The sequence below is a fragment of the Myxocyprinus asiaticus genome, chromosome 32 (genome assembly GCF_019703515.2).
Source record: "Myxocyprinus asiaticus isolate MX2 ecotype Aquarium Trade chromosome 32, UBuf_Myxa_2, whole genome shotgun sequence".
Taxonomy (NCBI): Eukaryota; Metazoa; Chordata; class Actinopteri; order Cypriniformes; family Catostomidae; genus Myxocyprinus; species Myxocyprinus asiaticus.
This window is the reverse complement of record NC_059375.1, coordinates 13,484,055-13,628,233: the sequence shown is the minus strand read 5'-3', so window position 1 is coordinate 13,628,233 and position 144,179 is coordinate 13,484,055. Positions and strand designations below refer to the sequence as shown.

Here is a 144,179-nt window from a genome sequence, read left to right as displayed (position 1 = left end):
CGGACCTTGTCTCGGCTCCTCAGCATAAAATCTGAATAAGTGGTTGCATACCAGCTCCTTTTATAACCGTATGTCTGGGGGAGTGGCATGCAAATACCACTTGCCAATTTTCATTGGCCTTTTATCAAAGACCAGAGGTGTCTCGGGCTCCCAAGAGTGACCCCTAGTGTCACTACATCGACACAATGTCTCGTTCCCTCCATCAGGGAACGGAGGTTACGCAAGTAACCAGGACGTTAGTTCCTGTCATTGTATGGACTACTTCAATGGTATTGTTTTTCCTTTTTGGGGCTTGACATGAGTGGTCACTAAGAACTGTTGTTGCATGGAAAAGAGCTTCATTAAGATTCTTCAAAACCCATAATAGTATATGCATTTGGAACAATATGAGGATGTGTAAATAATGACAAAATTATTTTAAGAATATTCAGACCAAAAACAATGTCACTTTATTTAATCTGGGATTTAAGTGTTTTGAAATAAATATATTACTGAGAACCAAATTTCACTACAGGACTTATAATCCAAAGAAGTGAGACAACTAGTTCAGGCTGCGAATAATGCAATGCACTTTAAGAGTCTGCCCTAGATGCCTCCACTGTGAGAAATGAAGAACTAAATGAGGGGAAGAAAGTGAGCTGTCATGGAGCTGTAGCTTATGAGGAAAGCTATCAGGGTTTCTTTCATATGTGCCTTTGATTATGAGCCCCCTGAGCAAATTAGCCCCCCAAAAATGGTTCCACAGCCACCTTCCTGCTAAACTCCAGTGCTGATGCCCACGGCAGCAGCCGAGTCTATGCCTGTGATGTGTCAAAGAATGCGTGAGAAGCAGTTACACTGTCTGTGTGAGAGAGACTGCATCAGCCAGCTCTACAATGTACTAATGATCACTGTGGTATTCCACCTGTGTAGCGAGGCTCATTTGGCCTACAGATGCTGTCAGCTCTTATTTCATGTTCCCCAGCCAGTGCAGAAGCGAAGCAGGTCAGCGCTTTTTGCCAAAAAAGCACAGTCAAACTCTCCACACCAGCTCTGGAGCTCTCAACACATTGTCTTAAGTCATTCTGTCAAAACTGTTTGTGTGTATGCAGAAGGACAAGTATTGGTAGAGCTTAAAGAGCATGGCATTAAAATCCCCTCTTCAGTTATTTCAGTCAGAACATGTCGGATTTGAATTCATGCAGCTTGTAGATGTCTGCATCTGGTGATAGCCAGATTTACATATCAATCAGGGTGATTAACATGGCCATTATTTGGCTATGTGTTCACTTTTCCATTAACAAAAGTGGTCATTCCACCTATAAAGCACAACACTTTTTCAGCTGTCTTGATTCCAGAAGTATTTTGCCATTCATTTTTTTTTTCAGGCATTTAAAATCCTTTATAAAAGACTTCTAAGCCATGAACCAAACCAAACAGCTTTGACTTTAATTTGAAGCAGAAAATAATTTGAAAAGCGTACAAAATGACAAAGCTACAAGACTGATCTAAAGTTGTTCATTTTATGTATAGAAACAATATATATAAATGTTATTGCTAAATATTTAGATACATACAAATATACATGTAGTTTGACAGTGTAGGGATTCGATTGCATCAATCACAATACGTGTGCGGTCACATCCGGGCTCTTTTGTCACGAGTCTCTTCAACAACATGGGTAGTATAGATCTTCACCCTAAAATTTTGCTATTACACAAGATTTTTTTAAAAACATTTAAATAACACAGACTGATGGCTTCCACAGAAACATATACCATCAATTAATAACCTCGGAGCTCATGGTAGATCTGTCTTTAAAAGTTTATAAGTTATCTAAAAATAAATAAATAAAAAAAATATTGAAAAAAATGAATGGGATTTTTATTTTTTATTTCTGGAAAGAACTGCCGCATTCTATTGTCAGTTCCAGCCTTCTTTTTTGTTTATTGTACTTTTTTGTAATTTTTTAGGTTTCTTTTTTTCTGTGATTGTGAGTAAATTGTGTAAAATAAGCGTTCATTTAAATTAAGCAATTCTGTGCCCATCTTCTCCGCAATCATTAAATTGCATTATACTGGCAATTGACCACCTTGCTTTGTAGATATTGACATTAGCCTTTAAAGGTGATGAGTGTAATTTTCTTTCAACTATAAGTAAACCATTTGTTGGTTGAACACAACTGCGGAATTTGGGAAACATGTTTGAAAACGGTAATAATATTTGTAACTCCATTTGGTCACACTAGCGGCACAGAAATACATACTTCACCTTTAAATACCCATAATGATCTACTTCTAACCCCTCAATTTTAGCTCACAAGAACATTTTAAAAGCACTGTTTAAAAGGACATGAGAGGCAAAGTCAGTAGCTTTAACAGTAAACCAATGGTTCTAAAATTAAGACCATCTGGGAATACATTACTTAAAGAGATCCTCACCCTCATGCCATCCCAGATGTGTGTGACTTTCTTTCTTCTGCTGAACATAAACAAAGATTTTTAGAAGAATATTTCAACTCTGTAGGTCCATACAATGCAAGTGAATGGTGGCCAGAACTCTGAAGGTCCCAAAAGCAGATAAAGGCAGCATACAATTAATCCATAAGACTCCAGTGGTTAAATCCATATCTTCAGAAGTGATATGATAGGTATGGGTGAGAGAAACAGATCAATATTTAAGTCCTTTTTTTACTATAAATTCTTCTCTCTGCCAGCAGGTGGCGATATGCACAAAGAATGTAAAACGCCAAAAACAAACGTGAAAGTGAAGATTTACAGTAAGAAAAGGACTTGAATATTAATCTGTTTCTCACCCACACCAATCATATCACTTCAGAAGATATGGATTAAACTACTGGAGACTTAGGGATTACTTTTATAATGACTTTAGATGTTTTTTTTGGGCCTTTATAGTTCTGGTCACCATTCACTTGCATTGTATGGACCATAAGATATTCTTCTAAAAATGTTTGTTTGTGTTCAGCAAAAGAAATTAAGTCATGAGGGTTAGTAAATTATGGGAGAATTTTCCGTTTTGGGTGAACTGTAAAAAACATTCAATAAATCATAAACCAAAAATAATAATAATAATAAGCTAATCAAAATTTAAAATGGAGGAGATAACGTTTCCCTTATCTTTTGCTATTGACCTAAAAGGATGTGCATCTAATCAAACTCTACAGTATATTGGTGCAAATTGATATGTCGCTTGGTAGAAGCTAGCCAACCTAGGCATATGCCAACATGTTCCAGTTAAATAACATTAGTTGTTCTGTCACCACTTCCTGTACTTCTCTCACAAACTTCATCCACCCGGCCATCACATTCATATTCTTCGACTCTTCTTTTCCTGCTAGCAATTCCTCACATCCTCTGCCTACCAGCAGGGTAAACAGAGTCTACATGTATAAATACATAAATTAATAATCAATCCTCTCATTAATTGGTCAAAAATCATCTGTTTCCACCCCTGCACAGTTAAATGTTTCTCTGCTTCATCTTTTTTTATTTCACTCCCTCGATCTCTCATTTAATCTTGGCCTCAGGCTTCATTTCTGCACACATCACTCCTCCCACTCCGAAAGAGGGTTAGCTCTTTGAAAGGGCTTCGTTCTCTTTTAAAATTTAGAAAATCCTCACAGAAATCTGGCATTCACTCAATGGCCACTCATTTATTTTGGGCTGCCAGCCTTGGTTTGGCTGCAACTACAATAAGACTGTGACGAGGAGGAGGGCGTGGTCGGGCCATGAGGATACACACCTGGCACTGAGTTGCCTAATCAGCAGGATGGAGATATGGGAAGAGCCGGGGATACCAGAGAGAGAGACACACACGGCCGCTCTGTGTGTTTGTTTATGATGCTGTGTTTTCAGTTTGATGCTCTGTTTGATTAAAGTTTTGTTGTTTGTTACTCCAGTTCCCGCATCCTCCTTTCCCGAACAGTTACACTGGTGCCGAAACCCGGGAAAGGAGGCAGCACACTGTCCAGGAGAACTCGTCGCTGCCGTCCACCGGGAAGCGGAGGAGCCATTGCAGTCCACCAGGGGACGGAGGAGCCGTTGCCATCCACCAGGTGATGGAGGACTTGCGGCTGTCCGTCGGGAGGCGGACGAACCGCTGCCATCTACCAGGGGACGAAGAAGTGGCTGTCGTCCGCCAGGGGGAGGAGGAGTGGCTGAGGACCGGATTGGCCACGTGCCCGTAGGAGCTGAAGAAGAGCGATTCTTTCCTCTCTCTGTCTCTCCTGCTTGCTCTTTCTCAGGAGGCGGGGAGGACCATCAGGTGGCAGAATGGCCGGAAGGGCAGCGTCTCTCCTCCAGAGATGTGGGGGGGGTGGTAAGCCAGTCCGGATGGCACCACGGACTGAATCGGGCGGTGGAGGAGTGTGACGTGTGGGCCATAAGGATACACACCCAGCACTGAGTTGCCTAATCAGCGGGCGGGAGATAAGGGAAAAGCCAGGGACACCAGAGAGAGAGACACATGCGGCTGCTCTATATGTGTGATGAAGGAGCCCCTGCCATCCACCAGAAAGCAGAGGAGCCGCTGCCGGCCACCAGAGGGCGCAGGAGCCGTTGCCGTTTGCCAGGATGCAGAGGAGCCGCTGACGTCTGCCGGGAGGCGAGGTCCAATGCCATCACCCGGCGTCACGGAGAACCGCTGCACAGCTGGCTGAGGACCAGTCGACAGCATGTTCGGGGACCGGAGATCCAGTTTTTTCTCTCTCTTTCCTCTCTCTCTCTCTTTGTCTGTCTCTCCCGCTTGCTCTTTCTCTCTCCCCCTCCCTCCCCTAGTCTCTCTCAGATTCTGAGGAGGCAGGGAGGACCATAAGGTGACGGAACAGCCGGAAGGGCATCATCTCCCCTCCAGAGATTGCCTAATCAACAGGAGGGAGATAAGGGAAGAGCCAGGGATGCCAGAGAGAGAGACACACATGCCCGCTCAGTGTGTGTGTTTATGTTGTTGTGTTGTCAGTTTGATGTTCTGTTTGATTAAAGTTTTGTTGTTTGTTACTCCAGTTCCCGCATCCTCCTTTCCCAAACTGTTACACAGACCTCTTTTAACAAAGATTCACTAATACACAGAAATAATAAAATCAAGTATGAAGAAACAGCATTTAACTGACACAGAAAACATTAATTCTTATGACACTGAAAGATAAATGTTAATTTTGTAATACTGGAATTTGTACATCAGCAATAGACTGCAAATATTAAAGGTTGAAATGTCTCTTGACAGCAACCAAAATGCAGACTGATGGTTTCAATAGAAGCATGTACACTCACTAAGCACTTTATTAGGAACACTATGCTCTGAAGTGGTCTTCTGCTGTTGTAGCCCACCTGCCTCAAGGTTCAACGTGTTGTGCATTCTGAAATGCTATTCTGCTCACTACAATTGTACTTCGAGGTTATCTGAGTTACCGTAGCCTTTTTGTAAGCTTGAGCCAGTCTGGCCATTCTCCGCTGACCTCTTACATCAACAAGGCATGTCCGTCCGCAGAACTGCCTCTCATTGGAATTTTTTTGTTTTTGGCACCATTCTGAGTAATCTATAGAGACTGTTGAGCGTGAAAATCCCAGGAGATCAGCAGTTACAGAAATACTCAAACCAGCCTGTCTGGCACCAACAATCATGCCATGGTCGAAATCAATGAGATAAAAGATTTTTCCCTATTCTGAGCTCTTGACCTGGTGCCACACGATTGGCTGATTAGGCAATCACATGAATAAGTAGGTGTACAGGTGTACAAGTGCTCAATGAGTGTACCATTGATTAACAACCTCGGAGCTCACGGTAGGTCGATCTTTAAAGGTTAAAAGTTATTGACCGTTTTATATCGGCCAGGCCGATTAATCCAACGATATTTGACCATTTTGTGATTATCGGCATTGCCCGATAACCATGTTCCCTTGGCCTATTAACAGAAGTGTTAACTTTCCCTTGTGTCAGTTCCAAAATCTTACAATAGTTTTGTTAATGGATAGTTAATACTTTCTGCTTTCAAGGTTTTTCTTTTCAGGTGCACATCTGATTTGCTGTTGTTAAATTGTATTGTGTTTATTGGCATTTACTATATTGGCCATCAGCAATCCTGCTCTCTAGATATCGGTATCGGCCATTGAAAAACCCATATCGGTCGACCACTACTATGAAGAAAATGAATGAGATTTTCACTTTTGGAACCACTCTATTATATATTGCACTCTATTGGCCATATTGGTTAAGTTGACCATACATTTAATTTGTTTGCAATTTTCACACAGAAACTCTGTGTGAATGGCACTTTACTCCTAAGTTTATTAAGAGACAGTCAGAGAGATTTTACTATGAAGTATCAGAGAGCTTCTTATGAATAGATTTGGTAATTAGATCGAGTCTTCATGTTAATGCTGGTAATAGTTTGTCTGCAAGTAATATCATTCCCCTCAATCTCTCAGTAGGTGCACACACACACACCATTCCAGACACGAGACTGCTAATAATACTAATAACAATGACAGTATTCAGTCGGTCCCTTTGAGTAACTACAGCAATCTCTAGCAGAGTGGGCCGAATGTGTGTGTGTGTGTGTTGGTGTACGTTTGATAATGGGAGTGGTGGTACTGTTCACAAAATTATGATGGTGAGGCAGTGGGGTGGTGAGACAGTATCTGTTGTGTGATATAACACACTGAGTCACTCACCGGCAAATCAACCCAAACAGCCTGCTACCAGCATGGCAGAGAGCCAGACGTGTGATGTGTATAACTGGTGCAACCGGCCCCTGGTCACCAAAAAATCAAACTAAAATGAGGTGAGCAGACCTGCTTGGAATCTTAAAATTTTTTCAAATTATAAGCAATTATTTTGGGGTAAATTCTGCTGAATGGATTTAAACATGGTAAAATGTGTCAAACATACCTGAGAGAACTGCACTCTTCTTGGTCGCTCCAAGCATAATCAGATTAGCCAAAGTTAGGGCTTGGCGATGCATTGAACATTCACAATATATTTGTGATGATATTGCGTTAGAATTCATTCATAATTAGAATAATTCATAAAGAGCATCAGTACACTAAATTCACAATCATTCAGGGCTGTACAATTAATTAAAAAAAAAACATAAAAATGGCGATATGGTCATATCTGATTATTAAACAGCCAAAGGCTGTAATTAAAGACAGATAAACATGGTCTGTGAACGTCTTTGGATAAATGGGTGACGCGCTGTTCTGTGCACGTACAGGACTCATGTTTTTAGCGCTTTTAGAGCAGTTCACATGTATTGTGAAAAGTACTGCAGGTTCAAGCATCCGCACAATTCCAAACATTAGAAAATGATACAAGTTATTATACAAATCTACAAAAGTGACACAATATAAAAGAAAAGGAGGAGATGACAGTGTTTCGCCAGATGAGGAACATTGCAAAATGTCAAATACACACTGCACTTTTAGTGTCAAAATAAATGCTATAGGTGAAGGTGAAGAAAATAGGACAGAAATATATTATATTTTGTATAAAACAAATTGTAGAGTGGAGGAGGGCGGGGCCGGGCGGAATGACGGACGAGGGATAAAGGCGATCGAAGACGGCAGCTCGAGAGAGAGAGAGAATTATGGGCAGCTGCCCTGTATGTGTTTGAGTGTCTTTTTATTTAATTAAATATTATTTATATTGTCAAGCCGGTTCTCACCTCCTCCTTTCCACTGATGTGTTACATTGGTGTCGAAACCCGGAAGGGAGGAGGGATGCCCGTCATAGATTCCTCGACACTGCCGTCCACCCAGGGGAGCGCCGCTGGAGTAGCCCAACCACCCGGATGCGTGGAACGGCCGCCGTCCGCGAGGCGAGGAGGGACGGGACTCCCCGACTGCCTGGAGCGATGGAGTCACTGCCAGGGGTGCAGGAGGGTCCCCACTTGCCGCCAGAAAAGCGGAGGGGCGTTCTGTCCGCTGGGGGTCGGAGGTTTGACTCCGGTCCGCCCGGGGAGGAGTGGCTGTCGTCTGCCTGAGAGGGTGGAGGAGTGATCGGGGACCACGCAACAGCGCATCAGAGAACCAGTGAGTGAGCTTTTTCTCTCTCTCCTCTCTCTCTCGTGCTGTCGCTCCGTGTTGGCCTTGTTACCTTTGCATTTAATTGCGCATCATGCCCAAGTGGCTGTGGTACCCAAGAGTTCAGCAAGAGCAGTTACCTTGTTCCCTGGGTCACATACTTGGTGTGACGCGAAGTTAGTACTCTAGAACTTATTCAAATTAGAAGATCACTTATTTCAAACAGTATATAAAATTATTACATGACTCTCTGGAATACTCAACTCTGATTTGTCAATCGTGCCATCCAGCAGTCAAATATTTCGGAATAATGACCGCACATACAAGGATAAAGTGATATTTCAGCGGTCAACTTGTTTATCTTTCTCATATCACTCTGCAAACTCTACAAGTAAGCTAATAAAATAATCTGAACTCAAATCAATTTCATGTCCATTTATTTGGCAAGTATTTATTGGCAAGCAGTCTGAGTGGATAAGCAGGATATTGAGCAGTCAGGCGGCATCTAGTGTTTTTACATTGTGGCTCATATGAACCTAGTTGCGCCACTGGCTGTTTCATCTCTGTGGAAATCTGCGGGTGCAGATTCAGTGTGGGCCTGCTATTTTATATTATCTAATAAGGAACCGCAACAACATGACTCATCTAGCTATTAAGGTTAGAAAGACACATTGATTCGCTCTATCTGTGGAACCAGACACAGTCTGAGATGTAAGGGTGAATCATACAGTCGGCACCGTTCAGGGAACAGCATAGAGTGCAGCGCTTTTCCTGGGGCTTAACATGAAACACACTGTTCAACATAAATTCAGTGGATTAGGAAGGTGAGCTTTCACCTTCAAAGAACTCTAGTTTGAGACACAAAGACAGTACGTGACTGACTGATATGTGGTGCTAGCACTGATTCTTCATAACTGCTTTGGAGAAGTGAAATGATTTGTAAAATAGTCATAACCATGATCCAAAGTACGCTCGCCAACTGCCATATGCAAATAAAAACTGGCTTTGGCTAGCCATTTGGCCAAAAACTTCATTAGTTAAGGCAATGGATTGCATGGATTAAATTGTAAGAATTTTAACTTGACTCTTTTTTTTATGTGATGTAAATGACATTAGTGTTCGTGACAAGGAGGAGGGCGGGGCCGGGCCGTGACTACGCATGCCTGGCCCCCAATCGGGCTAATCAGCCGAGGAGAGGGATAAAAGCAGCTGGATGCGGCAGTTCGGGAGAGAGAGAGCTATGCACAGCTGCCATGTGTGCATTTGTGTTTTTCTCTTTATGTTTTAATTTTACATTAAACATTACTTTGATGGTTCGTCCGGTTCCCGCCTCCTCTTTTTCCATTTTAACCCTGTTACAGTGTTTTTCTTTTGATACAAAAGAAAACCATCTAAATAATCACGAGGCAAGAATACAGTATATTTTAAAGCAAAACACAGATTTACAGTCAGAAATATTTATGGCTGGTAAATTTTCGCAATTCACTCACCATTGTCAGTTTATGAATGAGTCTGGTTATGTATTGTCTATTTTGTGTCTGACATCATAGTGTATGTTTCAAAGGACTCCTCATAATTCCTCATCTGTATCAAAGTGTTTCATTCTTTCTAGTCATTTTAAACACCCAACTCATTCTCTACACTTTCCCTCCCCCACTGTTTGTGTGAGCAGTCCTACCCAACCCACTGTTCTCTCAATGTTTGGGCTGTCAACTCTGACACCCACTCCAAATGCCAACGCACGGACACAAAAATATGAGCCATGAGGACGGTGACAGAATGCCACAGCCGAATAAAAGGACCCTTCAAACTTGACTCAAACCCTCCACATTAAAAATCCTACTATTAATGTATCCTCAGTCATACAGCACAGACTTTACTGCACTTCATTGTTTTGGGCTTCCAAAGGGACTTTCCCATTTAAAATGCATTTTTTTTTTTTTTTGTCTTTGAGGATGAGGCTAATGTGACACTAGCCAGAGGCTATGAAAGTTCTACTGTCAAGCTCGACAAGTTCATAAAAGTGCTCACTGAGAATGAATACAGATTGGCCCGATTGCTGTGGTATACAGACCAAGATAAATATTAAGTAGATAGTTGTTGTCTGAATTTTAACAAAATGTTGACATAAGCCAGATTGAATTGGGTCATAGTATGAGTAATCAAATTCAAATGAAATCCTTGATCTTTTGATATAAAAACAAATAGAATTTTCCAAAATGTCTTGGTAAGCTGTGGCATTGACTTTTCGGAAAATTCTATGCTTCCAACTTTGTGGAAACAGTTTGGGGAAACCCTTTTCTGTTCCAGCATGACTGTGCCACAGTGCACAAAACAAGGTCAATAAAGGCATGGCTGGATGAGTTTGGTATGGAAGAACTTGACTGGCCCACACAGAGCTCTGACCTCAACCCTTTCAAAAACCTTTGGGATGAACTAGAATGGAGATTGCGAGCCAGGCCCTCTTGTCCAACATCAGTGTCTGACCTCACAAATGCTCTTCTGGAAGAATGGGCAAAAATTCCAACAGACACACTCCAAAATCTTGTAGAAAGCCTTCCCAGAAGAGTGGAAGCTGTTATAGCTGCAAAGGGGGGACCAACTTGATATTAATGCCTATGGATTTAGAATGGGATGTCATAATAGCTCCTGTAGGTGTAATGTGTAGGTGTCCCAATACTTTTGTCCATATAGTGTATGTGTGAACTATAACACAATATAGTTACATTTTTCTGAAAAATCAATAAAATTGTATTATATATTATTTGTTTCCTGATATCAAACATAATTCAAACAACATTTTAGAAAGGGTTTTGATGTGTATTTTAAAAATCCACTTGACATCAAGAGAAACCAGAATGAGTAGCGGGTGTGATCTGTGCTTCTTCTGTCACAGGAGCACAAATGAAGGAACTGGGACGACTTCAAGTCTCGCGCACACTTGCGTGTTTCCGCCTACGTGCACAACACTCGCACAAAACACAGCTGTGCATGTTTGGATGGGAGGCATGTTTGGAGCACGGGATGAATGTCATTGAATTTGCTTTGACGGTGGCTTAAGTGAAATTTCATGCCACAGAAGTGGATTCAGTGTCATTTTTTCTCACGTTCTAGACAAGCTTTTCATCTAATGACACGTGCAGATGTCAGTAAAAAACTGCATTTAATTATTTCTATCAGTCTCACGAGAAGCCCTGACCACTGATATATACATGCACATGGATATATCGACATAAACAATGTACAAACCTTGGAAATCGCAGTTTTCTGCTCGGTATCGTGTTTTCTAAAGCCAAACCAAATTTACACCATGGAGAACATATTTTTTCCTTCATAATCTCCTCTCATCTTCTCATTCAAATGGATTTGAGGAACACGCAGTTGCTCCACCTCCCTCCGTTTATCCGACAGAGTTGTGTAACGCGTACGTGTTATGTTCTGTACACATTTCTCATGTGGAATTTTTGCGTTACCGCGATAGAGATGATAATCCAAAATGTATACTGGTTGGCAAATTTCTACCGGTTTATCATGTCTACCGGTATATCACCCACCCCTACTTGTGCTGTTCTGAATTCCACATGAAAAGTGCTTGCAGAGAAAGTCTTGCTTTTTGCGCAGGCAATGCGCACATAAATGATCCTTCATCCAAATATTTCGGTAAGATGTGTACTCACTTCTGTGAGTAATTTGAATGCTGATTTTCACAGGTCATATCTAGGCTTGTTTTGTTTTACAAAAATACAGTTAAGACGTCCTTTCTCCATCACTTGATCATTGACACGGAATCACTGTTGTATGTGTTTCAGGTGTGTGTGTCTGTGTAATTGACCACAGACACACTGCAAAGGTTCCGCCCAATTTCAACTAGTGATCAGAACTAACACGGAGCTGAATAAAATGATAGAATCTAATGTGAAAACTGGTAAATGTGTTAATCGCATTATTGTAATATTAAAGCATTAAACATTTTAAATTAATCACGTGCCTTAACACGTAAATTTTGACAGCTTGAATTCCTGGCGGTGTGTGTAGCACTTGCCACTCTGCAAGTCCTTCTGAAAAATACCTATATGAAAAAATTAGCAGCTGAAGTGTTAAAAAAAAAAAAAAAAAAAAATGTCCCTGAACATTTCAATACAACCTTAAAAGTTTGTGTGGCACATTTCAGCGCTGATTGTTTTGTGAATCTAATCTAATCAGCCAATCGTGTGGCAACAGTGCAATGCATTAAATCATGCAGATACGGATCAGGAGCTTCAGATAATGTTTACATCAACCATCAGAATGGGAAAAAATGTGATCTCAGTGATTTTGACCGTGGCATGATTTTTGGTGGCAGACGGGCTGGTTTGAGTATTTTTGTAACTGCTGATCTCCTGGGATTTTCACGCACAACAATCTCTAGAGTTTACTTAGAATGGTGCCAAAAACTAAAAATGTTTCATTGAAGAGAGAGGTCAACGCAGAATGGCCAGAGTGTTTCGAGCTGACAGAAAGGCTATGGTTACTCAGATAACCACTCTGTACAATTGTAGTGAGCAGAATAGCATCACAGAATGCACAACACGTCGAACCTTGAGGCGGATGGGCTACAACAGCAGAAGATCACAACGGGCACTTTATTAGGATCATAGTGTTCCCAATAAAGTGCTCAGTGAGTGTCATGCAGACATTGCAAAGAAGCTAATATTGAAGAGTAGGGCAGCACAAACCAAACTTGACACAAACCTCATGTTTCACATTCAAAAAGGGTGTTTACATAGGAGTATTAAAGGCGCAATAAAGAAACTGACCATTTAATCTTATAGGACAGTTTAGTCACATCAAAGTTGCCATGAACAGGCCTTTATACAAAGATACAGAAAAGAAACATTTTAAAAATAATAATAAAATTAATAATATTTAAATGGCTCTCTTTATTAAATATGTCAAATCCTGTAAAGGTAATAGACACCATAGAATATTTTTTTTTTTTAGATTTTTTTGCGTCATGCTACCTATGTACGAACAATTTAGCTGCCCATCTGTGTAGTTAGGCGAGCTTTGGGCAGGCCCTCTTGTGAGCTGATGTGTATTTTTCACTTCTATCACTACACTCTCACAGAGAGAGCTGTGATATCCCTTAGTCAGACAGATATGCTTAAGCTGTGTTATTATCACGAGTGAGTGATACTGCCAGATACACTCTCACTGAAGCAGCACTACAGTCAAGCACATTTATATCCATTCTCTCATTCTCTACCTCTCTCCTCTCTGGAAACAATGCTCAGTGCTTTTGCTGATTCTCAGCAAAAGAATCAGCAACATTTTTTTTTTGTCTTTTATAATGGCTGAGACTGACAATGAGAGAAAAGAGAGGTTTTTGATTCAACGGCTATCTGTCACTTTAGATATAGAAACAGCGGATGTGTCTTTTTGTGCAACATTTAACGCAAAAATATGTGCACAGGTTTACATCTACTGTATTCAAAGTACTTTTTCTATAGCTCACATGGTATCTAAATTTTTTTTTTAAAGTAATAGTTCCTTCAAAAATGAAAATTCTGTCACTATTTACTAATGTTGTTACAACCCTGTATGCTGTTATTTTTTCTGTTTAAAAAAAATAAATGGACAAATTGGACACTTTTTGAGCTTTAAAAGTGAGTCACTATCAACTTCAACTATCAACAAAAAAATGGCCAAATATTCTTGTTTTGGTGAACTAACCCTTTAAGCACCACACTCCAGCACCAGGTGCAGTAAATCCTAGTTAATTTAATCACAACTTTAGTCTGGGTTGAAGCTCAGAGGTTAAAGTTCAAAGGTCAGAGGTTTCTTGTGTCTCCCTAGTAACCCTAAATGTTACAGCTGTAGCCGTGGCCCCTCATAAACCCATATCTATCACTGAGCCAATTAGTCTAGAGCAAGTGTCCATTTTTCCTGGGGTTCTGCTGAATTTTAACAGTCATTCTGGGACAAAGAGGACCTTTATCCATGTGAAGAGAAACAATGGAGCTCTTTCCTCTTCAATTTAAAGAGTCTGGTGGTGATAAGTGTCACAATGTAAAATCCAAGCCAGTTAACCACATTTCTATTATAGTGAGACCTAAAGCATGAGGGAATACTGTGTCACTCTGAATTAGATGCCACAATTTTGAATACAATCTGACTGGAACATGAATTGAATAGAATCCCTGTCTGTAAAATGAACAGTCAACCAGACTAGCAGCTTCATAAAAAATACTTCAATACAACCTCTCTTTCTTTCTCTCTCTCTCTGACTGGTGCAATATCACACGTCCTGTACTGTCAGTTCTTTCACACTCCAGGGAAATAAAGGTGGTTTTTCCGGTAACATCCAAACAACAGTCTCAGTTTCTTCAAATTTCAATCCCCACTAAATATTCAGTACAGTTCTATCTGTCTCAGCCAAATTTCACAGGGTTTCTTTGTGTTTTGTCTCAAGATCCCATCCAACTAATAAAAGGGTGCTGGCAATGGTGGAACATTTCCTGATTAAAAGATGCCAAGATGCATCTCAACATTTATAAACACAAAAAGCGACAAGGTTGAGCAGAAAAACAGAAATATTAATATGTACAGTATATACAAGTAAACATAACCAAATATAGTCATATATAAATATAGTGTTCTGTTACTAAGGCAAACAGTAAAGAGGAAAAGCTGAAACTTAATCGTACACATAGTTAAAGTCAAACTGAAATCAACATTGACCCTATTTACTCTCTCAACACTAAAGTCCACAACGTAATTTTTTGTTTATGGTGCGATGGCCAATATGGACTTACATGAATACTGATACCTAGCGGCATGGAAGCAGCAGTATGCACTAATAGAAGCAGTAGTAGTAGTAATCATTGTACAAATGCACTATTTGCAGTAAGCCACAGTTATTTATGAATAAATAACTTTTATTCGAAACTCTACAGCTGGAAACAACTTTCCTTTTTGGCTGATGTCATGAATCCCGCTTCAAACCCTCCCCTCCAACCACATGGATTCTGTTGAACACTCAGTTTCACATATTTTATTAAATTAATTCTTGACAAACACATAGCTATTGATCAGCACAAAACCACCCAAAAAGAGTGTGGAAGTTATGAAATCTATAGCCAGTGTTTGCAAAGGGATCACTTTAACAAACTTTGCAATTTTAATTGTAATATGATAAATGTTGGATCATCTCATATTGATGCGCTGCTCAGCGTTTTCCACACACAGCCACTAGAGGGCACCGTTAGCTCACACATCGCTGACTGAAACACAGCATTTTGCGGTTTAGTAATCGTGCAAGGCCATTTTGCAATTTCAATCTTAAATCAATCCACAATGTTGCCTTGATGGATATACCAATGTCTTAGAGGTCAAAGTCTGCAGGTTTCAAAGTGTTTTAGATGGTTTCCCTCTACATGTTCTGTGGGTGCCACATTTACAACTGTCTCGACGGTTTTTCCACGCTAATGTGAAAATGACAATGAATAAATTTCCATATTCCATATTACATGTTCTTAGGAATGGTCACCAGCTTATGTTGTGTTTTGTGTGCTGGTTCCCCAGCATGGAATGCTGGTATGCTTGTGTCCCCACGAGGCTTTTAAACTAGCTTAACCAGCTTCATCAGAAAGACCATGCTGGTCAACAAGCTTTACCAGCAAGGTTTAGCTGGTGAAAAGCATGGATATGCAGGTAATCCTGATGACTCGCTAATAGAGAGAATAATGAACTTCTAACTGCTGTGATAATGCATTAAACCAAAATGAGGCTATAAACTGCATGTAACGAACATTAAATAACAAAACACACAATACATGGTGTAATGTTTATGATAGCAGCCCGACTGCAAGTGCAGAGGTGGTTTGTGTGTGATATATATGTGTGCTTATACGTGCTTATCACAGCACTCAGTGACAGTTCCACTGTATAACTTATGAAATGTGAACACAACAATCACAATGGGAAAAGGTAACATGATACAGATCGAATAGTCACAAGTCATTATGTGCTTGAGTCAGTCTGTGATTTTGTTAGGTTGTTTTGGGGCTTGTTTTAATCGCAGTGCTATGTTGCAAGTAACAATGTGCAATTTCCCACATTCTGTTTATGTTTCATTAAGTAATAAGCAAAAATGATTTCCCCCAAGCAACATACATACATGTTTTTGTTGTGTTTTCATTTATTGTCTCATGAAACATAAACAGAATATAGGAAATGGCATGTCGTTACTTACAGCAGATGATCTCATATTAAAACCAGACCCAAAATAATGCAGAGATGTTGAAATAATCCACACAGTTTAGCTTGGCTCTCACCTGCTCTTACTCACACAGACACGTTGTGTATGCGCATGCGTGCTTGGGGCTGCCCAAGACTCTGCCGCAAGTTAAGACAACGCACGCAGTCAGAGATTCTCAGCCGCAAGCAAATAAACTGTAACAAATTATCGGCGAAAATATTGGCGGTAATTCCATTATCAGCGCAATAATATTTTGATTTTCCCGTTATCGGCAAATAATATATCAGCCGCCAATATATTGTGCATCCCTAGTCCCTATGTACTGCAACTGTATTGAATTCAGCCAACAGGACTGGATTAAATTATCATAACATTTTCTTCATTCGTATATGAGAATATATGGATGTATTTTGAGTTTAAATTTAAATCTACTTCCCTAACAAAAAATAGGCTTAATGTAGGCTACAATACTAGTTAAACCATCATCATAAAATCTTGAAATATACTAAACTTTCACTATTTTTTATTAACTTTTATTAACTTCAGCCAAATATTAGCAAACTTGGCAAGTTAGAAACAAATTAAAGTGATGTAAGTTACCTTGGCTTTGGCAAATTGACAATCATGAGTCATCACGTGCTAAAGCCGTTCCATCAGCATGGTTGAGTACAGTTAGCTGACTGTGCCGAGAATTCCGGGCAGAGAACAGTTTATAATCGTGCCGTGCTGAACCGTGCACAAGTGGAAATGCTAATTTAACCGTTCTGTACTGTGCTTAGAACCATTCGGCCCAATGGTGGAAAAGCAGCTCCTAAACTCTTTAAAAGCACTGGAAAGGTATCCTAACCTAGTTACCAGTAGCACAATGACTGTTTTATGTTGAAACCACACACTCTCCAACAAAGAAAGTATGTGTTAGACTTACATGATAGTGGAATTTTGGCAAATGTGATTCGTAGTTGAGCCAACAAGTGAAATCCATCAACAATTTTTTTATTACATCACAAATCTATCACTGGCCAACGACCTGAATGTGTTTTACTGTAGATTTGAAAAGCCCAGTCTCACACCCCACATCTGCTCCGACCTTCACGGCATACAAAAATGTACACCTTCTGCCACCACCCTCCTCCCCTCTCCTGCTACTCAACATGTACTTAAGATCTGTGAAGATGATGTGTGCCGGGTCTTCCGGAAACAGAAAACAAGAAAAGCAAAGGGCCCAGATGGTGTTTTACCCACTTGTCTAAAATCTTGTTCTGACCAGCTGGCCCCCATCTTCACAAAGATCTTCAACAGATCACTGGAGCAGTGTGAAGTTCCCTGCTGCTTCAAACGCTCCACAATCATCCCCGTCTCAAAGAAACCTGAGAACATAGAACCTAATGACTACAGACCTGTCGCTCTGACATCTGCAGTCATGAAGTCATTTGAGAGACTGGTGTTGGCCCACCTAAAGGACATCACTGAACCCTTTCTGGATCCCCTTCAATTTGCTTAAGAGCACACAGGTCTGTGGATGATGCAGTCAATATGGGACTGTATTACATACTTCAGTATCTAGACAGACCAGGAACTTATGCAAGGATACTATTTGTTGACTTCAGTTCAGCTTTTAACACCATCAATCCCGCTCCTATGGACTAAATTAACCCAGCTCTCTGTTAGCGGATCACCAGCTTTCTGACAGACAGGCAGCAGCTAGTGAGAATGAGGAAATTCACCTACAGCACATGTACAATCAGCACTGGTGCCCCCAGGGATGTGTCCTCTCACCACTACTCTTCTTCCTCTACACAAATGACTGCACTGCCAAGAACACCTCTGTTAAGCTCCTGAAGTTCGCAGATGACACTACAGTCATCGGCCTCATCCAAGATGATGATGAGTCGGCATACAGAAGGGAGGTTGAACAGCTGGTCGTCTGGTACAGTTAAAACAACTGACTGAACACACTTAAAACAGTGGAGATGATAGTGGACTTTAGGAGGAACACCCCAACATTGACCCCGCTCACCATTCTAAACAGCAATGTGGCAGCAGTGGAGTCATTCAGGTTCCTGGGCACTACCATCTCACAGGACCTGAAGTGGGAGACCCACATTGAAAAAGGCCTAGCAGAGGTTGTACTTCCTCCGCCAGCTGAGGAAGTTCAACCTGACACAGGCGCTGCTGATACAGTTCTACTCAGCAGTCATTGAGTCTGTCCTCTGCACTTCTATAACTGTCTGGTTTGGTTCAGCTAACAAGTCAGACATCAGAAAAATTCAAAGAATAGTTTGGACTGCTAAAAGGATTATTGGTGCTCCCCTTCTCACCCTACTAGAACTGTACACATCCAGAGTGACAAAAAGGGCTGGTAAAATCACTCTTGACCCCATTCACCCAGCATACTTCCTCTTCAAACTGTTGCCCTCTGGCAGGCGCTACAGAGCACTGAGCACCAGAAAAGCCAGGCAAAGGAACAGTTTTTTCCCCTCAGGCCATCCACCGCATGAACAGTTAAAACTGCCCCCAAATACTTTCCTTTGGTCAATACAATCATGTGCAATGTTCAATCCATCCATTCCTACTTATATCCATATTTCATTTATATGCTTTAACATATCCTACCTCTTCTTCAATACATTACATCACCTGCACATAACTGTATATCTGTATATAAAATATTCAACAACATTATTGCACTATGGTATATTTCTCTTTTTTTTTTTCTGTTATATCGTATTTTTTTATGTCACTATATGTATATATGTTTAAATGTATATGTTTGTATGTATGTATATACGTTGCATTTGCTAGCACTGGAAGCTTCTGACACCATGACAAATTCCTTGTGTGTGTAAGCATACTTGGCAATAAAGCTCATTCTGATTCTGATTTGTTTTATTTAATAAATATATTGAAACTCATTATTGTGGATGTACAGCACCATTAAGCATTTGATGGGCTACATTCAAGTGCTAAGAGGGCTGCAAAAATAAACTGCTAAAATCTAAAGATCACTAAAACTATCAAAATTAATAATGAAAAATTCAACAATTAATTTTATTATGATTAGTTGGATATTTGCACATAGAACCTCCATCAATGACGTCACTGTACAGTAGTGAAAAGGCATTTCTGAGGAAAAAAGACATTAAAAAAATGCTACAGAGCTGCAGCCCGACCCAAGCACTTTAAATAAAACATTTTGCAAACACAACTTCACAACAAGTCCAAACAGAAAGCGAGTCGTTGCTTGAAATTGGTCTATTTTACCGAGCCAGTTCGCAGACATGCGCATTATCCAAACAGAGCACAACGTAAAGAGAAATGGTTAGTATGATGGATAAAAATAGATAATGATGGAAATTTTACAACTGTCCGTCAGAGTGTTGGATAAAGATTTTTTCTAGTGCAACCTGTGTACACTTATACATTAAAAAAATTTTGTAGCCTTCAATTTGCACATTGCTTGGAGGAAATCATTGGGCAAGATGTGGAAAATTTGGCTTTCACATTTGATTAATTAAAGACTTAACAAATGAAGGGTGCATGAAGAGTGTAGGCTCACCTGCAGGCTTACTATTGGCTGATTCAGTGGTTGAGGGTGGCAATTTTGAGTAGACATCAATGTAGTCCTTATTTCACGACACATAAGTGTCACCTCAGACAGCACATTAGAATCAAGTTTAGACTTTGCTGAAAGTTACTTTTAGCTTCTTTAAAAAAGCTTTTACTCTTACACAAGTCATATGTTTTAAGAAATATTTGACACTTAAGTCAAAGCTTAAGTAGCATTTTTGAGAAGTTTTAAACATATGGCCCCTGATTAAAAACAACAACCTGTCAGTCCATCAGAGATGATGGCAGATCTGTAGGTGAAAATGTGTTAATCTGACAATGCACTGCAATAAACAGATGCATTTTACTCTAGGGGCGCTTATATCTCATTATTCACAGGTTTCAGTTACCACGCTCTAAAAATTTTTTTATCCATTTTACATAGCCACACTCATTTTCTATTTATGCAGCCTTCAACAATGTGTACAAACATAGTCGATACTGTAATTTTACCATCACACATACAAGCACTGTAATTTCACTATCAACACTGGACAGGGCCTGTAAATTGGTGTCATATAACTATATACCAAATGTGAAGGCTGCAAACACACAGTCAGCCAGTGATGATAATGACTATATTCACACATAAAATATGTATAAATCAGTCCCACTACCTAGGGGAGTTCTGGATCTGTTCCATGTGGGGGAGGCAGCAACCACACCGTTTGATATACCCCTGCGTATTCATTAGCTCCATAAATGACTCTAAAGGAGATGTTAGAGAGAGTAATTGCAGTGATGACATATGAGGTGAGTATAGCAGTCACCACAGAAGCAACACAAATGAGAGCAATCAAGGACATTGTCGGAAATCAGGCATTTATTTTCATTTGTTATGACAATAAGTACCTGTTTAATTTTTGATATCTATAGATTTAATTGTGAGTTACCATATTCCAATGAAAGGTAACTGAGATTTGAGATATGTGAATTATTACATGACTCTCTAAAACACTTAATTCTGATTGGTCAGTTGCGGCATTCTGCGGTCAAATATATTTTTGTACAACGACAGCTAAACTCTGTAACTGACCGTTGTTCCAGCCAGGCAAACTATTTCCTAGTGTGCTAGTTTCGTTTCTCTAATTTCATTCTGTGGTCTAATATGATTCTATCTTCCCACATAATAAAATCATTTTAACTCAAATTAAAATTTTGCGATTAAAAATAAATAAAGAACGGCCGTGCTCAGAATGGCATAGGCTTTTACAGTAGGTGACACTTAAGACTTGATGTGCATTTGTTGTAATTAAATTCCACTTAACAAGGACTGCAGAGTACTTTATTTTTGTCAGAAGTCCTATCTAGGTTTGTTTTAGTTGAAAAAAAAAAAAAAAAAAATTGCTTTAAGAGGTCCTGGTCCTTTCTCCATCATCACTTGGTCATTGACATGATATCGCTGTTGTGTGTGTTTGTGGTGTACATCAGTGTAATTGACTCCGAATACATCTCAAAGATTCTGCCCAATTCCAACCAGTGTGTAGAACTAAATAGAAAACTGTTAGTTTCAACAGCTTTTATATACACCAGTGGTCCGCTAAGATCTTTTGGTGTCCGGGAATTATTAAGTTTTCTGGACAAATTTGAAAAAATGCGGTCATCTCATCTCAGTGTTTATTTTGTGTTGTAACGCAATGGTCTATGCATAATATGGAATATAATAATGACACAGTCAGGTCAAATAAACAATTAACATTTGTTCATTACAGATGCTTTTCCATTAAAAAAAAACAGCAGTCATGGAATTAGTGTCTAATTAAAAAAAACATTCAAAACAGAGGGCAAAGAAAAAAGCAAAACTGTAATTTGCCATAAATCTTTTCATTTACAAAGATAAACTAAAATAACAAAAATCGGTTTTGTCATAGAATTTCTCACCTTGACTAATTATCTTTATTTTAATGACTATTTTCCTCATAGCAAAGAGGCATTGCTAATGTGACATAAGCTTGATGTCCTTCTCCTCCAGAAGATGGCAAAGCAAGGCAATGTGATTCTGAAGTGAGAAGCTTCCCACCGGACATTGTGTACAACAATTTTTGTATTTGTCGACATTGGGACTCTTTAACAGTCAAAAACGGTATTTATGGCTAACCGAAACCCTGATATAAACAAGTATATACAGCTGTGCTCAAAAGTTTGCATACCTTGGCAGAAATTGTGAAATTTTGGCATTGATTTTGAAAATATGACTGATCATATGACAGGTCTTTTATTTAAGGATAGTGATCATATGAAGCCATTTATCTTCACATAGTTGTTTGGCTCCTTTTTAAATCATAATGATAACAGAAATCATCCAAATCACCCTGATCAAAAGTTTACATATCCTTGAATGTTTGGCCTTGTTACAGACACACAAGGTGACACACAGAGGTTTAAATGGCAATTAAAGGTTAATTTCCCACACCTGTGGCTTTTAAAATTGCAATTAGTATCTGTGTATAAATAGTCAATGAGTTTGTTAGCTCTCACGTGGATGCACTGAGCAGGCTAGATACTGAGTCATGGGGAGCAGAAAAGAACTGTCAAAAGACCTGCGTAACAAGGTAATGGAACTTTATAAAGATGGAAAAGGATATAAAAAGATATCCAAAGCCTTGAAAATGCCAGTCAGTACTGTTCAATCACTTATTGTGAAGTGGAAAATTCGGGGATCTCTTGATACCAAGCCAAGGTCAGGTAGACCAAGAAAGATTTCAGCCACAACTGCCAGAAGAATTGTTCGGGATACAAAGAAAAACCCACAGGTAACCTCAGGAGAAATACAGGCTGCTCTGGAAAAAGACGGTGTGGTTGTTTCAAGGAGCACAATACGATGATACTTGAACAAAAATGAGCTGCATGGTCGAGTTGCCAGAAAGAAGCCTTTACTGCGTCAATGCCACAAAAAAGCCCGGTTACAAAAAAGCCCAACAACACCTTGACACGCCTCACAGCTTCTGGCACATTGTAATTTGGAACGATGAGACCAAAATAGAGCTTTATTGTCACAACCATAAGCGCTATGTTTGGAGAGGGGTCAACAAGGCCTATAGTGAAAAGAATACCATCCCCACTGTGAAGCATGGTGGTAGCTCACTGATGTTTTGTGGGTGTGTGAGCTCTAAAGGCACGGGGAATCTTGTGAAAATTGATGGCATGATGAATGCAGCATGTTATCAGAAAATACTGGCAGACAGTTTGCATTCTTCTGCACAAAAGCTGCGCATGGGACGCTCTTGGACTTTCCAGCATGACAATGACCCTAAGCACAAGGCCAAGTTGATCCTCCAGTGGTTACAGCAGAAAAAGGTGAAGGTTCTGGAGTGGCCATCACAGTCTCCTGACCTTAATATCATCGAGCCACTCTGGGGAGATCTCAAACGTGCGGTTCATGCAAGACGACCAAAGACTTTGCATGACTTCGAGGCCTTTTGCCAAGACAAATGGGCAGCTATACCACCTACAAGAATTTGGGGCCTCATAGACAACTACTACAAAAGACTGCACACTGTCATTGATGCTAAAGGGGGCAATACACAATATTAAGAACTAAGGGTATGCAGACTTTTGAACAGGGGTCATTTCATTTTTTTCTTTGTTGCCTTGTTTTGTTTTATGATTGTGCCATTCTGTTATAACCTACAGTTGAATATGAATCCCATAAGAAATAAAAGAAATGTGTTTTGCCTGCTCACTCATGTTTTCTTTAAAAATGGTATATTACCAATTCTCCAAGGGTATGCAAACTTTTGAGCACAACTGTACATATACATATACACTACCAGTCAAAAGTTTTGAAACACTTACTCATTCTTTATTATAATTTATTTTCACATTTTAGAATAATAGTAAAGTCATCAAAACTATGGAATAACGTAAATGGAACTATGGGAATTATGTTGTGACTAAACAAAATCCAAAATAAATCAAAACTGTGTTATATTTTAGCATCTTCAAAGTGGTCACCCTTTGCCTAGAATTTGCAGACATGTACTCTTGACATTTTCTCAACCAACTTCTTGAGGTATCACCCTGGGAGGCTTTTTAAACAGTATTGAAGGAGTTCCTATCTATGTTGGGCACTTATTGGCTGCTTTTCTTTATTATTTGGTCCAAGTCATCAATTTCAAAAACTTCTTTATTTTATATTAAATGTTAGTTTTATAATGAAACAAATTAATATGGTGGCACAATTATATTTTTGTCTACAAAACTAATTTCAAACATTTAAACATATGCCTTCAGATCAAAAGATTTTTAAGATCATGTGAAACATTTCAGTCAAGTGTTTCAAAACTTTTGAGCGGTAGTTTATGTTAGGGGTGTCAAAAAATATTCAATATCATATAACCAAGCAATGCAACATTGAGAGCTGCGAAACAGTCTCCTCCCCAGAGAGGCGGCGCTGAGCGCTCACAGGAAAAGAGCAACTAGTTTACATAGGCAAGTTGAGAGCAACAGGATCGATGGCAAACGCCAAGTAGATTGTAGCATTACAGCTTGTCGAATTTTCCAAACAACGGTGTCATGTCCCGGTGCTACAGTACATGTCGTTTTATTTACGCCGACATTACCACGCAAATCAGTGGATTTATGAGGCAGAAACAGTAGCAGCAAGTTGCAATTAACAGCCAGCCTCTCCCAGCCAACACTGCGCGTGATCACATGCACAGCAAGACACTCTTAACTATCAAAATCCAGCTTATTAAAAAAAACGACAACATAAGAAACCCGCAATTATATAAGACTTATAATTGTTTGTCTCTGCTTTTGACATCAAAATGTAAATGGCTATGAGCACAACACTTGTGTGCACTGGATAAGCCGGAAAGACTGCTAAAGTTTACATGCATAGTGAAACCGGGGGAAGAGGGCAAAAGATTTACATGTGCCGATCGTTTTTGCTCAAACCGCTAAATAATATTGTATTATGTATATATAATGTAAAGCCAGAGGTCAGGTTCCTCTCAGGGTTTCTCCACTAACTATTGAAAGTAGTTTTTTTTTTATTTGCCACAGTCACCTTTAGCTTACTCACTGGGGGATTTAAGACTGTAGGCACGATTTTCTACAAAACTGCTTTGAAACTATGTGCATTATGAAAAGTGCTAGTAAAATTAAAATTACTTGAAGTTAGACAAACGAATTTTTCTCAGGAAAAACATGAAAATTGTGAGTTTTTCTCATAACAATCTGCTAATAAATGCAGTGTTGTTGTTTAAGTAACTTTATTATAGAGCTCTACTTTATGTTGCCAATTTCAGTTGTGTAACTTAAGATTTAAAATACATTTATGTTGAATCCTTAAGTAAATGTTAAAGCCCTTTTTTTTTTTTTTTATAATCGTTTTGTATCGTATCATATCGTGAGGCTTCCGCATCGTATATTATCGTAAAATGTATGTATCGTTACATGCCTAATACACAGTATATATAAACATTTGTACTTTTATTTAGTAAGAAGTCATGTAATATGCAGGATAATATGCAGTCACCCAGAGATTATAGCAAAACAAGCTAAAGCTTCCCATTGACAATTTGTGATAATTGTGCATTATCCCTTGCATAACTGTACAGTATATGGCAGGACTTTATTCTCCTCAAAGGTATGTAATAGTGCATTGATTCTATTAAGATGCTGTAGGTCTAAATATATACTCTTCAGTATGGATTACCATATGGAACGTAGGCAGCATATGGAACCCTGACAAAGGCTGGCAGTAGCTGAATAAAATAATTTATTCCTTTCTCTCTCCTTCCCAGGCACTCAAAAGGGAATTCAGCAAGAGATCAATTAGGAGCTCTTTAGGTGTTATGAGGCAACATTCTTGAAGCTTTTCTATTGGTTGGATCCTGCAGAGAGAAGAAGTGACCCTGACCCTAGGAGAGAAGAGGAATGTCAGCTCCTTTTGTCTCCTAACACCTTCACTCAGACAAATCAATCCAAAGTCCCTTCCCTGGTGAACATGTTAGTTCAACAAAAGGTTTAATCTACACACATCCTCTTTCTTGGGAATAACCCTAATCCTCAATCACACACCCTAAACCCTCTTTCTAAGGGTTCAGGGATATTGTAAAAATAATAGAAAATAACTGATCGATGTCTGAAAAAATTAAAAGAAAGTAGGGATGGGTCACAATCACCAACTCGATAAGTGAGGTCAACTAGTTTATTCATATTTTAAAATATAAGTATCCATATACAGTACTGTGCAAAAGCACATAAGATGTTTCACAAAAGCATTTGTCTTAAGATGGTTATTTATATCTTCAGCTTTAGTGTGTCAATAGGAAATATGAATGTTAGACTCCCAAACATTTCTTTTGCAAATAGAAAAGATTAGAATAGAAGAACAGGGCACTCTGCAAGATATGTCATGGCCCCCACAGTGCCCCCCACTGAACATCGTGTCTGTCTGAGGTTACATGAATAGACAGAAGCAACTGAGACAGCCTAAATAGATAGAAGAACTGTGCTGAATTCTCCAAGAAGCTTGAAACATCCTATCTGCCAACAACCAAGAAAAACTGTGTCCAGGTGTACCTAGGAGAATTGGTGCTGTTTTGAAGGCAAAGGTGGCCACACCAAATATTGATTTAGCTTTTTTAGGTTTACTGGACTTTGTATGACATTAAGTGATAAATTAAAATGATTTATGTAATTATTTTTGAAGACATCCTCACTATGCAACATTTTTCACAAGTGCCTAAAACTTTTGCACAGTACTATATATTTATATAATATATAAAAATGGTGGTGACGACAGCACACTTTGACATTTTGCACTGTGAGGGGCCGTTCAAACAGAACGCATTCTACATTTAAAAAGCTAGATGGAACTAAGACTGGGTGATATGGCAAAAAAATAAAATCTCGATTTTTATCAAATGTATGGACGATTCAAGATTTGATTTTTTTCAACTTTTAAATGTACTCCAACATGATTCAAACTGTATGTTCTTTATTAGAATGCAAGGCAACCTGGTTAGAGAAATCCAAGTTCTTTTCATTATAGGAAACAATGGTGAGCAAGAAAAATGGACAAATGCACCTAATAGAACACTCAGCAATAAAGCTCAGTCTGATTCTGATTCTGAAATGCACCACATGGGGAAGCTGTCAACAGAGTGTAAATGTAAAATAAATTAAAATCTTATAAACCCAGATGTTCAGAATTAACAGAATAAGAAAACTGGCGGCCGAAGCTACAGAGGTTATTTCACTCTCCGTCTCTGTAGTGCATGTAACCAGATCCAACAGGTGAATATCCGTAAATCAGAGCGTGCGCGAACCAACTGGCTGGTGTTTTTACAGACATTTTCAACCTTTCCCTCTCCTTGTCTGTGGTCCACCCATGCTTTAAAACGTCCACCATTGTGCCTGTACCAAAGCAATCCAAAATCACTTGCTTAAATGACTGGCGTCCTGTTGCTCTGACCCCCATCATCAGCAAATGCTTTGAGAGACTAATCAGAGATTACATCTGCTCTGTGCTGCCTCCATCACTGGACCCATTGCAGTTTGCTTACCGCAACAACCGCTCCACTGATGATGCCATTGCATCTACACTACACACTGCTCTCTCCCATCTGGAAAAAAGGAACACTTATGTGAGAATGCTGTTTGTAGACTACAGCTCAGCATTCAACACCATAGTGCCCTCCAAGCTTTGTGAGAAACTCCGGGCTCTGGGCTTAAACAGCTCGCTGTGCAGCTGGATCCTGGACTTCCTGTCAAGCAGACGCCAGGTGGTTAGAATGGGCAGCAACATCTCCTCATCACTGACCCTCATCACTGGAGCCCCGCAGGGCTGTTCTTAGCCATCTTAAAACACATCACACAACAAAGCAATAATTAGCGATCTATCTGAATCATCATGGCAAAAGGAGCGGTGGATGTTTGATTCTCCCTTATATAGCCTCTCCATGATTTGAAATGAAGCATCCATAACTGTCACGTAACTAACACTTTTTTTATGAGTAAAAAGAAAAGAAGACTGTTCATCAACATGCACACTTCGAGGCCAGTTATGGTCTTAAGCCGGTGTATAACTGCATGATGGACAAAGCTAAGCTACAGTCACACTGTGTACAATCGTACTGGGAATATTACCACCGTTATTTATATACTGTAAGTCTCCATGTTGTTCACCTGTCACGTTCACTTGGAGCGCACCACACACGTGCAGCTGATCAGATTGGGAATGGCATTAAGATAAACGCTATTAATTTTTTTCTCTTCCTTATTCAGACTTTGGTGGATTTACAACATATCTAACTATAGCGTTTGCAATATTGTTTTGCAAAATCTCGATTAAATAAAAAATAATAAAACAAATCGTGTCAAAACGCAAATTCGAATTAATCTGAAAAATCTGAAAAAAAGCCCAGCCCTAGATGAAACTCAACGGAATGGAACAAAACGGTTTCGACAGTCGAAGATGTCTATATATAGTGCATGTTTACACAGAAAAACAATAAAAAACAGAACACATCCTGTATGAACTGCCCTGCCCTGTGTCTTTTAAATTCACTACCTTTAAAGCACCAACGCTAGAGTCAAACACATTCAGATGCACACTTTGGTCGGTGTGATGTGTCAGGCTTTCTTTTGGAGCATCCTGCCATGACAGTTCCATTTTTTTTTAAATAGTTAAAAATAGTTCAACTTTTAAAAAACATGCCTCGAGACCACTGCATTCTGTTCCATTCTCTTCCACTCCTTCTAGGTACTTTAATAAGGCGAAGTCCATTCTTGAAGGAGTTTGAAAGAAATGTGATTGGCTTGTAAAGCCACAGGAGGTTTTGGCTTAAAATATTACTCTGGTTTGAAAACAAACTGACAAATGTATGTATTTTTAGACCTTCATAGGTCCTTTCCATGCTCACAAACAGCAGATATGGGCTGGATCAGTGGAGAGCAAAACCGCAATAGAGACATGACTACTTATATTTCTTTACAATAACCACAAACATTGTTTACATCTGTGGACACATTTATAAATCATATTTAGTTTACATTCAATTCAAAGCCATCCTGTTTGTTCAATTAGGAAGACACTTAAAACTTAGAAGGGCTGAGTTACTTTTTACTTTCAGACGTGTCTTTGTGTGTGTGTTTGATTCTTCAATTAATTGAAATGCACCCTACACAAGGTCGCAGTAAATGTTGTTAGCTCCAGTGCAGCAAAAAGGTCAGAGAATATGGAGTGTTGCTGGCAATCTGGGAGAAGGCAATGTTCTTTACAATGACCCACATTACACCCTACCCATGTCCAACCACTCACACCTCAAACCACTTTTGAAGCCTTGAAGCATTAAAGTCTTTTTTGAAGCTAAATATTTAGGTAACTGTAGGTGTTTACAACTGCTTTCGACTCATTTAGTATAAAAGTGGTTTATTAGTGTAATTTAGTATAAATTAGTTTGTTCAGTTTAGTATGAATTTATTTGTTCAGTTTAATGTTGCCACCCTTCTTGTTTAACGTCACCCTTAATTAGATCAACATTGTTTTTGTGCCAGATAAATTCTGTAGAATTGATGGCAGACTTATAGTAAAATTAAATAATAGGACTATTATTTGATAGTTATATTATTTAAAACATGTTCTGCCTTTAATAGCTTTGCTTGTACAACCTACTACTCCAAAAGTGTAGCTTGACTGTAGCTTAAGTTATGAATACCGGAAGCCTGTAACTTGTGATGCATTTTCCTCCATGTTGATATTTTATTTAATAGTAAACACTGGTATCCAGTGAATTATTATTATTTTAAATTTTTTGGTGGGGCCTAGGGCACCTTGCGAGTCAGGACTGCCTCTGGCCTCACAAACCGTAAAGCCCAAAGTATGCTTCGTTTTTTTTTACGCGAATGCTTAGCGTCCATGTACAGTCGAACATGAGCCTTTCAAAGTATACTTCATTTGACTGTGCGTGCATACACAGGAGGTTGCCGCATATGTGCTACGACTGACATGAGATATTGGACTATTTCTCCTAAAGGAGTTTAGACTCGATTTTAGACTTGAGTTATACAAATTCAGGTATCTCCTGACCTCCTCACACACACGCTCTTGATGTGCACATTCACTGTTGTTGCTTCCACATTCTTCTCCTGTTTTTTAACAGTAATTATATCTTCTCCTAGCACTTCTTAGTGACAGCAGCACCTCAAATGTGAGTGTTGCCACCTTGTGAACCCAATAATTAGTGCAAATAATTTCAGACACATGCGACGCTCTGTTAGAAAAATCGGGCAGTGCGAGTTCAGGGCTCGAGCACTCTGTTGATGATGAAATTTGCTTGTGCATGCATGCTCAGTGTTCACGTCTGACCAAAGTATACTTTGGGCTTTAAGATTAGACAGAAATGATCAGGGATATTGTTCAAAATACATTTTAGCTGCTGCACGTTTCTGACCCTGGAATCCTTCAGAGTGATATGTATAGGTTTTAATAGTACACTGAATATTTCTATCTCAAAAGATCTAGGAAAAATCTATTTCTTGTTATATGTACCCTCTCAAAAATTTGGATTGAGCCCAAAGTATACTTCAGTCAGACGCAAACGCTAGGCGTCCGCTTACAGGATGCATGACGCAAATTTCATCATCGGTAGAGTGCTCGAGCACTGAAGGCACGCGGCAAGATTTTTCTAACCATGTGTACTCTGAATGCGCAGTATGCCATGCCCCTGGAATTATTTTCACTAATAAGTTGGTTCCACAAGGTGGCAACACTCACATTTGAGCCGTTGCTGTCACGGAGAAGCGCTAGAAGAAGATGTAATCGCTGCTAAACAACAGGAAATAACAACAGTGTATAAGCGCGTTTGTGAGAAGGTCAGCCACGTTTGTAAACCAAAAGTCTGAAGGAATATAAAGACATATTTATGGGTCTAAACTCTTGAAGATAAATAGCCCAGTCTCTCATAGCAATCGTAGCATGCATGTGCCAACAACCTTGTGTATGCGTGCACAGTCGAATTAATCATACTTTGAAAGGCCAGCATTCAACTACACGCAGACACTAAGCGTTCGCGTCAAAACCTAAGTATACTTTGGGCTTTATGATCATGGCACACTTGATCTTCAACTGAGAGTGTTCTACAAGGCTTAATGTCACTTTATAGCATCCCCTGACCATGAACTCTAGAAAGCATACACAAACACACTCATACACATACAGTATTTTGCACTTAATTATCTGCTGGGACAACAAAAACAGCTGGCTAATTGGTTAAGAAGCAGCCATGGTAGAGGTTAAGCACTACAGGGATTAGCTGACAACTCACTGACGATATCCTCCCAGAAACATACAAAACAGAACAATACAACTGATTTACTGAACATGGTGTGCACATGCACATGTTTGGGAATATCAACAACAAAATTCCTTTTTACAAAACTCTTCTAACTGAAAAAAAGATGTGTCAGCCACTATGACATTAGTTCAATAAACCAGTGTTTTCCTTTATTATGTGAAACACTGATATGGGGAGAGTGGCCACTAGCATCACCAAACAGAAATGCAAAAAATATTTGTTTTCAAACATCTCGTTTGCCATTTGTCCATCAAACAGATAGTTCCGTCCCAAACCAGAGACTATTTAGTAGTGATGTGACGTTCAACACCGAAGCTTCGTAGCTTGTGTCGAAAAAGCAACACATTTCCTATTGAAGCACTGTATCGGATCTTGATTCGTTTTGGAAAAACTATGTGATCAGTGACATCTGAAGCTTCATTCGGCTGAAAACCACGTGACTGCTTTGGTATCTGATTCAAAAGAAGTGCAAATCCCAGTACAGGTTTGAACCAAATATGGTTACATAAGCACATTTCACTCCCCTGTTAATAAAATGTTACTGCCCTGCCAACAAGCATATTTATTTTCCAATCTACACATTAATAATCGGTTATTAATTTACTCTCATTCGTTGTTCTCTTTGTAACATTCGTTCGGTATCTCACTATGGGAATTCACTTAAGGCGTATCCGACACTGGAAGCAATGACACCACGTCTGTCAGCTGACAGACCAATGATCAGGGAGCCCCACCTCCCTAAATAAGACACCACCACAGGTCTGTTCTTCTTTCTCGTTCTCTTCCCCGTGAAGATTATTGGAAGCTATCCTCAGCAGGACTCGCAAGGAGTGGTTGCTAAACAGTTTGTTAGACGGTGTGGATGCTCTAGCACATCTGTGGCCATATGCGCTACTTTACGCGTTTCCCCCACTGAGTTTAATCATTTCAACTCTTAGAAGAGTAAGACAATATGGTCACTCAGTCATACTGATTGCCCCGTACTGGGTGATTGAAATTATTCAGAGCACGAGGGCTGCCTCAACACGCTCCGCGTACGATCGGAAATGGGCTGTGTTTGAGCAGTGGTGTGCACACGTTGTTCCATTTTTATGTTCGATGGCAGACATTTTGTGTTTTCTTCAGGAACTTTTGGATAAAGGCAGGGCCTTTTCTTCCGTCAAGGATCTCGCTGCCATATCGGCCTGTCATGTGGGAATTGACTCAAGGACAATAGGTCAACACCCGTTTGTTTGTAAGTTTATCATTCTTGTATGCGCTTTGCGGTGGATTTGTCGAGAGTGTCTGAGGTGAATGACTCGGTGCTCAGAGGTAAGCCGGTGGACTTGCTGGCTTTTCACCCGCCGCCGTTTTCCTCATCAGAGAACGAGTGGCATAATTCTCTGTGTCCAGTTCATACTCTACTTTTGTAAGGGGAGAAAACTAAGGTATTGAGGAAGAGTAATCAGCTTTTTGTTTCTTGGGCTGATTCTCGTAAAGGCAGACCCATATCACGACAGGGCCTGTCTCATTGGGTATTAGTGAAAGCTATTATATTAAGTTATAATAGTCTGGGGTTGTGACCTCCGGAGGGCTTGAGAGCTCATTCTACCAGAGGCATGGCTACCTCATAGGTGCTGTTTAATGGCATTTCAGTCCAGGAAATTTTTGCTGCTGCATATTGGGCGTCGCATCACACTTTTGTCAGACTGGATGTTCCAGAGCCATCATTGGCTCATTCAGTCCTTGGTGTGGGTAGTCAATCTGCCAATGTGTTAAAAAAAAATAATAAAAAAATAATATATATATATATATATATATATATACACATACACACATACAGTTGAAGTCAGAAGTTTACATACAACTTAGCCAAATATTTTTAAACTCAGTTTTTCACAATTCCTAACATTTAATCAGTTAGTATCACTTCTTTATTTTAAAAATGTGAAATGTCTGAATAATAGAGATATAATGATTTATTTTATTTCTTTCATCACATTCCCAGTGGGTCAGAAGTTTACATACACTTTGTTAGTATTTGGTAGCATTGCCTTTAAATTGTTTAACTTGGGTCAAACGTTTTGGAAAGCCTTCCACAAGCTTCTCACAATAAGTTGCTTGAATTTTGGTCCATTCGTCCAGACAGAACTAGTGTCACTGAGTCAGGTTTGTAGGCCCCTTTGCTCACACACACTTTTTCAGTTCTGCCCACAAATTTTCTATCCAATTGAGCCTTTGTGATGGCCATTCCAGTACTTTGACTTTGTTGTCCTTAAGCCATTTTGGCACAACTTTGGAGGTATGCTTGTGGTCATTGTCCACTTGGAAGACCCATTTGTGACCAAGCTTTAACTTCCTGGCTGATGTCTTGAGATTTTGCTTCAATATATCCACATAATTGTCCTTCCTCGTGATGCCATCTATTTTGTGAAGTGCACCAGTCCCTCCTGCAGCAAAGAATCCCCACAACATGATGCTTCCACCCCCATGCTTCACGGTTGGGATGGTGTTCTTCAGTTTGCAAGCCTCACCCTTTTTCCTCCAAACATAACGATGTTCATTATAGCCAAACAGTTCAATTTTTGTTTCATCAGACCAGAGGACATTTCTCCAAACAGTAAGATATTTGTCCCCATATGCACTTACAAACTGTAGTCTGGCTTTTTTATGGTGGTTCTGGAGCAGTGGCTTCTTCCTTGCTGAGCAGCCTTTCAGCTAATTTCGATATAGGACACGTTTTACTGTGGATATAGATACTTGTCTACCTGTTTCCTCCAACATCTTCACAAGGTCCTTTGCTGTTGTTCTGGGATTGATTTTGCACCAAACTACGTTCATCTCTGTTAGACAGAATGTGTCTCCTTCCTGAGCAGTATGATGGCTGCGTGGTCCCATGGTGTTTATACTTGCGTACTATTGTTTGTACAGATGAACATGGTACCTTCAGGCGTTTGGAAATTGCTCCCAAGGATGAACCAGACTTGTGGAGGTCCACAATTTTTTTCTGAGGTCTTGGCTGATTTCTTTTGATTTTCCAATGATGTCAAGCAAAGAGACACTGGGTTTGAAGGTAGGCCTTAAAATACATCCACAGGTGCACCTCCAATTCAGTACACCTCCTATCAGAAGCTAATTGGCTAATTGTCTAAAGGCTTGACATAATTTTTTGGAATTTTCAAAGCTGCTTAAAGGCACAGTTAACTTAGTGTATGTAAACTTCTGACCCACTGGAATTGTGATATAGGCAATTAAAAGTGAGACAATCTGTCTGTAAACAATTGTTGGAAAAATTACTCGTGTCATGCACAAAGTAGATGTCCTAAACGACTTGCCAAAACTATTGTTTGCCAATATGAAATTTGTGGAGTGGTTAAAAAACGAATTTTAATGACTTCAACCTAAGTGTATGTACACTTCTGACATATATACACACACACAAATCAACAATAACACAGTGAAGCACAAGTGCTTCAGTGTTATTTTGATTCCCCTCCTATCCATTCTTTGCAAACTGATTAGGTGGGTGTACATTGGACACTACAAGTCAGTTGATGGTCTGCTTCAGACAGCATATCTGCAATATGGAAGTTGGCTTTATGCCATAGTGAGATACTGAATGAATGTTAGAAAGAGAACTTTAGGTTACTCATGTAACCCTGGTTCTCTGATAACAGGAATGAGGCATCTCACCACACTTCCCTCCTTGCAGTTGCACGAAGAAGAGATATGCGGAGAATGAAGAAGAGACCTGTGGTGGTGTCTTATATAGGGAGGTGGGGCTCCCTTATCACTGCTGTGATTGGTCTGTCAGCTAAAAGACGTGGTGTCATTGCTTCCAGAGTCAAATACGCCTGAGGCATATTCCCATAGTGAGATCCCTCACTTCTGTTATCAGAGAACCGGGGTTATGCGAGTAACCTTAAAGTTTAATTTTTTTTAACAAAACAGAGTTACTTTATTCATATATGAAGCCCTTTAGACTTGAGCATTCAATTTGGTATTAGTTTTTTCTTTATAATCACGTATTTAAGTAAATAAAACAAAACAACATAATAGCGTTGATAATATATTTTATTTCCTCAAAACGTTGTCAGCCACAGCGGCTTAATAGGTGCGCTGCATTTTTTGGATTACCAGATGGCAGTAAATTGAACCATGTCCGAAGCTTCGAGTTATGAACCTATTTTCAATACATTTGTATTGAATGCCTCTTTGCTTCAGAAAGCTTCATTTTCCCATCACTACTATTTAGCAGAGATGGGCCACTTCTATTAAAATGAATGGGAGAAATTGGAATGCCCAACCAAGGAGCTCTAAGAGTTCACGGTAGGTCTGTCTTTAAAGCTTTATAAGTTACTGTTGACAATGAAATTCGTCTAAGGAAAAAATGAATGGGATTTTAACTTCTAGAACCAGACTGTTGTGCTTTATAGAGTTATACATTAGCATGTTGCTAAGCTACCAACAGTGATGGGCCACTTCTATTAAAATGAATGGGAGAAACTGGAATGCCCAACGGTCAGCGGTTGTACAAAGGAAGTACCACCTTACAGTTAAAAGAGCCAATCAGCTTTTGGATACAGACACCACCTGTCAATCATCTCGAGAACGTGCACGCACATTAGCTATATAAACCAGAAAAATTACGCTTTTTATTGTGATCTGAGGTAAAGAAGCACAATTTATGATACCATTGTTGTCAGATTTTACTGCTGATTTAAAATATGTTCTTTGATCGTAATCTTGACCAACCGTTTTGGAGAATTCGGATTTTCCCCATTCAAGTAGATAAGAGATGCATTGTCATGACTGGAAATAGCCAGAGATTATTTAGCAGAGATGGGTCACTTCTATTAAAATGAAAGGGAGAAATTGGAACACTCAACCAAGGAGCTCTGAGCATCCAACGGTCAACGGATGTAGAAAGGAAGTCCCGCTTTACAATTAAAAGAGCTAAATCACCTTTTAGATATAGACATCACCTGTCAATCAACTCTAACGCGCATGCACATTAGCTATAACATTTCGTTTTTTACATGAGGTAAAGAATCACAATTTATTATAGTATTGTCTTATACCAGTATTGTCAGATTTTATTGTCGATTTGAAAAATGTTCTTAGATCGTCATCTTGACCAACCGTTTTTGAGATGTTGGTCTTTCTCCATTCAAGTAGATCGGAGCTGCAATGGCATGACTGGAAGTAGTTTCCAGGGAGCGTTCTAAAGATGGCCGCCAGTGGGCTGACTTGCTAGAAAGATTTTGCCCAAACTCAGGCCATCGGTTAAGCTAAGTTTTCTGTGTCGGGCAAGTCTGTTTAGTGACAATACGTGTGTAAGAATAAGGCAGATCCCTTTATAGATCAAAGGATCAAAGCAGAATAAGAAAGAATATATGGGGAAATTAACAAAGGACAATTATAATTACTAATGGTCGACCGATATATCGCCTAGGCCGATACATTTTCCCGTTTGGCTGATTTGTTGCTTGAGGGTGCCTAGAATCGCCTGCTTGCATGTGAAACAACCGAGACATGTAAACGACCAGTCACGGTTCGCTTTCTTGTTACGTGCCATCGTGTTACTACAATAATAGGCCGGTGTGCAACATAGTCTCATTTAAACGGTCCGCATATCAGAGCTGTGACAGACGCGTTTGAGCTCATAAAGTTAAAGTGCTCACTTGTTTTATTTTCCCTCTCTCTCCTCAACAGTTCCCTGTGTCTTGTCTAATGAGAAAAGGCCAATATCAATTAAACTTGTATTATATACCGTTTGCAAATATGCAGATATCTCGTTTAAACAGATGTAATTCACGAACCTCACGAAAATCCAGTATTTTCTTCCCACCGAGCGCTCATCTAATATCTTCCTCTGAAGCGCGTATTCTATCAGCCAGAATCAAAACTTCAGGATCAGGATTAAAAGTTCCTCTGGTTCACAAATCATGATGGTCAGTCCATGACAATCCAAGCAGGCGATCCAGGCCGTTTAAACTGTCAGGAGTTTGAGGCTCACGCTGGACCCGCACGAGCGCATGAGCGCAACTTCAAGGCTGCGTCCAAAACCAGGAAAATGCTGCCTCCGGAGGCTGTATATGGCAGTAGGATGAAAATAAGGTGCTTTTCAAACTGTTCGGAGACCAGTTTCTTTAAGAGTTCCAGTCATTCAAAACAGCTGTCAGTTAAGCCATTAACTGATTAGGCAGTAAGGTAGCAAGTCAGCTGCCATCGTTTTCGGATGCAGTCCAAAGTAAAAGCGCTTCACGTGTGCTATATGTAAATGTCTTATTCACTATGTACTGTATGTACAATTGATTTGATTCAGTATTTTTTGAGAAAATGCGATTGCTAACGTGGACATGCCATCTCTGGTTGCTGGACTACTGTGTGTACTGTTATTTCCTTCTTCCTAATATATTAACAATTTCTCCATGTGCAAATAAATTACTAAAATTTGATGACTAAATAGAAATCAGAATAAACTGCTATCTACCATTTAAAATACAATTTTATTTTTAATATTTGTGTGGAACTGAGTAAATAAGAGGAGTCTTTTTTTTTTAGCAATTTTATGTTTGTTATTTACTCTATTAAATTGTGTGATATATTGGCATTGTATCGGTCTATCGGCCACCCTGTTCTCTGGATATCGGCATCAGCATCGGCCATTCAAAAACCCATGTCGGTTGACCACTAATTATTACTTAAAATTAGAGCAATTTACTTAGAGACTCTGAAGCTAAAGCGACTCATTACGGCCTAAAGCTACAGTAGATCAGGTAAAACTAACCAAACAAACATTATGCAACGTGTTGAAACATTTTGAGATTGAGTCAACAAACGTAAACCAGTAAACCAAGATCTGGTTCTCAACTGGTGGGTCGTCACCCACAAATGGGCTGAAGATATGTTCTCACAGGGTTGCAGATAACAAGGAAAAACAATGCTTAATGTAACTAATCAAATGCAACTAACCAAATGCAACTACATAGTTTGGAGAGCAAAATAAATATGTTTATAAATTGTTATCAAAGGCCATGGATCCAATCAAACTCTACAGTATTTTGGTACAAATGTATCTGTCGCTTGGTAGAAGACTGCCGAATAAGGCAGATGCCAACATGGACAGGTTGTGTGACATCCTCAAAAACCATCAGGAGTGTAAATTAATGAATTGAAAATACTCTCGTTACTGTAATTATGTATTTTTTTCAGGAAATGTACTTTATTAAGTAGCTTAAAATGTTATAATTTTAAGTGCTGTAACTGTACTTCAAGTCCGCTATTTCCCCCCCGTCTGTGTTCACTACATTGATTTTTTTTTTTTTTTTAAATCCATCAAAATGATTTGCTAAGAAGAGAATAATAAGTCTCCCGACTCCCGTTAAATGGCAGCAATAGACCTGGCGCCAACTGCTATTAATAATCATGAATTATTGGGGGGGTAATGTGACCTTAAGCAGTACAACACCTGGATGGTCAGCTTTGCTTGTCTATGTAGGTCGAGATATCGGCATTCAAGAATTCTACCTCTAATTTAAAGAAACATATCGATAAAGACTTCAGATTACTGCTGTGTGAGATATGCCATGTTAGCGATCTATATTATGGAACTGCAATGTAATAAGCGTTAGCTCGTAATCTCTGGCTATATCAGCACATTAGGAGAGGTTAACCGCTTCATAAGCAGCATCACATAATTATTTGTGACAGTTAATTAAAGGAATATTCTGGGTTCAATACAAGTTAAGCTCAATCGACAGCATTTGTGGCATACTATTGATTACTACAAAAAAATGTGTTTGGCTCGTCCCTCCTTTAAAAAAAAAAAAAAAAAAAAAACACAAAAATAAATTTAGACTCTTCCCTCCTTTTCTTCAAAAACAGCAAAAATCGAGATTACAGTAAGGCACTTACAATGGAAGTGAATGGGGCCAATTTTTGAAGAATTTAAAGGCAGAAATGTGAAGCTTATAATTTAATAAAAGCACTTACATTGATTCTTCTGTTAAAACTCATGTATTATTTGAACTGTAAAGTTGTTCAAAGCGTTGTACAGTCAATTTAGGGTTTGTTGACACGACATCGTCATGGCAATGAAGTTGTAAAATTGGCTAGAACTACACAGAAAAGGTTAGCTAGCAATTTTCTCATATTAAAATCATGTTAACACACATATTGTTTATGTCTCGTGGCTATACTTTTAAAACAGTGTCCGTTTTAACATTTATGGACTGGCCCCATTGACTTCCATTGTAAGTGCCTCACTGGAACCCAGATTTTTGTTTTGTTTTTTAGAAAAAGTCCAAATTAAATTTTGTGGTAATCACTATTATGCCACAAATGCTGTCGATTGAGCTTAACTTGTACTGAACCCAGAATATTCCTTTAATCCCATGGCTGGGACTAATATGCAAACATTAAGGGGGCATTTTGATCTTTAATATGGGTTGTCTCTTCATCGGACCAGGAGGTGGGGTCCAGAATTATTACAAATATTTAGCAATGGAATAACAAAATAAAACAGCCAATTAAGCAATATTTAGATTCCCTTTGTCTCTTCCTCTTTTCACCTCACCAAAATCAAACCAAGTCACATGCATTTCAACCATCACCAAACCCTGCTGGACAGATTCTCAAAAACTTACTGGTTAGTTTGTGGTTGAAATGTTTCTATAGGCAGCTTCTGGAGGAAATCTGTTCAGTGGAGGCATGTTTTCTAATCTGCTGGGCTGGCAAATTTTCAAGATTTCCAGCTGGGTTTAGCATGCTTCACTATTCACACTAATGCAACCATATGTGATTACAAAACATTCGGTGAATGACAGATTTTATCCTGCATATATATTGTCCTGCTGGTTAATGAAACACACTTGCACACATACAAACACATCAAAGGCGACGACGTACCTCGCTTCTCTTACTTTCCGCCCCACCTTCCTTCAGACGCGTCGGCACCGGTTTCCACGTAACCCGAGTGAAATTGTTGCGTGCTTTTTCTCATGACAGCAGATACTTGCGCTGAATGTTGTCCGGTTCCTCTGCTCTTCATATCAGTCAACGCCAGTAAGAGTGCACAGAGGACAGGTCGAGAATCAAATCACAGCGATACAACTCCCCGCGCCGCTGCTGTAGTGTGAATACCATTCAATCGGTTCATTAGCAAACTGAATCTTGAACGCTGCGCAAACAGCAGCGCACACAACCTCTGCCTTGACCAACTGTAATGTCATGTATTATTCATAACCATGGGAGGGACTGTCGTTATCATGCAAGAGGGGGGCGCAAGGTCGATGTCAATCATAGGACCATTTCTGACCTGAACCCTCTGGAGGCAGATGTACTGATTGCATTACAAACTTACATATGGTGCTTGTTCGGTTTACTTAATTAAAATGAACTGAAGCAACACGATTCTAGAATATTGTGTCACAACTTGATTGTATTGCCTTCTATCCATTTAAAGTTGTACAACTGAAGTTTACTTAATCCATTTGAGTTTGGACTCCATGAATTATTTTTGTAGCATTAATAAAACTGGGCAGGGGATTTCCATTTGCCAGCATGCTTTGCATGGATAGGGAGAACAAGTGTTTGTGTTATTTTTTATGCATTTGAACAAGATGAGAATAGGAGGAGATGTGTTCATGTTTAATGTTCTGTTACATTGGCGTTTAAAAAGAGAGTCTGCTATGCTGGAGTTTTGGGGGTTACCATTGTGGTGAAGAATGGCTCTTGTAAAAACTTTCTGAAATTCAAAGTAATGATTTTTCTCAAAAGCAAGGGTAATGATTTTTTTTTTTTTTTTTTTTTTTTTTTTTGAGTGGATGGAAAGAAACCAAAACCTTGAGATGAACCAAGACTCAGCTGAGGCACATATTTAAATAAATTAACATATGCAAAACATCATCTACACTGAAAGAAGAAGAAGAAGAAAAAGGAAAACGCAGGTTGTCCAATTTACTAAATCATATTATTTGTGATCCTCACAACAAAATAGTTTTTCTCTTCTAAACTTGTTTTCTTTGCTTTTGATAAATGTAATTTTCTCTACTAGAGTGAATGTGAACCAAGCATGTCCAACAACATGTGTAAGGGTATTTGTAGTTGACAGCACTCTTTACATGGGACTTGATGAGATGAGATAAAAATGTTGAACTTAAAGGGATAGTTCACCCAAATATGAAATTTCTCTCATCATCATTTACTCACCCTCATGCCATCCCAGATGTGTATGACTATCTTTCTTCTGCAGAACACAAACAATGATTTTTAAAAGAATATTTCAGCTCTGTAGGTCCATACAATGCAAGTGAATGGTGACCAGAACTTTGAAGCTCACAAATTGTATAAAGGCGGCATAAAAGTAATCCATAAGACTCCAGTGGTTTAATCCATGTCTTCTGAAGAAATATGATAGGTGTTGTTGAGAAACACATAAATATTTAAGTCCTTTTTTACTATAAATCTCCACTTTCTCTTTCACATTCTTCTTTTGTTTTTGGTGATTTGCATTCATTGTGCATATCGCCACCTACTGGGCAGGGAGGAGAATGTACAGTAAACACGGACTTAAATATTGATCCGTTTCTCACCCACATTTATCATATCGCTTCTGAAGACATGGATTTAACCACTGGAGTCTTATGGATTACTTTGATGATGCCTTTACATGATTTTTGGAGCTTCAAAATGTTGGCACCCATTCACTTGCATTGTATGGACCTACAGAGCTGAGATATTTTTCTAAACATAATTGTTTGTGTTCAGCAGAAGAAAGAAAGTCATACACATTTAGGATGGCATGAGGGTGAGTAAATGATGAGAGAATTTTCATTTTTAGTTGAACTATTGCTTTAAGTGTTATTTTATGCATTTTTGAGCAAGAGGAGTTAAAGGATGGATTAAAAGTGTTTAATGTTGTTAATCTGGGATTTAGAATGGATTCTGTTACGCTGGGTTACCATTGTGGTGAAGAGTGAAGGTTTCGTCTAGGTTGAGAATGGGTATAAAAACAACATGCTTATGTTGCTTTACACAAGGAGTAATTACAACCTAGCATTAAGCATGCTAATGTGTGCTATTGCTAACTAAAAGTTAGCTAACTAGCATAACCTTATGACATAAATCAGAAGTAACAAAAAATATTATGTAAAACTGAAGAAATTATTCATGTGAGGGACATGATTTTGGCATTTAGGTGAACAAATTATGCTTTCTGACAAATAATTAATGAGCTAAACCAAGAGGGGGAAATGTTGATGTAACTTAATTGATTCATGTGGAACCGATACACAATCAAAACATGTAAATTCAAAGCATTTATTTCGGTGTAATTTAGTGAAATAATAAATAGTAGTTATATGTTTATTTAATAAAATGTTTATATTAGTGTGTTATTAAGATAATGATTACAATAGAGAGATAATGATTTCATTGTAATGTCTAGGGTCCGTTTTAAAGGAATAGTTCATCCAAAAATAAAAATTCTGTCAACATAACTCACCATCGTGGATTTCAAAACCTGCATGCTTTTTTTTCAGCCATGGACCACGAAGGGTTTAATTTATATCAGAATTTCCAAGCCGCTCTTTTTTCATTCAATGAAAGTGAATGGTGACCACGGCAAGATTTTCAGTGAATAACGACTTATTTTCCAGTCTGGAATATAGCACACAGGTTCATGATACCTTTTTGGAGTGGACAGCCCCTTGTCCCTATTCACTTTTATTGTATGGACGAAAACAGCTTAGACATTCTGGTAAACTTCTCTCTTTGTGTTACATGGTACAAATAAAGTCATAAGAGTTTGTTATCTCTATCAACCAATGGAGTCTATGCTAGGACAACTGGACCAATGCAGGTAATTAAATTATAGTCTTTGTAGTCTATCCTAAAGACAACAGTCTTCTACATGCACAATTTAGGTCATTCATTCATAAATTTCTATAAATTCTATCATTCAGAAAATAAATTTTTCTGTGTGCTGTTTTCCATTCTTTCAGAGTCCTGGAGGACTAGAAGTTTAAATGACATCAGCTTTCACAGGAAACCCATATGTAGATTGTAAAAATACATTATTCATTCAATCCATCTGTTCTTTCAGGTCCCCTTGTGGCCCAAATCATTACACCTCTCTCATTTAATACTAGTTTAATTTTCACCCTTGTTGTCTAGGGATTAAAAATTAAATTCTCACATTGTTATTGGAGCAAATGAGGTAATCAGCTAATTGTCAATGACTACGCATCTGTGCACATTTAGAATAGTAGTATGAGCCAGGCCAAAGAACATGAAGCCTAACCTGATTCTCTAACCTAAATAACAAATTAATTATTTCACTGTTCCAAGATCAGCCTTAACTGTTTTATACAGCTTTACCTCATGAAAATTACGTGACTGTGGCAACATTTTGGCAAAATTATTTGTGGTTCCTCGCAGCAGTTCCGTTGTAAAATGTTAACTGAGTGTTGCTGAAAGCAAGTTAAATTTAGTCCCAAACAAATTTTTAAGGTTAATGCTTTCTATCAAATTGTTAATGAACCAGTCTCCCTAAACCTAACCAATAGTGTCAGAAAAGGCAAATGTGAGATTAAAAACAGATGAGGTTTTTGAGGTTAATGCTCTATCAAGTTGTGAATGAACTTTTTGTTTGAATTTTTGGTTACACTTTTAGCTCGCGTGTCGACTCACGTGCTCTTCAGGATTAGTACCCAGTCTTTTGCATCGCAAGTGCAACAATCTATCAGTTGAGCTTCAGCGCAATTCAATCACACACAAATAATCTTGTAAATGTAGTTCTTCATGCAAAGCAAATGTTAAAGTCATGCACTGGTAAAAGTGTTTAGATATCATTAAAAAACAGCGTTGTGTGAGGAACAGGGGAAAAGTGTTTATGAACTGATGATCTGCCACTTTAACACGTGATTTCTGTGAAAGAGATTAAAAGTCATTGTTGTTCTAGTGCCTCTAGTGTTCAATTCACCAGGAAACAAGTACAAATTATTTTGCAAAAATGTAGGTTTATTAATATGATTCTAGGTCTTTTATATGTATTATTAGACTTTCAGGAGAAGAAATGAACTTACCATCCATAATACTGAGACGGTAATGTTGTTGGGCCTCGTATTCAGATAGAAGACAACGGCAGGCCTAACACAGTCGTAAAACCTGACTGAGGCCCACAGAGTCATAAATCTTACAGATAAAAAAACGCGCCAAAATCAAACAAAGGGAGTCCAAAACAGACTACAAATCCCATGAAGCCTTGCTCACTAAGGGATCGAACTCTCAACTCCTATTGGATGAGGCACACAACAGAACGGCCCCTCAACCATGACGTTATCAGGAGTAGAAATACCTCTGAGATCCTTCCGGGCATTTGCTTCCAGCAACTTTGCTCGCCGTGTGTAGACGCAGCACATCGCTGCTCTCAGGTGCAGCCTCATGGCACAAGGAAGTAACGTCCGACTTGAAACTGTGGCCATACAATCTCCATCTCGCTGGACGAGTTGAGATTACTCTGTGTTCCAGCAAACACTCTAACGGATCCGAAGGAGACCGCCGAGCAATCCGCATCTTCATCCGTTTGCCTGCAGAAGTGAAGAGAAAAAGATTTCTCTTCCCTCTTCAATCAAGTCGACGTCGCTGATTTCTCCGCCCGCCCGCCGACAGAGCAAGGAAACGGCCTCCCGTCATCCCCCGAGCCTCGAAGAACCGAGTTGGAGTTAAAGGACGGATGAACACACATTCTACCTGCTTCCTCATGTGATTCAAGTAAGAGGTTTACGTCTGGGCAGAGATAGAATATTATAGTGTGTTATTCTTGTGTATCAAGGTTATTGCTTGTATAGTTTATGGACCGCTGAGTCCGCTCATTGCTGCTAATAATACTCAAGGTATTACTGTAATATACTGTTATCACGAATGAGATCTGCTGTGTTGTAATCCAACCACATTGGACTGTTGTGTATTTCCGCCATCGCGGGTGAGAACGGCACACTGAGTTTATCCATTAAAGAACCAGAGACCACGAGACGGTTTACAAGCCGTCCACCGCGTCCCTGAGTGATAAACTAACAGATGCTTTCTCTCCCACGATCACGAAACCGGCTTTGGTGCCGCCACTTTATTCTCTCTCTCTCTCTCTCTCTCGTACTTACCACACACACACACACGCGACCCCTCACAAACATTCTCGCACACACTTTTGGCTGGTAGATAACTTCGTGATAAAGCTCAGCTTTGTCCCTAAGTTATCATACAAGCGGAGACACACAGTAAACGGGCAGACGCCATTAACCGGCTTCTCGCCGCCCACATTCGCGGCCATATTCTCTGCCCGGAAATCTCACGTGACGTACTCTCCACGAGAGTCACGTCCGCCATTTTGTTCGCGTCACTCCTTACACACGCACACACAACCATTCTCTCTCTCACACACACACATCTTCCTCTCATGTGTTATAGGATTATTTTGGTTACCATATCTAATCATGTCACTGTTTAGTTTGTAGTTGTAAGTCGGAAGTTTATTGACTGCATTGTATTGATTATTAATTGATATTACTGCATAAATAAACTTTGTTATATTTCAAAGAGAAGTGTTTTGGCTTGTTTTGCATACACCTGTGTCAAATACTGACAGGGGATGTCAGTGCTCGGATTCATGCCTTCATTGTTTCCTTTTGAATGTCGATTTTATTAAGAGAACAATCTAATATTGAGACTGTTATATTGTCTGGTTATTAGTCCCTGATTCCAGGGTGGTGCCCCGGCGATATTAATCCTTATTAATATTCTATTGATTTTGATAATTAATGATTATCTTTGATAATAATTAATATTATATTGAATTTGATGGTTATCTTTGATTGTTGATGTGAAAAAGCTAACATTGATTCAAATCAATGTTCTATTGATTTTAATAATTGATAATTGTCTTTGATAATTATTAATTATTGCTAATAACCAAACCTGCACCTGAACGTAGCACACTACATTTACTGGTGCCCCGTATGAGGCTTTAATGAGTTAGATTCTATTATTTAATTTAAATATTAATTAATAACTAAAGAAATAATTATTAATTATTTCTGATAGTAACACTGATCTAAACAACCAGTAAAACCTACAATGTCATCTGGTATTCAAAAAAAGCTAGCACATTTAACAAAACTATATATACAGTATTTCCATCCACAGACAAATATAATAGACTAACAAAAAATAAATCTTTTCAGTATGGTGATCAGGTCTCACTATATTAGGTGTCTTTAACTAATATGTACTATACACTAAAATACATACAATACAATGTACTTACTGTGTAACATGTTGGTCTGAAAAATTCTCACAAGATTCACTTTTGCTGCTACTGAGGTCAAGGTATGGGGAGGTTAAGGAGTAGGGTTAGAGTTTAGATTAGGGTTAAGGAAATAAGGTTTCATAGATTTCATATGGCCCTAAGTCTTACTTGAATTGATTCTATTTTAGTGCATTTCTATCTGTATACTGTGGAATACTTTGTTAGAAAAATGTTAATAAAACATTGTTACAAATTGTTTTCTTTTCTTTTCTAAGAAGAATCTAAATACATTTTGACAGGGAAAAAAATATATATAGAGGTTATTAAAGGTTAACAGTGTAACTGCTGGTACTTTAAATGTAAGTATAATATAACAACACTTACGTATGTACATGATAATTACACTGTATAAAATGCTTAAGTACATAGTAGTTAAAGACACCTAATATAAAGTGGGTCTGCAGATCAGAAATAGAATAATACAATATAATAATACTAAAGATATTATTAACCTCCTGAAACTTCAGTGTGATTGCTGTGTGCATTTTGCATTTCCCTTTTTGATTTGTAACTAGTAGCACCTAATAAACATGAAAAAAAAAATTCTAGAATAAATAGTTTTGCTAAAAATTGATGTCCACATGTTATGTTACATAATACAAAGCTATAGAATTTTTTTTTTTTTTTTTTAAATCAAATTGTTTATTATGTTTCCAGGAGTGTTGATTATTCCTGTTTTTGAGACGTTACAGACATTATATCAGAAATTAGCATAATTAATTCTGATATAAAGTAAAGGCCAGCATCATCCAATCACTGCCAACCATGTTAAAATAAAGTTAAACATTATAAATTCTGAATCTATGAACTGATTACCATCGTCCTATGTCTACTATGTTGAGTGGTTCAAACATCATCTGCAGCCTGAAACTGAACTTTTTGTCGGATGTTAGGACTGAATGCACTTAGCTGCATAGGAAAGCTACAGCATGCTCCCTTGCTCCCTATTTAGTGAATGACTTAACCTCCAGTGTGCTGTCTGTCTGCACTGGTCTCAGAATAGTTTGAAATCCACCTTATTTTCATCCTAACTCCATATAAAGCCTCTGAAATCAACATGTTTCAGCTTTTGGATGAACCTGTTGATTCTCAATGTGATAATGCATAGTGAATATTGGAGTTCTAAAGGAAAAAATGTGCTGTTGTACACATTAGTGTACACTGTGTTTAGCAGCGTGGTGTTTCGTGAGAAATCGCTCAAATAAAAAACAAAAATGGCATAACGGAAAATGGCATAGGTTTCTTACCAGATGAAGTTTTATTGCCGTTTCTCCCAAAGACAAACTCCGCTGTGATCGGTACCATGTTGTTTTGTCACATGACTCTATGCATCGAAAGTTTAACCCTTTAATGACAACAGAGTCTCCTGAACTGAGATCAGTCAGTTTAAATGAAATGAAATTATGTAGTGCGTATAGCGAAGACAAAATACAATGTCCATGCATGTGTGCGTGGGGTCGCACAAGGTTAATGCAGTTTTGCGATCTGGTCACCCAAGTACAGTAAATAAACAATATGCCAAGAATTATAAACAAACACTTTTAATCTCTCGTCTCTCTCCCGGTGTCCCGACCAATTTAAAAACATTCATATATAATTGTTAATATGTAATTCTAAATCATTATTAATAATGTTTTGAATCACCCAATGTTAAAATAAGGAAAATGTCTAAAAAAAAAAATTGGGGTCACACAACCTCTGATGACAGCCTGAGGAGGAATCTTTGTTCCTCCCAAGGTTTTTTCCTCATCTATATAACATCTTAGGAAGTTTTCCCTTACCACTGTTGTCTTTGGCTTGCTCACTGGGGTGTTTATAAGGCACTATTTTTATATTTTTAAATTTCCAGTGCAATATGTATTGTTAAAAAAAAAAAGCACTATTGAAATAAAACTTTGAATTGATCAAAGATGCAAATATATTTTTTGGGAGTTGCTTATAAAATACACTTGGCTCAAAAATCTGAGGAGGCATGTTACCCCTGTCATAGTGAGCTCTGCCAAGAAAATACTACAGAGAGCAACCTGCCCACAAACTGTGCGGAGTCAAGTAAGGTCCCAATGGAGTATACTGCCTCTTAAACCATGTCTTTGCTTTTTCTTTTAAACATCCCACTGTCTTGAATTTTCAAAAGAGCATTTTAGAACATTTCCATTTATAAGATCATTCAAAACCAATCCAGTCGTCATCAAACTGCTACATAAAGAAACAACCATCACTGTTGTTCCGCCATGTTGCACAAGTCTCATTATATAACTGTCATTATTTGACTTATTTTCTTGTTCCAAGGATGCTGAGAGTCAGTGAGACTCATGGAAATTACTTTGACACCAACCCATAGATCTGAATAGCAGAATCAGTCGCTTTCACAGAGGAAATAACCCTATCATGCAACACTGTTCACTGTCAGTGGGTGGAAGCCTACACAATTCCACTTTTATTTCTGTTGCTATAAAAAACAGAAAGAACTCTCAAGGGCAACAAGCTCAATATAAGTGATTGTCAATGCATGTGTTATGTGATCAACTGTGGCGAGATTCCCCCTGCAGATATTGCAATGATCAAACAATTTTTAGTTTCTTTGGGGGTGGGGTGGCATCATAGAGGGGCTCAGTACCCATTAATCCCTCTACACAAGCATGGCAACAGTAGCTGCATAGCAACTGGTTGGTAAAGAGAAGCAAAAGGCAAGCGGCTGAAGGGCTGACTTGCTTACTTGGCAAGTGAGCCGTGCAAAATGGGAATTCCCCATTGACTGGTAAAAGGCTCCGGTTGCTATGGTGACCACATGGAAGTGATGGAGTCCTGGCATGTGCTTCCACAGCATGATACAGGATGGCAATAGACACATTTGCACTGATATGATAAAACTGCCATTTACCACTTTTCAAGTGTTTTTTTTTTTCCTAAACTGTGACAAATCATCCAATAAAAACAGCTTTAGAAGAGTTTACCAGTTGTATCTACAATGTATTCAATGTCAAAATCCAGAAAACCTTCCACTTTGTAATATATACTGTAATACATTTCAAAATGATTTTAATTACTCAAAACAAAATTTTAGTCCACATAATGAGAGCTATGGGGCATCAGATTTTTAGCTTGAGACTTGTTAACTTCCCTTGTTTGCTTGATATATTACACATGAAGTCAAGAGGTGTCTCTCTATAGTAAAGAAATTAAATAAAAGGACAGTTTATTAGGAATATGGTAACTTTAAAACCTGTTCTATTATGATAATTGCCACTGTTGTCTTGGTGGATCTTTTTAAAGGTGAAGTGTGTCATTTCTGCACCAAACAGACCTGCAAAATAATTATTATTTTCAAAAATAGTCAGTTTTAAATACAGCTTGCCCCAAACTCACACTATTGGTTGAGCAAATTGTATAAAGTCTGGCCCAGACAGGCCACTCAACAAACAGATTGCAATTTCCTTTGTTGCCACTGGTGGTGCAGAAATTACACACTTCACCTTTAAAGGGATAGTTTACCCAAAAATGCAAAATGATCTCAAAAATTGACAACCAAAGCAATGCTATGTGGCTTGAGTTAAATGATTTGTTCATTAAAAAATGAAAATTCTCTGATCATTTACTCACCCTCATGCCATCCCAGATGTGTATGACTTTCTTTCTTCTGCAGAACACAAATGAGGATTTTTAGAAGAATATTTCAGCTCTGTAGGTCCTCACAATGCATGTGAATGGTAACCAAAACTTTGAAGCTCCAAAAAGCACATAAAGGCATCACAAAAATAATCCATATGACTCCAGTGGTTAAATCCATGTCTTCAGAAGCAATATGATAATTGTGGGTGAGAAACAGACCAAAATATAACTCAATTTTTACTATAAATCTTGACATCAGCAGTCTTCTTGGCGATCGTGATTTCAAGCTCGATTACACTTCCTAGCACCATCGAGCGCTCTATGTATGCGTCAAGCACTGTAGGAAGTGTAATTGAGCTTGAAATCATGATCGTGCCAAGAGACTGCAATGGCAAGATGTACAGTGAAAAAGGAGTTATAACTTGGTCTGTTCGAACTCAATATCGATTAGATTGCTTCTGAAGACATGTTGAGGTGTGGGGCATGGCGTGGCGAGAAAGGGCGAGGGGCATGGGACCAGGGCAAAGTTTGTGGGGGGTGGAGCCATGAGAGGCTCGAGGGGCGGAGCCATGGAAGGCGGAGCCGTGAGAGGCTCAAGGGGCAGAGCCATGGAACTTGGTGCCCGGAGAGTAGCCGAAGACTCGAAGGGCCAGGGTGGAGCCGATGGCAGGGAGGACCAAGGCAGTGCTGGAGGCTCGGAGGAGCAAGGCAGAGCTGGGGAATCAGAAGACTGAGGTGGAGCCAGTGGGACTGAGGACCAAGGTGGAGCTGTAGGGAAGGAGGTCCCCGGTGGAGCTGACAGATCGGAGGGACGAGGCGCAGCCAGAGGATCGGAGAGCCAAGGCGGAGCCAGGTGACCGACAGACCAAGGCGGAGCCGGAGGGACGAGGGACCCCAGCCAAGACTCAAACATTCTGGTTAGGATTAGTTATAAACCCCGAACCCTATATATATTAAAGATCGTAAATTAATTTAACTCACTGAAAAACATTTTTACTTTAAAATTTACTTCAAATATATATGTAGCATTTTTGCATCATGCTTTTTTAAGTAAATTCAACTTATGGTCATTTTATGTCAGCATAACTACAAAACCTTTGTTATATATACACAAATGTATCAGTTCATTCAACTTTATTTATTGAAACGGTATGTCATACGAATAAGATTTAACAATTAATAGCACATTGTTTCAAACTTTTATTTACATTATTGTTACTACTTAATTTAATTGGCTCATAAGAAAATATTGACTGAGGTCAGTCATTAAACAATTGATTCCTCAGAGAAGTGCAGATAAAGCTGCACTTCAGCTATGCACATTCACATGCGCAAGAAAAATTACATGGATTGAACGAGAAGGGTCTGTCTGTGTCCTGCAAGACTACTACAAGGCACGCCCCCTTCAAATAACCAGCGAAATGCTGAGGTCTTACAACTGTTGGATGTCAAATTCTGTGTTTGTTGTGTTCATTTGGAATCTTGCAGCAACCCTACACCTACACCTAACCTTAACCACAAAGTGTAAAAATTAAAAGTGACTTTTGTCTTTGTGTCATCTTGGACTTACACTGACACCTAGTGGCTTGGATGTAGCATAATTTAAAATTAATAGTTTTTATTTTCAGATGCCATTGTAGAAATGTAGTATTCACAGTCAGCCATGATTACTTTAATCAATGAGTGAAAGTGTCGAATAACAGGACGGCTACTGAGATTACGCGAGTAGTATTCAGCTGGTCATGTGATTGTAAAATGGCAGCCCTTATGTGTGGACCCTCTCCATGTAGAATAAAAAAGCTTTTAAAAAGTTACTGATATGACTGGAGTCTTCATTTTAATGTGAGTACTCATGATTTCCTACATATATTGCAAAATAACAATTAATATCTTTAGAAGTTCTATTGTTCTAAAGTTCTATAGAATACAATCATGCCCCCATACCACTAGGTAGTGACATTGAGGAGAAACATGATGAAAATAAAGAGTAGAAGAAGAAGCTAAGCTAGTACGCTAACCAGTTAGCTTGTAAGCTAACTGGGGAAAAATTTTCAATTTATATCTTCGCTTTAACAATATGATATGTGTCATAATTTAAAAGTTCGTTTTTATATATTTACATAAATAAGACAACATGTATCATATAGTGACTGCTTATAATATTAAAAGTTCTTTCAGCCAATGAAATCGCTTTGTGATCCAAGGGGGGCTTTATTTGGAGTAGGTGTGTCTATAGTTGGTGTTCCTTGACATCTTGTGGGAAACAGTCAAATATACTTGGAATGAACAGGATCCAACATCACCAAAGGACACACTAATCAACCTAATGGTAAAACAACTAATTACAGTAATACAACATCAATAATAATAAAAAAGAGCTCAAATCTCTATGAACTATTAACTATTATTATTATATAGTTATTAACATCTAATTAAATGCCCCAATAAGTTCCTTTTGACCAAACAACTGTGCTTAAATTATTCCACTGGCAAGGGCTTATGGGTATTCCCCACAACCTCAGTTCTGAACTTGATCGTTTGAGTTAGTCGTACTTAAAATCTTAACTTTATGGATTTTTAAGCCAAAGAAGTTCAAAGAACTCACAATTATTCTTTTACATTATGTATCACTCTAAGATCACCTTCTAAATAATATTTTGTGTTGTATGCATTAATGCAAATTAAGTCAAGCTAAAAATGTTATAAATATGTACGTTTCTGAGTAGATGCTATTTATTTTCATCTGTTATGTTTGTTGTGCCAACAAATCGTTTATTTCTTTATTTTTTTTCTTAGTGGAAGCGCTTAACCTTATCAGCCGACGACTTTATTTAAGCTGTTATGTAGATCATTTCAGCCTTTAGTGTGCTGAATGTTGTGGGGTTTGAAAACATACTTTATAAAATTAAATGTTCAAAATCTCTCTATGACTTACAATAAATCAAATGTAAATGATAATGTCAGAATAATATTTGCATAATGAATTGCAATAGGTCTTGTCTTCCTTGCATAATTATTTAACACAGCAATTGTCACTGTATTGTTTAACATAACAAATGTTGATTCTATTGTGCATCTGTCAGAAAACAAGACGCATGCTGAGTGTCATAAAAACGCCAAAATGGCTCTGATGTGGCATTTTATGTATGCAAATCAAAAGCCTTAAATCTGAGCTTAGCTAAAACTTTACACTATTTATTTTCTGCCTTGTAAGCACTGGTATTTCCTCCAGGAAATGATAATCTTGTTCATATTTAAACACACTTCACAGCTGAATGACTGAATTATCATAATCTATATTCAGTAGCAGTTCTGTACCTTTTCCCATGTGGAAATATGATGAATGAAGGCCGCAGCAATGACTCCAACTCCCAAAAGCATGAAGTCTTCTGTCACTGACACAAACTTGGCTCTGTTACAAACACAAGATCAAGCCGTGGCAGCACCAAACACTGCAATGTTTAACTCAGGTGAAGTGTGTAACTTCAAGCTGCACCAAACGGAATTGAAAGTGTAATGCCTGTTTCCAAACAACCACCTAGTCTCCAATCTTTCATTGTTCAGAACAACAGAAAGTCCCACTATAAAATGGCATTGCTTGAGCCAGATATCCACATGTTGGACCATTCAAAAAAACAGAGCAATGTTTTGAAAGTTCCACAGAACCAGTGTTTACACATTGTTTTTTGGAAATCAGCCTACTAACAGCTTATTTAAAGTATCAAAAAAGTAGTCCATGGAACTTGTGCATTATATTTTAAGTCTTCGGAAGGCATACGATGACTGTATGATGAACAGACCAAAACTGAAGTTTTTATGCACTCTAAAATTAAATCGTTGATCAACTCCTGTAAACAGAGCACGAATCAAATAGAACAGATGAGATTTGATGTTATTGATTTGCTGCCATATTACATTTGGGCACTTTATATAGGAGCTGACATCAAATGGGTTTGGAATGACATGAGAATGAGTAAATAATGACAGAATTTTCATTTTGGGTTTAACTTTTCCTTTAAGCCATTAGAAGAGAGTATTTTTACAATGAATAGATTACATGCTTCAACTTTAAGGACTTCACTAGTGAGAGTGGATTACAAAGAAAGAAAAAAAAAACCACACACACACACACACACACACACACACACAAACAAGTAGGGATATTAAAACAAACCTTTGCTCATGGGTCGTGATGTGGCATCCAGTGGCAGATATGAGCAATAAGTGGTAAATTGGCTCCCTCTGCAGGTAAATAAACAGCAGTACATAGATGCACAAGCGGTGCAGATGTGCCACAGGGGTTGTTGGATAATTATGGCCTATGTGAGGGTACAATACGCAGTGTTAAAGACTGTTTGGTTTAACTGCAATCTAAAGTTATCTGAGAAATACAGCCAGAATTGAGGTTGAGTAAACTTACCCAGCACTTCCAAAAGTGTCTCCACATACAGTAAAGCATTTGGAACATTCAAATCAAAGTTGAGAGTTTTAAAAATGAAAATCTCTGTGTCCAAAGTTTCTCTTTGGAACAAGAGTAGCTGACCGCCCACAGATATCTCAGTGCAGTGTCGTTGTTCACAAGCTAGGTAACGAAAATGAACAAATACAACACCTCACAGCATAATAGAATATTTGTTTTGATCACATTGATGATATCTACATACATTAGAATGCAGGTCTAGTTTACTGGCTATCTGAACACTTGAGAAGATGAAGAGGAAGAACTTCTCCTTGAGTGTTTGAAAGATGAGATCCTCATAGTTGCCTTTGCCCCCACATGATGTGTCTTGTGTTGCCTGACTCTTCTGGCTGAGGATTCGATCTTCAAGATGTTTTGTCATACACCTACAGTATGACAAAGTGAAGGTGTTTTAAAGAGGTTTACATTGAATAATGTTTATCCTTATAGGAATAGTACACAGAGAAATGAAAATGATTTCATGATTTACTCACCCTCATGCCATCCCAGATGTGCATGACTTTCTTTCTTCTGATTTTTAGAAGAATATCTCTGTAGGTCCATACAATGCAAGTGGATGGTGACCAAAACTTTGAAGCTCCAAAAAGTACATAAAGGCAGCATAGAAGTAATCCATAAAACTCCAGTGGTTCAGTCCATGTCTTCTGAAGCGGTCCAATCGGGTTTGGGTAAGAACAGACCAAAATGTAACTCTTTTTCACTATAAATCTAGACATCAGCAGTCTTCTTAGCAATCATGATTTCAAGCTAGATTACACTTCCCAGTGCCATCTAGCGCTCTGCGCATGCGTCAATCACTAGTAAGTGCAATAGAGCTTGAAATCATGATCGTGTCTTGAGATGGCAATGGAAAAAAGTACAGTAAAAAGTTACATTCTTGTCAGTTCTCACCCAAACCCGATTGGATCGCTTCAGAAGATATAGATTTAACCACTGGAGTCATATGGATTGCTTCTATGCTACCTTTATAGGCTTTTTGGAGCTTCAAAGTTTTGGTCACCATTCACTAGCATTGTATGGACCTACAGAGCTCAGATATTCTTATAAAAATCTTCGTTTGTGTTCAGCAGAAGAAAGTAAGTCATACACATCTCGGATGGTATGAGGGTGATAAATTATAAGATTTTTGGGTGAACTATTTCTTTAATTTTATAAATGACCTCTCCAGTAACTCAATGGCATTGTATCCAACCACTGGGTCAAATCCAAGCTCCTCACACAGAAGAAATACACTTTCTGTGGAGCACAACGAATCAGAATAATAAGTATTTGTGATAATAACAAAAAGTAACATGATACTACCACATTTTTGGACATGTACCATGGTGGTCTCATGGTATTCTTTTAAGTTCTTTGGAGTGTCATGTAAATGAAATGGTATTGAAATATATAGTTCAGTAACATAATCAAACAGTATCATACATCAAAGTACCATGTTATTACATCTGATACCATCACACATTCATAGTGCCATCAGCACAGTCATTTTTGTAAGGGTCTGGAAGGTTTGACTTGTCTGTTAGGTGCGTGTGAGGCGACCACGCACTTACCCACTATTTTCTGATCTCTAAAAAATTTCCACAGATATCTGATACATTTTCCATGTTGGATTTGTTTCTTTTGTTGAGGTCACTCAGAGTATCAGTTAAAATGTCTGATGGCACCTCTCCAAACTTGCTATTTTCACTGGAAGGTCGTGAGAACATCGGTCTTTTCGCCATTGTATGCTCGTAAAGAGTTGTCGTTGCACAACAGAAGTAAGCTATAGATTGGTTGTATTCGGTTAACTCGGTGATCGTTTTCGAAACGAAAGAAAATCTGTTGCTATTAACTACACAGTGGATGACGAAATTTTGTCATTAAATAGCTGAGGGGGGATCGACGCTACAGCTCCTGCAGGGGGCGATCGCCGACTGAGAAAAGCCGAATCCTCCGCTCAGCCACAGTCAAATCACAATGCTTTGTTTTTTTTTTGTTTTTTTTTTTTTGTTTTTTTTAAGGAGAGATCTAGATGCCAAGATGTATATTAATTTAAATATATTAATCACAATGATTATTATATGATATAAACTAAATGTAAATATGACCTTGCAATTTCTAAAAAATATGTTTCATAAATACTTATCCATTAATCACAAAGGACTCTGATTGGTCCATCCTAACCGGCGCTGAGAAAAGTAACAGTTAACACATGGTAACACCGTAAATATTTTGCTTCAGAAGCTTTCTGAATGATATTTACACCTGAATTATGACAGCGAGGAGCCTTAATAACAATGTGATTGAAAAAATAAAAGTGAAAATGTTAATTATATATTTTCTTTTTCGAGTTTACTTTTTTTAATGCATTATTCGTGCAGCTAAGTCCAGCCCATTTTTAATTACATGCGAAGTAGGGTTAAATTTGAAATATGTGTATTGTTTGTAAACCGACAAAAAAATATATTTTTATTTTATTTTATTTTTTATTTTATTTTATTAACAATTGTGGAACGGTTCAAAATGCTGCGCAAATGCGGTGCAGCCATGATGAGAAAAAAAACCATCTTTCATTACGTCACACCAACCGCTCTTGAAACATGGCTGACAGGAGTAGTCAAGGGGACTCGAAGTCAGAAGCCCAATTTGCTAAGAGATTAGACCCTACAAAGGAGGGTTTGAGCAAAGAACAGTTGCAGTTCATCCGACAAGTGGAGCTGGCGCAATGGAAGAAGAAAACCGTCAAGCTCCGGGGTCGCAACGTTGCGACAGGGCTCGCCATCGGAGCTGTAGTACTCGGCATTTGTATCCTTTCTGTTACACAAGGTTATGACATGACTTTATAAGAGTAAAGCTACCTTACTGCCTGAGATGATGTTTTTATCGGCGAATTACCTCGTGAATATTCCGCACAAGTGGGATGAATGGTAGTAATATATAGTCCATAGAGCTACAGTAATCGGTGCTACACGTGATTGCGTTATTTAATTATCAAACAATTTGACAAGAGTGCGGATATCATGAGTAAATATTATTATTGTATTCCTATTAATACCCTTATTAATAGTATTTTGGCAGGTTCAGAGATGTATGGATTTTGGCGTATAATCATAATACTGAATGATTACCATAGTGATGTACCATGCTATTTACATGGTTCATGTCCAGAAAAAAAACACACAATTTATTATATTACCACCATATGTTTTTGTATCTCATTACATGATCAAAATTGCAGATATCATGATGAGTAGACACTAACACTGTTTACATGTTCTGCCATGTGACATGCCAAAAACAAAAACATATACTCTAAAATTAGTTTAAACATCACTTACAATTATTTATTGTAGTTTCCTAATATTATTTTTAGCATTCCTATTAATCCACTCTGAGGTGTCACTAACAAAAAACACACCATGGATTTTTGGTACTACTGTGGTACTAACATGTTTTTGGTAATTGTACTACTGGTGTAGTAGCATGATGTTCTTTGGAGTACCTTGGAATACCATATCTTTTTACAACGAGAGCCTATGTGAGTAATATGTGTGTGCGAGCAGTTTTAAGCAGGATTTTATCGAAATGCCATGTTAGATTCACATGACCAGCTGAATACTATTCGTTTAATCTCAGTAACTGTCCTGTTATTTGACACTTTCACTCATTGATTAAAGTAATCATGGCTGACTGTGAATACTACGTCTCTACAATGGCATCTGAAAATAAAAACTATTGATTTTAAATGATGCTGCATCTAAGCCTCTAGGTGTCAGTGTAAGTCCAAGATGACACAAAGACAAAAGTTACCGAGTGCACCTTTAAAGGTGCTGTAAGCGATTTTTTTTTTATTATTTTTTTATGGAATGGTGTGCAGTAAATGTTTGTTCCCTGAAAGATTTCGATGAGATATCTCACCGGTCTCCGAGACAGCACTAGACTGCGTAAACTGCAAAAATGGGACAGCGGGCCCGTGCACACATTGATCAGCCATCCAGAAGACTTGGGTGTGCTTTCTGCCTGTCCATCATTTGGCACATTCTCATTGTGTAGTAGCTGAAGCAGAACATTCCAAGTTTAATTTCATATTCAGATTCATAACAGTTGTCAGCTGAGGTTGCTATTTCCGTTGTGTTTCACAACCGTGAGAAGGCAGCTGTCTCAATGCGATCTTTTAGTGTGTTGTTTTGGAAAGAGTGGGCTTCTCCAATTCAACGGCTCAGTCTTGTTAACCTTTAACCTATTGTTGTAACGTCATATTAGGTTTTACTCTGTTGGACTGTATATCTGTGTGTACCATTTGCCTTCACCACTTATTCACAGATGGCTACACTTTCTACTCTGTATCCCAAGAAAAAATCATGGATGAAATAGATGAAGAAGCCAGAACTGCAAAAATACATGCTCCAAAGACCGGAGCTAACTAAACTGTCCTGGTTTTGAGCTGCAGGGAACTGTTTGCACTGACTGTAATGACATGAACATGACAAGGGACAAAAGTGGCAACACAAGTTAAAACCCATTCAGCAGAGGGCGCTAGATACCGACGAGACTCTTCAATCAATGATTATATTAGTTTGGCTGGAATGTGAGGAGGAATTCAGCATTTGCCAAGGCACTTACTCATCTTTACCGTAAAACGTGTTTCTGTGTGTTTCCATCTTCATGGAACAATATTATTGTGCAGTTTTCCACAACGTTAGTGTGGAGACATGGAAAGTGAATGTTATACTCGCTCTGTTATGCCAAGAATAGCGTTACACCAGACTTATTGGGGATCCTGCTATGGACAAAGATCGATAATTCTAATACAAACCATTTAAAAGATGGCTTCTCTAATTTGTTGTAAAGATTGTTTGTTTTCATTTGCCTTTGTTCATTTTTTTTGTTTTTTTAAGAACACAATAAACGTGTCCTAATTATTATGTCTCTAAAATGAATATGCAAACCAACAACAGTCATCTTTATTAAAATTTATTGGTTTTAATGTACAAATATGATTTAGAACATGATATTTATTATAAGACAGAAAAGGCACAGCATGGAAGTGTTGCATTGCACATTGAAGCAATCAGTATCAAATAGAGCATGAAGTCACATTTACCTCAATCTGAAACACATTTACAAACTGTGCATATATAAAGGCATTCATACATTGTCACAGTTTTTAATGAACTAATAATGGGTGTTATCAGATTAAAAGACCTGGTCATGATGCAATTGGCATGTTTGTGTGAAATGAAACCCAACATACATTCTGTATGCAAAGGTGCAATGCATCTAAATAGGAAACACTATATAATACTACAAAGCCATGTTGGTATACGTAGTCAACTTTTACTATCAGTTACCCATCTGATTGGATCGTTCACATTCAGAATACCTCTTGAATGATTTAAGTAGGCATGTCTCATAAGTTTATCAGAAAATCAACAGTAATTTTACCATGTATTGTACATTGTAAAGCCACTCTTATGGAACTTTGAGCCATGAGCCAAAGTGCAGTGTGCGTATAATTTTACATTTGTGTTTAATTTTATCTATGGCTGAAACTTTTGACTTTTGGTGCATTGCTTAATACATTGATATTTCCATAACAGGTAAATTATAGTCAAACTGATAAACTTAAACATTAAAAAAATATATAAATATACATAAGCATAAGCATTGCTTAACACTGAAAACAGTTGCCACTTCAAAGTTAAGAAGTACTGCATCTCAGTGGATAGAAATTTTAAAGCTGGCATAACACAATTCAAAAATAATATATTTTTAACCCATCCACCCTCAATCTATATATATATATATATATATATATAATACACCATTGTTTTTAGTTCACATTATAACTACGGTCATAAAAGAGACCCTAACAAGCTCTGATTTGAAAAAAGTCAAATATACTTTATGCAGAAGTCAAACAGAAATATTAAACATGTTATGGTGATTGACACTTTTCTGTTGAAGTTTCTACAGTGCAAACACAGGCAGTAGAAGACAGCAGGAAAACTGATGTCTAGAAGTGGACCGTTGTTTCAGATGCGCCTGTTCAGCAGTTTGTTTCAGTTCGTTTTTAGAAAGTGCAAAAGAGACAATTAAGAATCATAGTCAGTGCTGAACCATTAGAGAGATCAAATGGAGACATAACACAATGTCACCTTATATCACTAAGTTTGCCATGGCAACAGCATCATAAAATAGCCAAATGACTGGCTATTCACCAAATTAAGCAAACGAAGGGGCTGTTCACACAGAATACATCCTTGCAGAATACATTTAGCCCCGTCTAGCTGTTTTTAAACACTATATGTGAACAGCTCTTAAGGCATTGACACTAGCATCAGTACGAAGAAAGCATTCCTTATGTCACCAAAGGTGGAAATCACACAGTAATATATATTTAGGGAATACTTCTTAAAATAAGAAACTGTACATCAGATTTTACAATCTGTAAAATCTTTTCTCTTTGTTTTTCCTATTCAGCCTTTGAGTAGATCTAAATCTACATCATTATATGATTGCCCCATATGCTAAATCTGCACTGGGCACTGACTGTTCTGTGTTTAATGAGGCTCTCAATTAACACAGTAGAGTAGTTCAGTCCAATGGGTGATGGATGCACGGGCAGTGACTGTGGCTTGATCCTTTGAGCAGAGGACCGGGCGGCAATTGCAAGCCTATGATTAGCAAAGTGAGTCTAAAAACTATTTTTTCTGTGGCTGATTGTCCAAAGGTTTTCTGCTTTAGTCTATTAGGTGGGGTAAGAAAAGTCACAAGTGAATGAGGTAGTCTGATGTAGTCCTGCCAATATATCTGGCGTAGGGTTCTTACTGATGAGAGAAGAGAAAAAGAGAGAGAGCATTCACATTTGGATGCATGAAAATGTCAGTGAGAAAAACACAAGTCATGCTTACAGGGGTAATTTGTTATATATACAGTGGCAAGGAAAAGTATGCGAACCCTTTGGAATTAGCTGGTATTTTGCATTAATCTCATCTTCATCAAAGTCACAAGTATAGACAAACACAATGTGCTTAAGCTAACAACACACAAAGAATTGTAATATTTCATGTCTTTATTAAACAAATCCCATTAAACATTCACCGCGCTTTGGATAAAGTAAGTGAACCCTTGGATTTAATAACTGGTCGATCCTCCTTTGGGAGCAATAACTTCAACCATGTGTTTCTGGTATCTGCGGATTAGACCTGCAGAACGTTAAGAAGGAATTTTGGACAATTCTTCCTCACAGAACTGCTTCAGATCAGCCATATTCTTAGGATGCCCGGTGCCCTTTTTACGCCATATGTAGTGCTGCATGTTTTTCCCAAACAATTCAACCTTAGTTTCATCAGTCCAAAAAACATTTTCCCCGTAGCGTTGTGGAGTGTCAAGGTGGTCTTTGGTAAACTTCACCCACACAGCAATGTTTCTGTTGAAAAGCAGCGGCTTCCTTCGTGGTGTCCTGCCATGTTTTCTGTATAGTAGACTCATGAACAGAGATGTTAACCAGTTCCAATGATTCTTTCAAGTCTTTAGCTGTCACTCTAGGGTTCTTTTTTAACCTCATTGAGCATTCTGAATATCTAAGCTATTTGAGATAACTTTTTAACGCTTTCCAGCTTTATGCAAAGCAACAATTCTTGATCATTGGTCTTCTGAGATCTTTTTTGCATGGTCCACGTCAGCAGATGCTTCTTGCGAATAGAAAATTCTAAATGTTTGAGTGCTTTTTATAAGTTAAAGTAGCTCTAACCCACACCTCCAGTCTCTGGATTGGATGCCAGGTTTACCAACTCCTGACTGTAATTAGCTTTTGTTGACATCATTAGCCTAGGAGTTCACATACTTTTTCCAACCTACACTGTGAATGTTTGAATGATGTTTTCAATATGTATAAGAACAATACAATAATTTGTGTGTTATTAGTTAAAACAGATTGTGTTTGTTCATTAGTGTAACTTAGATGAAGATCAAACCCAGTGGCAAATTCTCAGGGCCAGCAAATCCTTCTCTTCTGGCCTAACATGCCAAATAAATAAATATTTTTCATCCTTTCGTTCTCAGTCTCCTTTTTGCCTATGTATTTTTAATCGCTTTCCACTCTTAATTAATCTACAAACACAGTCCAGTCAGAATTTATTCCTTGATGCTTACAAGCGAAGCATGACAACTGTTTCACAAATCGCATGTCCGAAGCGGCACGTGAGTCTGAGCTCCACCACCTCAGGCTTTCAGAATTTCCACAGAATCCCTCAACAGTGCAAATGAATGTGCATCTAATGTCAGATTCATCAGCCAATCAGATTGATTTATTTGTTCTTGGTGGGTGTGATCTTTAGGATATGTCCCTTCTAGCTGGCCTTGAGTGACACAATCACGCTTTAAGTGATTTACGTAATTTGAAAGCGAAGAGCGCGAGATCTTGCTGACGAGTTGACTGTCATCAGTGCCACATCAACACTGAGAAAGAGATCCTTATGGATTTAAAAACACGAGATGTTCTGCATGACCGTGTGATTGCTTAATTTATTAAACAGGAAAGGAGGACTGATTTTCACTGCAAGGAAATTGGTAAGTGATTTTTGCATTGTTATAGCAACATCAGGAGTTTTCTAAGTGTAAATTAGGCTGCTTGAGCATTCAGTGTCGGATAAACTTTTGAAAAGTAGTGCTGCGTTCCATTCAACCCGGAAAGTCGGATTTTACAATTTCCTACTAGGAAAAGTGCAATGGAATGCATCTTGAAGTCAGAATAACAACTTGTAGGCTCGTGCAGAAATTCACAACTCTGATTTCACCGAGGTGCAGGGGCATGATGTCACACATACAAGTCGACACTCAGGGAGATATACAAAGCATATAAAGTGATAAACATTCACTTTATTAAGTAATATCGATAAATGAGTTCGTTTCCACATTACATGATATTAAAGCTTGTTTAACAAACGTCTGCAGAAACAGGTATATAAAACATTATAATCTATTTTGGTAATCGTACACCTGAAGCACAAATGCTAGTGCTGCAGCATTGTTTATCAGTTGGGTTGCTAGGAGACATCTCTAATGAGAGTCAAACCCCTGCTAAGCTAACGGGAGCGTTACAGTTCTGAATATCGGGGAATGGAATGCATTTATGGTCGGAGATATCAAGTAGGAATATCCCTCATCCAACTTGAATGGAACGCAGCATAACTGTGTACCCTGACGAAATGAAGTTTATTGCAAGCAACATTTAAATCGCAAATATTATTAGATAGATTTTTCCAGGTATTATAGACCTCCTTGGTAGATTCATATGAAAAATTATGATTTTTGAATGTCTGTTCGGGAGACGTTCATTTCACAAAACAGTCATGCTGCAGTTAAAATTAGGCTTGCTTGAGCATTAAGTGTCGTTTCAAGTTCTGGCTTTCGTGCGTGGACGTGTTTTTAAAATGTCAATCGGTATTATTAGTTAGCTGCGACATAATATATGATGCCCAAAGGCATAGGGTGTCTTATTCATTGTGAAACTGTGTTTCCTTAATGGCATGAATCACACTGATGGCCTAGACTTAAAATGCACGGCCCGCCACTGATCAAACCAGATTTTATACCAAAATGCAAGTAATTCCAAACGGGTTCACATCCTTTTCCTGACATTATATATATATATATATATATATATATATATATATATATATATATATATATATATATATATATATATATATATAATATTTTAAATATTTAATAATAAATATATTATTACAATATTATAAATAAGCATAATGCTGGTTAACATTTTGTAGACCAGCAATGCAGAATAGTTTTAATAATTAAAGCAGATGGTAATTAAGGGCTTAAATAATGCTTTTAACAAACAGACTTCAGGAACAAATTATACTCATTAAATGGGGGAAACTCTGTACTGAATGTAATGCCTGTAATCAGTAGAATAATCTTACAATTATAGTAAAATCAGGGGCAAAAGTCACTCCTTTAGTAGGCCTTGAACCTTCCAGGGAACTGCTGCTGCTGCCGCTCAAGGAATTTTTCCTCATGATCCCTGTGGACCAGTCACAGCACAGAAAAATGTTAAACATTTCATTTTGCTGATTACTTGCTTCTTTCAATTAAGAACATAATAGCATTTTTAGCCTGAACAAAAACCAGTTCTATGGCTCTGTTCCAAAACCTAATAAGCTGCCTACATAGGCAGCATTTTAATGTTGTTAACGATGCAAAGGCTGTTTCAAAAGGTAGTCAGAATTCTAAGGCAGAATCACATGTACGCTTCATGAAGAAGATAATTTCAAGATTATTCAAATAATTCATTCAAATACTAAAAAAAATAATGATAAAAATAGTTAAATGTAATTAAAATGGACCAGTTTTCAAAATATTTGTGTGTGCTATCTATTTAATGCTTATTAGTGTATTGTGGTGTTAGCTTAGCAACAAGCTAATGCCAAACCTTATTAAAAAATCAATTGTGAGTCGAGTCTCAGTGCGAAATATTTTTGTCAGGAAAACGCTACCTTGGTCGAAGAAACTATAATCTAACCATACCTTAACCTAACCCTTACAAATCAGGTAGCGCTTTACTCAAAAATACGACTATTCCCCTGCCATCCTATGTTTCAGTGGAGTTTGGTATTTGCAAGTTTCCAAGCTAATACAGCAATAACATTTTTTTTTTTGCCTATGTAAGGTGTTTCTAAATCAGTTACTTATGAGGTTCCATTTCAGTTCCATTTACAGTCTTTGTTGGCGGTAGGATGGAGCCTATAGTTTCGCCCTAATGATTACGGTTGAAATCGAGATACATAAAACTGGTTATGGATAAGTGTATCACCTGTTAATGGGAGAATGTCCACTCTCTGCAGGCTGTTTCGGCGAGATGATGGGAAGTTTCCTCCTTTAGACAGTCGGCGCTGGCGGCTAGACAGCATAGCTGCTGGAGACACAATGCAAGGAGGAGGAACCTTCCCCATTTTGGCATATAGTTCCTCTATCTCTCGCTTCTGTATCATCTGCAGAGTTTGCACCTCACACAGATGCCTGACAGACAGAGGTGAAAAAAGATTTTGAGAGAAGAACATGAAGGAAATGCCTTCATGCAAAAGACGTTTTAGGCTTCAGTTTCGCGTAAAAGCTGAAACATACTGTACTCAAGTACGTGAACAAGTACGTACGTAAGCTTGATTTTGTGCATTGTTGTGTTCCAAAATGTGTCAGACTGCGATTCTTAAGACAACGCAAGTAAGCATTACATTCTCGACATTCCCAACTACTTTCATGGCGGAGCAACAGTTATTTCTGAGCAAGTAAGTTTAAGTCGATATATTTATCCTCCTGACACCTGAGCATGACAGCAGTGTGGATTTTCCATTTCCCTTTTTGATTTGTAACTACTAGCACCTAATAAACATGCAAAAAATAAAAAATCTGGAGCAAATATTTTTCCTAAAAATGTATGTCCACATAACTATAGAAAGTCAGATTTTTTTTTTATCAGATTGTTTATTATCTTTCCAGGAGTGTTGGTTATTCATGTTTTTGAGACATTAAAGACATTACAGCCGATTTTTTGTAAAGCTGCTTTGGAGCAATGTGTATTGAGAAAAGCACAAATAAAAAAACTATACACATAAAAATTATTTAACTTGATTTGACTTTTATGTTACAATGGTTTCTTCAATTTCTCAATGTTCTCTCTTTGCACTGTCAAACAAACATGTGATAGCCAGTGCTGAAGCATCAGAAATTAGCATAATTATTTCTGATACAAGTAATGGGCAGCATCGTCCAATCACAGCCAAGTTAAAATAAAATTCTGAATCTAAATACTGATTATCATTGTCCCATGTCTGCCAACCATGTTGAGTGGTTCAAACATCATCTGCAGCCTGAAACTGAACTTTTGATAGGAAGTTTGGATTGGATGCAAATGGCTTCATAGGAAAGCTATAGGATGCTCCCTTGCTCCCTTGTTCCCAATTTAGTGAATGACTCCAGTGTGCTGTCTGTCTGCACTGGTCTCAGGACAGTTTAAAATGCACCGTATTTTCATCCTAACTCCATATAAAGCCTCTGAAAGCAACATATTTTTTACTCAATGTGAAAATGCACAGTAAATATAGGATTTCTAATGAAAACCTTGTTCTATTGTGCACATTAGTGTACATTGTGTTTAGCAGTGTGGCGTTTCGCGATAAATCGCTCAAATTAAAAAAATGGCATGACTGAATGAAACTACAGACTCTAATCTTTTGACTCAAACAGGTTTCAATGTAAAAACTTAAGGCTTTATACCAAATGTAGTTTTGTTGCTGTTTCTTCCAAAGACAAACCCTGCTGTGAATGGCGCCATGCTGTTTTGTCACATGACTCCGTCCGTCGACTGTTTAACACTTTTACAGCACAGAGTCTCCTAAACTGAGATCAGTCGGTTTAAATGAAATGAAATTATGCGTTGCGTATAGTGAAGCCAAAATACAACGTCCACGCATGTGTACGTGGGGTCTCACGAGGTTATAGCATCTTACCTAAATAATAACACATCCAGTTTAATGGCACAGATTTCTGAGGGTTACTCTATCGCCTGCCTGAGTACTGAGGTTTGCTACCGCCACTGTAACATAAGAATGCACGTTGCCAGCGCATTGGCCAAGCCTTTACATCTGCGTACGCGTTTAGGGGTTTAGAACAAACTTTAATCAGAATGTTTGAGGAATATAATTTCAATGCTACAAAGCTTTTTAACGTGGAAAACTATTAAATTCCCTTACTTCTCCCTCAGCTCCTGTAGCTCCCCCCACATCTCATCATCTTCGCTCTCTGATTCGTCGCTGCTCATGTAGGACAAGTTCCGTGTGTAGCTCAACCAGAGATTATTGAGAGGAGTGGGATATGGAGGGCTGCCCGTGTTGCCATCCCACAGCCTCCCCTCAGTGTCCAAAGCCACAGAAAACCCGCTGTCCACTGATGTCCCCATGAGACATGGACCACAATCCGCTCTGCCTACCTTCTTCCTTCTGTGCTTCTTATCCAATGGTATCTCATCGTTATCATACTCATTTTGCTCTTGCTCATCCATCTGTCCTTTTTGGTCCATTTTCTGACTTCTCTCTGACTCTGGCTGGTCAGCAGAACTCAAAGAATCATGTGGAGCATCACAGGAAGGAAGAACGGAGAGCTTCTGGCTGTTTTCTGTTACAGGATTTTGCTTATGAGCCAAAAAAGAGGACATAGGCTGATTGGGTAATCTGATGAGATTGTCTGGAGGGGCGACAGGTGTGGTCGATGCTTTTATGAGTGCATTTCCATGTTCTGTGTGAGTGCCTGTGGTTTGAATCTCTTTACTGGGGGACACTTGAAAACGGCCCACAGTCACAGTAGACTTTGGATCTGAAAAAAGAGAGAGTGATATAAAGATATGGGAAAGTTGTGAAAGAATAATGACAAAGTGATGGCTGCCTATAAAACCCAGTAAATCTCCCCAAGCATGACTTATGTAACAGAAGGGCATCAGTTATTGAATTAAAGGAATAATTCACCATATAATTATGTCAGAAGTTATTTACTCTAATGGTTTTTTTCCGCTAAAGTACGCAATTTCTTGCATAAATGCGTGAGCCGTTGTGAACAAGCTTCTTTCAAAGCGCTCATGAGTGCGCAACAGATTTTCTGATGAAAGACTTCAATTTCGGGTTGTCTGTCACCAAAACCTACAATACTGTATGCCTACAGAAGACTTGCAAATATGATGCACGAGTGGCATGGACTGCTTTTATGATACTTTTGGGTCCTTTTTAAGCTTTAAAAGTGAGTCACTATCCACTGCCACTGTTTAACAAAGACGGACCAGGATGTTAATTAAAACATATTTTGTGTTCCGCATAAAAAAGAAAGTCATACGGGTTTGGAACGACATAAGGGTGAGTACATTATGACAGAATTTTCATTTTTGTATGAAATATTCCTTTCAGCGGGGTTGGGTAGAATACTTAGAGTATTCTAGGCTGAATACTAAATTATCTCCCTTAAATGTATTCAGTAATGTATCCCAATACATCACATAAATAAGTAACGTATTCAGAATACAATAATACTTCTAGAATACTATTTGCCAGGAAAATTTCATGAACTTAGCAATACCTTGATTTCGTTAAATTAGATGTGGAGTTGGACTCTGATGTTTTTCTTTATGGAAGGCAGAAGGCAAACTGAAGGCAGTTTGCAGTCAACTCTACTGTCTCGTCCCCTTTCCAACAAGCGTTACATATTCAGAATACAAAAATGAACTTTATTCAGGCCCGTTATGTTTACAGTTCATTTTTGCATTCTGAATAAGTAACACAGTTACATGTATTCCATTACAGCCCAACCCTGCCATTCTGCAAGCAATGTAATGAGCTAATTTGACAACACTGTAGAATAGTACTGTTAGAAACATTTATCATTGCATAATACATTCTGTTTAACACATTATTAGTATTCCATCCATTAGTATAACAGCTACTATTCCATTCCAAACATAGCCAACGTTACTACGCAGTTCTGGCCATGTAGAACATTCCAAACAGAATTTTTGGTTGTGCAAGACCTCCACAGGCATATTTAATAGGTAATAATGTCCACAAAACTCTCTGTGAGAGCGAGAGGTGTTAACCATTTATTTGGACCCACTTCATTATAAAACCACATTACGTAAAGAAGAAAAGCCTAAGTGAACAATGTAGTACGTAATTGTGTTGTATAAGTGTATGCATATGTGCCTCTGTGCGTTTGTGTTTAGGAGTCAAATTTCTTACCAGATGCTGAAGAGATTTCTTGGCACTGAGAACCTCTGGTGCTCTCTGGTGCTGCCAGCTGGGATAATGATTTAGGACTGGATGACGACACCTTGGAGAGAGCGCAAGTCCATTTATTCAGGTAAACTTTTACATCTGAGTTTCATAACTCAGGATAAGGACATTTTGGACTAATATTGCAACACTGGCCATTTACATTCAGTGACATAAAATGTGCATGCAGCATTTGCCAAAACTGTGGAAATGAAAACAATCATATTGTATTTAGCAAAGCTAAACATTTACTCAATGTTAAAAGAAAAGTTTACCCTAAATGAAAATGATGTCATTATTTACTCGCCCTCATGTCCCAGATTACTTACTTTCTTCTGAGGAGCACAAAGGTGAATTTTTGAAGAATATCCTGGCCACATAAAAAACAATGAATGGGGTCTAAAATGTAAAAAAAAAAAAAAAAAAAAAAAAAGAACCATTAAAGTATAATAAAAGTGGTCCATGCTACTCTAAAGCCTTACGACAGTGATTGCACAAGGAACAAAATGTATTTTAAGTTGTTATTGGCTGTAAACTGCTGTGACTGGTTCATTGAGTCAGTAAGTTGAACTTTAGAACCAGATTGGTCTGATTTGTGAATGAATCATTCAGATTAGTTTTGTGAAATAGATCAATCGATTCATTAAAAAGATCCGACTTAAGTGCAATTTTTTTTACGAATCAGTAGGCTTGGGGTCGATGCCTTTTTCACATCGCCGCCGTTTTCCATTAAATTCGACCCCAGTCATTTTCAAAGGACAAAGATTATTTACTCTAGCCATTACTGGATGAAATATTGAGTATATGTATCTTTCATATAGCCTACACAATGTATTTTCGGTTACAAGTATGTCTTGTTGTGGTTTAACAGACTGAATGAAGCCTCTTCTAGTTTACATACAGACAAATTGCATAATCATTTCTAATCGTTCAGTTTGCGCAGATACACCAGTTTCATACACTAACCTGCAAACACATCAATGTCACTCTGTTCATTCTTGAAGAAGAACAAAAACCTTCGTAAAGTTTGAGTGTATGGTGACTAGATCCACAGTTTGGACTTATTTGCCTTGTCCTTCCCGCGACTGGAATCAGTAAATGTTATAACACTCTTGTGGTCTCCCAATACTATTACACCAGACTACATTAAACAGAAGGCCAAATGACAGTGAATTTGAAAGTACGCAAATTAGGCTTCCAATTGAAATGTCGCTGATGTTAATGTATCAATGCCTCAAAATATATAGATATATTGATATTTTATGACATGCCTACGAATCAGACATCACTACTTCTCTCATGGACTGTCATGTACAGTATGAAAGAGAGCTAGAGCGGATGTCAATGTTTTCGGCGAATAACAACTTCAATTTTAGTCTGTTCCTCACACAAAGTTTTGTATGGCCTGAAAAGTAGAGCCATATACTTTTGAAGGTTGACAGCCACAGTCTTCATATCATTTCATAATATAGTAAAGAGTGGCCAGGATATTCTTCAAAAATCCCCTTTTGTGTTCAACAGAAGAAAGTCAAACGGATTTGGGTGAGTACATTTTCATTTTGGGGTCTCCTATTCATTTCTTTAAGAGGATAATCCAGTATACGAGGCTTACTCTGCATTCAGGGCTTGCTCGAGGGGATGATGACAGCCCAGATGAAGAACCAGAGCTGGGCCACTGGTCTAGCGAGTGCCTGGGGAAAGTGTGTCTGTACCCTTGAGACAGAGAATATTCCTTGGAGGATTCCTGTGGATATAGATGAGGGTTTCCCAGCATTCCCTCCTGAGAAACAGTAGAAGCTGTCTGCTGGGTGGATATGGGAATGCCACTGGGTGAAGCTGATGTAGGAGTAGCTTGGGAAGGTGGAGAAATCACATTGTCTTGGATCCAAAACTGGGAATCCATGGTCCGGTAATACTCCTCCATCCTTGGGTTGTACGCCGTCTCCCATGGTGCATATTTGGGTGTATACATAGTGGGATAACCTGCTTGAGGAAGTGTGTGGTGGGTCAGCTGAGGTTGGTAGCCTGGCATGGGGGGCATGGGCTGTACCATGGAGGGCATGGCTTGTGCAAGGCTCGGGGCAGGCATGAAGGAATGTGCCATGCTCATGGCCATGGACAGCATATTAGCCAGGGAAAATAAAGGTTGGGTGTGGGGTGGCCACAAAGTGGGTGTCTGAGCAGGTGTCTGAGCAGGAGGAGGGGACAACAGGTTGAAGTCGGACATGGGGCTTGAGACATCTGAGCTGTTGGGGCTGGGGGAGCCAGGGGTGGATGCAGGGGAGGAGAGGGAGAAGGAAGTATTGCTGTGTACGCGGGATAGAGGGGCATGGGTGGGTTTGGGGGAGGCTGGGTGAGGTGGGTATGGGAAAGGGAAGTGGGTGGCATTGTTCATATACGAGGGCATATACTGCTGAACGTGAGGTCGTTTTGAATGGGGCATTCTGGGATCAGGAGGGTAGACTGAAGCTGAAGGAGCATGATGGGAATAAGGAGTACCTGAAGAATGACAAAGAAAATGATTTTCAGGCAAGATTTGTGTTCCAATTTTAAGCAGTTTTAATGGAACTAAATTACACTAATTGCAATCGCATCTGAAAACATGTTGGAAATATGCCGAAAATATGACGATCCGCTGAGACAAGCAGACCTATTTTGGATGGAAGCTCAGCTTGGGCGTGACAAAAAAAACAACATAAGCTACTGTTTCAGGTCCAGCTCAATAGTAAGATGTCATATCATACTTAACATTATGAGCAAATCACTCAACGATGATTGCAATATCTATGTCAATACTTATATAATATCTCTGCATTGCAAGTTCTACCTGTTGCTGCATAGACAGTCTTTTGTGCAGGCTTAACTAAACAAGATGGGATAACACCCTTGTTCTATTTCACATACTTTTGTCTTGTCCTGTCTTGTCAAGTCACTTTTGGCAGCTGTCAATACTGGAGTGAAAATTACTCTGTACAGTAACACCTTTAACATAGTGCCATCTCCATAGTGATAAATAAAGGCATTGCATAAGCACATGCACATAAAGATAAGTGCCTTATGTTACAGACAGTAGATGCCAACAGGCCAGCCCTAACAAATGATCATGACTGAATTTTGACATCGATCAAGTGAGTGAGCCAAAGGTTCTCTGACATTTAACAAAAATAAAACCCATCTGTACATTCACAGCTCCCATTGTAAAGCACATGTTTGGGGGATGCCAGTAATCTCTTCGGTTGTGGTTGACATTATAACAGAGGCTCTTTGGTTATCTCTGGATGCTTTGAAACTATGGCTCTTTTTTCAAAAAATAAATATATTGCACTGGGAAAACGTGTCGTAGAGGTATAAAGCCAGAAGGCAACAGTACAAAATGCTCTACAGGCGGGACAGAAAAAAACCAACAATGGTGGAAAGAGATAAAGGCAAGAGTGGGGGCTACACTATACTTCAGCAGTAGGGGGCCTGGCAGGATTTGTGGGTCTTGGTTTTTAATTTATGGCAAAAGCTCCCCATTGCTGAGGAATTGGAGGGGAGAGCGTGCAAACAGATGTTGGGACCATGAAGTTGGAGATGGGCTGAGGGACTCTTGATTACCAGTGTTTTTCCTAGGTCAAAAATGGTAAAAAGTTGTAGCTTATGTACATGGTAATCCACACATGCAAAGTTGGTTGATAACATAATTAATAATTAACATGATTAATTAATTGCATTTTATGTTTACATAAGATACGTTAGTTATTTTTGTTCATCTAAGCATCTGGAGCCCTCATGCCATCCGAGATGTGTATGACTTTCTTCTGCAGAACACAAACGAAGATTTTTAGAATGTCTCAGCTCTGTTATTCCATACAATGCAAATGAATGGTAACTAAAATTTTGAAGCTCCAAAAAGCACATAAAAGCAGTATAAAAGTAATCCATACAACTACAGTGGTTTAATCCATGTCTTCAGAAGAGATCTATAAATCTTGACTTCAGCAGTCTCCTTGGCGATCATGATTTCAAATTCGATTACACTTCCTAGCATTATCTAGTGCAGTGCACAAGCGTCAAGCACTAGTAGGAAGTGTAATTGAGCCTGAAATAATGATCGTACCTAGAGACTGCAATGGCAAGATGTACAGAGAAAAAGGAGATACATTTTGGTCTGTTCTCACCCAAAACCGATTGGATCGCTTCTGAAGACATGGACTAAACCACTGGAGTTATCTGGATTACATCAATGCTGCCAATATGTGCTTTTTGGAGCTTAAAAGTTTTGGTCACCGTTCACTTGCATTGTATGGATCTACATAGCTAAAAAATATTCTCCTAAAAATCTTTGTTTGTGTTCTGCAGTAGAATGAAAGTCATACACATCTGGGATGTCATGAGGGTGAGTAAATGATGAGAGAATTTTCATTTTTGGGTGAACTACTCCTTTAACAAAAACTAAATTAAACGATTTTCGTTAAATGGAAAAAAAAAAACATAATTCATTTTTAAACTAACTTTAATTAGTTAAAAACTAACATAAGTTTTAGAAACTGAAACTGAACTAAAAAATATTTTTTGGACTCCAGAAGTAACTAAAATGACTATAAATTAATTTTAGTTTTCGATACACAGTATATCTTCCCACCTTCATTAAGCATGGAAATGCCAGTAGAAGGCAATAAGAGTGATATCATTTAAATGATATCAGTACTGTATGCATTGACAGCCCTAATATACTACCTAAACTAAAACTAGAAAACACTGAAAAAACTAAAACATTCAGACTGAAAAAACTAAATAAAAAAATTGGACAATTAGAAATAAAAACTAAATACAATTTGATAAAACTATAATAACCCTGTCCTGCGTACTGTCATTCTTCTTTCCTATCTCCCTTTTCATCCCCCCTCTCTCTTCTCACACTGATGGCATTCATGGTCCACAAACAAGCTGCATTCAAGTAAAGTAATTACTCAAGATTCCCTGGAGCCATGCAGACTCAAACTGCAGCTTTGAGGTACAGCATGTGTAGAAGGCGCCGGCTGCAGTCTGATGACATTTAAAGAGTGGCTAAATTGTTTCATTTCCACCCAGAGGACTAAAGTGTGAGCTAGACAAGAATATGGAAGAGTGGCAGGTTTCTTGTGGGGGGAGTTTGTTGGGGAGTAATGGTCACTTACCTGGGGCATTATGGAAAGACTGTGAACGTAAGAGTGGGCGTACGGGTGAGGTAATTTCTCCATTGATTCCCGGAGGGGAGGCCCTTGCTCCAGTGCCCAGACCAAACTCCGCTAAGAAACCAATACACACACATGTAAAACGGTGCCAATGTAAAAGCGTTGACATCAGTTTGACATCATCAATACCCAATTATAGAGTTTATGTAAGCCTACCTGGTAGCGAGGAAGAGGAGTGAGTACGTGCCAGATTGCTGTGGAGGTTTGGCTGGAAGGGAAAAACAGTTTTTTATATATTATGAATTTATTTAAAAATATTTTGTTGCTATTATATTTCACTCATAATTAATCATAGTTACAAAGTTTAAAGTTCTCCAAAAAGTATTAGGACACTTAAGCCACACTTACAAATGTATGAATGTCTTTGCATTATTTTCAAGAACATACTTTTCGGGGGCCTGGGTAGCTCAGCGAGTATTGACTCCAGCTAGGTCAAGCCAAATTGGCCTGGTTGCTAGGGAGGGTAGAGTCATATGGGGTAACCTCCTCGTGATCGCCATAATGTGGTTCGTTCTCGGTGGGGCGCGTGGTGAGCTGAGCGTGGTTGCCGCAGTGGATGGCATGAAGCCTCCACACGCATTATGTCTCCGTGGCAACGCGCTCAACAAGCCACATGATAAGATGCGCGGGTTGACAATCTCAGATGTGGAGGCAACTGGGATTCGTCCTCCGCCACCCAGACTGAGGCGAATCACTATGCGACCACGAGGACTTAAAAGCACATTGGGAATGGGGCATTCCAAATTGGGAGAAAAAGGGGAAAAATCCCCCCCAAAAAAAAAAAAAAAAAGAAGTTTGCAAGGTTTCAAATTTTAAAAGATTTATATATTTAAAGGAGTATTCCGGGTTCAGTACAAGTTAAGCTCAGTCGACAGCATTTGTGGCATAATGTTGATTACCACAAAATTAATTTTGAGTTGTCCTTTTCTTTATCAAAGTTACAGTGAGGCACTTACAATGGAAGTCAATGGGGCCAATTTTTGGAGGGTATAAAGGCAGAAATGTGAAGCTTATAATTTTATAAAAGCACTTACATTAATTCTTCTGTCAAAACTCATGCACTATTTGAACTGTAAAGTTGTTTAAATCGTCATTTTTACAGTCATTTTAGAGTTTGTTGACATTACATCATCTATAGTTAATTGGCCATAACTTTACACAGAAAAGGTTAGTAAGTGATTTTATCACACTAAAATCCTGTTAACATGCATATTGTTTGTCTTGTGGCTATACTTTTGAAACAGTGAGTATTTTTATGTTTACGGATTGGCTCCATTTACTTCTGTTGTAAGTGCCTCACTGTAACCCAGATTTAGCTTTTTTTAAAGAAAAGTAGGTGCAAGTCAAAATAAATGTTTGTGGTAATCAGCATTATGTCACAAATGCTGTCGATTAAGCTTAACTTGTATTGAACCAGAATATTCCTTTAAACAAAAGCAAAAAGTATTTGGACACTTTCCGGCTTTCAAACTTTGTGAAACTGTAATCAGTCCTGGACAGTGGTTCCACGTGTTTAAAATAAGTTTTCTTAAATTAAAATTACTATGTAATCTCAACACAAACACTGTGTAGAAAGAACCTAGATTAATTGAGTAAACCCAACAAAATTAGACGTGTCAGTTTAACTCAAATAAATCTCTTTTATTTCTTTATGTACTAACTAGTGAAAGTGAATGTAAGCATGCTAAATACATGCTGGTTGGAAACACTACAATGTTGTTTTGTAACTATGCTATTGTTAGCACAGCAATTGCTCAACATAGACAACAATTCGTTTCATGTCCAGTGTTCATCGTTCGCTCAAGCTCAACTCTTCACCATAATGGAAAAACCACAAAACTCCAACATAACAGAAACTCTTCTAAATCTCAACATAACAAAACATTAAACACTAACAAGTATCCCCTTTATATTCATCTTGCACAAAAATCTGATTTTGAGTAATGTTTTACTGTTAAGTTGATTAAAAGTAATTAGTTGTGAGATAGATCTTCATTTGTTTGCAGATGGCACTTGGTTTGATATTTTATCAAATGCTGCGACATGTAGACATTTTTTGTTGTAAAAAAAAAAACTGGCTTAAATACTTGGTATTGAGAATTGAAGGTTTTGAAGCTAACAGAGGCTGTTAGGGAGTGACACTGTTGAGTTTAGACTGGTCTAATGTTCTTTAATGAGTCCTTATGCTTAATTACGGTTCAGAGCTAAAGCTCTCTCGGCTTCTTCCCAGCACCACTTCAGCCATACACACAAAGGAACAGTCATTTTATGTGCTGCACACTATTAACACCACAACTGATATTAAAAGAACTCGCTAAGGCACTGCAGCAGGACAAAATACCTCATACACACCCAAACAGCACCTCATCTGCATATGCTCTTTCCTCAACTGCACAGCTGCACTGTTTATTGGAAAGTTACACAGAACAGCAATGTGCTTTGGGTTCGAGGGTTACATTCTGTCATATCCTCAGCCTTTACACTCCTGCCTGGAGTTTGTTGACTGAACTTTGCTGGAGAGAACCCCAGAGACGAGCAGCTAAGGATGGGGAGGATGCCTGACGGCAGAGACCCTGCAGGGAGGAGGGTCTTGGATGCAGCTAATGTTGCGCGCCTGTTCCTAATCAGACCCTGGTCTGGGTCCATTACAGTTCTCTTGGGCAGTCTGCTAGTAGTTATGCAACCCTCAGTGTACCAATGCATGTTTGTCTGTTATAGATCTCTAAATCCAAATAAATCAGGCCATTGTTCTCATTCTCTATACTAATTAAGAGATATCTTAAGATCAGTTGACTGGCAGGCTAAAGGAAGCAGAGACTGTCCTTTGTTCTACAGACTTTATTGGAAAGTAAAGCTAAAAATACCACAATGTTTCATGTTACACTTGTCTATATTTAAAATATATGGACAAAAATCTGTTTCCCATGTGTACAATAGTACAAGTACTGTATAAGTTGTACTATAATGTACTATACTGTGCTACACCCACCATGCATCTTTTGTGCATGTCGTCAAAGCATCATCAGGAGTGGGCCGAGGTAACTTTTCCAGTCAAAATGAGTATTATAAAATATTTCCTCTGAGAATACTGTTGTGTGAATCTCATGAAGCCTGTCAAAAACATGTCCAGTTCACTTTTCTACCCAAAATTGAAAGAAAAAAGAGAGAGAAAATTAAGCCTATTTTTAGGATAATTAAGATGTGTGCATTGTGACATTGTTTTCTCGACAATTAAGCACATTTCCCATCAATTCTCATTAAAAGTTGAAATTCTTAAAAAAAAAAAAAAATTGGCATAAGTAGTTTGAAATTAAATATAATTACTGGTAATATTTGAAAGAACTTTTGTCTACCAAATCATGTAGCCATTCTATTGTCATGTGACAAAAAAAACTAAACACATATAAAACAGAGAGGACCCTTTAGACAGTTTGTGAATAAAACAAAAGAATAAAAAAATCTGATATTTTGACACTTTTATAAAAGGCACATTTTGTTCAGGTTTACGGAGCCACTTAAGTGACATTTGCGTGGGAAAAAGTTGTGATTTAAAAATATTTTTGAAAACTTTTTTTAAATGAATAATTAAGTTGTGTACACCAGTGTTAGGTGTATCCAATTACAAAGTAATTAGTTACTGTAATCAAACTACTTTTTAGTCAAAAAATTAGTGTAATGCAATTCATTGAATTCTACAGTTCCTTTCAATTATAGTAATTACTTTTAAGTACATTACTTGCGCTAAAGTAATATGTATAATACATTTAAAATATTAATTCATATGAACATCAGTTAGCATTTCTGAGACAGCTGAAGTGTGTGCAACAATGAATGAGGAAATATAGACCTTTTGAATTTGAGCACAAAACCAAAACCTTTTCTAGGAAAAGGGATTTATAAAGTTTCTTAAAAATAAAATAATTAGTAATGTCATTACTTTTCAGAGAAGTAATTAGTAAATTGTAGTGGATTACTTATTTTGAGTTACCCAACACTGGTGTACACTCACAGGTATTCAAGGTGCAAGAAAACTCTTTTAATACCTTTTAATTGATGTTCACATCACTTCACATTTTTAAAGTCATGAAATATTTCTTTGTAGAAAATGTTATAAACAATTTTGAAAAATTTATTAAAGTAATTTGGACACAAAAATTACATTTCTACGAACTTGATCCATTTTTATCATCTGAGACAAACATATCTGACAATGACCCATATACACAGAGCCAAAACATTTTGACCACCAGCCTAATATGCTGTTGCCGCCAAAACTGCACCGACCCACCGAGGCATGACTCTACAAGATCCCTGATGGTGTCCTGTGGTACCTGGCACCAAGACATTAGCAGCAGATCCTTCAAGTCCTGTAAGTTGTGAGGTGGAGCTGCCATGGATCGGACTTATTGGTCCAGCACATCCCACAGAAGCTCAATTGGATTGAGATCTGGGGAATTTGGAGGACAAGTCAACACCTTGAACTCTTTGTCATGTTCCTCGAACTATTCCCGAATAATGTGTGCAGTGTGGCAGGGCGCATTATCCTGCTGAAAGAGGCCACTGCCATCAGGGAATAGCATTGCCATGAAGGGGTGTACCTGGTCTGCAACGATGTTTAGGAGTGGTGGTGGCGTAGGGGGCTAAAGCACAGAACAGGTAAGCAGAAGTTTGGCCGGTTCGATCCCCACAGCCACCACCATTGTGTCCTTGAGCAAGGCACTTAACTCCAGGTTGCTCCAGGGGGATTGTCCCTGTAATAAGTGTCCTGTAAGTTGCTTTGGATAAAAGTGTCTGCCAAATGCATAAATGTAAGTGTAGGTGGCATGTGTCAAATTGACGGCCACATGAATGGCCGGACACAGCAGAACATTGCCCAGAGCATCACATTCCCTCACCAGCTTGTCATCTTCCCACAGTGCATCCTGGTGCCATCACTTCCCCAGGTAAATGGTGCATATGTACACGGCCGTCAGTGGATAGGGGTCATCATGGGCACTCTGACCATCTGTGGCTATGCAGGGTGCAATGCACTGTGTTGTGACACATTCTTCTTATAACCATCATTAAAAATTTCAGTGACTCATGCCACAGTAGACCTGTGACAGTTCTCTGGTTTTCTTGTGAAGAAGGAAGCGGGAGCTGGGTAAATTGTCCAACGTAAGACTTTATTTTTTCACTTTTCAGTGTTACATAAACATTTGCTTTTCAGCATAACATAAATGATGGCACACACAATCACTGCTGCGTGCGTCTCTCTCTCCCTCTTTGGCAGTCTGGATAGCCATTTTATCCTTCTCCAGCTCTCACTGCAACACAAAACAGCAGTTAGAGATAATTTCCCACAGGTGTCAATCCTTACCGCTCTTCCTCTCCCGGCCTTGCTCTCCACAGATGTTACTCGGCCACGCCCACATCACCACAAGACCTTCTGTCGGTTCGGACAAGACGGGTTAGCCTTCGTTGCCCCCGTGCATCGATGAGCCTTGGGTGGCCAACACCCTGTTGCCGGTTTGTGGTTTGTCCCTCCTCGGACCACTGTCGGTAGGTACTCACCACTGTTGACTGGGAGCACCCAACAAGCCTTGCCGTTTCAGAGATGCTCTGACACACTCGCCTGGCCATAACAATTTGGCCCTTATCAAAGTCGCTCAGGTCTTTACTCCTGCCCATTTCTCCTGCATTCAACACGTTGACTACGAGAACTGATTGTTCGATTACCATCTAATCTACCAGACCTTGACATGTGGCCTTGTTAGGAGATGATCAACGTTATTCACTTCACCTGTGAGCGGTCATAATGATTTGGCTCATCAGTGTATATACAGGTACACATAATTTACACATCATGGTAGTATTTATTGTACTGCTCTTAATTTATGCTGATTTTAATTAAAACAAATATTTTAATATACTTTGATGTAATATGGCAAAAAGATTATAACTACATATTGCATTAGAGTATTGAGAATCAAAAGAGAATCACCATTGAGGATAATAAGAATTCAACAAATTCAAAAGTGATTTTAATTTTCTTCATGCAAAATAGTAAATCTTTATTTTGTTTTATTTTTGGGGTGACATACGTCCTAGACAGGTTTTCGTGAGATTCGGCTTGTTAAATCGTCCGTTACTGGTGAGTTTGATGAAATAGACACCTGGGGTTACACAGGTACCCTAATAAGGCTCCTTTATATTATAAATGCCAGAGGAAAGCGGACAACATTTCGATGAGTGTGCACAGAGGTCTAATTGCACAGTTACTCTAAACCAGTTGTTCATTGTTTATCTGCTCATTTAAGGCAGTACAGAACATGCCTCAAGATTATGAGGTAAACCTGAAACCACTCTTTCACTCACTCACAACAATCACAAACTCAAGATATTGGTTGTGTAAACTCCTGAATAGAGTACACTCCCTTTCTTTCAGATATAAGGCATGATTCCAAAAACCATGATTTATCGACTACCTTAATTTCTACCATAATCTGACATATTTGAAACCCTGCTCTCAAAGTTAAAACTGCTACTCGTAAATAAAATGTTGGGCTCCTAAAAAAGTGAAAAATGAAACTGTGTGTGTACAGTAAGTAATTGATTTTACGGGATGAGAAGGTATTAAAACTATTAGTATAATTATACAGTATATTGTTATATTTATTTGGGGGCTATATAGTGGCCCCAAAATGTATTTGGACACTGACATTTTAAACTAGATAAAACTTGCATTAGATTGCCCAAGCATACTTGACATATATTTTTTAGGGTTTTAAATGATAAAACAACAGATATAGGGTTCAAAATCAGGACGAAATGTATTTGAACACTTTCTGGTTGTCAAACATTAGTAAAACATGTTCATAGTTAATGTGAGGGACTACACCTGTGGTTACTTAGACAGCTTTGGACTGTTAAAGTAACAGTGGACAGGATTGGACAGTTTCTGCTCACCTGGGATCCAGAGAGGGAGTTGACGGCATTAATATAAGAAGGATGGGCAGTGCCAACATCATGATGACTTGATGAATCTTTCCTCATCAGAGACTCTGCTCGTTTAATGATGTCACCGATGCGGTGAATGAAACCCTCCTTTTCTGAGGGCAAGATGAATTCATTATGCACCTTGAGAAGAAAAAAGAAAAAGAAATAAGAGACAAAATGATTAGACTTAAAGAAATAGTTCACCCAAAAATGAAATTTCAGTCATTATTTACCCTCCCTTATGTCATTCCAAACCCATAAGCTGTTCTTTTTTGTGTGGAACACACAAAAAAAAAAACATTAGAAAAGTATAATTAAAGTAGTCCATATGACTAATGCACTAAATCCCAAGTCTTCTGAAGCAATATGATAGATTTGTGTGTGGAACAGACTGAAATTTAAGTTGTTATTCACTGATTATTCATCTTCACCTCCACTACAGCTCTTAAACCAAATATGACCTATGATACAGGTTGGATATCAATAACATTGAACATCACTGGTTCTCGATTGTCTCGTCACCAAACATCATGACATCAAACCTGTGCCATCAGCACTACATTTGATTTGAGATCTGCAGAGGAAGAGAAGATTATAAGTAAATGACGACTTAAATTTGGATCTGTTCCTAACACAATGCCCATATGACTTCTGAAGACTTGGAATAAAGCATGAGTTTTATGGAGTTTGAGAGCCTGAATATACTTAACAACATAAGCATGAGTAAATAATGACAGAATTTACATTTTTGGGTGAATTATTACTTTAGAAAGCAAGAAGCCCATTCGTTCTAAATTGCTGAGTGAAACTGGCTAAGGCTCATGTAGTGCATGTAGTACAAACATGGATCAAGGGATCTCTCTATGCTGTATGAAGAGAGCTGTGTTGTGCAATACTTCTACATAGTGGATGTCCCATAACTATTTAAAATAAAAGCGTGCTTAAATTGAGCATGTGCACACTTGTGTACACTCTTTTAATTCCAGGCAGGTTTAATTAAGTCCATCCACAAGCTGAGATTTACCACTCCACTAATAGCAGTGGGTGTTCATGAGTCGACCAATAACACACCAGATGCGAATCCACATTGCCAGCACACTGAGACTAAACAAAGAGCCTCTGTATCTGAGAAAAGGCATACAGCCACACACTGGATTGACTGTATTGATTCAAGTCAAAAATATAATTTATTGTCACTGAATAATTAGTTTACATGAGGTTACACCAACAAAACTCATTCTAAGTGCTAGATCAGGTTGATCAAAAGCTTCTTGGGGTAACAATTGCAGGTTACCCCTTTTTATAGTGTAACTTTTACTCAATATTCTTTTTATACTTCAAAACTGTTATACAGTTTTATTGTTGTTCATAGATTATATTTACTCCTCTTCTTGTCCATTCATCCTTCTTTCAACTGAAATTAATTAACCACAATTCCACAATGCCTTCAAAACATGGGCTGCCAAAAGTACAGTTTGATGATCTGTGAAGGTACAATATAGTATTGTTGTTCCTAGACTTTATTCACTTCTCCTCTGGGTCCTCCACTCCTCCTCACATGGCCACTGGGCCAAGTACAAGTCAATATATGACTAAATATCTCTGAAATGTACATAGCAGTAACTGAAAAAAAATTCAGTATATGAGATGGACTAATGTATTATACTTATAAAGATTAAAATAAATACAGAGGCCTCAAAATGTCTTTGGCACTTAAGCCACATGTAGAAAAAAGTGTGAACTTCATTGCATTAGATAATCCAAAAATCTAAATATCAAACCAAATGACTACCAGAAAGTGTCCAAATACTTTTTTTGTCTTCATTTTATATCTATATTCTATATCAGTATTTTATCATTTAAAACCTTAGAAACTTTTGCCACATAATTAGCTTTAAAGGTGTGCTTATGCTATTTTTCTTTCCAACCAATGCTACATGGTTTGATATTTTTTTATCTAATGCAATGACATTTATGCATTTTTATGTGTGGCTTGCATGTCCAATTACTTTTGGGGCCACTGTATAATATAAATATTAAAATAAAAACAAAAAGAAGAAAGCAAACAAAAGAAAAAGAAAATGAAAAATCTTCCATGTCTAATCCAAATCTACCACTTCATGTTCTGGGAAATGACAAGAGATCTGGATACTTGTGTCACTGAAGGTTTTCTCACAACAAGAAGAACTTAACAGCGGAGGAGCATATCGCTCTCTGATGGAAAGGAAGTAGAACTTTGCTTGTGGGATTTTGCTGATAAGGACTATAGTGGGACATTTGTGTAGCTCTGCTACAGCTGATAATATGTGGTAATGTACTACGCATGTCCCATGACCAGAAAAACAGAATCAGTACGTGCAGGATTCTGCAGAAAGCTCAATCGATTTCCGCAGAATTGGAAGACCCCGTCATTCACAAAGTTCTTCACATCCCCCGCCCCCTTGTGTGATTGTTTATTAAATATGTTGGCTAATTTGATACCAATTAGAGTGTAGAAATCTCAGCTCCATTTACAGTAACCATTTTACCATTTTTAAATCCAATGCACAAAATGCAGCAGATTTTCCCCAAAAATCATCACAGAAAATATGAAAAAGTCTATCTGGGCCTGCCCATGATTTAATACCAGTGCTGGGTAGTAACGGATTACATGTATTCTGGATTACTTAATCAGATTATGAAAATCAATTACTTGTAACTGGATTAAATTAAATTTTAAAATACTAGTAATCAGACTACAGTTACTTTTTAAGGATTATATGATTACATGTTAATGAAGCAACAGCAGTACACTGTTCATAATTTATTGATCACCGTAATTTTTCTCTTTTTTAATCTTTTACATTTTTCACTCTAAAACAGCCTATCTACGATATACATTCAGTAACTCTTCGAGTGCTTTCGAAAGAGAGTGGGAGGGTTGTGAAATTGCATAGAAACATGATACTCATCATTCTATGTGTTTGGAAGGGTTTTAAGTCCATCAAAATTCCCAAATACACATAATTTCTTATTCACAATGTAATCCAATTGCATTAGCGGTGTAAAATTAGTTTTGGTTTTGTGAATTGCTTTTGTACTCGGCTTCAAAAATGTAAATTAATGCACTTTTGCTTTACTGATAACTTTGAGGCCGTTTTTCTGACATTGATTGTCAAATATAACTGGTCTGATCTCTAACCACACATGGATGGCGTTTGAAAACTGCTGAAATTGTATGACCACGTTTGTGTAACGCGCCCCAGAAATCTGTCCATATTTCTAGAAACTCCCATAAGAAATGATTGATAAACTTAAATAAAAGTTAGGTTGAAAGTAATCCAAAAGTAATTGGATTTGATGACCCCCAAAAAATTACTGATTGCAATTTTTGTCATTTAATTTATAATCAGTACCCGATTAAAATTCAGAAGTAATCTACCCAGCACTGCTTACTACCGACATAAATAACAGGATACTGAATTTAGTCAACACCCCACCACCCCCACACACAGTTTTCCATCTGACACTGTAAAGTGCAGAGGAGATGGTAAGTACTGTGTCATTGTGTGTATTTAAGATTTTAGGCACCTACCATGACTGCAGCAATGTCTTCAGGGTTGTCACCATCTAGATCAAATTTAAACGTGACCATCTTATCATTATGGGTCTGGAGCTGACACTCAACCACCCGGTCTACTTCATTAGAGAGCTGTGGGGCACAACACATACTTAAGTCAAGATTACCAAATTTACTGTGTGTGTGTGTATGTTGCAAACAGTGTGTGTTCTCAAATATCCTACACAGGTTCAGGGTGGGTGTATGTATGTGTGTTAAGCAACATTAAGTGTATTATTGGTCATCGCCTGTGTATTAAAGGAATATTTCACCCAAAAGTCAACACAAAAAGTAGAAGTTTTGAAGAATATCCTTGTCGCTCTTTTCCATATAATGAAAATAAATGGTGACTGGGTCTGTCAAGCCAAAAAATGACAAAAAAGCACCAGCAAACTATTGTAAAAGTGGTCCATACAAATTGTGCTCTATATAGCTTTGTGTGACGAACGGGCTGAAACTTATTTTGTTATTCACTGGTAATCTTTCCTTCCACTGTAGCTCTCAAAACAAAAATGGCACCACTGATGTCAATAATGATTAGACATGCCTTTTGGCGTCAATGGTGTCAAATGGCATTTGGTGTGCCATTTTGTAGTCAACAGGCCTACGACTTTTATAATCTCTTTCAGAGCTTCAGCGGAGGGGAAGATTATCAGTGAACAAGATACATTTCAGCTTGTTCCTCACACAAAGCTGTCATATGGCTTCAGAAGACTTGGAATATAGAGTTGTGCATGAGTCATATGGGCCACTTTTATGGTGCTTTTTTTTGTTAATTTTGAGCTCGAATGGAGCCCTAAATGGTTTGGAAGGATGAGTAAATGATGACATAATTTTCATTTTGGGGTAAACTATTCCTTTAAGTATGGATTGGTCATGGTCTGAGCTGATTCTTTTTGACTCTGTATTAATTGTTTATGTCTCAGGCTCTTTGAAAGCAACTCAATGTGAGGCCAAAGCATTCCACATCATACAAATCATTGAGGACACACTGTACCCACACAGAGAAAGATTACACATGGACAAATGCAAGACATCTTGAATTCACATGAAATATAATTTCTGCGGCAAGCTATTGCTATTGGCACTCTTTACACAATATATAGATCTCTGTCTTTATCTGATGGCTATAATTGAGAAATATTTATATGGATGACTGTACTGTAGAAATGAATGTATAAGATGTATATGTGGACCAGATGATATGTTGAATTACACTCACCCTTGTAATGTGTAGGCGGGACCGAGCTCTCCTCCTAAACAGTTTCCCTGCTGTTCGTTTGGCAGCTGATTTACTCCCTCTCTCTGATTGGCCCTCGTAGCCATCGCTCAAGCCTGATGTCACATCTGAAGCATAGCTGTGAAGAAGATCGTAATCAGCATAAATATATGACAGATTACAGACAAACATTTATATTTTGCATTATATGCTGTTGCAAAGAAATGTGTGCACATGCATGAAACATGATGCTTGCTAAACATGCTTGCTAAAGATTTGAATTGAACCCTTAGTATTAAACTTTGGTGTATAAGTCATCCTGCACTCTTTGAGTTGGGCTAGTATGCAACCACCCAAAACACCCTAGCAACTACATAACAATGCACCAAAAACCAAGAACAACTTAGTAACCATTGCACTCTAGCATTGTGGTGGCAAGTTTTGCACGGACAAGCACCCAAGCACCAAATATCAATTTTTGGTGGCTAACTGTCAAATTCAGTGTGACAAATTGCAGACTGCACAAGCCAGTTTTTAAAAAATCATGTAAGTAAATAGGTATTTGGAAGACTTACAATAATGCTAAACAAACACTTTAAACCCAATAAAAATTATTCAATTAGCACAAAGTAAAGTGAACCACTGAGGAATTTCCCTCTCTCATCATCTCAATACCATTAATTGTTTAATTCCAGGTTTCTATAAGGGAGCACGGTGCATTTAATGAGTATTCTGTTCCCTCTTATTGAGCTTTGCAAAATTTGAAGTAAACACACTTTTTCTATGTACGTCTTCAAGTTGTTGTCCTTTAACCTCACAGTTTGCAATTATGTTAGTTGTGCGTAGCATTAAGAAGGACTGCCGGACAGTAAAACTTCCATTTCATCCACTTCAACAACAAGCCACTGTTTTCTGGAAACCTAATACCGTATAACGCCAAAAGCAAAAGGAACTAGACAAGCGTAGTATTTGAATTGGCTTTATCTTTGCTTTCCAAGCACTGTTTGAAGCTGTTTGACTTTGGAGCCCGTAGGGACACAGAGTCCATTCTGAGCTTGTTTCTGTAAGCTAATTGTGTCTCCTCAGGTGTTTTACCACACTAGCCTGTATTTTATCCAAACACTGGGCTTCTTACAAGGCTCACAAACATTTATAGCCAGCCTGCTTCTTGGCAGGATCAGGCTCTTTTGAAAGATCTCTGCCTGTTGTGGAATGTGTAGTTCTTATGAGTGGAAAACTGTGTTGTAATGGCAGGCGTCCAAAAATTTTTTATTGGTGTTTATACTGTATTCTATAGGAGGTGGAGCTTATGCTCTGTTATGACAGACGAGTGGAGAGGATGGGCTCCAGATGACAACATGATCCCCCAGGCTCATAGACACACACACACACACACACACACACTCCTACTGAAAGTAAAGCCATTCATCTCATATATCCCTTATGGGGGAAAACATTCGTCAGTACATCTGGCACTAAAGCTAAACACCAACCACAAAGTCCTCTGTGTTTGTGGATAAACAGAGTCTTATGGATGTCTTTGATACGGCACTGTGTGCAGCACTTTTAATGCAGAAGTACAGTAACTAATGCTTTTTGTAAAATGTCACAATGTAACATAATTACCAGTGATTGGTGTAATCTGAGTACAAAGTATATTGCCTAATCTCTAATGACTTTTTAGTCGAAAAGGTGTAACACATTACATTTTAAATTCTTCTTATCAGATTACAGTTACTGGCTTTCAATTAAGGTGATTCATTTTTAAGTACACTACTTGGATTACACATATTTCTAAAATAATAGAAATATAACAAGAATATAACAAAGTCGTTGTAAGGGAAAAACCAAGTGTATGACTTGTGTGCAACAATGAACAAGGAGTAAATATAAACATTATTTTGAATTTGTTGAGCAGAAAAACAAAAACTTTTCTATGAAACAGCGATCCCAACCGGGGGTACGTAAAAAGCCTTTGGATTTTGGACTTTTTTTTTAACCTATAAAACAAAATGCATGACTTAAAGTAAAAATAATAGGAATAAGGGCTGAATAAAAATATGGATTTGCCGTTTAATCACAGTCTTTATTTGTATGATCTCAGTTTCAATTCTTAAAATCCCAAAATGGATCTCCTAGTATGCAAAGTTAAGAACAGGGATCCTTTCACTGTGTATTGAGAGTAAAAGTTTGGTTTGACTCCTTCGATGCATGTCCAATTACAAGACCCCCGCAATCCATCTGTCATTGATAATGTCTCTATTAATAATGTTTCTGTTTCTGTCTTTACAGTCAGTTGTTATTAAAAACAACAAAAAATATACATTTATTTAAATGATCATTAAGAAGCCATGTGACTCCACTAGTTGTTCATATGCACCACTGTTCTACTGTACATATCAATGTAAATACTTCTATGTAGTGCAAACTATACATGTAAACATAAAACATGTAGACCTAACTATATATATATATATATATATATTTGTTGTTGATGATGAATAAAAGTTGTATCTTTCATCTTCATCTTTTCATTTTGTACATCAGGATATTACAATATTAATGATAATGTTAAATCCTATTTACCCTTTGGTACACAACTTTGGTTTTGTGTCGATAAAAGGGTACTTCAGCCGTACTGATGGTGCTGTGATGGTACTTTCGGCACAAAAAGTTGGGAAACAGTTAATTATGTGATTGCTTTTTGATGAAGTAATCTGTAACAGTAAATTATCTCTAATCAGTAATCTGATTATAATTTTAGAGATGTAATTAGTAATTTGTAGTGGATTTATTTTATTTGAGTAATGTGCCCAACACTGGTAATCAGTTACTTTTATTAGAAATTATTCAGTACTATGATTTGACGTGTAAGGAATTCTCTCATTGTGCAAAGTGACAAAGTAGTGTAAGGGGCAAATTCACTAAACAGTTAAGGCACTTTTCACACACCACTTCCAAAGCAGGCGCTAAATGCACTGAAATAATAGCATTGAGTATTTAAATAAAGTTCCTTTTTATATAAATTAAGCTCATAATAGATTGTGTCTTTTTCACAAAACTGTGCGTTATTTGCCTGACAGAAAAATGTTAGTGTACATTTTCTATTGATCAAGGCAGCAGTAATTCATGGAATAAAGATCAAATGATGGAGAAGAGCATTTAAAAAGTAGAAATTGCAAGGTAAAAGATCTGCATCTTATGTTCATCTAATATATAGTAGATCTGTATCTAATCCAATTTGCTTATGTGTGTGTGATTTCTATGACATAAAATATTCTGTTATAGAGAAATACATGCATATCCACACTGCCATGGTATTCCACCTTTTGTCCCATATCTGGGAGGTAGAAAGGTACCGTATCCTAAGAAAAGCTAAAGGATAAAGCAAGCAGGTCTTTACCTGTCCACTGGCGAGGAGAAAGGGCTAGGCGGTCCGGACACCCCTGTCTCAGTTTTAGTAGAGACAGCAATACTCTGAGGGGAGATTAAGAAATAGCTACAGTATATGGAGTACTGAAAAACCAACATCAAAGGTGGCCATGACAATGAAAGATGTTTCAAGTTCATTATGACTTGAGGCTAACACATCCCGCAACAGTAAATTACTTAAATTGGGTTTTTATGGTCCTCCTACTTCTACAGGACCTTGTCATTAAGTGAGGCCATCTTTGTAATTAGAAACTTACTGAGCGAAAACGGAGAGCTGGGACTGGTGAGGTGCAAATGGGCGTGGTCTCTGTGGGTGTGGCCTGTGGGGTGCAGAGGATTGGAGAGTTGCTGACGTTGCCATTTGAAACCTCAGTGGTATCCTGTAAACCTGAAGGGCTAAGACATTCATCAGTCTCACAGTCAGCTGGGGAAATACAGAGAAAGAGAGAAAAAGATAGTCCATTAATACATACAGTATGCATATGCAACCACCACTTTTCACAATCCAATCAATTCCTGATGGATAAAATAAAGTTGCACTCTTTCTTCTCATTAAATCCTGTTTCACTTGGAAATACACAACATTACCAAGGTAAATTAGTTAGTTAGGAATGATGTTTCATGCTGACTTTATGCATTCATAAATAGCATCAATGTCACATAGGCTGATTTAGAACAAAGGCCAAGGGTTCCTCAAATTCACAGATCTAAACAGGATTAAATTGGGTTAAAAGCTTAAAATAGATACTATGCTCTTTGGTTCACAAGCACAGTCCACTGCCAGTTAAAAACTCAAATTCAGCAGAAGGACTCTCTCTTTTTCTTGAAACCAAACACAATGTTAACACATCAACAGACAGAAGAAAAACACATTATGTAAGAATATTAGAGGTAATAATTCAATAAATCTGCTGCTTTATACACACTCTGTGCTCTTCTATAGTCTCTCCTCCAAAAGTATGTCAAGCTACATAACTTGGTACCTGTAACCAACTCACCCCTTCACCCCCGATAAGCATACACACACACTGGCTATTAAAAATAGTTTATTTGTGGACATCAGTGGACTGTGCCATGCTGTTTTGAGTGTCAAGAGAGCTGCTGGACTTAACACTCCATGAAAGACACATTGAGGAAAATTTAGGGCACTGCACAATGTAGTTTATGTGAAACTGGACCGTCTTGAACCTGTGCAGTGGAGTGACCCTGATGGCCATATCCATTACATCACACTTAATAAAGTCAGAGAGTAGGATGTGACTAATGTGCAGTTGAAGATTTCGTTTTGAAGTTGTATATCTGTTGTTGACAGGTCTCTAAATTGGTGGTACACTGAAATGGATTTTTCAATGGCCGATACGGATCCCTGAAATAACTAAGGAACAAGATGCTCAGTATAATGCTAATATGATATAGGCTATACAATTTAATTATGGCATGTACACATACAGTATATGCTGAAATATAATGGCCCAGGGTGGCCAAAAAAAACCAGGGCCACTATGTTTGATTGCTCATATCTTAAAAATGCATAAAGGCGTTTGCACGATTTTTGGCATACTTCTACGACTTTTTGTAAACAACAAAATGACGTCACTGTGAGCAACAACTATCTATAAAAAAGTGACGTCATTTTGTTGTTTATAAAAAGTCATAGAAGTATGCCAAAAAACGTACAAATGCCTTTATGCATTTTTAAGATTTGTGCAATACAATATAGTGGCCCTGTTTTTTTTCAATATAGTGGTCACTGTATGCTCAAAACTCACAAAAAAATATTACAAAACAGAAATTGAGCATTATTCATTGATTAAGCTGTAGGTAGATTTTAGAACTGACACAAGGAACAGCTAACAATGTGTCCTAACCAGACACAATTCAATAAAGCGACAAAGTATAAAATGTATCTCTTATAAATCTGTAGTTTTATGGTTTTAACCAGTTTGCTATTTGCTTGGTTTCCATAGAGTGCAACATAGAGTGCCCACCCACTTTTTCAGCCATCTTGGTTATGCAAGTCATTTCTCATTTGCAAAGACGGAGGTACAAGACTGTGTACTTAATGTCTTTCATGAGGGAATGAACCACAATCCCATGAAGCATTGCGAATGAATTAATCAAATAAAAAACAATTTATTTAAAGTTGTTGATTATAATTACAGAAACAATACATTTTAAGTTTGTGGCAAAATATTCAGGAGACTGACTTGATTATGTCATTTGCAGTGCGTCATGGAAGTAGGTGGTCAATGCAGAGCTCTTTTGGTGTGCTTTGTCTGCCGCATTCTCTGATTGGTGGATCTTCCTCTGGTGGATCATAGGTGGTGTAGTTCTTGACTAGAAATTTCGTTATTAAACATGATTTTTTAAAAATGAAGTTGAAATAATGCGCACTGATGGCTACAACAGAAGCATTTACCATTGATTAGCTCATGGTCAGAAGCGCAAAAAACAAAAAAACAAAAAAACGCGCAGGGGTGCTATATTATAATCCCCCACCCAAGGAAGGCAAAAACATTCAATAGAGACCCCCTGGAAGGTGAAAGGATATCGCATACATCCTAGAAAATCGGTAGTTGTGCCCCTGCTCAGGGTAGGTCTGTCTTTAAAGGTTTATAAGTTAGCATTAAAAGCCAGTTTGCCTATGAAGAAAATGATTGGGATTTTTACTTCCGGATTCCAGGCTGGATGGTTCTGCCCACCATGGAATCTTATTGGTTCAAAAACCCACTCTGCATAACTGTATATTAAACATTAAATATGTTCTGATTGGTTGTTATTTTGCAGCATGGTGCAGCATTTTCACTTTCAGTGCTGACAAATTGCTTTTCACTGGAAACTTATTATGTCATGTCTGGTTAGGACATGATGTTCTGCTTCTGTTAATTGCCCGAGGTGGCACAGATACTGGCTAATATTAATAATCTCAAAAAGACCAAATATTGGCAGATTTTTTGGCCTGGCCAGTGCTCTATATTTCAACAATTGCATTATTGTAAACATGAAGAAATGAAGGTGTGGTGCTTACAGGTTGTTGAGGAGCAGGTTGTATGGCAGATGTGAAAGTGCTGATCGGCCTCTGGTTCCTCTGACTCTGGTGGGAAGCTCCCGTTAATCCCGGAATCCATTGAGCCAATGACAGGAGAGCACATGGGTTTAGGCGTTAGAGGAGTGGGTGGGATCTGCACAGGAGAAGGGGCGGGGTTCTCCAGCATTTGACCAATGGTTTTGGGCGAGGGTGGCTCAGGCTCTTCCTCAATAGTTTCCTCTTTCTTCTTCTGTTGTTCCTCTGCCAGCCGCCGATGCTTTTCACGTTGGCGCTTGATTGCCGTCACGCGATCTCGCATTGCCTTGGCAACAAGTTTGAAGTCAGCCTCACAAACAAATCCGAGAATCACCTGGGATAGACACAAGTTTGATAAACTTTAAAAATTGACAATCTTTTTAAAATCTCAATTGTTTCTCCTAGAAATCAATGAGATTAAATGGTGAGCAAATGGAGACTTCTGTCTCAAATCATAAGTCTCATGATTTCTCTCCCAAAAAAAGGACTGGAACTATTTTTCACTAGATATAGAATGAGAGTAAGGTGAGCACATACAATCAGTGAAATCTAATACATCTTCAAACAAACTGAATACATGCACAAGCATGCACAGGTATCTGTGCTTTCTGTCCTAAAATATTGACACAGACCTGTGGAATCTACGTGTGAGTTGGGCGTACAGATATGCAAGCTACTATAAGTGTCTTGCCATGGATTCCATGAATTCTACCATTCCTTGGCAATCCAAAGCTAAGCATATTGACCTAAATCTTGTCTGCACTTGGCATGGTATGTTTATAAACATGGCTTTGGGATGGAGATCTCAATATCCATTCACTCAATGTTGGAACAGCGTGTTTCCATTGAAACAATGCAGGCCAATGTTGCCTGAAGTCTCTATCACCACATCAGCTAGTCAAATTTCGTGATAACCCCCTGTCGATGTGACTTGACAATAAATTTCTTCTTGATGAAAAGCAGACACGTTGAGAGATAAAAGGGAGATTGTAAAGGTCTGGCCTAATAAAAGAGGACTTCGGTTTGGTCTGAAGGACAAGAGAAGGTGTCCAGTTTCATAACACAGTCCTGAATCCATTCTATCACTGGTCATGTTACCCTCTTCCTCCTTTGGCCCCAAGCTCACATTTCCAACCTGATGATTAAAAAGTTATGCCCTTGACACGGTTATGCCACACAGCCTACTGCCTGTTTCACATCAGGGTTAAAGAGGCTTTGTCTTTAAGTTGAAGTGAATGGCGGTGGGCATGTCCCACTATGTAAAGAAAAGTCCTATTGAACCTGCCAATCAATAAATACTCTGGTGTGCTTAGAACATTGAGTTCTGTTCTAGGCAAGTTAGGAGTTCAACGGTGTCCCTACATTATTAACACAGGAAGAGTAAGTAATCTACACCGAGCGAGGACAGATTGTTTGAAATTACCGACTCTGTCAAGGTCACAAAGGAAAGCTTTGGAAAGTCATGAGAGTAAAAAGACACTCAAGATAAAACAAGTTGGGTGAATCTCACAAAACCTGCCAAGAACATGTCCAGGGCAAAGAAAATTAAGCCTATTTTAGGACCATTAAGATTTTTTCATCGTCACATTATTTTCTTTATGAATGCGGACATTTCACCCAATTCACTTTCCCATAATGCAAAAGCTGATAAAGTGAAAAAAAAAAAATCGAATGCAACAGCTCATAAAGTGAAAAAAACCCCAATATATTATTTAAATTCTAATCATTATCACGTTAGTAAATGTACTGCTGTTAATTTGTGCTAATTTAAATTAAAATTCCCAGTAATAAGAATCACCTTTGAGAAAAATGCTTACAAAATGTCATAACGGTTATGAGAATCTATGGGGGAAATGTACTTATTTGTCAGGAAAATAATGTCACAATGCAAAAAAATCTTAATCTTAATAAGACTTCAAAATGAGACCTTCAACCAGTTAGAGGTATTTTGGCAGCCTTTTAGTCTTGCATTCTGGTCTCGTAACACTTAGGTGGCAGGACAGGGAACTGAAGAGGTATTCAGATCCCCTATAACAATGTTCTTAGGCAAGACACTTACAGTAATTTACAATACTCCAGGGGGACTGTTACTGTTATAAGTGTATTGTAAATAGCTTTGCAATAAAATAAAACAAAAAAAGCACCTGTTAAAGGGGTCATGACATGAGGAAACAAATTTTCCCTGATCTTTTGATGTATAAAATGTCATTGTACTATAAAAACATACCGTAAGTTTCAGAACTCAAAACTTACTCCTCACTGCAAAAAGAGCATTTGTTGAAACCAAGCTGCCAAAACGACTCATTCTCTACTTCCTCCACATTGTGATGTCACACTGTGGTAGACATTTGCATCTGACTGCCTCTGTAACAACACATCAATGCCTACTTTACCTTATCACTTACATAGCCCCACCCAGTAGTGGTGAGCAGTGATATGGCAAGGAAAAGAGCAGGTCAGTCATAGAGCCAATAATAACAGTGGGCTTGTACTGTCAACTCTTAAAGGAGAAGCAGCACCAAAACCGAGTGTTTCTGACAGAGGGTTAGAATGAGGGTCGAGGGACCTCAAGGTACAAATTAAAATAATAAAAAAGGCTCATGACCCCTTTAAATTAAAAGTAACCAAATTAAAAGTAATTGAGTCATTCCAACTATGCATTACTTTTTCATGTCCCCATCATATAGTTCTTAATAAATTGGATAAAATATTAAACTCACTATTTTTAGGTCTATTTCAAAATATCAAAATTAACTTCAAGGTTAGACACTCTTACTGACCAATAGCTAACTTTAGCTTATTTAAAGGTGCACTCAGTAATTTTTCTGAAGTATGTCGGTGTATGGCTTACACTGACACCTAGTGGCCTGGATGCTGCATCATTCAAATACAGTAGTTTTCTGTTACCAATACCATTGTAGAAATTCCCTATGCACAGTAGGCCAGGATCAATTTAATCCATGAATGAAAATGTCCAATAACAGGGCAGTTACTGAGATTAATCGAGTAGTATTCAGCTGGTCATGTAATGCTAACATGGCTGCCCCCTTGAGGCAACCCTTCTCCATGTAAAATAAAAGAGCTTTTATAAGGTTACTGATATGACTGAACTCTTAATCTCACATGAGTGTCCATGATTTTAAACATATGTTTCAAAATTACTATTCAAGTTTTTCTTTATTACTGAGTGCACCTTTAATTATATGTATGTACTTAATTGTAGCTCTTTATCCGAGCATATTTCTGAAAGTTGGGTATACCCTTTTATAGAAATACTTCCTTAAATTACAACAAAAGCATATTCATTTTAACAGGAATACCCAATTCATACTGTTTGTAGTTCCCATGACTATCAAAGGTCCTTTACAGTTCTCTGCCGAATGCTCAATCCACACATTTACGTATATCTCTTTGTAGATAGATAAACTTTGTTGACCCCTGAGGGGATTTCTGTGCTTAGTGTTCAAAGCGACGGTCAACAACTGATTCAGAGTAGTTGAGAAATATAACCGCATCCTTGGAGATAAACTCCCTCAAAGAAACACAAATTAAAAGATCACAGGTTATTGCACTTTGGGTGTGACACCATACAAACAGGATTCTGTGAGCCATGGGATCCCTATATTATGATATTGTGCTAGTAACAGCTCTGGAATTTTGCTTGAGGCACAGCTCTGCAGAACGTCAGTAACTGAAATACACGATTGACTTTGCAGGTGTGTGACCATCACTTAAGCTCACCATCTCTTGTGCCACCTCCTCTGGTACGTCTTTGTAAAGCTCGAACAGGAACTCAATGGCGTTATTGTCCTTATACTTTCCGTGGAGCTTCTTGGTGTCATCCATGCGGAGCCAGAGCTTAAGGCTGGATTTTACCATATCATCTTCCTCAGCCAATTCAACATGAACACCATTGTGCTCTTGGAAGAATGTGTGCTCCAGCAGGTCTTGAATGGTGTACCTAGCCAATTAGATTAATATAAGTCACACAAACTGAATAGACTATATTAAACCCTATTTGTTAAGATATAAATTATCAATTATCTATACATATTATTATAGCTGTATTGTTAAAAATAAAGGGAAAATAAAGGCTTTTGCTCACTGCACCCATTTTAAAGTAAAAATGTAAAATGATTTAAGCATAATAATAATTAGATTATTATATATAATTTTTTACAGGGCTCCCACACTTTCTAAACTACAGTATGAATTTCCATGACCATACTAGTCATTTGTGATTCCTGGGTAAGGAAAAATAAAAATTCAGATTGATTTGCTAATGAACCAGATTGGTTCAGACCAGTTTGTCAGTCAGTTCAACCGAATCATTCAGAAGAACAATTAATAAGAATGACCAACACACATATCAGACTATGGCGTGAGCAAGTTTTACTCTTCCCAAGAGTAAAATTTAGCCAATTAAATATTTCAGAGCAGAACATATCCATAAAATTGTGTATTCACTATTTTTTGTGTATCCATGACTTTATGACTTGTAACCCTTTACAATAAGGTTCCAATTGTTAATATTAGTTAACAACTTAAGTTAACATAAACTAATAATGACCAACACTTTTACAGCATTTATTTATCTTAGTTAATGTTAATTTCAGCACACAGTTATGAATTTTTAAAACTGAAAGTTGTATATGTTAACATTAGTTAATGCACTATGAACTTACATGAACTAACAATGAACAAATGTATTTTTATTAACTAACATTAACAAAGATTAATAAATGCTGTAAAAAATATATATTGTTCATTGTTAGTTCATGATACATAATGCATTAACTCATGTTTATGAATGGAACCTTTTTGTAAAGTGTTACTGATTAATTTTAAGATTTTTTTACATTCCATTACTTTTCCAGGCTTAGAAAACACCATTTTTTAATTCCCTGATATTTCTATTTTCCATGACCACAGGAACCTGGTATTTAAGCATAAAAACAGCAAATAATTAAGCATAATAACAACAGATGAAAATAAAATAAAAATCTTCTGTACCAGATCAGGATCACAGAATGTATTTAAAGTATCACAATCAGTAATAATAGAGAAAATAAGTTAAGCTGGACTAAAAAAGGTACCTTTCATCTTTGTTCATGCGGATGCAGCCTTCAATGATTTCCTTTAACTCGGGAACTTTCACCTTGTAGAAACTGTCTGGCTTTATACCCTGAGAACAGCAAAAATGGAAACAAATGTCAAATGTTGAAGAAAAAATCTATACATCACTCAGTATTCCTCAATAAGTTTCATTAATGCAATTCATGGATGTTATATTCCAATGTAAATTAAATAATTCCCTTCCAGATAATAAAATCATTCCACGTGGAACATTCCACGCCTGTTCTCTGTTATATCTGATATTGTTGCTCTGACTATATTACATGGTTACTGTAAAGCTATAAAAAAATTCAATAATGTGAAGTTAAGCTGTGAATACAAGGATTTCAATGAATAACAGCAAGGGTTGAAGTACAGCAGGACTAGGTCATTCCCCTTGACACTTTTCATGTAGTCTCGTGTAGTGTTTGTGGAGCATGAGTTGCATTAAAAATTGAATTTGGTGAGACAGTGGACTCTTAGATGACTCCCCAACACATTTACACTTGGGTGAGGTGCTTGGCTTTGTTATTAACACTCAGCACCGTTTTCACTGTAGACTCTGATTCGTTCAGTCAAAAACCAGTAATTTAACAAACATTTAAATGAAAACTATTGCCGTCATCCACATATACTGTAGTATGTCTGTGTCAAGTCTAATTATTAGTTTAAAAACATCATAAACCTGTTGGATTTTATATTAATGTATGTGGTATTGCACAACATGCCACAATCCACTGAAAATGGCCTCTTTTTCATTCGTGCATTTATAAGGTCATAGTGAATTTCTATGTCTACAAAACAGCACATACTTATTACACACAATTTGATTGAAACTATTATAGGAGATCATTAATAATCTACATCCCTTCAGCAATAAGGCTCATATAACTAGAAAGCCTCTTCCATTTAAGTTTGTAAAATCCTATCTTCAAAATGTAATTTTGGGTGCAGGACAGGTTTTTATTCAATGTATGAGTTTCAGTTCAAGAAGATCAGTCTGAGACATTATAGGGTCATGCCTAAGGTAAATGTTGATGTAATTTAGAGGTAAAGCTTTCCAGATGCAATAAGGGGTAGCTAAGTGATTATACTGTATTCCTAAACGAGTTGTGTAATTAAAGACAGTTAACATTTCTGTGTACAAATCTGACCTGTGGGGGCCATTCTTAAATTATACAGTGTGGGACATGGTCTTATAAAAACAGGATACAAACAAGTCGAGGGATTTTCCAAACTGTGCCGTAAATTCTATTCAAACCCAAGCCACAAGTCTTAAACCTCTGCTCAAAGACGATTCACAGCAAGCTCTTAAGGAAATGAGAGGAAATGAGGACATGCAGGAAGACATTGAAAGAAATGAATAGAAAGAGGATGTTTACTGCATTTTGCATACTGGGTTAAGGGTCTGAGCTCAGAATTACACTGGGGATTACACTGGGACATCCAGATGGGCATATGACTACTTATGAAAAATATACTCTGCAATGCAATACACAACACATGTGGAAACTTAACTAATATGTTAGGAATTAACCAAAAATATATTGCGCCGCTGATAGCATCGTTTATTTGCACGTACTGTTTGCATTGTTTTAGCACCCGATTTACTAAAGCAATCATGAAAATCAGGTAACGGCATAAGCACAAACAAAAATTTGGTGCTGAACGCAATTTGCACGGCACAATTCCAGATCTGGCGGTCGGTTTTGAGTGCTAGGTTGTGGAGGATGTTGCAGACTTTACTGGGATTGTATAGTATCACTCCACCTGTGCAATCCAGGCTCTTGAATCTGCTCTTTGAAGTGCCAAGAGTGCATTTGACTACATGTCTAGATATATGCCAGGTTATTACACTCTTCTCCATCCTTTGATCATCATTTGATGAATTGCTGCTTCCATGATCAACAGACAAACTCAAAAATCTCTTTTAAACAACATTCTGTTTAACAGTGTGCAGTGATAGTAATTGACGTCAATTGCGCCAGGCAAATAGCACTGAGTTTTGTGAATAAGGCGCAATCCACAATAAATAAAACCTAGTGTACAAAGAAATGATGCGTGTTTGCTCTAAAAAGAATAGCAATGTCTTTTAAATATGGTGCAGTGTTATTTAAACGTACTGTATTTAGTGACTGGTTAAAGTAGAATGCAGGTGTTTAGTGCATAAGACGCAGGTTTGAGCGAGGAGACACAATGTGCAAAAGTGGTTTTTACTGAATGTTTAGTGCACAGAATGATTAAGCCGAAAAAGGAACTATTTCAACTCACACTGGTAACTTTGCGGTAGATCTGGGCTGCGTTTTGGCACTCAGAGTATGGGTACTCGGATGTGGTCATCTCCAAGATGCACATCCCAAATGCATAGACATCCACCGCCTCGTCGTACTTCTCCTCATACATTTCTGGAGCCATAAACTCTGGCGTTCCTGTTAAACACAGAGGGATTTTGCTTTAGATAACACTACAAGACAAGTATTACAGTAACACGGTAATACTATGGTTTTCTTTGAAGTACTAATGAGTACCTTTCCAATAGCATTGTATATGATTATGGTAATCATTCAATACCATGGTATGTACCAAAGTACTATGGTATTACCATCACAGTACCATAGTACCACCACAAAACTTTTTGGAAAGGCCCCATTGGTTAAAGATAACTTTTCAAAAAGCGATTTAAAGTAATACTGACATTTAATATTTAGGTCAAAAATATAATACTTGCGTTGATAATATTTTCTGTGGATTGTACTGGCTTACCTATAACACTCTTTGCAAAACTTGCTCTTTTAAGTGTAGCCAATCCAAGGTCTCCGATCTTCACACTTCCTGTAGGCCCCGTGATGAAGATATTGTCGCACTTCAAGTCCCTATGGATGATAGGAGGGGTTCGTGTGTGCAGGAAGTGAAGTCCTTTCAGGATCTGACGACTCCACCTCTGGAGAAGTTTTGGTTTCATCTCCTTAAAACGCTTTAAATACCTATGATGTGTCAAGAAACATAAATGTTTAAGATAATTTTCCCCTTAGCAAAAAAAGAAAAAGGATGCTTAAATGATGGACAAGCTCACGTTTTGAGTGTGCCAGAGGTCATGAGCTCAGTGACCAGCAGGATACATTTGTGACCTTTCACAGTGGACTTCCAGGAGTCATAAAAGCGCACAATGTTTGGGTGCTGAAGACCCTTTAGCATTTCAACCTCCTCGCTGAAGCGCTGCCGCTCCACTTTGGTCAGTTTGCGAGTCTGAAAGGGAAAAAAACAATTTAACCCTTTAAGCTCTGAAGGTGTTTCAGTGGCATACCCACAATTAAAGGCTTATAATTCTACAAAAAAAAAAAAGTGTTTGGTATCATTTTAAAGTAAACTTTAAAAAACATTATGATATAGATTATGATAAATTATCAGACTCTCAGCCTTTTTTTTCTGATTTGACATTATATATATCAGGGTGTAAATAAGGTAGCTTTGAATTGCAAACTGCTTTGGTTTTGTTCCCAGCTATGTTAACTGTAAATGAGTACAATTACGACAAAGCAATCAAAAGTTATTGCATTACAAAAATATTTTTTCCTAGTGTCCAAAAACGTCTCCAAGTGTCCAAAAGACTCTCCAAACAAATAAAACATGATAATTGTACATAAGAACTAATTACACTTGCAAACACAACAATGACTAAAGGTATGCTCTCTCTCCAAAGCATGCAGGTATGAGTAATGAGATCTCATTCAGTTCCATTCTGTGCCATTTGAGCCATCATTGAATCTGTGTCATGTACTTGGCGCCATCTCCCGGTGGCCATATGTAATTAGAGTGAACGATCCTCTCTGCCCATATTTGGATGACTTCCACCTCTGGTTGCAGCGATCTTAATCCTGCTACCATTGGTTTGGCATTTCATGACGCTGGACAACATACTACATAATTTCCAATAAAGTCATCTGATCAAGGAAAGCTAACGTGTTTTTAGCCAGATAAAAATGATATATTTCTGCTCTTGTGCAGTTCGTGCAAAGATAAATCCTACAATTCAATCTTAAATGAGCTGGATGAATGAGGTTTACACTTTTTGGGGAAATCAACCTACTAGTGGCTTACTTACAGTTTTCTCTGCATTTTATGCTGGGATAGGAAGAAATATCAAAAAAATTACACACTTCAGCTTTAAACTTATAAGTGTTGAAAATTATCATGATGTACATCCTCCTTCAATAAGCATAATTCATTACTTATTCTGCGAGATAATAGGCTGTAACCATTAAAACAGATACAAACTGCAAGACTGCTGTAACCACAAGGACTTCACCATTTATCCAAGACACTGTTACATAATCAAATTCTACTTTCTGGCACATAATTGCAGCATATTTTCAAAAACCTTTAGCAATTGGGCTAAAGACAAGCTATTACTTGGTAACAAGGCCATTTCTGTCCTCCAGTGGGTATGAAAAGCTTGATTTAGCTGGCCAGGGCCTCACAGCCATGTAAGGTGGGTGGAAAACTCCTCAGAGACACCAATGCAAGCACCATGAATCCTACATTCAATGAGTTCTGGGAAAAGTAGTGTGTGTTTATGTCTCAAGTGACCACACTCTAGTGATGAAAACATAAGGGGAAGAGACAGAGGGTCTGAAGGAGAATGGGGTCTACATTTAAATTAATAATGCCAGTGATTCACTAAAGGACCCACAACAAGAATCTGAGATTTGCAGTTTTTCTTTAACATTGATTGCACCCTAATTAGTAAAACTAACTCAATATTACTTAATTGGCCTTTAGATAAGCAAAAACAAAGGGGAATTTTTTTTTTTCAGATGGACATTGTAGCTATGTTTCATTTAAGTATCTACCAGTAGGTGCTCCTGTAGCTCAACTGGCAGAGCATGGCGTTAGCAATAGTGCCTGACCGATATATCGGTATCGCGTATATTTTACCAATATGAAAACTTTTTTTCAGAACATATAATGCATAAAACAATGCTTTAGAATTGGTGCCATAGCGTAGTTTGTCCAGCAGAGCGTGCTCCGACTCTGACTGTGGTTCTGCAGACAGGGCGGAGTTAAATGGTGCGGATTTGAGCGGTCTCTTGTCCTTAAATTGCTAACTAGTTTGTGAAATACATACTGGAAAGTTAATAAAAAATGACCCCATCATTTTATTTAACTAATATAACGTTAACCCTGTCCCTGACAACCATGTCACTCCTGTTTATCACATCTGTTTGCTGTTAGCCAGCAATAGTTTGTCAGTGCAGTCTTTAATGTAATGTAATGTAGTCAGTTCATGGTCCGGTGAAAGACGGGACCTGACTCACCTGAGGCGGCTATCCTGTGCTTGAAAAAGCCCGCTCAGTGGAAAAATAACATCCAAGCATGCACAGATGTAAAGAAGACTCAAATGTGAAAACATCCTTAGAGACTTTCAAACATTTGGAAAGCCGATTCCTGCACCACCGAAGTGATTTCATAACTACTTTGCCGAGTTTTCTTGTCTAGCGAGAGGACATTTTCCTGCGTGCGCCGTGAGAGAGAAGGAAGAAGCACGCGCAGCCTGAGGTGAAATTAAACTCTGTATCTGCTCCAGATATCCTTTTTTAAATAATATTTGTATTATTAATTCTATTTAAAATATGTAACATTAATATGACAGTAATTTAAGTGCAGTCTAAATATAAAGCCAAACGTAAATGTGTAAAAAATTTTATCAGTTTAATGGGGGGAAATATTAACCGACTAGTAATTCCAGTGTCGACTAGCAGCATCAGAACCGTTTAGTTGACTAATCTCGCACATCCCTAGTATTCACCAAACTGTTTTGTTCAGGATTCACAGTTTGGTACCCTCTTCAACCGAACAATTCCAGTCGTTGCATTTACAAAATGTAATATTTAAAAGTAAGGTTTTCCAGACATTAAAATAGGATGCATAATAAAAGTAGATTTAATAAATAGTATATTCGCCCTGTGTAAATAATAATATATAGGAACTGTATCTAAAATAAATGAGGGGTGATAAATACTAATACAACAGGATGGAAAAATAGACATTAATTCATTTTAATCCTATATATTATATTTTGAATGTGCTTAAACTTGACACCGGGCGACACACCCTAAAAACGGCACCGTTAGATCGGTTTCATGCTGAAGTACGTTTTTTTCTCTCTCGTAAATGTAAATGAGTGTAAATGCCAACATCATCATATATGTCGAAAGGACTGAAGCCTGTCAACCAAAACATGAGCTCATTGATGTCATTAAATGACATAAAAATGCCTTTTTTATTCCATCAGTTACTCCTGGTCAGAGGCTGCCGTATATATTTAGTTTATACGTAAGGTTACGTCCTACATAAATGTAATGGTGCAACGCTCAAATATTTATTAGCGCGTAAATTGTGACTTAGTGCCCATTTACGCCACAACTAGGCTAATTTGTAACGTACGTATAGCTGGTGCAACCGGCCCCTGATGTTTATTTAGCTATTTATTTTATTTTAATTTATTCTTTATTTAAATGGTCAGCATTTGACTGATACTATACAGTAATACTGATGTTTATTTAGCTGTTTATTTTATTTTTAATTTATTATTTATTTTAATGGTCAGCCATTGACTGATACTAAACAGTACTGATGTTTATTCAGCTATTTATTTTATTTTTATTTATTCTTTATTTTAACGGTCAGCATTTGACTGATACTAAACAGTAATACTGATGTTTATTTAGCTATTTATTGTATTTTTATTTATTCTTTATTTTCTCAGTGTTCATTTCTAGAATTTGTTAACAATGTATTATAATAATGTCAAATGTTCTTTGATAAAAATATTTGTTTAAGAAAGCAGCCTTCTGAGTACCTTTGCATAGTCATATCAGTGCAAAATCGGTGCACAATCCACATAGAAAAGGTCTGTTTTCATTCCAGCTCAAAAATTAACTATATTGGTCACCGTATCTGTAATTGGTGAATTTTCCCTCTCTAAAATCAGTATCGGTCTAAAAAAACCCATATCGGTCAGGCTCTAGTTAGCAATGCCAAGATCATGGGTTCGATTCCCAGTGAACTGATAAAATGTATACGTTGAATGCACTGTAAGTCGTTTTGGATAAAATTGTCTGTCAAATACATAAATGCAAAGTATCAACTTTGTCTCAGATGTTTCTCTTAAAATACCATAGGGGAAATAAAAATAGAGCAATAAACTATTGTTGACATACAATAAGTGCTATAAAACTAATGAAAATGTTCGGCCCTTAGTATGATCACTCACGCAATGTCTCTGTCTACAGTGAGGTTCTGTCCCCTGACCAAAAACACTGTATACACACATTTTTACACATGATACATATACAGTGTACAGACCACTAATCTATTTAGTGACTCAAAACACCACTTCTGCATTTCCAGTCAACGTGGGATTGCCTTTTCCAACTCCGACATGAAAAGCATGAGTACAATCAACAGGAGCTACTGTCTACGTAACCTGCCTTATTATATAAGTTATGCCACCAAGACATGTTCATATAAACAGGAACGTTTTAACCCCAGTTAAACTCAAATACATTCTACAGTATAACTCTTAAAAATTATATATGTGTATTAAAAATAAACAGATGGAGGCGCAAAAGTAGGGGGTGTGGGTTGGGTCTAATCACCAGCCTGACTATATGTAGTGTATTTGGAAACCCATTTAGGTAACCAGAAACTCTTTCCAAGATGCAAATATCATAAACACATGCATCTGACTTTCCAGTGCCTTCTAAAAGTAGAGATGTTTTCCTAGTTAGTCTGTCTCTACCCTAAGTATGCAACCCTGAAGCAGGAATTTTCCATTCAAATATTGTCTTTAACAAGCTGTAAGCAGAGTTCACCACCAGTACATACAGTGACCACTACATTGCAAGCACTATACAAACAATCCTGACATTACGTTAAATAAATTATGCTAAAACAAGTTATATAACAGACAGTTCAGACTATGAATTTTGATTGGATGAGCCAGCAAGAACAACTTTAAATGACGTTCAAAGGAGGGATGTCATAAAATATCGATATATTGATTATTGATCAGCACGTTATTTTATTGATATATTTTTGAAGCATGGATATATTAAAATTAGCTGACATTAAATTAGAAGCCTAATTTGCGTGCTTTCCAATTCACTCAGTTGGCCCTCTCTTAACAATCTGGTGTAATAGCGTTGGGAGACCACAAGAGGGTGATATAACATTTACTGAAGCTGGTCGCAGGTAGGAAAGTATAGGTATCGCACACACAGGACGAGCTGATGCGGCGCTGCTGATGGCAGTCCAAAGTTATGAAGGTTTTTGTACTTCTTCAAGAATGAACAAAGTGACATTGATGAGGTTAGTGTATGAAACTGGCGTAACTGTGCAAACGGAACGATTAGAAATGGCAATGTTTATTATGCAATTTCTCTGTATGTAGCCTTGAACAGGTCTTTCATTCAAGCTGTCAAACCGCAAAACGACATACTTTTAACTGAAAATACATTGTGCAGGCTATAAGAAAGATATATATAAACAGTGTATCATCCAGTGATGGCTAGAGTAAATAATCTTTATAATTTGATAATGATTTGGGTCGAATTTAATAGAAAACTACTTTTTGATGCCTAGCGTTGTCTGCGTGTACGTACCTTCATAGATAATAATTGTTTCAAATTTAAGATTGCGCCATGTCGTCTGTCAGACGTCAGTGTGCAAACTCCTTTAATTTACCCTGTCGCTCACACTTTACCAAAGTTGTGTTGAGACAATTTTTGAAAAGACAAAGATATTGTGCAACAAGCAGACCTATTTATATCTGAAAAGAATCCCGATATATATCGATAATCATCTGGAAAATCTTCCGATTATCGATGCGTGAAAAAGGCATCGATCCCAAGCCTAGTTCAAAGCCTTTGTAAAATGCAAGTGAACGCACACCTGTCACTTCACACTCTTGACGTGTGAAGTGTCCATGGACTTTTTTAATCAACATCAAGAGTTTAGGTTAACATTTATATGAATATATAATGGGGAAAATATGTCTTGGGTTCACTACTTTTTAAGTTTTTCACCTTTTTGCCTTCACTAGTTAATTTTAAATGGTCCTGTAGTCCTTAAGTACAAATATATTGTCTTTTAATTAAAATGCGGCCATTAAATCTGCATGCATAATCATTATAAAAAAGAATTAGTCAAATGCAGTTTAAAATAGTTTAAGATGGAATATAGCATGTCACACCGCAGGATATGTCAACTTCCCAAAAGCATTTCTTGTCAACAACATATTAATGTGTCATGTTGCTTTGTTGCTTGGCAATCATAAACAGTTAAGGTGATGAACTATATTATTGGCAGAATAATTGTTTATTCTGATTATTATTTTTCAGGTTGTGTATAAGAATATCCCGTATCCATGGTAAAACCAGTGTAACGCCCAGCCTCTCAACTGAACAGCATGTTAATAAAATAAATAAATAGTTATTTATTTCACTACTGAGTGATTAGCTAAGGGGTACAGTTATGAAAGGGTCTAAAAGGGTTAAAATGGGCATCTATTGGATTTGCACTCGCAAATATGGTAAAATTGCTTGATTTAAACATGGTTGGCTTAAACTGGAGCAATCCTGGAGGAGAAATTAAAGTGTGATCATACCGCCCTTAAGAACTGCAGCAGCTTGAGTTGAGGACAGCCTCAGGCAGGTTAAGGTAGTAATTACAAAATGACACATAACAACCTCTACAGGCTTATCTTGATTAATGGAAGAAACCTAAAGGCTTATAAGGCAATCAGCCATATGGTAGTGCTTATGTGTATGTGGGACAAAAGTGAGAGTAAATGGGAATATACACACGTGGGACTACTATTTTGCACATCACAGAAAAGACACAAATGTATTGGATACTAGTGTCAAGACTTTTTGTATGTGTACAGACTGATCTCACAGTGAATTCAGAAATAGTAGGGTTTTTTTAGCTAAACTTGGTCTGTGCTTACCGAATTTAAAGCACTGCCCCCAGTGGCCAAAGAGGGAAGTGTTTTTGAACGTAAGGGCACATGTGAGCTCCAGTTTCCTACCTAAAAAGATTTCTATGCAGAATTTTCAAATTAAAGCACAATGCTCTGATATTGACTTAACAGGGCATGTTTTCTGTGTTCAGACATTCAAAAATGAACGAGTTGAAGAGTATTTTGTCATTCGTTTATTGAATGCATTATTGCCATATGGCAGTAAGTATGCTTGGATGATGGTATCTTATGTCTAGAGTTAATTACAAAGTAATTAGTTACTGTAATCTAATTACTTTTTAGTCATAAAGTAGTGCAAATCATTACATTTTAAATCCTTGTAATCAGATTACAGTTACTGACTTTCAATTAAAGTAATTTAAGTACATTAAAAATATGAATTCATATGTACATCTGTTAGCGTTTCTGAGACAGCTGAAGGGTGTGCGAGAATGAATGAGAAAATATAGACATTCTGAATTTGAGCAAAAACTTTAATAGCAAAAGTGACTTAGAAAGTAACTTAAAAGAAAAATAATTATTAATTTGATTACTTTTAGATGACGTAATCAGTAAAGTAATTTGATGTTAGATTGCACTCATTTTGGGAAGTAGTGTTCAGATCCCTGGGTGAGATATATGGAATCCGCAACCCATTCTTTCTCTTTTCGGAGTTAAACCTGATGGTTCCAGCTGGTCAAAAGATATGTATACTGTGACAGCGCTCACTACACTTTTGGCTTGTCGTATTATCTTGTTAAACTGGAAATTATCCACATTACCTAGCCATACCAGGTGGCTTAAAGAAGTTATGCTTCATTTAAAGCTGGAAAAGATTAAATATTCGCTACGTGGTAACAGAAATAAGTTCCATAAAGTGTAGGCTCCCTTCCTGACTTGTTTTGAAAACTTGTCCAATATGAATTGGGAGGATGGTAGTGACTGAACTGCTTGTTCTTAATCTACTCTTAGATTAATTTTTTATTTATTGATTTATTAATTTATTTTTATAATTTATTTACTTTCTCATGACGAAAACTTTTAGGTATTGGAATTTGTCCTTAATTTTAACCTTCACTTATCAGTCTTATTTTCAATGTACTCTATTTTTGTAACTTTTTCCAAACTTTGTAGACTTGTGGATGCCTGTGGAGGTACAGGGTTGGGGGGAATAAGGGGAAATGTTTGTCTGTTTGCTTGTTAGTGAGTTAAAACTGTTGTTTTTGTGTTCATAACAGAAAACTTCAATAAACAAATCATAAAAAAGATTAATCTTTCTGATTTAAGATTTAAGATTAAAACTACAGTCTTACTGAAGTTAGCCTATTATCAGTAGTCATTATCAATTAACCAATGTTGGCTACATGCTTGAATGTTTAGAAGAAAACATTTACAGAATCACATGTGCGTTCAATCAAAACACACTGCTTGGGGTCGGGAGCAGCACAGGCCAGCCGCTTCACAGCACTCTTTAAATCCACACTGTCCAGAACAACACAGACCAGTTCAAGAATGCCTGTCTCTGTTGAGCTTTCAAACATGCCAAACCATATCCATTAACTCTGAAGACCTCTGAGCCAGTGTGGAATCCAAAGCAACAGTAGAAGAGAAGTTAGAGAGACTATTCTAGGAAAATAGAGTCATTTTGCAAACCTCAAACCCCAAACACTCTTAGCAGAGCATAGTAAATCTTAATGTTATTAGTCATGTTATTAGTCATGACCATGAACTACAGTTTCACATGCTGAATCAGTCTGGATTTGTGTTGGACTGAATTCTGATTCCACATAGTCCACTACAATAGTATAAATTACTACTGTATTTTGGCGATCAAAACAACATCAAGGTGTTTAAGTGTTTCATTTCAACACATAACGTAACACCGTCATTGCGATCAAAATCACAACTTACTATGAAAAAAAAAGAAATAACAGAGTCTGTAAGTTTTGTGATTTGGGTTTAATACACAGGGTTGGGAGATTAGAACAAACCCTCTGAGCAATATCAATATAGTGCTGTCTTGCAAGCACTGAAATTACTGTTGTCAAACAAGTAATAAACACCTCCTTTTTATCATTGTTCAGAAAACAGGTAGCCCTGCCCCAAACTCACGCCATTGATTGAACCAATGTAGTTATGTCCACTCAAATAAACAAATTGCAATTCTGTTTGATTCTATTACTGGTGCAGACATTGCACAGTTTACCTTTTAACTGAATTAACATCAGAGCAGCCAACTCAAACTCAACTTACAGCCAAAAGCTGATATCAGATATATGATGTTGACTACATCAATGCCAACATCAGTGAATGGAATGAAAAGATCAGTGCTTTAACCATAAACACATGCATATTTCATCAGGTTTGTAAACGACACCCAGCACATCATAGACAATGAACACCTCTCTATTCAGTCACCACCACCCAAAGCCCTCAAAGCTTTAAGAAACAAGACACATGTTATGTAAAATTATTTTTTGCCTCAATTAAATTACATAACTAGAGTCATAAGATCATCCATCGAAAATCATATACGGCGCTGTCATTATAAAAGTTTACAGATATGAAAAGCTTTAGGGTACTTGAAACCGCAACTTTGGTTCAACCAGTACAGAAACATAAACAAACTTTCATCATGTATGCAGTCATGGGTGACAGAGAAAACTAGCATCACTGCAGAAGAGTAAACAACATTGGCAAAAGTTGATGCATGTCTGGAGCTTGTTGAAAGAAAATAAACCACTGCCTAACAATACTTACAGTACATTTGCAAAAAGCCATCATACTTAATTTTCCTGGCATTTAAAGCTGGAGCGAATAGTACAAATTTGTTGAGAGGTTTTTCACTCAAGTCAAAAAGAAATGAATAAAATGTTAGGTAAATAGCTAAATAAAGTTAAAATAATGCACTTTGCCCTGTTGGTAAAAAATTGTCACCTATACCCAGACTGGTAGGAATTAACCAAAACCAAACTTGGCACAGACCTTCAGACTCTTCTGAATCAATCAATCAATATATCTATCTATTTCAGACAAGGCTTTGTCAAACAGACATTCAAAGTTTGTCTTGATCAACCTTTCTTTTCTAGTTCACAAGTGCAAGTCAGCAAAATCAATATGTGACATGGAGTCACAATGCATTATGCCATATTAACATCTGATGTCATAATGCTTTTGTTGTAGTGCATTACTCAGAAAGCATTAACCACTGATTATTACACGGCTCTCTGGAATACTCTATTCTGATTGGTCAGTGACGCCATCTAGTGGTCTGATATGTCTGAGTAACAACCGCATGTCTGGAGGTTAAGTTATAATTGGTCTCAGAGTCAGACGGCACGCCCACAGTACACCCACCATCCGTGCACTAACCGTCTGATGCATAAAGCACACAAAATTATTTTAAAAACTCTTTCTCGAACCACTCAGCTCAAATCTTATTGGCTGGTTTGATGGAACTTCTGTGAGTAGAAGCACACAGGACTTTTTATTAGTCCGTCTGGAAAAACAGTCGTGCTCATAAGGTTCCTCATTAATACAATGAGCACTTTTGAGGACAAAATAATCACCAGATTTGCCCCAAGTTTGCCCAGTTAGTGACATCAAATAATTTAAAGATGTTCAGAGTTTCATTTGAGGCATGTAGCAGAAAGTAAAGCAGATCTCCATGAGCAGAGCTGCATATTCTGCTTTGTTTACTTAGTTAAGTCTCTGAAATACTCTGTTATGGGGTTTTCTGTGCTTTACTTAGACTCTGTACACATTTTCCGCTATTCTCCTGTGTGTATTCTGTGCAATCGCTCGCGAAGACTTGTGCACCATTACATACACTGATCAGCCACAACATTAAAACCACTGACAGGTGAAGTAAATAACATTTATTATGTTGTTAGAATGGCACCTGACAAGAGGTGGGATATATTAGGCAGCAAGTGAACAGTCAGTTCTTGAATTTCATGTGTTGGAAGCAGGAAAAATGGGCATGCATAAGGATCTGAGCGACTCTGACAAGGGCCAAATTATGATGGCTAGATGACTGGGTCATAGCATCTCCAAAATGGCAGGTCTTGTGGGGTGTTCCCGGTATGCAGTGGTTAGTACCTACCAAATGTCGTCCAAGGAAGGACAACCGGTGAACCAGCGACAGGGTCATGGGCACCCAAGGCTCATTGATGCGCCTGGGGATCGAAGGCTAGCCTGTCTGTTCTGATCCCACAGAAGAGCTAGTGTAGCACAAATTGCTGAACAACTTAATGCTGGCCATGATAGAAAGGTGTCAGGACACACAGTGCATTGCAGCTTGCTGCGTATGGGGCTGTGTAGAACGGTCAGAGTGCCCACCCCTGTCCACAACCGAAAGTGCCTACAATGGGCACGTGAGCGTCAGAACTGGACCATGGGGCAATGGAAGAAGGTGGCCTGGTCTGATGAATCATATTTTCTTTTAAGATTATGTGGACGGTCGGGTGCATGTGCATTGTTTACCTGGGGAAGAGATGGCAGCAGGATGCACTATGGGAAGAAGACAGGCCGGTGGAGGTAGTGTGATGCTCTGGGCAATGTTCTGCTGGGAAATCCTGGGTCCTGGCATTCATGTGAATGTTACTTTGACACGTACCACCTACCTAAAGATTGTTTCAGACCACGTACACCCCTCCATGGCAATGGTATTCCCTGATAGCAGTGGCTTCTTTCTGCAGAATAATGCGCCCTGCCACACTGCAAAAATTGTTCAGGAATGGTTTGAGGAACATGACAAAGAGTTCAAAGTGTTGACTTGGCCTCCAAATTCCCCAGATCTCAATCCGATTGAGCATCTATGGGATGTGCTGGGCCAACAAGTCCGATCCATGGAGGCCCCACCTCACAACTTAAAGGACTTAAAGGATCTGCTGCTAACGTCTTGCTGCCAGATACCACAGGATTCCTTCACAGGTCTTGTGGAGTCCATGCCTCGACGGGTCAGAAGTGTTTTTGTGACACGAGGGGGACCTACACCATATAAGGCAGGTGGTTTTAAAGTTGTGGCTGATCTGTGTAAATTATATCTATCCCCATGACGGTCTTTTATTATGGAATGACATATCTCTGATAACCCTGCCCCTAAACAGCATGTGATGACTAAACCAACTGTGACTGATCGCTTTACATGTCAGTTAGAGGGCTTTTCCCTTTGCCATTTTAATCAAAGGCTACACAACACTAAGTCATAATAGACCGGTCAACAGGTTATTGCAAGGCTTCTCGTATCACTCTGCGATCTCTACAGGTAAGCTAATTGTGACAGATGTCTTGCACTCTTAGAAGGAGGAAGCAGGAGCCGTGTGAACACTCCAACGTAAGACTTCAATTTAAAGACATCAACGTAAGAAAATGTAAGCAACACTTTTCAGTATTACAAACATAATCATGCTTTTCAGCACACTCACTAAAAACCTACACACAACAGCATTGCTTTTCAGCAGTCACTATTACACAGATACACACACACAGCTTCGTGCATCTCTCTCTCCCCGTCTGCTGCTGTCTCCTCTCCTTAAATACTCCCATCGCTCCTCACTGGAACATGAGACCTGTGTGGAGCACAGGTGGAACTCATTCACCACTCATCTCCCCGGCCTCACTCTTTTTTATTTATTTATTTATTTGGCCAGTAGTCTTGTAATATGCTGGATAATGAGCAGTCAGACACCACTAGAATGCCGATGCAAACCAGAGGTTGAATTCAACTATTCAGCAATTTCTTTCTTCTCACATAATAATATCATTTTAATGCAAATCATCGCTTCGCATCGGGGTCCTGATCACCCTGTAAGGGTTTATTTTGTGACAACAACCGGCTGACTGTACATTATCCATTACATAACTGTTAGGTCCCACATTTCTTAACACCTTTGGGACAAGCTCTTGAACTTATATTGGGGTCCAGTTAAGGGGATCTGCAGGGCTGTATGTTTGTGCGATTTAAGGCAGGCTGGAAATGTTTTGGCCTGGCTCCACATATAGTATATGAGTGTTACATAAGCAGTGTTGATGCTTAAGAACTCCACTTGGGAATAGCATTTGGTTCAGGGTATAAGAGATCCTAAGAAAAACTAAGGTAAAGAAAGTGTATTTTAGTATCAGCTGAAAGACTGCTTTGCACCCATTTACTTAACCCACATGCCAGCACAGATGTGTATGACTTTCTTTTTTCTGCTGAACACAAACAAAGGTTTTTAGAAGAATATCTCAGCTCTGTAGGTTAATACAATGCAAGTGAATGGTACCAATATTTTTAAGCTCCAAAATGCACATAAAGGCAGCATAAAAGTAATCCTTATGTGTCCAGAGGTTAAATCCATATCTTCAGAAGCAATATTATAGATGTGGGTAAGAAACAGATCAATATTTAGGTAGCTTTTTACTATAAAATCTCCTTCCTGCCCAGTAGGTGGCAATATGCCAAAGAATGTGAATCGATAAAAACAAAAGAAGAAAAATGTGAAAGTGAAGATTTATAGTAAAAAAATGGACTTAAATATTGATCTGTTTCTCACCCATTATCATATAGCTTCTGAAGACATGGATTTAACCACTGGAGTCATATGGATCGCTTTTATGTCCTTTTGGAGCTATCAAATGTTGGTACCTATTCACTTGCATTAGATGGACTTAAAGAACTTAAATATTCTTCTAAAAATCTTAATTTGTGTTCTGCAGAAGAAAGAAAGTCATACACATCTGGGATGGCATGAGGGTGAGTAAATGATGAGAGAATTTTTATTTTTGGGTAATCTATTACTTTAATAACAATAACAACCATTATTAGTAGCACTTGCTAATGCAAGCATTATTATTATTGCTCATTCTTAAGGTTGATATGTGGTCTGATTATGGTCTAACTGTCTACCTGCCTCATGGATGTAAACGTGAGCTTCATCTGTTAATAAGTAGCCTATTTTGGGAGGAAGACAGTAGCTGTGTTTGCATTTCACTGTGCAATGGTATCTCTGTTTTTAGAGACAGATCAGCATCAATATCATTGGGCCAACAAGACTTAATAATAATCAATAACCAACAAAAGACTGAGTCAGACTTCTGATTCCCTCTATGATGTAACTCTAAAATCAAGACCACTCACATAACAAACTAGTCTAGTCAATTCATATTGATCTCAGAAATCAGAGTCTGCTGTGTGAACACAGCGTCTGTGTTGTCAGCTCACTCACCCATTAGTCTTGCAGTCATAAGTGATCGAGTACTTAGCTAAGGTTACAGTCTGATGTGGTGACACCTGTAGGCAAGAAACCGCCCAAAAAGAAAAAGCTTATCAATAATATGATAGCTTAAATCCAGAGATGACAGTGTTGTAATTCCAGATGAAAGAGCTGATCAAAAGATGAAAATTATTGTAATGAACATTCAGAGGAGGTAAAAGCATCCTGAAGTTTTTTTAAGTTGTAATTAAGTTGTTTATCCTTCAGCTGTGTTAAGTTTCATGGCATTATTGACTGGAGAATTTCAGCAGTGCTGTACTTCAATAGAAAGGATATAGGCCTTATCTGTGTGTGAACGTGTGTGTGTGTGTGTGTGTGTGTGTGTGTGTGTGCACGTATATGTTTGCAGGAACACAGGAGACCTTAAAATGAAGGTTAGCCTCACTGTTTCATGTTTGAGGTTTGAAAGGGAGATTACAGACAGGACATTTAGAAGAAGGAGATAGTTGTGACACAGGGATTTGAGTGATGTAAATGTCAGAAATAGAATAATAGTGAGATAATTAGAGAGGGCAAAAGAGTTGTCTATAAAGTACTACGTGAACACCCACTTTTTCAGCTGCCTTGGTTCTGTAGGTTCATTTCCCCTTCATTTTCTCTGAAGGGATTTAAAAAAATACTTAAATAAAGGGTTTCAAACCAACCAGTCCTGGGATTTTTGCAAACGTTGATTATAAGCAAAAACGTACATGAAACAGGACTGGGTACTTAAAATATTTGAAGCATTGCGAATGACGTAAGTGAAAAAAAACAACAAATGTATAGTATAAAACCATTGACTTTAGTAATTGAGTAATTAATAAATAATTAGAATTAATTTAATAATACTATTTAGTAATAGTATACAATGTTGTGAAAAAGTATGTGCCCCATTCCCGATTTCTTCTAATTTTGTGTATTTTTCATACTAAATTGTTTTAGATCTTCAAACGAGATATAACATAAAACGAAGGCAACCTGAGTAAAAAAAAAATACAGTTTTCAAATATATATATATTTTTTTATTAAAGCAAAAAATCCAACACCTATATCACCCATGTGAAAAACGAACTGCCCCCTTAAACTTAATAGCTGGTTGTGTCACCTTTAGCAGCAATAACTGCAACCAAATGCTTCCGATAACAGAGATCAGTCTTTCACAACGCTGTGGTGGAATTTTGGCACACTCTTCTTTGCAGAACTGCTTTAGTTCAGCCACATTGGACGGTTTTCGAGCATGAACTGCCCGTTTAAGGTCCTGCCACAGCATTTCAATAGGGTTCAAGTCAGGACTTTGACTAGGCCACTCCAAAACTTTAATTTAGCTTCTTTTGAGCCATTCAGAGGTGGACTTACTCATATGCATTGGATCATTGTCTTGCTGCATAATCCAGTTGCGTTTTAGCTTCAACTAAAGGAATGATGATCAGATGTTCTCCTTTAAGATTTTCTGGTAGTGAGCAGATTTCATATATTCCTCAATTATCGCAAGTCGACATGGCCCTGAAGCAGCAAAGCATCCCCACACCATCACACTACCTACACCATGCTTGACCATAGGTATGATGTTCTTTTTATGGAAATTTGTGTTTGATTTACACTAGATGTAACGGGACCCCTGTCTTCCAAACAGTTCCACTTTCGTCTCATCAGTCCACAGAACATTCTCCCAAAAGGTTTAAGGATAATCAAGGTGTGTTTTGGCAAAATTCAGATGAGCCTTAATGTTCTACTGGGTTAGCAGTGGTTGGCATTTTTGGCCAGTGTCTTTCTGATAGTAGAGTCACAAACAGTGACCTTTATTGATGTGAGAGAGGCCTGCAGTTCCTTGGATGTTGTCCTTGGCTTTTTTGTGACTTCCTGGAGTCTGTGCTCTTGGAGGAATTTTGCAAGGTCAGCCACTTCTGGGAAGGTCCACTACTGTGCCAAGTTTTATCCATTTGGAGACAATGGCTCTCACTGTCGTTCTTTGGAGACCCAGAGCCTTTTAAATAGCTTTTTACCTCTTCACAGACTGATGTATTTCAATCACCTTTTTCCTCATCATTTCTGGAATTTCCTTCTACCTTGGCATAGTGTGCTACTGGGTGAGACCTTTTAGCCAACTTCATGCTACTGAAAAAGTTCTGTTTAAGTGTTGATTTGATTGAACAGGGAAGGCAGTATTCAGTCCAGCTGAATGCAGTTTTATAGATTTGGGGATTTAGTAACTAAGGGGGCCAAAACTTTTTCACAGAGGCCCAGTTGGTATTGGATAACTTTTTTGCTTCAATACATTTTTTAAACAATTTAGTATGAGATATTCAAAAAAACAGAAGAAATCAGCATGGGGGGAAATACTTTTCCACAGCACTGTATAACAGTATTTTTACGTTTATTGCAAAATATATATACGTTCACAATGCTTAATTGGTCACAAAAAAAGCGGTCACTCTTGAGGCATTTTGCCACAATTTCTGTTTACATGGTAATAGCGACTTTTCTGATTGGTGGATCTCTCTTCAGGATTGTGGGTAGTGTAGTTCTTCACTGGGAATTTAGCTATTCAACTTTTTGTTTTATGTTAATTAAGTTGAAATCATACTGACTTCACCATGACACCATCACTTAAAGGTACTGTAAGCAATTTTTTTTCATGGAAAGGTACGCAAAAAATGTTCCTACTTCCTGAAAGATAATACTGAAATAAGTGTCATAAGATACCTCTTCTGTCTCTGTGACAGCTCTAGACTCTGTAAACAGCAAACAAAAATGTGTCCACGAATGGCGGACAATGACGCTTTCGACCTGTCAATCATTTTGCACGTTCTCATAGTGTTGTAGTTGCTGCAAATTATTGAGACTTGCTGCCATTTTTAAGCCATGTTGTTCATAACAGTTGTCAGCTGAGGGTGCTATTTTTCTGCTGTTGTTTTTAACATCCGTTTCTGCACAATGTCGGTCTCAATAAAGCTAATCTGGTATCTTTGGAGTGCTGGGTTTTGGAAAGATGGAGCGTGGCTAATCCAACAGCTAAGTCTTGTTGAAGTACAACGGCTAAAATCGCTTACAGCACCTTTAACAACCACAGAACTCATGGTAGGTCTGTTTTGAAAGTAATCACTACCAAATCAATTTCTCTATGGAGAAAATAAATAGGATTTTCACTTCCAGAACCCTACTGTTACACTCTATTGTGATAGCACTATTGCCCATATTGAATATGGTCAGAAGCACAACAACTATCTAAGATGGGCAGGTGATGTTCCATGCCTCATGTCAGCACTTATTTTGATTGTACATTGTTCTGGAAACACACTGTCAAATAACTTTTACAGCTCTCATTCAAGTGCTGATACTGTTACTATTTCAAAAGCAGAGGCAGAGATACATGCTATGAGAAAAACTGATAGCGAGTGACATAAAGAGAGAGAGACCAAGAGAGAGAGGTGTGGAGAGAATGAGGGTGAGTCAACTAAGAGGAGGACATTGGGAAAGAGCCAAAAATAAAGGTTTACAAAATATGGAGTGTATCACCAATATCTGTGTTCAGAGAGGAGACACAATAAGATATGGTTGTCCATACACACATTTAACCTATCTCAGTTTTCCCAAAAATTTAAACAGCCAGGGCAGTAAATTAAATGAGAAAATTGTGAGTGTGACCATTAGACGAAAGCGTTGACCTTAAGACAACTCATCAATGAAAAAGGAATTCCAACAAATGAAAAAGCAGAAGAGTTGTATTCATTGTCAGGTGACTGCCGCTTAAAGAAATCAATAAATTAGATCAATCATTATTCTTGGGAAAGAATAGAATAATGGTCAAAGTTTCAAGCTATCTTATGTAAATATACATACAGTATGTAATCCAGAACTGCAGTTTACACACTGTAGATTCATTTCCCTGATGAAAAGACTAGCTTTGAGAAGTATGCATTTGCAATCTAGACCATGGTCTGGTTTGGTGCTGATCTAGGTGGTGGACCAGCATACTGTAGTTTTGGTGCTCACCAGTAAAACTGCTGGGGAAGCTGGTGGACCAGCATGGTCTTTCTGAAGAAGCTGTTGAACAAAGTAGTCTTGCTGATTATGCTGGTCTTGGGACATTCAAACACCAGCATCCAAAACATGTTCAATTCAAACATGGCTCATCAGTCCGCATTGTGCCAGGTTTGAAGTCATGATGTCAAGCGCCATTGGTTCTCACGTCTTGTCATTGATATCAAGCCTAGCTTGATACATCTGACATGTCATATTTCAATTCAGTAAGGTTTAAGAGCTATGTCTTATACAAAAAAAAAAAAAAACGTATGGCTTTGGAAGACTTGGTCATACAGACAACTTTTATGGTGGTTTTTTTGTCATTTTGGGAGCTCAACAGTGCAGTTTCCATTATGAAACAGGCCACTGGACATTCTGCAATGTACTGTATGTTCTTTTGTGTTTGGAACGACATGAGGGATACTTTTATTTTTTTGACTCAACTACCCATTTAAAACAACAATCATGAATAAAGTTAAGCTTCTAATTGCTCTATTAGTGAGTAAATGTTTAAAAACATAATCCCTCATTAATATTAGCAAACACTTTGGCTTTACATGGGGAAAATGTTAAGCAAGACAATTGCTGGTCCTCTCTATCCACTGGCATATGGTCTGTTCTTCATCAGTGAGATCAATGTGTTGGATTTTAATGACTAAATAAAGTGCCACAGGAGATTTGACCATAACTGTTGGCTGCAAGCACATGTCGTAATATCTCGTAACATGGATCTCCACTAAAACACACACCATGTTGGTACATTAGTGGTATATACCAAAGGTAAAATTGTTTAAAAAAGAGAGGGCAAGATTCACAGCTTGTCCAGATTTTTTGTGGTGTACATCCAATGCTACCTCATAAAGAGGCCAAAATGCCTCAATATAGCAAAAAATTAAACAATAAGAAGCTATCTTACTGACATTTGCCTTTCTGGAAGGGGAGATGTTACGAAATGTCATGTGAAGTGATGAATTTTAGATGACTCTTGATGTGTTCAAAAGCAAAACAAAATGCTATATTAATACTATGGGCTTCACAGTTAATTAAAAATTCAGTAATATATTACATTAATATAATATTCAGGTGGACTGGATGACAAAAAATACATGTGAATGAAAAGTGGATTGAGACCCTATCACAACTAAAGTGATCTGATAGTTCTTCTTCACACAGTTATCTTTTGGGTCAACTGTTTATTAAAGAGACTCAAAGAGACTTAAACAGGCTTGAGATCGATGACTTTTTACGCATCGATAATCAGAAGATTTTCCCATCGATTATCGATATATTTCGGGATTTCAGATATAAATAGCGCTGCTCGTGGCACAATAGTCTTTGTCTTTTCAAACATACTGTATATCTCAACACAACTTTGCTAAAGTGTGAGCGGCAGGGTAAATTAAAGGGGGTCGCACAACGGACGCGTCTGGCAGACGGCATGGCACTTTCTAAAATGAGAAAACAATTACTTTCTACGCAGACAATGCCTCACAATTCTGCAGTGCCACGGAGCACAACTCGCATAGTTTTCCATTCAATTTGACCCAAATCATTATCAAATGACAATTTATTTACTCTAGCCATCAGTGGATGATATATTGTGTTTGTGTATCTCTCATAAAGCCTACACAATGTATTTTCAGTTATAAGTATGTCGTTTTGTGGTTTGACAGCTTGAATGAATGACCTTTTCAAGGCTACATACAGAGAAATTGCTAATTTTGTAATCGTTCAGTTTGCGTAATTACACCAGTTTCATACACTAACATGCAAACTCATCACTGTCACATTGTTTATTCTTGAAGTACAAAAACCTTCGTAACTTTGGACTGCCATCTGCTGCACTGCATCAGCTCGTCCTGTGTGTGTGATACCTGTGCCTTTGCTACCCGCAACCCAGCTTAAGTAAATGTTATATTACCCTCTTGTGGTCTCCCAACGCTATTACGCTAGACTGTTAAACAGAAGGCCGACTGAGTGAATTGGAAAGTACGCAAATTTGGCTTCTTATTTAAATGTCGGCTAATTTTAATATATCCATGCCTCAAAAATAAACGTGCTTATAAATAATCTATAATCTATATTTTATGACATCCCTAGTTACTTATTTGTTGTGTTTGCACACACTGTTTAACAGGAGAGCTGCTGTTATAATGCAATTTTATGCCTTGATGTTTTTATCACATTGCAGTCCAAATCACAATCACGATATTTGTTGTCAATACGATTTTTTGTCCAAATCGCGCAGCTCCAATTAATAACAAAATACGATTTCTTTGAGAGACAGTATGGTTTGAAATCATTTTTGCGATTCTGTGGCGACCACACAGACCACATGTACCTTGTGATTTCACAAATATGAAACAAACATCCTTTTAATTGCAATAATGAGTCACAATAACAACATTGTGGTTTTAAGTATTATCAGATAATCGTTGATGTCTACTGGCTTAACATCTGAAATTTTTTGGAGAAATTATTTGTAGCATTAGCTTCAGTTTCTAAGAGCACAGAGACAGCTTTCACTGATACTCTCTATAAAATTCTTCTCTGTGATCTCTGAGAAACTTTAATTGAATAATGAAGTCAGTGATCAATGTACCTTCATGGTAGCTATACCATAATTATGGGCAGCAGACCTATTCCCATTATTCACAATTATCTATTATACTTTTATGTCCTAAACTCACCTTAAACTGTAATTATGAGGACATAGACTGGCTGAGACTGGACACACAGGAGTCTTTGTTTTGCTTAGTGCATCTATGGCTCTGTGCCAAAACCTACTGCCTTGCTTTTTACTGCCTACATAGGCATCTGCCTTCTTAAGAAGCATCCTACCTGAGATGGAACCTCATAAGTGACCAATCTGGACCACTCTACATAGGCAGAAACTCTGTGAATCATAAAATAGTGCTCCTTTGACTCGACAATTGATTTCAATAGAGTCTGCTGTTAGCATGTTGCTAAGCTAACAATGCAATACTCTAATAAGCATAAAAATGCATAGCACACCAAAATACTGGGTAAAATAGTTTTATTTTCATTTTTATTTTAATTGAACATGTGTTGATACTTTTGGTATTTAATGAATTGTAAGTATATTTAAAATATTCATTTCTAGCACTTTGTCCGCCATCTTAGGTGGATATTTTCACTGAGCTTGTCGCAAAACATAATAGGATTGCCTACTCCACAAAGAATACATAATGTTACGCAGCGTTAGAATCTGGCCAAAACTAGGTATCTTAGAAGGCAGCTTAATCATGTTGCCTACCTTTTGGAACAACCTTTGCGTCGGGAGCGCACCTATGATAAAATGGTGACTAGGTGACTAGGTTTTGGAACAGAGCCCATGTGTGTACTGTATGTGTGTGTGTGTGTGTGTGTGTGTGTGTGTGTGTGTGTGTGTGTGTGTGTCCTATCAGTTTTTTTCTGCCATCTGTGTGTTAAGACAAAGTAAAACCAGCCTGGGCTAGCTGGAGAGGAGTACATTGATGATCAGGACACATCTGGAGAGGATTATCAGCCAGTCAAATAATGAAAATATCACAGCATAGCTTAAGATAAATTCCAGTACTGTCTAGCATTTCAGCAAATAAAAGCAAATGAACATGAGACTGTACCAGAATTAGGTTTGATCAGCCTTACTGCAAGAGGATAGCTGCTATAGCGTAATAGCACAGAAGAGCCGTCTGCGGTACAGTACGTACTGCTTGGCTCAATTACCTGCTGAAGAGTAACATTATCACAACAGACAACAGGCTTGTTCTTGTAAGCTGCTGCCGTAAGAATGGAAATGTAGATGGTCTGTCCTGACACTTCCTTTCTATGAAGCTAAAGAAAGGATTTCATGACAGCACATTTTGGCCATGTCTCCTCAGAACATGTTTACCCTGCTGAAAAGACCAGCTTAGAATAGGGCCCCAAATTGTGCTGCCCACCGACACCCCCAGTTACTTACTGTAAGTTTAAATCAAGAGATGTTATTAAAGCATTTCTGCTTTAATGCTCTCATACTTGCAAGTCCCGAACCAAGCATAGTCTAATGACACAGTCTTTGTCTTGTCTTAATGGACAAATAAAAAGTGCTTTAAAAAATTACAATATTCACAATGTCACTTAATTTTTTTAATGACCTGCCAAATCATTGTGAGAATATTGTGAATATTTAAATATATTGCCCAACCTGGTCAATGCTGGTTTAGTGTTGGTCTAGCTGGTTGACCAGCTAAGCCATGTTTTTCTATAATACAATATACTGTACCATTACCATTTCTGGAAAATGACCATTGGCCTTTTCAGTGAAGCTGGTTGACCAAGGACATTTAACTGGATAAGCTAGTTAAGAGTCAGTAAGACTAAAACAAAACACATGGCGACTAGCAATGCTGGTATTTTCAGTAGAGCACATGCATGTTATGCACAGCAGATACAAACAAGATGCACACAATTCTAGAATAAAGACTTTCTATTAAATTTAGTAGTTACTTTAAAAGGGCCAAAGCATCAGAAGGTAACAAATGCCATAAAAAAGATAGAATACTTCATGAGATGGTGATTCATGCTATTTGGTTCATGGCTGAATTTTCAAAGCTGGATTCTTTGATAAAATCCTAAAAAAAAATCTGCTTTGTATATTATTCTTTGACCTTGTTATCACTGGCAGGCAATCTCATTCACCAGGGGCATCGCTAGACTTCAGTGTCATCCAGGGCCCACACGCTATACTATAATATAAAAATAAGAAGAATCCTTCCTTCCATGACTTAAAAAATGACCACCCTACCTGTCAAATAATAATTATATTAAGCGCAACACTGACACCAGTTCAGAACTTTATACAAGCAAACGTCAGGTGCACAATAAACGAATAAAACACGTTTTAGTTTACATTACGGAGGATCAAACAGAGAATTACAACTTGTTGGCTCATTGTTCATTGTGCAGAAATTAACACTAACAATAAAATCAAAGTAATTTAATTTAAATTCACAATTGTCATTTATCATTATATTTTGAGAATAAAGTAAAAATTACGAGAAGAAAGTCGAAGCATTATGAGATTAAAGTCGCAATATTTTGAGAATAATCAAAAGGAAAGTAACATCAAAGTGATGTGTTGGACAACAGCAAAGTGGAGCGTTTGGGTCTTTACATACAACACCACTAACCAGGGAGATAACATGTCTATGCAACCAAGCTGAATTTGTGGGAAGTTTTAGCAAGCTCTCTGTTCATGAATGAGGTGTGCATTAGTACAGGAGTTTTAAACGTGGGCGCCTGTCAAGAAAGGAGCGAAATATAGGCTTGCACTCAAGTGAAGCGAAAAATAATTGGAACTGCTGTGAATTATATGAGTCCATTTCAAGACATTGTATGCGGTAACATCCCCTCAAGTACATTATAGTTTAGAGAGGAAACCCCAATAACAACACCGAGCGGGACCGCTCAAATCTGTCTGGTTCTTTCTTCTGAATAAATTACATTTCCTACATAACCGCTGCAGAGTCCAGATACTAATAACTCTGTGCTGGTGTGCCAAAAGACCAAGGATTTCTTTATTGCTAAATACTATCCTATATAGTATGATTTAACTACATCCTCCACATCCATCTCTTGCATTTCTCAGCGTCCGTTCTATCGTTGTGATAGTGACGCTCTGTTTAGCCTAAAAAATATTTCTTCTCTAAATATTTTACTACTTTATTCTCAAAATGCTACGACTTTATTCTAATAATTTTTACTTTATTCTCTAAATATTATGACTATAATTTCAAAATGCAACGACTTTATTCTCAAAATATTACGACTTTAATCTCATAATGCTACAACTTTATTCTAGAAATTTTTACTTTATTCACAAAATATTATGACTTTATTATCTAAATCTTATCGAAAGCCATCGTAGGATCACCGAGTATAGTTAAAAATAACGTATATTTTTATAAACGCATCTCGAAACATCTGCGTTGGGTTTCATGACTGCTATTAAACATCATTTCAGATTTTTTTATCAAATCACAGTTTCAACGCTTGATAAACGGTAAGAGAGTGTTTTTTCCCCATTTGCTCTGGTGTGCAGTCTTAAGTTCAATAATTAGACAAGTTCAATGTCATTTGATTTTAAACCATTTAAAAATCAAAGCACCCCAAAGAGGCTATTTAAACGCAGCTTTTTAACTCCAGGCACATGACATGGAAATGTGAACCAACATGGGCAGAGCGCATACACAGGCAGTCATTTTTGTTTGAATTTAATGTGAGATTTTATCATTTTAAAACCTTTGTATTGTGCTATTTACGTTCTTGCGCTTATTGTGCTGCTATTTTGATTTGCATTTGAGGAAATTCCATTGCAATAAACATTCTTTATTCCCGCGTACCGACTCCCGACTAAACACAAATAACCGAACAAGATGACTGGTGCATGCATTAAAATCTACTTGGTGTGTGAATTGTTAAAAACAAATGAAGATTAGAAGATTAGATCTGATACAGAAAAGCTGCACCCCCATGAGAGAAAATAGAAAGCTCCCGCTCAAGGCGTTCATAACGTGTCTGATGAACTTGAGCACGAACAGCAGGTAAAAGTCAAAGTGCGAACTGTCATAATGCAAGTTGGGCTCACTGATCAGAATTAATTTACATTTGAAGCCAGAATTGAAGCCTGCCTTGTTGCTTTTGTACCCTGATGTAATGAACATTAAGCCTTACTTTTTTTTTCTCTCATCACAAAAAAACAATCGGGGCTATTAACAAAAGATCCGGGGCTTCGGCCCTATCAGCCAGGGTCTACCTACGCCGCTGTCATTCACTATGTTTAAAATGTACAGTTTTTAATAACATTGTTCCAGTACCTCAGATGGGGTCTTCATAGAGGTAAGCCATATTTTCCTTTTTTTATGAAAGACTTCTTAATCAAACAATTGAGCGCAACAGTGACCACCCACTTTTTCAATGGCTCTGGAAGTATTTTTTTCAATTCATTTTCTCCATAGTCATGTCAAAATGTTCTTCCGTAAAGAGTTCTGTTTGAGATTGGAATGAATCACAACATCACAGCCTTAGATTTAAAGCAAAAAAATGAACTGCATATCCCATGAAGCATTACGAATGGCAAAATCTAACCAGAAAGATGGAAAAATATAAATCTATTGTCTTAAAATCATTGATTGTAAGTACAAAAATACAATATCTTTGAAGCTAATTGCAAATTATAACATTACATTTTAATATATAAGCTGATTAAGAGACTTAATAATGTAATTCAGCAAGCTTTATGTGATCTTAGCTAAGCTCTTTTGGTGTAGTTCCTGTTTCCAACAGTGATTTCTCTGATTGGTGGATTTCTCATCAGGATTGTGGGTAGTGTAGTTCTTAACCGGAAATTTCGCAATTACACAGGTTATGTTAATGTTATGTTAAAAATATTAAGTTAAATTCTTACCTGTGAGCTTCTTCAGAAGCATATACTGTCACTCATGGTAGGTCTGTCTTGAAAGGATTAAATTATGATCACTAAATATCTATTTCTCTACGGAGAAAACAAATTTGTGTTTTTTACATTCAGAACCCTACTATTGCACAATATTTGATAGCCATTTCACTTATTAAGCATTCCCATATTTTACATCTTAAGATCTTAATCATCTATCACCATCTGACAATTGTTCAGATGTTCAGTCATTTGCACTTAAAGTGCTTGTATTCAATCAAAGGCAATGACTATATATACAGTATCATGTATACAGTAATTTTACAGCACATCCAATCATCTACTACTATGCTGCCAAACCACCGAGCTAATTACAGACCAATAGGGGAAAATATTAGAACAAGAACAGTTTTCTTATTCTTACTATTTGCCTACGCATTTTGTGGTCTGGAAAAGCTGATGCTTTTTGCCAATCTGTTTGGTCTGTCTCCATTCAGATTTATTGATATTCTGAGTACAGGAGTTTTCATTAGTCAGAATGACTCAATGTTTTCCTCAAGCTGAGAAAAATACATAAAAGCACAATGAACTGATAGTTGTGAGCTGGCAGGGTTCAATCTATTTGGAAAAAGTTTGGAAAGAGATTGGGCCCTTTCTTTGTTCTCTGTTAAGGTTAAGCTCTGATACTCTCACTTTCTCTCTCCCCTCATCTATCTGTTCAAGATGTTGCATTTTCAGTCATGATTGTAAACACAACATAATTGACTAACTCACTCCATTAGAGCACTTTCTCCATTCACTCACTGGTTCAGATCCCTTCAAATCAACCTGCAGACATTTTGTTTGCAAAGTGACTCACTCTCATGGAAATGAGAGCTAATAAAGATACTTCTAATGAAAAGTATATTTGTTCATTTGTAAAGTATCTTTTAATGAAAAAGTTTTCTTGTTTCATCGAAGTACCTTAGATAGCAAATGGAGGGTTTTTGAATTGATGACCGACATGCCGTCAATGACTTCTTCGCATGCAGATTTTCACTGTGTAAGGGTGAACGTGACCTAATCTTTAGGCTACTGATATGACTGGCTGTAACTATGGGGTCTTCACTGGATTGAGTGTTCATGATTTTAAAAGTTTTTCTCAAAAGTATTTTTCATTTCTTTCAGAGTAAATCCTTTATTTTGGGATTTTCTTAGCATTGTTTTTTTCCTGACGACTCACAAAACACCTGCAACACCTCCTAACCTGCAACTCCGAACTTGAGAAGCACTGAGATATAGGATTCCCAATATTTCCAACACTGATTTTAACAAAGAATAAAGATAACAAGAGATGTGTCATCATTTCTGGGCTAATGTCAACTGACACGGACGAGTGACTTCAAAACAGTTGTTTTCATCTAAAGCCCTGTACATTCAGCAAATCTGGGATGCAACCAAAAACTGTCAATAAGGGTTACAGTAACTGTAATAATAAGCCCATTTGGAGGGATATAGGGCACTGTTTTGTTGAGGTAGCATTAACAAGGTTAAAGGAAAAGGTCACCAAAAACTAAAATTCTTTCATCATTTAATCAACCTCATGTCGTTTCGGAAAGCAAAAAAATTTAATAAAGTCATTAATTTGGTGAAAATCTTGACCTCTCACGTTTCCACATATTCAACCTTGGCGCATTGTGATCAGAGCCAGTGGTGTCTGGCATCACTGATATCAAACCTGGCATGACATCTCTTGAAGCACAATATTTGAATTTCCGTGAATGAGATTTGAGAAATACGGCATAGTCGTCAGTGACTTAAATCTGTTCCTCACAGAAAACTATCCTGTGACTTCAAAGAAACTTGGAATATAGGTCATATACTCTATTCGTATGATACTTTCAAGATGCTTTTTGTCCTTTTTGAAGCTTGAATTCATTATATGGAAGTGGGTAGCAAGGACATTCTTAAATATTAAAAAATTTTGTGCGTGTGTGTTTTTTTGGGAGAAAAAAGTAATGAAATGTGGGTGAGTCCATAATGACATTTAGCATCAGTAAGACAAGTCAAGTCTTACACCAAAGTACATTTTTCTTTCTTGTTGCACATTGCACAGAATCATCTGTTCGGAAATGCTCTACACACGCAAGCAAGAGCACTATTTGGAGCTTTTACTCTAGAAACAGCTGTAATCTCCTTTAACAGTTGGCACAGAACGTACAGTCCAAATGCATGAACATAGTGTACAGCGGCTCTACGTGATGGGTGTGGTTGCAGGGCTGTTTAACACCCTTTTATTTTTGCCCTAAAAAGGAACATATTCACCCAGCAGGCAGTTGCTGATAAGATACTGGCAGCCTTTTTGAAAGACCCATTTTAGTTTGCATACACAGACCTGATACTAGCTATCAGCTAATACTGCACTGCATGGAGCAGTAATTTCACACATTAATGCTGAACCGATTTAATTATTGAGGTATTGAGTTTGCTTTTGTACTTGGCCTTATTATTATTATTATTATTTTATTTACAAAAATAACTGGTCTGATCTGTTGCCACACATGGATGCCAAAATTGCCCCATTAAGAAAATTGTAAGTTCACTTTTTGACTCAGAAACAGACACAGACAAAAAAAAAAAAAAAAAAAACATATAAATTCTCATATTTTGATCCATTAAGTAAGTTTTCTTAATGCATTTAAGCAACATTGTCAAAATGGTACCTTATCCTACTTAAATGCATGTGACATCAAAAAACAAGAATTAGGTCAGAAGTAATCAAAAAGTCATCTAAAAGCAAAGAGATTACATTAATGAATACAATTTTAGTCATGTAATTTGTAATCAGAACCAGGTAACAATTTAGAAGTAATCTACCCAGCATTGGCGATACGTCATACATGCAAAATCAGTGGGCATGGCCGTGAGGTTTTGGTATTTTCATGCAGTCGGGGGTTGGCGAAATCACACGTGCAAAGCGATAATGGGCTGGGTCAAGTGCAATTGAATTCTTAGGTTATTCTCCAGTTATTGTCTTTGTCCTAGTATATATTCCATTCCCTGTCAAGCAACAATAATATAAATTAAAACAGCCTATTCATAAAGATATGTTAGTGAAATTGGGCTACAGTATATGCAATGTATATAAAATATACAGTATATAAAATGGGTCACATAAGTTTTATGGTCTCCGTCGCAATATTGAGTGAAGCCTGATTGACTCACGCTATCGCAGAGCTCTGGCTATCCTGTCTCTGGAGCACGCTGTGTGTTCTGCTGTGTTTCACATGACACCATGCTTCATTCGCCTCGCACAGATGCACGTATAAGATATGAGAGGTATAGTTAATGCCTATAAAGTGCTGATCACAAGCTGAATACAATTAAATTTGCTTCGGCTGCGAACCAACATTCACAGAATATTCAATGCAGGAAAACCTCTAGTAAGTGGCTAATAAGAGAGTTACCCGCCACTGCCATGATCTACCCACATGGTGGGTTGCGGGTGTTGATATCAAGCCCTGCTTATCTGTTTAACCAGTACTAACCAACCTAGACTAACATGAGAACTGCATGCTGGTTAAGCTGGTCTTTTTAGCTGGGGAGGAAAATTTGACTGCTGTATTTCAGCTGGCATCTATTCTCTGTACTACAGCACTGTGTTTTAACTAACACAAGATGCTTCATTGCATCACCCAGCAACGTATCCCAGGCCAGACCAGACCCACAGCAAGTACAGGAAGTGAATGGCCAGGGTCCAAACACTTGGTAACTGTACACAAGATGGTTGACTGGAAATTTACAACAGTCCAGACTGGAGGAGGAGATGTGCAGCCACAAACATCAGAGTATGAAATAGGGTAAATATTAGACATTTCTCCCTGCTGTTTTTCAGAAATAAAATGTTTTATGACACAGCAGAAACAGAGAAACAAGAAAAGACCAAAGAAAATCCTCTTTTGCAGGGCTCAGCAATATGAATTTTTTCTGCTGGCCCAGTTAGGCCAATAGTTCAATAATTTTCACTAGCCCCACAACAGAAAATAATACATTTGAATTTTTAGCAATTGTATGTCTCAGAATATTACATAGAAGGTATATTATGTTTTTATTTTTATTTTTTAGGTTTTTATTTTGCAGTAGTACCTGGAAATTTTACATGATCAACGTGTATAAAACATTATAATCTCTTTTGATAATTGTACACCTGAAACACAAATGCTAGCGCTGCAGCATTGTTTATCAGTTGGGTTGCTAGGAGACATCTCTAATGAGAGTCAAACCCCTGCAAAGCTAACGGGAGCGTTGCAGTTCCGAATATCGGGGAATGGAATGCATTTATTGTCGGAGATATCAAGTAGGAATATCCCACATCCAACTTGAATGGAACGCAGCACAACCGTGTACCCTGAAGAAACGAAATTTATTGCAAGCAACATTTAAATTGCAAATATTATTAGATAGATTTTTCCAGGTATTATAGACCTCCCTGGTATAGATTCATATGAAAAATTATGATTTTTGACTTCACAAAACAGTCATGCTGCAGTTAAAATTAGGCTTGCTCTAGCATTAACTGTTGTTTCAAGTTCTGGCTTTCGTGCGTGGACGTGTTTTTAAAATGTCAATTGGTGTTATTAGTTAGCTGCGACATAATGTATGATGCCCAAAGGCATAGGGTGTCTTATTCATTGTGAAACTGTGTTTTCTTGATGGCATGAATCACACTGAAGGCCTAGACTTTCAATGCACGGCCCGCCACTGCTACAACCAATGTCCTAACTAAGGCACTAATGGTAATGCCATCATATTTATCATGTTCCCATTTACAACACTCAGCACTTAAAGATCTGACGTGGATTGCTCTCTTTGCCATGTATTCTCCATAAAGTCTGTCCAATTTGGCAAACCTCTGATAGGAATGCTGTTGCCGGGTAACTAATGTTTTCTTAATTATATAACACAGCCATGCTCTTCCCACATGGACAGGCCTTTTAATCCACAGCCAATGTAAGACATACATATCTGATGTGTTTACATTGTGATCACATGTACTATATACAGTATATGAAGCTACATTCACTGTAAGGAGTTGTTTGGGTTCTGGTGAGATTTCTGCTTATGCATATTCGTAATCTGGCAATGAAGTTAATACTCACCAATATCAGTGCAAACTGACAACCTTGCTGAAAAGACCATCACCGCACGTAAACAGCTTCCTTGGTCAACCAGCTTCTTTAGAAACGCTTGGTTTTGATAGTAACAATAGCTATGCTGGTTCGGCTAGCACCAAACCTGCATAAACCACCATGGAACTTCATGCTGGTCTAAGCTGGTCTTTTCAGAATAAAAATAGAAATCCTTCTGCTGCATGCAATGAAAACCACATAGATTGTCTGTCTGTAGCACCAAATGCGGAGAATTAATCTGGAAGGCCATTATTGATTGTGTCTGGATTTGTGTGTATGTGTGTGTTTAGACAATCAAGAGGCCAGATTACAATAGGTTTAAACCACCAGCAGCTGGTGTTCAGCTCAAGATCATGATGATGTCATCGTGACCAAGCAGAGGCACCAGCACGAGTGACAGCAGCAGCAGCCACTTGAAATCCCATTAGAGCTGATTAAGGCCTCTAGATGGACTCAATCATACACATACACAATAATTTATTTAGCCCTTAACCTGTGTTATTAATAAGCCCCAAAAAGCAGCAGGAAAGAGCTGAATTTATGATTAAGTGATTTATAAGAGACATTCGCAAATGCAGCAGCTGCTCACCAATTACTGGGAGTACAATAATACCTATATTGCATCTGTGGTTCAAGCTCTTGCCTAAAGCACACTTTCATCCTTTTACTTCAAGTTGCTGTTATGGCAGTTAAAGATTGTGCCCTTAAATGACTGTGAATCTGACCTTCAAGCATTGGGAGCATCTTGAGCATTACTGAAAGCATGGCTTGGTTCCAAAACCTAGGGAGCTGCCTTGCTATTACCTGCATAGACAGCGACCTTCTAAGGCAGCATCGTAAATGAAGTGGAAATGAACACGTTTTTGCAAGCGTCTGCTCTGTTTTTCAATTGTTTGCCTATGTAAATATGCTTTTTAATTAGATTTAAATTAGAGTTTTCAGAATTAACGCGTTAGCGCGTGCGATTAATTAAAAAAGTTTAACGCATTAATTTTTCTTAATCGCGATTAACGCATTTATCTTTAATACAGTATAAACCAGCATAAACACTGGTTAGAAGGGCATAAACTTTTGTAATGTGTCGATGTAGTTGTTTCAATTAGTCAAACTCCCACTTAGACTTTGGGAAACGTTTAATGTTAATTGAATTGGTGCCATTTTAGTGCATTTCTATCTTTATACTGTGGAAGGGTTTGTTTGGAAAACGTTAATAAAGCACAATATTGGGGGCCTGGGTAGCTCAGCAAGTAAAGATGCTGACTACCACACCTGCAGTCGCAAGTTCAAATCCAGGGCATGCTGAGTGACTCCAGTCAGGCCTCCTAAGCAACCAATTGGCCCGGTTGCTAGGGTGGGTAGTCACATTGTGTTAACCTCCTCGTGGTCGCTATAATGTGGTTCTCGCTCTCAGTGGGGTGCATGGTGAGTTGTGTGTGGATGCCGAGGAGAATAGCGTGAGCCTCCACACGTGCTAGGTCTCCACAGTAACGCGCTCAACAAGCCACGTGATAACATTTATGCATTTGGCAGATGCTTTTTTAAGATGCACGGATTGACTGTCTCAGACGTGGAGGCAACTGAGATTAGTCCTCTGCCACCCAGATTGAGGCGAGTCACTACGCCACCACGAGGACCTAGAGCACGTTGGGAATTGGGCATGCCAAATTGGGGAGAAAAGGGGAGAAAATCCAACAAATAAATCAAATAAAAATAAAGAATAATATTACATATTGTTTTGTTTTCTTTCCTAAGATGGAAATAAATGCATTCTGACAGGAAGATAAGTATATTTAGTGTAAAATTTCAGCACTTTCAAAATCTGCGATTAACTACAAAACATATGCGATTAATCACAAATTTTAAAAAAATTATCGACTGACAGCACTAATTTAAATATATATTTATTTATTTTTTTATTTTTTACTAAGGCTGTCAATCAATTAAAATTTTTCTGATGATGTGCCGATTAATTAATTGAATTAATCACATATACCAATATTTACTGAGAAAGCCCCCCTCCCCCCAAAAAAGTAGTATATAATAAAATTATTACAAACAGGCCATTTAATAAATATTACCTGTAAAGCTGGAGTTGCGCTGACTGCCCCCTACTGCCACATATTTGCAAAAACATCAAGGTGGTACATCAAGATTGAATCCGATGGTCCTTATAACAGAATTTACATATGGGTCGGGACATGAATAATTGTGTTACATTTTTTATTGCATTATTTTTAATTCCACTAAATAACATGTTAAATCAAAAGCCCTATTGTTTACTGATACCTTTTGAATATTTAGAAACAAAATTCAGCCATTTATTTTTCCTTTATTTATTTATTTTTTACATAAATATGCTGCCTAACTTTTGGAATAGCCTTCACTTTAGGAGCACACCTATGATGCCTTAAAATTTTGCCTATGTAAGCTGCTCACTAAGTATTGAAATAAAGTCCATGTACTGTATTTTAAAATAGGCCAACTGCATAGGTGCATGTCCTGATACTACACTACTTTGCCCTGCTTTACACCTGTTATGTCAATCTCAGGGCTGGGTTTAATAAAATAATACTCCTCACCTCAATCACCTTGATAAAAGACCATCATAAGATAGGTAAGAAAAAGGTGGAAAGAATTAATCTCAAGTGCACATCTAATCTATTTGTTTACACTTAAAAAAAAAAACCTGTGTGAGATGGAGGTGACATCACAAAAAGTTGGCAACTCAAGCTTGTTCTATTCATATGTGTTCTATCAAAACAAAACATGTTTTCCAAAAGCCACCATAATATGAAATGGTTCAAATGGTTCAAGTAAGTGGAACACTGATAACATCACTTCAATGTGAGTTCAGGTCAATAAGGTTCATTTAAACCATACAGATATGTTACAATTCAACAATGTCTTCCTTTGAAAAAGGAGTGTTAGTAAAAATCACTGCATTTTAAGATGAGTGTGCTGGGTTTTTTTAAACTGACACAATAGAAAGAAAAATCACAATTGATTTAATAGCATCTCAGATTTGTCTTCTGAGACAAAGATCCAATTTATCCTATCTTAATGGTTTCTTCTACACTAAAAAATTGACTAGTCTGATTTACTTAACTTTTTCACAACTTATTACAAAATTATTGTAAGTAAATTTGAATGGTATAAAATCAAGTAATACCTACTTAATTTAATAACATACTATTGATTAAAGCGAGTGAGTAAATTTAACTCAAACATTTCACACTTTGAACTTTCCTTATAAACACGTTTAACCATGTACCATATTGACATAAGGAAGCCTTCCAGAGGGATGCTTAATGCATGCTATATAATCTATCCATATCCATAATCACCTTGCATTACTGGGGATAGAAAACAAGATACAGAGCTGCACACACAGACCACAACACTTGATGCAAAAAAAAACGATGATGGTAACTATAAACAGATTACTTTTTGATCATGAACGGGTAATTTTGCGTAGAAATTGAACTTCAGACTTCACAAAACAAGAAGTTACCAAAGGTAACAACAAAATCAACAATTAAATTAGTGCAAATAGTCGAACCATGCAAGTTCATGAATAATTCAAGCCTGGTGCATCCTGGGACCACCAGCTTCGAAAAGTTATGTAAAATGTACTTATTTTAATCACCTGTAAAATTTACTCAAATTAGCTAAATAAATCTGACAAGGTTTACTACTTTAGGATTGATACATGATGACATTGTAAAAATAACAAAGAATCATAAATAATATTTACTTATAAACTAGAGCATTCATTTTAAAATGTTTGAATTGAATACAAATGTAGAATTTATTTGATATTTTCAAGTTCACACTTAAACTAAATATTTTCAAGTTCACGCATTAAATTATTCAGTGTAGAAAATACTTAATCTTTTCTGTTGTACACTCACTGAGTACTTTAATAGGAACACCTGTACACCTACCTATTCATGCGATCTAATCAGCCAATCGTGTGGCAGCAGTGCAGTGCATATCATGCAGATACGGGTCAGGAGCATCAGTTAATGTTCACATCAACCATCAGAATGGGGAAAAAATGTGATCTCAGTGATTTTGACCGTGGCATGATTGTTGGTGCCAGATGGGCTGGTTTGAGTATTTCTGCTGATAACTACTGATCTCCTGGGATTCACACAGAACAGTCTCTAGAGACTATTCAGAGTGGTGCCAAAAACATCCAGCAAGCGGCAGTTCCATGGACAGAAATGCCTTGTTGATGAGAGAGGTCAACAGAGAATGGCCCGACTGGTTCGAGCTGACAGAAATGCTACGGTAACTCAGGTAACATTTGAGTATGTCAACAACTGTCTCATTTGTGTCTATTTCTATTTCCCCTTTGGAATTTTAGGAGAAACACCTGAAACAAAGTTTATATGTAAATAAAACATAACTGAGAACTCCATTTAGTCTTTTGTGCAACAAAAGAGAAACCTCTGAGCAAAACACTTTGAATCTGGGGAACTATAGGAGGAAGGTTGAAAACTAGTGCCTGTACGTGAGGATGTGAGTAAGTCCATGGACTACGTCTCTCTTAATGAATGCAGAATGGCATGGATTGCACGTATTAACACAGTTAAGTGTGGAAAAGGTGGTGTGAGGAGTGGCCGCCTGACTGTGACGTGCATGACTGCTGCTGGGTCGACAGAGAGCCACTCAAAGTCAAAGGTAAAAACAGAGAGATCAGGAGAGAACAGGCAAGCCTGAATTCATGATTTTAAACCTCAAATAGCCCTGTATCTCCATTTACAACTGCAAAAGTTTTTCAGGTCTTCACACCATACAGAACGAAGACTGGCTTTGCTCATTTGCACATAGATTAGAGTGCTAGTGCTGTAGTTGTGGCACCTGGCATGACTGATTAGATTGTAGATTAGAATATAGAGCCTGATTAGACTTCAGCGGAATCAAGACAAAAGTCTGTCCACACTGTGTTTTTCCATGCTTGTTTTGGTGATGTTTTGAAACATACAGTACCCACTAAAGTATTTTCACACTTATACATTTATTTTCACACTTCAAAATTTATAAATGTCATTGCATTATATAACAAAATATCAAACCAAGTGGCATCCAATTTAAAGAATTACAGCACAAACACTTTCAGGCAAAACATTTCACAAAAATTAGTTTGGTATGTTTTTTAATTATAAACAATAGATATATTGTTCAAAATTAAGTCAAAACGCAATTGGACACTTTCTAGTAGTCAACATGTGATGAGTACAAAATTACATTTTAATGAGTAAAAAAAGCATTAAAGGGATAGTTCACCCAAAAATGAATATTCTCTCATCATTTACTCACCCTCATGCCTTCCCAGATGTGTATGACTTTCTCCTCACACTGCATGTGAATGGTGACCAAAACTTTGAAGCTCCAAAAGCAGATTAAGGCAGCATAAAAGTAATACATAGACTTTAATATTGATCTGTTTCTCACCCACACCTATCATATCACTTCTGAAGATATGGATTAAACCACTGGAGTCATATGGATAACTTTTAATGCTGCCTTTATGTTCTTTTGGAGCTTCATAACTTAGGTTCAATTAATTGAAATTAATCACAATTAGGGCTGCAACTAAAGATTCGTTTGATAATCAACTAATCTAATGATTATTAGACCGGTTGTTCGACTATTTGGCCGATTATTGCAACGATTAATCATTAGTTCTAAACTGACAATTTAGCTTGTGCCTCCAGTTAAGAGGTTGTATTGAACATGTACTTACTAAAAAATAATCATAATAAATAAATAAAAAGAGGACAAAAGCATCTTTTTAAAAATACCACTAAATGATTTCACTAAGTTACAGGGAAAAAAATACTTGATATTTTCTATTAAAAGTTTAGCGCCGGGGTGTTTCCTTTTTAGACACTCTGACATGCAAGTTATGCTCCAGCGGAACACCAGCTCCGCTTTATTTTACTATGACACTGCTTCTGTTTTTACTTATTTTGTATTTTTGTACAGTCGTTGTCGATAACATCAACTAATCGTTTTAGCCCTAATCGCAATTACTAATGGAAATAATTGTCAATTATGATTTTTGTCATAACCTTGTATCATAGTGAACTGTAAAATATACAGGCACTAAAAGGACATACCATAATGCCTGAAACATGGTCACTGTATTTCCTACGGTGAATTTCTACGGTGAACTGTCAACCACAGTTACAGTTAAAGTTAACAGAATTTTTTTTTTTTTACAGTGCTGTGGTTCCTCTGCTGACACCTGTGTGAACTTAAGGGGAACAGACTTCACAGTATATACAATAAAAAGGATACTGGGAAAAACTGGGTAAAAGTAATTGCAAACTGGCAACTGGTTTGATCTTTTGGTATCTAATGCAATGACATTCACACATTTTTAAGTGTGATTTCAATGTCCAAAAGTCCAAATATTTTTAAAGCCACTGTACGTTAGGAATGTGTAACGCCGGATTCACACATACTCCGTGAGCGGGGGCATGAGTGAGGCATGAGCAACACATTGCGTTTAGGCTTTCACACTGGCCGCGTCTATTTTCTAGGTACCTACGGCAACGGCAGGCAGTAACGTGCATTTGTTTATCAGCGTACTTGGTCATGATTGGTTAATATATCAAAGTCCCAATCAAGGCAAGTCCGTCCACTCGGCGGTCATCTTTGGAACGCTCTCAGGCTGGGCAGCTGTTTTCTTTGTAAACAAGCAACATAAAAGTAAAGCTCTTATTTACTTGAATGGGGAAAGGCTGAAATTTTCAAAAAGGTTGGTCAAGATGCAGACCTATATATTGTAATGTATAGGTGGTTTGGTTTAAATATTGTTTATTTGTTTTTGCATCTTTTCTAAAATCTCCTGATTATTTTCGTTTTCTACTGCACCCAGAGCCGCTGAGTTCAGAGTGAGCCACGTGGCAAAAATAGTTTGGCGCTGAAACTATCCACTCACTGCCGCATCTGGGACGCTTCACCTCGCAACTTGTACTTGCAATATATGAAACCGCCATAAGAAGGAAGTGAGGTGCAAAGTCAGAGATGTCAATATCAAAAGACTGGTCTGAAAAGTTTGAGACACAACTGCCTGTCAAACACATATTGAGCTACACATAACACATAATCTACACATAAGTCACACATAAGCTACACGTATTATCTCAGGCACTTTTTTGAGGCGAAATAGATGCCCAATTTACATAATTTCAGTAGTACACCCAAATGACAATACCATACTTTTCATGTGTTACACTTGCTATAGTTTACTTCCATGTTGTCAAATAGCAATGTCAAATGTAAATCAAGTCAATCACTGACACATCAGCACCACCTTGAGTAAGAAATAGCATGTATTATATGTATGTGTATACTAGGTGTGTAACGGTTCTCTGTAACCGTACAGTTCGCCACCTACGGTTCGGTAAGCATTGGCACAGCGCTTCAACTCAAGTTTAATAACACATCTGGAGCACAAGTTTTGGCGAAGAAAACAAAGCGTAGAATAGACAGGCACAGTTACAAACTCCGCTAATGCGCCTGAATGGATCTGTAGATGGATATGCTCCGCCTATGTTTCACGTGGGTCAACTTGATGACATCACAGTTCTGCACGCGTTGTGTAAGTTTAGCTGAAAATGGCAAGCGGAGAAAACGAGTCACTGATATAGAAGCCCCCTTCGTTTTTCAAGTCTCCTGTCTGGGAACATTCAACTTTTGCAGTCAATTACAACAGTGATGGTCAAACAACTTTTACAAAACAGTCACTGTTTGCAGATATAGCTCGACATCCATATATGATCAATCATTTACGCCAACATATCCTGGGGATAGATAGTGCTCACCCAGAGCTGCAAGTGAGCCCGAAACACCCTTCCGTTTTTAAGCAGGCACAAAGTTGTTTTTTTTTGTTAAGGACCCTAATGAAAATTAACCATGGTTTTACTATAGTAATATTGTAGTAAAAATGACTATAATAACCATGACTGCTGTCATCATGGTTTTCTTAGCAGAAATCATGGTTTTGATTCAATTAACCATGGTTTTACAACAGTAATACTGTAGTTTCCATATAGTAACCATGATTTTACTATATATTGAAACAATGACTGTAACCATGTTGATATTGTTGTTACTATGATTTTACTACAACTACTATAGTTAAACTGTGGTTACTGTAAAACCATGATTTTTATTAAGGGCAAAGTGTTTGTTACCAAATAAAGTATTCTTATTTCAAATTTGGAAGTCATACTTTTTTCTGAACATAGCAAATACCGAACCCTACCGAAACCATGACACTAAAACCGTGATACAAACCGAACCATGAGACATTTGAACCGTTACACCATTAGTGTACACACATATGGAATACTGATAATTCCCCATTGTCACACAGAAAATCAACGTGACATAGTAGTCATTTGTACGCAAGGGTATAAATATGGCTTGAACACTGGGGGGTTGCAGCGTGAAGAATTTACATTTTTCCATTGATCATGGTATAAATATTGGGGGGGTTGTACTTGTTTGTTTTGATTATTACTGGAATCTACACCCCTGTTTCTAATAAATTAAAGAGGTGTGGTATAACTCCAAAAAAATGATGAGGTACACTACAGGGGGACGTATGAGGTCCTGGGCCACTAAAGACCCGAGTTATGCATTAATGGGTTCATTCTATCAAAAGGGTAAAATTGCAAAATTTCATATTTTTGATCACCCCCAGTATATGAGGACAAGATGACCTCTAGCCTTGCATGATTCAATTCTGATTGGCATAGCCTACTGTTCAACTTTAATCTTAACCAAAGTAAAAGACCTTACCTGTAACTCGCACCATGCCACCTCCACTGTGGTCTCCGTGTCCAGACCCTTGTAGACCGTCTTGAATGACCCTCTCCCTATTTCAATGTTGAACTTGAGATATCTTCCGTCCGGCGAGGTGGCCACAGCTTTGGTCTCAATGTCCTCTTTCTCATCCTGTTCCAGTCTGCTTAAAAACGGGCGGCGTGGAACCACCTGCTCGACCTTGGATACCTCATTGTCCGAATCTGAACTGGCATCCTGGGCAGCGGGGTCAGGGACAGAGCTTCTCCAGTCCGCTGGTGGTGCCGAATTTGGGGTTGGGGTAGAAGCCTCGAGACTGGAGACTGGAGACGGCGAACTTGGAGATGGAGGATCTGTTTTATCGTCCTCTGTCCTTCTCTCTGATATTAATATGTTTTCAGCAGACCACGAAAGCGCCTTGGAGAGTGTGTCGTTGTATATTTGTGCGTCAATATCCACACTGAGTTTATGAAGCACGTATGAGTTCCGTCTCGCGCTCAGAGAGTGCGTCCGCATCATTGGCACTATGGAGAGACAGTCGTCCTCTAATTCAACAGGTAAACCTGGAAAACCAAGTCCAGGGATCTCAACTTCGGCATGCGACATGATGAGGACTGCTCAAGACATCACAAACTGGATAGAAAAGAGAATTAAACAAGCGCGCGCGTTAAACGTAAAGCGTCAAATACTCGCGAGCTGTGATGACTGATGTTGTCACAACAAGAACATGTGTGCCCCGCAACATTTCTTTTATGACCTAGTATTCAGGCAAATTCTATTGTAATAATATAATTAAAAATAGATATAGGCTGTTTTTGCACTTATTGCAACAACTACTTTTTTATGTATCTATAAATAAACTCAAAAAAAAATAAAATAAAATAACAATTAAGAGAGAGAGAGAGACGGGCAAGTAATTGTTAAATCGATTTACCTTATTTAGAACAGTTTTGAAATTATTCCACAAATCAAACAGCACACAACACACGCTCCACACACACACGCACACTCAGTTGATCTGCAGAAGCGCTCGTACATTCTCTCTTAAACGCCACTGTGCGCAGCAGCATCAGTCTGACGGACAGCTGACTCCGCCCCCTTCATCTGAACTCTCGCAGCTTTGGTTTCAGTGTTGTCAAACCACCGTGTATTGTGTGAGAGAGTGCCCACACGATTTTCCGCTTATTACTATAGATTTTAGAAACAGAGCTGGCACTTGGCCACAGGACAGAGTACATGAAATTGATGCTTTTCACCTGTCAATCATTTTGCTCGTTCTCATGTGTGTTGTATTTGAAGCTGATCATTGAGGCTATGAGTCATAATGTTTGTCAGTTGAGGGCGCTATTGTGCCACTGTTGAATTTGACAGCCACAGCGAATGCTGCTCTTTTTCTCGGTTTTGGTCTCAAAATAATCCTTGAAGGGCGGGATTTTGGGACGAGGGGGCGTGGTTATTTCAACGGCTCAGTCACGTGAAAGCACATTTAAGTCAAATTTACTTCTTTTTTTTTTTTTTTTACCACTGATATTTCCTCAAATTAGCAAATCTGACAGTGTTTTCTACTTTAGAACTGATACATGAAGACACATTGTAAAGATAAACAATCACAAATATTAATTGTTTATAAGATAGAACATTCATGTTTACATGTTGGAATGCAGAATTTACTTAATATTTTTAAGTTTATGCTTTAACTTGTTAATTGTTTCTGCTATATTTACTTCACCACAAAATCTTTTTTTTTTTTTTCAGTGTAGTTCTGAATAAAATTGGTGGCAGTTTGATTGACTGATAGTCCAATAGGTTAATACAATATAAATGAATCAATAGAGATGTAGTCAAATATGCTGATTTATTTTCTTATATTTTTACACAATATATACTCGAAGTACACACTGAAAAAAATATTCTGTGGTGTAGTAAATATATCAGAAAAGATGGAGTACTTTCTACATTTAATAAGTTGGTTTAAGCATGAACTTGAAAATATTGAGTAAATTCTACATTCAAACATGTACAAATGAATGCTCTAGCTTTTAAGTACATGTTATTTATGATTGTCTGTTATTTTTACAATGTGTCATCATGTATTAGTCTTAAAGTAGAAAACCTTTTCATATGTACTGGCTGATTTGAGTAAATTTCACTGTTAAATAAAATAAGTACATTTTACTTAATTTTTCAAAGCTAGTGTTCCCAGCATGCACTGGCTTTGAATAATTAATGAGCTTGCATGGCTGCACTTATTGTTTATTTTGTTACATTTGGTAATTTCTTGTTTTGTGTAGTTTGAAGTTAATTTTTTACTAAAAATGACCAGTTTTTGATAATAATATATATATATATATATATATATATATATATATATATATATATATATATATATATATATAAATCTGTTGATTGTCACCATCATCATGTTTTGTGCTCTATATTTTCTTTCTATTACTAACTACACAAGATGATGTTGTTTCAGACTATATAGCATACGTTAAATTTCCATGCAGAAGGCTTGCATATTGATTAAATATATGATAGAATGGAAATGTAAAGGTTCATTTAAATTTATTGAGTTTATTTAAGTATCATGTATATCATCTTTAAAAATGAACATTACTGTATTTACTAAAATGTTTAAATTAAATGTACTCACTCACTTTAATCAATATTAATATTAAGTAGATTTTACAAAATGTTATACCATTAAGATTTACATAGAAAAACTTTGTGCAAAAACTTGTGAAATAAAAATTAGATAACACTTACTTGTCATTATTTTCAGTGCGCACTGAAATGTTTCAACACAGAAATTGTGCATTAGCAGAGACGGAGCACTTATACTAAAATGAATGAGCGAAATTGGAATGCCCAATATTACAGGTGTAGAAAAGGAAGTCCCGCCTTACAGGTAAAAAAGCCACTATCACCTTTTAGATAGAGACATCGCCTGTCAGTTAATGTACATGCGCATTAGCTGGACCAGCATCAAAAATAGATTTTATTTGTGTGATCTGAACTAAAGAGCAATTTATGATTCTATTGTTTTCAGATTTTACTGCTTATTTGAAATATGTGATTTGATCATAATCTTATCCAAACGCTTTGTAGATTTCAGTCTTTTCCCATTCAGGTAGATCACTCTAATAAAAAATAAAATATAATCAAATAAAATCTTGTTTCAACTTTAAAAATGACGTTTTCGTGCTGCCATAAAATTTTAAGTTGTGTACCCTTAAAAGGGAAAGTTGTTTAAACAGAACGTGTTGACTTAAATCTATATAACTTGTTAAATTAGCTTAATGTCTTTTTAAGTAAACTAAACTATTTTAGTTCATTCAACTTAATTCTAATTAGATTCAAATTGGATTTAGAAGTTCAATGACTTGTGTTATTATTTAATATACTGATGATAACCAT

The 144,179-nt window shown here is 37.7% G+C and overlaps 2 protein-coding genes and 1 pseudogene across 4 annotated transcripts; 1 reads left to right on the top strand and 2 right to left on the bottom strand.

Moving 5' to 3' along the window:
* Window positions 1-50,988: 50,988 nt before the first annotated feature.
* LOC127422870 (cyclin N-terminal domain-containing protein 1-like) lies at window positions 50,989-54,971 on the bottom strand (annotated as a pseudogene).
* Window positions 54,972-57,171: 2,200 nt separating this feature from the next.
* On the top strand, window positions 57,172-59,446 carry LOC127422816 (cytochrome c oxidase assembly factor 3 homolog, mitochondrial-like). Its single transcript, XM_051666598.1, has 2 exons — window positions 57,172-57,394; window positions 58,913-59,446. Exons 1-2 carry the CDS (start codon window positions 57,190-57,192, stop codon window positions 59,014-59,016), a joined length of 309 nt encoding a protein of 102 aa, XP_051522558.1. The 5' UTR covers window positions 57,172-57,189; the 3' UTR covers window positions 59,017-59,446.
* Window positions 59,447-59,547: 101 nt separating this feature from the next.
* Window positions 59,548-141,817, bottom strand: LOC127422778 (serine/threonine-protein kinase WNK4-like). Of its 3 annotated transcripts, XM_051666532.1 has the most exons (22): window positions 141,694-141,817; window positions 140,757-141,392; window positions 119,298-119,348; window positions 101,119-101,291; window positions 100,809-101,029; window positions 100,317-100,474; window positions 98,027-98,115; window positions 96,672-96,891; window positions 92,895-93,264; window positions 90,124-90,290; window positions 89,838-89,911; window positions 86,438-86,573; window positions 85,192-85,308; window positions 81,588-81,758; window positions 74,796-74,847; window positions 74,583-74,693; window positions 71,036-71,922; window positions 69,391-69,481; window positions 67,366-67,984; window positions 65,430-65,635; window positions 64,540-64,640; window positions 59,548-61,419 (listed from the first exon to the last, which is right to left on the bottom strand). In XM_051666532.1, exons 2-22 carry the CDS (start codon window positions 141,363-141,365, stop codon window positions 61,417-61,419), a joined length of 4,626 nt encoding a protein of 1,541 aa, XP_051522492.1. In that variant the 5' UTR covers window positions 141,366-141,392; window positions 141,694-141,817; the 3' UTR covers window positions 59,548-61,416. The 3 variants fall into 3 exon arrangements, with proteins under 3 accessions (XP_051522492.1, XP_051522493.1, XP_051522494.1); XM_051666533.1 differs by lacking the exon at window positions 119,298-119,348; XM_051666534.1 differs by lacking the exons at window positions 59,548-61,419; window positions 64,540-64,640 and having other exon boundaries at window positions 65,492-65,687.
* Window positions 141,818-144,179: the final 2,362 nt, after the last annotated feature.

Excerpts from the sequence above, each read along its gene's own strand:
- LOC127422778 (XM_051666532.1), bottom strand. The coding sequence starts at position 141,365 with ATGTCGCATGCCGAAGTTGAGATCCCTGGACTTGGTTTTCCAGGTTTA. Across the intron at positions 119,349-140,756 it reads TGGCATGGTGCGAGTTACAG|CTTCTTCAGAAAGACCATGC; the intron begins GTAAGGTCTTTT and ends TTTGTTCAACAG. Across the intron at positions 69,482-71,035 it reads GAGCAAGCCCTGAATGCAGA|GTGTCGTCATCCAGTCCTAA; the intron begins GTAAGCCTCGTA and ends GCTCTCTCCAAG.
- LOC127422816 (XM_051666598.1), top strand. The coding sequence starts at position 57,190 with ATGGCTGACAGGAGTAGTCAAGGGGACTCGAAGTCAGAAGCCCAATTT. Across the intron at positions 57,395-58,912 it reads AGCTGTAGTACTCGGCATTT|ATGGCTACACTTTCTACTCT; the intron begins GTATCCTTTCTG and ends ACTTATTCACAG.